The 142,790-nt window shown below is 45.0% G+C and overlaps 4 protein-coding genes across 7 annotated transcripts; 1 reads left to right on the forward strand and 3 right to left on the reverse strand.

Annotated features, from left to right (window-relative positions):
• Positions 1-13,326: 13,326 nt before the first annotated feature.
• LOC138400968 (sterol carrier protein 2-like) lies at positions 13,327-13,972 on the forward strand. Of its 2 annotated transcripts, none has more exons than XM_069496150.1 (2): positions 13,327-13,627; positions 13,705-13,972. In XM_069496150.1, exons 1-2 carry the CDS (start codon positions 13,357-13,359, stop codon positions 13,878-13,880), a joined length of 447 nt encoding a protein of 148 aa, XP_069352251.1. In that variant the 5' UTR covers positions 13,327-13,356; the 3' UTR covers positions 13,881-13,972. The 2 variants fall into 2 exon arrangements, with proteins under 2 accessions (XP_069352251.1, XP_069352250.1); XM_069496149.1 differs by having other exon boundaries at positions 13,333-13,497; positions 13,705-13,807.
• Positions 13,973-36,139: 22,167 nt separating this feature from the next.
• On the reverse strand, positions 36,140-58,760 carry FKBP1A (FKBP prolyl isomerase 1A). Its single transcript, XM_069496606.1, has 5 exons — positions 58,620-58,760; positions 58,490-58,537; positions 42,080-42,192; positions 39,140-39,304; positions 36,140-37,273 (listed from the first exon to the last, which is right to left on the reverse strand). The coding sequence occupies exons 1-4, from the start codon at positions 58,654-58,656 to the stop codon at positions 39,176-39,178; spliced, it is 327 nt and encodes a 108-aa protein (XP_069352707.1). The 5' UTR covers positions 58,657-58,760; the 3' UTR covers positions 36,140-37,273; positions 39,140-39,175.
• Positions 58,761-72,963: 14,203 nt separating this feature from the next.
• NSFL1C (NSFL1 cofactor) lies at positions 72,964-95,354 on the reverse strand. 3 transcript variants are annotated; one of them, XM_069495950.1, is made up of 10 exons: positions 95,230-95,354; positions 92,852-92,949; positions 86,694-86,768; positions 84,074-84,079; positions 83,318-83,483; positions 82,538-82,630; positions 81,275-81,384; positions 80,735-80,872; positions 75,063-75,227; positions 72,964-73,353 (listed from the first exon to the last, which is right to left on the reverse strand). In XM_069495950.1, exons 1-10 carry the CDS (start codon positions 95,332-95,334, stop codon positions 73,191-73,193), a joined length of 1,119 nt encoding a protein of 372 aa, XP_069352051.1. In that variant the 5' UTR covers positions 95,335-95,354; the 3' UTR covers positions 72,964-73,190. The 3 variants fall into 3 exon arrangements, with proteins under 3 accessions (XP_069352051.1, XP_069352050.1, XP_069352052.1); XM_069495949.1 differs by lacking the exon at positions 84,074-84,079; XM_069495951.1 differs by lacking the exons at positions 82,538-82,630; positions 84,074-84,079.
• Positions 95,355-98,733: 3,379 nt separating this feature from the next.
• On the reverse strand, positions 98,734-112,991 carry SIRPB2 (signal regulatory protein beta 2). Its single transcript, XM_069495764.1, has 6 exons — positions 112,895-112,991; positions 112,569-112,802; positions 102,136-102,501; positions 100,705-101,046; positions 100,092-100,157; positions 98,734-99,048 (listed from the first exon to the last, which is right to left on the reverse strand). The coding sequence occupies exons 1-6, from the start codon at positions 112,989-112,991 to the stop codon at positions 98,882-98,884; spliced, it is 1,272 nt and encodes a 423-aa protein (XP_069351865.1). The 3' UTR covers positions 98,734-98,881.
• Positions 112,992-142,790: the final 29,799 nt, after the last annotated feature.

Genomic DNA, 142,790 nt, shown 5'->3' on the forward strand with positions numbered 1-142,790 from the left:
GTCCACCCGGACTCATGCTTTCTCCAGGCGCCCGTGGCAGGCGCCGGCATCCACAAAAAGAGATCAGGTAAAGCAGCAGAGTAAGGGATGGGAAGGCTCAGTCAGGCTCCGCGCCCCCACTTTACCGATTGGCGGCTGCGCGGGTCAAATCGAGCTTTGAAGGCAACTTAGTGCCCCTCACTCCCACGCCCCTGGCCTCTAAGCGCCATTTGTGGCCTCCGAAGGAGGGGCGGGGTGCGGTTGTGTCGCCTCCTCCTGACTTTATGAGATTCTGCACTGAGGCAGCTGTGGGTGTTAAGGACAAAAGTCCACGCGCCGCGCTCCCAGCTGCTTGTTGCTCGTACTGAAAAAGAAGGCCCCTCGCTCCCTTTGGTTTCATTAGCACCTTCAAGCCCCTGAGTATTTCCTACCCATTGTGACGTCACCCTTTCTTCCATTCTCCCGGGTTTCTTTCCGGACCTTGATTCCCGATCGGGTGCAGAGCTGAAAATGCCCGTCCCCACTCCGCGCAGATTCACCCCGGGTCCCACCCCGCAGTGATTGAGTGATTGGGCCCCTGCTACCCAGGGAAGGGGACTTGGCTTGGCCGGGCAGATCAGTTCCCACAGCGAAATCAGACCCACTGGCCCTTTAAAGGGACTCAGGCAATTGAGTCTGTGGGTGCAGGAGAAAGGCCAGGTCAACCTAGGAATACTTCCTGGAGGAAGGAAGAAGACCCTTACTGGGCCATCAAGGACAGAGGTTCAAGGGGGTGGGAAATGAGTGTTATTCCAGGGATAGGGAGGCCCCCGGGCCTGAGAGTATGGCTCCCTTCTGGATCCTTATTACATCTTGCCGGTTATCCGGACTGGACTGTTTTCCCACTCTGTGTCGCACCTCCATAGCAGTTCCACCAAATCCACCCATGGGCTGAGCCAGAAATCTGGGAGTTATCCTCAGCTCCTGCCTTGCCCTCCTCTAGAAGCCATACCCAGCTCTTACCCTCAGGATAAACCTCAAACTTCAACTTGGCATTCAAATTTTCGTGGCCTGACTTCTGGTAATGTCTCCAATCTCACTTCCTCACTCTTCCACACTCACCATGCATTTCCTTCATTCCAAAATACTTGCTGGTCCTAAAATCCAACCCGCTAGTTAATGTCTCCATGCTTTTGCACATGCTGTTCCCTCTGACTTAAATGCCATTCACTCCTTCTCCCTCCTCCTTGTTCATCTGTTGAACTCTTCTTTGTCCTTCAATTCTAAGCCTTCCCCCAGATCCCCACACCCACACATACCCATGGAGATTGGCAAGCTGCCCTTCTCTAGACCACAGCATCTCATATATGTTTGCCTGTTCATCATTCATTCCACAAATGTTTAATAGTCACCTATGGTGAGCAAAGCATTTTGCATTTCCTGGGTTGGATTTCCCCTGTGCTGCATTTGTTTGCCGGTCTCCCTCCCTGGCCAGGGAATGTCACTCATTTGTGAATCCCCAGTGCTAAGCACAGTGCCTGGCACACAGCAGGCATCCAGTTACTGTTTCTGAGTGTGGTGGAAGAGCAGACACGGAAGAGAGTCTGAAAACCTAAATATAGAGTCTTTCTTCCCATTCCCACCTGTATTTACAATCAGTAAATAGAAAGTCCTTTGAAGAAAAACCCTGAGCCTAGAAAGAGAGAAAATACAGTCCTAATGAGTTAGACTGAAAAGCTGCCTGGTTCCTATAATCTGACAGTGGGAGAGTTTGCTCAGTTCTGTGCTGATGACTGCCCAAAAATAATTGGCTCCTCTGAAAGGAAAGGAATCCACTTAACCCTTCTCTCCCAGAGGAATTTTCCTACAGCACTTTCCAGATTTCCATCCCTGAACTTTTGTACTCTTTGATATAAGCAGTAACACTACCCACAACAAACCAGCAGCCAGGTCCTTGAAGATCAGCAAGGCTGAAAAGGGGTCTTTGGGCCCCAACTTTGAACTTAGAATGAGAACGCTCCTTTGGAACACTTTGCAAAGAGCTGAAGCTGTGGGACTCCCACTCGTTCCTGTGGACAACTCATCCATCTTTTACAAGACAGTGTGCGGGAGGGAAGCGTGGGTTAAGAGTGTCAGAGGAATAGCTCCTGGAAGGCCAAATTAGCCCAGGGATGTGGTGAGTTGGAAGGGAAGAGGCTGTTGCTAGGCCACCAGCACGTACCCCCTCCTCCTCTCAGAGCTCTCCTGCCTGCTGGAGAAAGGCGATGGACTTCCTTAAGAAATACAGAAGCTCCTAAACCCAGGCTCAGGGGAGGCAGGGCAGAAGCAAGAACTTTGGAGGGAGGCAGGACTGGGTTCAGACTGAAAACAGAGCATGGGCAAGTCCCTTTTGAATGTCTTTTCTCCATTTATGATATGGGTAACAATACTTACATCACAGTTAATGGGGGATTAAAAGATTTTTTTAAAAAAAGGTGTGTGTGTGGAAAGCATTTAGCATAGTATACGTAGCACATAATAGGCATTCAATACTAGCTGTTATTCATTCAACACGTATTTACTGAGCACCTGCTGGGTGCCAGCAGTGAACGAATGAAAAGTCAGTCCTCAAGGAATGTACCTGGGGTGGGCACAGGAGCTGGAGGAAATACAGGCTCAGTGGCTTTGTATGCTCTGTCAGACGGTGGGAAGCGCTGGGGAGAATAGCAGAGCAGCATGGAGGGCAGAGTGTAAGGAGGTCCTCTCACTGGCAGGTGGGATGGCATTTGAGTAGAGGCTCGACAGGGTAAGGAAAAGCTTTCCAGGCTGAGGGCACAGCCCTTGCAAAGGCCCTGAGGTGGGCGTGCCTGTTGTGTTTGGAGAATGTCTGACCAGTGAGACTGAAGTGGATTCTTCGGGGGGGAGTGATGGGGGGGAGTTTGGGGAAGTAGTGAGAGGGTCAGATCCCACAGGGCCTGTAGGCCATGGGGAGGACGTCGGCATTTACTCTAGTGAGATGGGAACCCCTGGAGAGTTCTGAGCAGCATTGTGCTGTGATCCACCTTTCCTTGTAACAGGCTCCCAAGCTGATGCCTGAAGAATAGACTAGGGGGCAGGGTGGGAGCAGGGAGCCCGGGTGAGATATGATGGTGTTGGTAGAATTGGGACTAGCTTGGCTGCCGTGTGTGAATCAGCCAGCATAGTGCCTGCCTACACAGCAGGCTCATTTTAGCCCCACTTTCTGAGCCCCTGCTGTGTGGAGGGCAGGTACTGGCACCATGTGTCCATTGTCTCTTTAAGTTCTCTGATCATGTGGGCTATTTCCAGTCCCCAGATGAAGAAACCAGTTCCTAGAGAGGTAAAGCCACTGGCCCAGTTCCCTAGCAGGTTTTTCCGTGCTGTAGCAGGGAGGTTGCTGATAGAAACATATTCAGGCCAGAGAAGGAAGTGACAGACAGAGGCCTTTGAGCTCTTTGCCTGTTCGCAACCTCTAGTTTCAGCTGGGCCAGCCCGTTCAAGGAGCAGAGTGTGGGTCCCACCTCCTGGAGCACAGTCACAGGCAGTTGGAAGGAATCTGGAGGCCCTCATGATGTCTGGGTGAAGAAAATCACTCAGTCCTCAATCAGACCTGGCAAGGGCTGGGGTCAGAAGAGGAAACTCCAGCTCATACTTCACTCCTAGAGTGAAGCACTTTGAAAGGAAATTGCCTTGGAAATCTCAGGGGGGCAGGGCAGGGAGGGAAGGAGACAGGGCAAGAGCAGGTGTCACTCATCCCAATCCCAGCCAGTACGGGGTCAGGGCCCAGCTCTTACCTGCAGGCCAGGTGCTGCTGCACGTCCTTCTCCAGTCACTGCTGAGGCAGTCTGCTTGCCTCCCTAGAAGGTGGCCCTTGTCCCAGCTGGGCTCCTGCTCTGGGAAGGGTGGTGCCTGCCCCTGTTCGGCTGACTCACCTTGGACTGGGATGGGCCCAGGTAAGGCCCTGTGGCTGGATAAACAAGGCAGGTCACCAGGCCCAGAGGTCTTTGACCTTAGTGTACATTTGGAGGTAGGGTTAGGGGGCACACAGCTGCTGAGATGGGCATGAACCAAGACTTCCTTGCCTTGCCTTGAGGAACCTGGCATTGGGATTAGACACCGAATCCCGCTGATGGTGGAAAGCAGTTGACTGGAGGGCGGTTTGATGGGTATCTGGGGTCTTAAAAAATGGTCAAACCTTGTGACCCCACATTTCCTCTTCTAGGTATTTGTTACAGTGAGGTCCCAGGGCCCATCACCATGTTGCTTCTAGGAAGGAAAATCTAGAAATCCCAAATGCCCATTATCTCTGGAAGATCACAAAGCTATTAAAGTCATTTCAGGAAGAAGCTATGAGGAAATGTACCAGTGAGATACTGAAAAATCAATATTGTGATTCTGATCTTGTTCATTTTTTGAAAAGTGACGTAGACATATACTAAGATGCTGAGTGTCTCCGGATGGTGGCATTGAGGGTGAAGTTTCCAGTTTGTGCTTTCGTGTGTGTTCCAAGGTGATGGTGGGTTTTGTTTTTAGTTAGTTTTTGCTCTGAATGCTTATGGTTTTTATAAGGGAGGAGCAAATTAAGTTTATGTTAAAAAGGAATTCAGATTGGTTGTCTCCTGGGAGGGGACTAAGCTGTGTTCTGGGGCAGGAGGGGATTTATTTTTATAACACCTTTTTTTGTGTGTCTTTTAAATTTTGAAAAATTTAAATGTATTACTTATACCCAGAAACAATTATGTAAAATTAAAGTTAAACAGAAAAAAAGGAGGACTTTAGTTTAGATCCTGGTTTGGTTGGACAGAGTGCTTATCACCCTTGGTTCCTGGGCAGGGACTGGGGACCCACGTGCTGGGCAGGCCCATGAGGAGTGACGCAGTGTCCCCACTCAGGGTGTGGTGAGTATCAGGGCTGCTTGCCAGGCCAGTCAGGCGTCACCGTCACTGTGACCAGCCGGGGCACCGGCCTTGGGCGTGAGATCCTGAGTTCAGCCCCAGGGAGGAGACGCTGCCTGCCTATGAAGAGCTTACGGCCCAGCGGCCCACACAGGAAACGGGGAACAGGAGGAATAACAAGAAAGACATCTGCCACTAATTGAGCACTTACTGCCCAAAGAGCACAGAGACACTGCCCCGGGCACTTTAGAGGCCTCATCTCTGTGACTCCTCATATCTTCCGTGTGAAGTAGGTGTGATTGACCCTGCCCCACAGGTGGGGAAACTGAGGCATATTCCTCTCAAGTTACACAGCTGGAAGGTGGCTCCAAGGCCTCCTTTTCTCCTCTGAGACATGCTGTTTCAGAAGGCCGAGGTGTGGGACGCAGCTGGGGGCTGAGCCATGTGGGCCTGAAGCTGAGAGAACCGGGGGTCATGGACCCACCTTCGGCCAAAGCAAAGTAGGAAATAGAGACCCTAATTGAACCAAATGACGCCCACTCCCACCCCCCATACACACACCCCTCAGCTCACTCAGTCATGGTCTGAAGGGGCCTTAGAGGAGATGGAGAAGGAAGCAGGTCCTTCTGGGCGGGGGTCTTGCCTGTCGTCACCTGTCAGCGTAGAACCCAGGTCCCCTAACTCCCACCTGCACACAGGGGCTCTCCATTTTCTGGTTTCATAGTTACCCCTATTCCTGGTGTTTTATTCCGGCCACAAATCTTTCATTGGGCATAGCCATGTTTAAACTCCAGCTCCTCACTGCTTCCAGGTCAGGACCAAACTCTCAGGGTTGACATTTGAGGCCTCCACGGTCCACTCCCTTTGTTCCCTCTTCAGCCTTGTTCTCCTAGACACCTCTCAGCCAGGCCAGAGTCCTCACCATTCCCTCTTATCCTGATTCTGTACCTTTGCCTGTGCGCCTGCCTCCCGGCCTGGCCAGATCCGCTGAGCTCCTCTCCCGGGAAGCCTCTCACCCATCTCCTTCCCTGTGGCGTCTCCCACCTCTGACTCTGGATCAGACTGTCCTGTTCCGTTCTTTAATGATAACCATCTCGTATTCATGTGTACCGTAGGCCACCCAATTAGACCCTCAGTTTCTTGAGGGCAGGGTCTAGTTATTAGATCTACAGTGGCTGATCTTTTCAAAATAAAGATTGCAACCTATGCTCTGACCAGGATATAGTTCTGCTTTGTTATTTATTTGTATGAACAGTCATAAAAGGTCTTAAAACTTTGGGTGGCCAGTATACAGCATACACTCGGAAACTCCTATCAGCACCCATGGCAGACCTGAGTCATCAGCCACTACACCCCTCCCTGCTGACGGAGTCCTCTCGTGATGCTGCAGGCAGCTCTGTCACCTGGAGTTGGCCTGTGAGGTAAAATCCCTGTGCCATCAGGAATGGGTGCTCCACGATGGCAGGGGCCTAGCAGTGCCTGGCACACAGTAGGCTCTCGGTAAATATCGATGGGATGAATAAACACCCTCCTGGAAAAGCCAGTCACATCTTTGAAAGACCCTTCTTTCAAAGATGGTTTGGGCTGGGGCGTCAGGTTTGAGTCCCGGATGTGTGATGTTGCACGGATTGCTAAGCCTTTCTGGGCTGCAGTTTTCCACGTCTGCCTGCTGGCATTCCATAATGTTAGTTCCCTACTTCCTCATGACTGCAAGCTACAGAAACACAAGTCATCTGGTTCCAGTGAAAATGGAGGCGCCCTTCCTGGAAGAAGGGAGAATGGTGGCTGCGCAGTGAGGAGCAGCTGTGCAGTCCTGCCCTCTGCCTGGGATCTGGGGGGTGCGGCTGCGTCCCTACCGCTGAGTGCCAGTAACAGGAAGAGCACCATTGCCGAGCTCCGCCTGCTCTCAGGGTGCTCTGCTGGACACTGGGCACAAGCTGATCTCATCTGTTCACAGCAGCCCCCAGATTCAGAGAGTGAAGCATCTTGGCCGAGGCCAAACAGCCCAAGAGTGCTGAAGCCAGGCCTTGAACAGAGCCACCTGGGTTCTAGGAGTCTCCACCGTGCACAGCTGAGCCTACAGGAAGCCCACAAAGAAGTCCTATGTAGACTTCAACCCAGGTTGTGAGAGTTTCATCGCATGGCCACACAGAGCTGCATGGGAGGCTGGGAAATAGTCTGTTGGCCGGGCACGTTGCCAGGTACTATCAAGGTTCGGTTAGTAAGGAAGAGGAGGAGCATGGATATTGGGTAAGCGACAAGCAGTCTTAGCCACCTGTGCCAAGGTGTGCTGAGGGCTCCCCAGGCCAAACTGTGATGCTGCCTGAGTCTGTGAGCAGCAGCCTGAGGACACTGCCAGCGAGAGAGGGGGTGCATGTGGAAGAGCCCTGAATGGGGGTGGAGGGTCTGCCTTTGACTCCGCAGGCCTCAGCCTTCCTATCTGTCACATGAGGGTCATGAGTGCCAGTAAGAATTCTGGCCCTAAGTGGATTCTGCCACAGGTTTGTGCCAAGAGCATGCTGTCTGGTCCCTGCCCTCTCTGGGCCTCAGTCTCCACATTTGGCCAGGGGAGAGTTTGGATGGGTTATCTTTGAAATTCCCCCCAGATGTGCCATCTAAGGGCCCACAAAAGGCCAACTCAGTGCCATCCCCAGTCCCTTCGGGGGCCCAGATACCAAAGATAACCATTTTAAGCATTTGGTCTCCAGACGTGGAACGTCCTTCATGCCGTGTCTGAGCTCCATCTTGGTTTTGCTGTTTGGAGATTTGTACTAGTCGGGGTGGGCTAAGTTAGGCTGCGGCAACAACCCCGACATCTTAGTGGCTCCTAACACAGAGCATTTCTCGTGCACAGCACAGATCCATTGAGGGCTGGCGGGGCTCTCTACGTCTCCTCACTCCAGGACCCAGGGTGACAGAGCAGCTGCCATCTCAAAGCTGTCAGAGGGAAAGAGGTCTCCATCTGGCAATTAAATGCTCCAGTCTGAAGTGACAAATGTCACTTCTCATACCTCATTGGTTAGGTGACCCCATCCAGCCGCAAGAGGGCAAGGAAGTGTCATCCCCCCACATGCTTGGAAGGCAGAGAGTGGGAAATACGGGAGATTGATGCTGATGACCTCAGGCCCCTGCTCCAGGGTGTCACCCGTGCAGGACTAGGGGAGCAGATGTGACCTGAAGGGTGACGGAGCCCCACTGGGATCTACGTGGGGAGTGAGGGGGCTGAGAGACGGAAAGACACCTGACATTCCGGAGCCTGAGACTGTGATGCCAGACGGTTCTAGCTGCCAGTCTGCCACAGTCTGAATATTTGCGTCCCCTCAAAATTCATACGTTGAAAGCTAATCTCAAATTTGATAGTAGTAAGAGGTAAGGATCTTCCGGTAGGTGATTAAGTTGTGAGGGTGGAGCCCTTGTGAACGAGAGTGTCAGAATCCCGGGTTTCAGCACCGGAGATGTCAGGGGCGGGGAGTCTGCCCTCAATTCCTGGTGTGCTGTTGGCCAAAGAATGACCGGGCACACCAAAGTGTCAAGTCCAGACCGTTATCCCAGTCCTCTGAATCCTTTCTTGGAAAAGTCACCAGCAAGGCCGATACGACGGAGTAACCTCAGGCAGGGAGCAGTTTCACAAGAGCAGCTCTTTATTGTCGAATAGAACGGGCCTGTCTCCGTGAGGGGAGAGAGACAAACCAACTCTCTCGCTGACCCACTCGCTGCTTCTGACTTCTCAGATCATTTCCTTTTATTAGCCCAGTCTGGAGGAGGGCTCCTGGGAGGTGTAGGATGTTATCAGATGATCAACAGGTATCCTCAAAATGCCATCTGCGTATATGAGCTCCCACTAAGAAAGCCCACATGTTGGAGGGGGTGAATTACAATGCAGATGCAAGCTGATGGCATATTAATTACCCTTAGGTTACTCTGGCTCACTTTCTAAATCTCACTATGCCTGGGCTGGGGAATCGCTAGATTGGGAAAGCATGTCCTCCTTCCCCAGGTGTAGCAGTTGCTCAGGATAGGCTTAAGGGTAACAGCAAAATGGTGTGCCCACTCTTATCCTTCTTCCCAGGTGGAGCAATTGCTCCCAACAGCATCAAAACAGGGAACCCTTGCCCTGAGAAGAGCAGGAGATTCTAATTATCTACCTAGCATGATTAGTGCCCTTGTAAAAGAGGCCCACGGGAGCTGGGTGTCCCTTCCTCCATGGGTGGAAGCAGTGAGGAGGCGCCATCTTTGAAGCAGAGAGCATCTTGAGCCTGGACTTTCCAGCCTCCAGAACTGTGAGCTGTAAATTTCTGTTTATAAATTACCCAGTGTAAGGTATTTTGTTACAGCAAAGACACAGTCCCGGCCTGGAGCCTCATTTACACTTCCATAAAGCTGGGACAGTATTTCCTAACCTGCAGAATTTTAAGGTGAAATGTGTGAGTAACAGTGGGGAAACGAGCCTTTATACTCCCAGCAGCCGTCTAGGGAAGGTGGTACTTTTCAGTGGAAGACCCTTTGCCCTCCTGAGCCCTTTGTTAAATTTGGGTGGGCACGTTTGAGAGCAGAAGCTTGAGGGAGGCGGTCAGGTTGGAGGGGGCTTAGTGTAAGACTGTGCTCACAAAGCACAATGTATTCTTAAGATATCTTTGTGGTGACTTTATTTGGGACAGTTTTGGAGGAAGGAGTTGATGGAGATAGGGGACCTGCTCCAATCCAAACAGGAGGTTTGGGCGTTTCCGTGGGAATCCACAAGATGGGGGAGCAAGAAGGAGAGCAGGTGAAGGAAGGCAAGGAGGGGCAGGGGCTGAAAGGTACAGCGACCTTCAGGGAAAGTCCCCTGGGAGGGTGGAGGCGAGCAGGGGAGGGGACTCTAAGAACAGACCTAGGCTGTGGCCTTGCTGTGATATAAGCCCCAGATCCTTGCTCCTCAGATCTTCAGAAAATTCCCGTTGACAAGATTTTCGCACACCTGTAATCCCAGCACTCTGGGAGGCCGAGGCAGGAGAATTGCTTGAGCTCGGGAGTTCTAGGCCAGCCTGAGCAAGAGTGAGACCCCGTCTCTACTAAAAATAGAAAAATTAGTTGGGCATGGTGGCGCATGCCTGTAGTCCCAGCTACGGGAGGCTGAGGTGGGAGGATCACTTGAGCTCAGGACTTTGAGGTAGCAGTGAGCTACCATGACAACACGACTCTACCTGGGGTGACAGAAGGAGACTCTATCTCCAAAAAAAAAAAAAAAAAAAAAAAAAAAAGCTAGGCCCTGGTCCTGCCCATCGCAGAGAGAAATGTAGCTAAGGCTTGGATTTAGTCTCCCCGAATACAGCCCTGACCTGCCGGCACAGTTCCTTGACTAAGCAGAGAAAGGAGGGAGAGGCCAGCAGAAAGACGAGACAAAAACTCTCTGAGATGAGGAGCTAGCTCGTTAATGTAGGTGAGCGTGCCACTTTGCAGATCAGACAAACTAAGCCCTGGAGGGGTCAGACGACTCCCGAGGAAACCCAGCCAGCCAGTGGCACAGTCAGGGTGAAGAGCCACATCTGCCTTCCTGTAGCCGTCAGAGGACGGAAACTGGGGCACAGAAAGGGGGAGGGCCTTGCCCAGGGTCACAGAGTAATTCAGTAGCAGAGCCGAGATACAATGCCTCCATATCCTGGTCTCTTCCGACTGCCAGGCTGGGAAGGTTGCCCAGCCCTTTTACCCACTTCTGGCCTTGTGTTGGGGGGGGGGAATCTGGGTGTCGGGTAGGGAGAGGCAGCATGATCTTCTGAGAAATCTACTCAGGCCCAGACACTGGGGCCTGAACCGGTCCCCCTGCATCCTGGCTGGAAGCAGCATTTCGAAAGCTGATCTTGAGCAAGATGGAAACTCTGAGGACAGTCTGTCTGTTCATGGTTGCTCCCATGTTCTTGACCCTCGGGTGGCCCTGTCGGGTGGGTTCCTCGGTTGAGTAGGACTCAGTCTCAGCTATCGGCACTCCTAACTAGGGGGACTGTCCTTGCAGTGGAGTGGGGGAGGTGCCAGAGCTCAGACGCTCTCCTGGCCTGGCTGGAGCCACTCCCGCCTCGGTCCCGAAACAGGGCAGACAGGAAGGCAGGAACAATGGGCAGCCGGCGGCAGGGGGTTCCTGAGCCTGGGGTGGGACAGCTAGGGCCTGGCTGCCACCAAGGCTGGGTGTACAAGGTCCCTGTGCCAGAGACTAACAATAAGATTAGCGACCAACATTTTTGAGCATTTAATGTATGCCAGAGGCACCTGTGTTAAACACTTTAGATCAATTATGTCATGGAATCCTCACCTGACCCTTATTTTTGGCTCCATTTTATAGATGAAGAAATTGAGGCACAGTATTTAAGTAAAATGTCCAAAGTTAAGTCAGAGGTGAAAGCAAGATTTGAACCCAGGCACACTGGCTCCAGATCCTGTGCTCTTAACTACTATAAATATTACATATGTATGCATATATAATTAAATATATATGCTATATATACACTTTCTCATAATTCTCCTTTTTCACTTAATTTATCATTGACAGCTTTCTATGTCATCAACATCATCCTTGTTTAACGTGCTAACGTGTCGGTAAGACCTTATCCCTGCGCCCCCGCCCCCACCCCAGTCTGTTTTTCCTACCACCTGTGGGCCTGGATTTCCACCTTGTCCTGGTAATGTAAAAAGCCTACGTGGTCAAAAATAGTGAATGATTGACTAAAGCAGCAGTCCCCAACCTTTTTGGCACCAGGGACTGGTTTCATGGAAGACAATTTTTCCAAGGACTGGGAAGGGGTGGGGGATGGCGAGCAACAGGGAGCAGCTGTAAATACGGGTGAAGCTTGTCTTGCCCGAGGCTCATGTCCTGCTGTGAGCCACCCATTCCCAGCAGGCCACAGCCCTGTACTGGTCCACAGGACTAAAGAATGTCACACACACCTATATAACAGAACGTTGCTCAGGAGTGGAAATGGCACTGCAAGAGTAGACTTAATAACCCAGGCAGGTACTGGCATGTACAATAGAAACCCACTTTTAAAAAGTGTGGGTATATGTATGTATACATATTTCTGTGTGTGCGTGGGGAATAAAGCCCAGAACAAACCGCAGGATATCTGGGTGAAGAATGCTAGTTATTTTATTGCTTTTATTCTTAGCCATTTAATAAGCTTTCCAAAATGAATGTGCATTAGCTGCACAATTTTAAAAAATAAGGCCGGGTGCGGTAGCTCACGCCTGTAATCCTAGCACTCTGGGAGGCCAAGGCGGGAGGATTGCTTGAGCTCAGGAGTTCAAGACCAGCCTGAGCAAGAGCAAGATCCCATCTCTACTTAAAAAATAGAAAGAAATTAGCTGAACAACTAAAAATGTATATAGAAAAATTAGCCAGGCATGGTGGCGCATGCCTGTAGTCCCAGCTACTCGAGAGACTGAGGCAGGAGGATCGCTTGAGCCCAGGAGTTTGAGGTTGCTATGAGCTAGGCTGATGCCACAGAACTCTAGCCTGGGCAACAGAGTGAGATTCTGTCTCAAAAAAAAATAATAATAATAATCATAAACATTAAAAAACCTTACTTTAAAAATATTAGAAGAAAATACAATAATTATTACAAGTTGTTTGGGAGGGGTAAGGTTTTGAATTCTTCTATACCTCTATTTTACTGTAAAGTTATAGTAATTTTATAATGGAAGAGTAAACTTTTAAAAGAGAAATAGGGGATTTGGTGACCAAGAGGATAGATTAGCACATGCTGAAATTTCTCCCTTTTTATTTCAAAAACATAAAAATGATAGCAAAAAAATTAAAAATATGCATAAATACACACACATACACTCATTCTCAAAATCTCTGTGAACCAGAAGCCAAAAATAAAGATGCCAGTGTAGTTAGCAGGGATTGAGCCACGAGGCCTATAGGAGCTGGGTCTAGAAGGAGGCTCTGGGCTGTGGCAGCCAGCCTCCAGGATGGTCTCAGTTGATTCTCCTCCTTGTACTCACGCCCTTCTGGTCCCCTCCCCTAATTACCCCCGCCCCGTATAAATCAGGGCTGATCTGTTACTAGCAGAGTATGAAGCGACAGTGTATGACTTCCAAACTAGGCCATTAAGGACATTGCAGCTTCCACTGTGGTCTCTTGGATCACTTGCTCTGTGGAAAACCAGCTGCCATGTTGTGAGGATACTCAAGAGGCTCTGTAGAGGGCTCACATGGGAAAGAATCGGGACAAGCAACCCTGCAAGTCAACCCTACGATCTTGATGGCTGATGACACAAAGACCACAAAGGAAAGGGTACGCACAGCTGGCAGCACTATGTATCGGGGCTTCAGATGTTTCCTCTCAGACGCTGTGGTTTTATTTCTAGAAATTTACTCAAAGGAATTTTTCATGAATGTGGGGAAATATTTAGCTAAAATGATGTCTCACACTGTTAATGTTAAAAACCCCAAATTGAAAACAGCCTAAATAAAAACAAAAACAAAAGAAACTAATAGTGGCCTTGGAGGAGCTGTGGTTGTAACGATCTACAAGATGGGTTTTCCCGAAGCTGCCAGTTCTTTTAGAACTCATCAAATTGAGGCTGCTCCAACCAGCTCTCCAGGTGATGGACTTAAGGCAAATCTTGTCTTTAAGGAGATTGAGAAGAAGGTTGAAGAGGAAGGGGAACAGTTTGTGAAGAAAATCGGTGGTATTTTTGCCTTCACGGTGAAGGATGGCCCTGGGGGTAAAGAAGCCACCTGGGTGGTAGACGTGAAGAACGGCAAAGGATCAGTGCTTCCTAACTCAGAGACAGAATCTCACTGTGTTGCCCAGGCTGGTCTTGAACTCCTGGCCTCAGCAATCCTCCCGTCTTGGCCTCCCAAAGTGCTAGGATTACAGATAAGAAGGCTGACTGCACAATCACAATGGCTGACTCTGACTTACTGGCTTTAATGACTGTTAAAATGAATCCTCAGTTGGCCTTCTTTCAAGGCAAATTGAAAATCACTGGAAATATGGGTCTGGCTATGAAGTTGCAAAATCTTCAGCTTCAGCCAGGCAAAGCTAAGCTGTGAAGAACTCCCTTTGACTACTTTTGAAAATAAAGATGAAATATATAGATATATAGCCATATATTTCATTGTCAGAATTTAGACTGAGACTACACATTTGCAAATTGTGTGAGATAGATTTTTTTTTTTTTTTTTTTGAGACAGAGTTTCACTTTGTTGCCCAGGCTAGAGTGAGTGCCATGGTGGCAGCCTAGCTCACAGCAACCTCAAACTCCTGGGCTTAAGCGATCCTACTGCCTCAGCCTCCCTAGTAGCTGGGACTACAGGCATGTGCCACCATGCCCGGCTAAATTTTTCTACATATATTTTAGTTGGCCAGATAATTTCTTTCTATTTTTAGTAGAGACAGGGTCTCGAACTCCTGACCTCGAGCTATCCACCCGCCTCGGCCTCCCAGAGTGCTAGAATTACAGGCGTGAGCCACCGCTCCCGGCCTATAGATTTGTTTTTAAATGGGTATGACCAATCCCGTTTTTCCTACGCTCTGGGCGAATAGAGCCTGGTGGTGCACTACTACTTTGCTGAATTGCATACAACTGTGGGTTACAAAGTGAATATGGTAATTATGGTTTGGGGTAAAATTGAGTTTCAGAGTAAAATTAGGAACAATAAAATCCAAAAAATTATGTAAACAAAAGCTCTTGTTTTGCATATAAAGTATATTTAAGGATTATTCTGCTGAAGATTCAGTTTAAGAGTTTTCCTTGGAGAGAATGAAGGAAGAAACAATACCAATAGTTGGTGAGTAATTAGTGTTGTGCGCTTAATGACCTTAATCAGTCTCTCATTAATAGTTCTTAAAATTCTGTACCGGGATTAAAAAGAAAAAAAAAAAAAAACTTTAAAAATTTTGCATTTCCTGCCATCAGAAACAGTATTTTCTTCCCAAATCAAAATAAAAGAAATATGATCACAGCTTGGGGGGAATGTGTAACTGAATGCAGGCCTATTTTTAAAATAAAAATATTTTAAAAATTTTAAAAATGGGTTTCCTTCTTGAAAAATCAGTGTACTAGAGTCATAAAACACTGTTGTTAAAATAACTGAACAAAGTTTGCTTAGAGATGCAGTTTTTAAATTATATTTAAATTTATAAAGCTCTCAATCTTTTGTTATAGTTTTCCTTTTTCATGTGAGTTTAATTATCTGCATTTATCTTTTTTCCTAGTTTTTCTAATACTAATGTTATTTCTTATATTCAGTAAGATATGGGATAAAATAATGCTTTTAGAAGAATGTTTAATAGAAAATTAAAATAGCTCTTCCTGGTTTAAAAAAAAAAAAAGAAACTAATAGCAACAACAAAAGGAAACGGAGGATTGGTTGAGGCACATGAATGCCACAGATCTAGGGTAGCTTGTTGGCAAAGACAGTAATTCCCCCCATCGTCCTGTGCCCCTTCGAAAAGTCACATTACTGCTCTGCTCATCAAGAGGTGGAGTCTCTCTCCCCATCCCTTCAATCCAGGCAGGCCTTATAAATTGCTTGGACCAAAAAGATGAGGTGGAAATGACATTGTATAATTTTTGAGCTTGGGCTTCAAGAGGTCTTGCAAATTTCACTCTCATTCTTGTAGAACAGAAATCTGCAAACTACAACCCATGGGCCACATTCAGACCACTGCCTGTTCTTGTACATAAGGCTTTATTGGAACATAGTCATGCTCATTTGTTTATTAGTGTCCGTGGCAACCTTAATGGCAGCGTTAAATAGTTATGACAGAGACTACATTTGGCTGGTAAAGGCTAAAATATGTACTACTTGGCTTTTTAAGAAAAAGCTTGTCTTAGAACATTGTATCACCATGTGCACCGCCTGGGTTAGCATGTAGGAGAATCCAGAGCACAAAGATGAATTGTTCCAGGCAATACCTGCAGCCACTCAGTCCAGGGAACTTTGTTACAGCAGCCCTAGAACACTAATACAATTGGGCAGTGTGATTCCTTCAGCTTTATTCTTTAGTTGTTTTTCCAAAATCTTTTTAGCTATTCTACTTCCTTTACCTTTTGATAGGAATTGTGTTAACCTATAGGTCAATTTGGGGAGAAAAGACATTTTTAGTATGGTCTTCCAGCCCATGACCATGGTATGTCACCTGCATTTACTTCTTTGATGTCGTTCATCAGTGTTTTGTAGGTTTCAGCATACAGATCCTGCACGTGTTTGTTAGGCTTATATTTCATTTCTTTGGGGCTATTGTAAATGATATTGTTATTAATTTTAGTCTCCAATTGTTTTTTGCTAATATACGGGCATGCAATTAATTTTTGTGTGTTGACCTTATGTCTTGCTACCCAGATAAATTTATTTATTAGTTCTGGGAATTTTTATATTTTGGGGATTTTCCATTATGTCATCTGTAAATAGGGATAGTTTTATCTCTTCCCTTCCAGTCTATATGCCCTTCATTTCCTTTTCTTGCCTTATGCTCTGGCTAGAACGTCCAGTATTATGTTGAATAGAAATGATGACAACAGACGTACTTGTCTTGTTCCTAATCTTGGAGAGAATTCAACATTCGTCATTATGATGTCAGCTGTGTGGTGTTTTTGGTTTTGTTTAGTTTTTTAAAATAAGGGCATAGCAACACCTTTATTTTGTCAAGTAACATTTAGAGGATAAATATATGTCCGTATTAAGATTTTAAAAATAATTCATAGACTTTATTTTTTTTACTATAGTTTTAGATTTACAGAATGAGCTGATAGAACACAGAGTTCCATATCTTTCTTCCCAATCCCCATAAAGCTTCCCCTATTATTAACATCTTGTATTATATGGTACTTTTATTATGATTAATGAACCAGTATTGATACATTATTATTAACTATAGTACGTAGTTTACATTAAGGTTCATTTTTTGTGTTGTACAGATCTGTGACAAATGCATAATGTCATGTATTCACCATTACACTACCATGCAGAAGCTTCACTGCCCTAAAATCCCCTGTACCCCACCTGTTTATCCCCCTGCCTTCACCCCAATCCCCTGTCAACCACTGACCTTTTTACTTTCTCTCTGGTTTTGATTTTTGTAGAATGTCATAGTTGAAACCACACAGTATATAGGCTTTTCAGATTGGTTTCTTTCACTTAATAATATGCATTTGAGTTTCCTCCATGTCTTTTCATGGCCTGATGGTGCATTTCTTCTTATTGCTGAATAATATTCTATTGAATGAATGTACCAGACTTTGTTTATCCATTCGCCTGTTTTGGTTGCTTCCAGTTTTTGGCAATTATGAATAAAGCTGCTATAAATATTCATGTGCAGGTTTTTGAGTGGACATAAGTTTTTAATTCTATTTGGTTAAATACCTAGGAGTGCGATTGCTAAATCATATGGTAAGCGTATTTTAGTTTTGTAAGAAACTGACAAAGTGTCTTCAAAAGTGGCTGTGCATTTTGCATTCTCATCAGCAACGGAAGGGCATTCCTGTTGTTCTGTAGCATTGTCAACATTTGGTATTGTCAGTTTGTGGATTTTAGCCACACTAAAAGGTATGCAGTGATATCTCATGTTAACTTGCAATCTCCTAATGACATATGGTGTGGAGTATCATTTCTATGCTTATCTGCCATCTGTATATTTTCTTTGGTGAGGTGTCTTTTCAGACTTTTTACCCATTTTTAAAATTGTTTTCTTTAGTTTTGAATGTTTGTATATTTTGGATGTGTTTTATCAGGTAATGTGTTTTGCAAACGTATTCTAATCTGTGGCTTGCCTTTTCATTCTCTTAATGTTCTTTCACAGAGCAGAAGTTTCTAATTTTAATAAAGCCCAACTTAAGAATTTTTTCTTTCTTGGGTTGTGCTTTTGGTGTTGAATTTAAAAACTCATCACCAAACCTAAGGTCAGCTAGATTTGCTCTTATGTTATCATCTATGTTTTATAGTTTTGTGTTTTACATTTAGGTCTAAGATACATTTTGAGTTAAGTTTTGTAAAGGTGGAAAGACTGTGTCTAGATTCACTTTTTTTGTTTATGGATATCCAATTGTTCTAGCACCAGTTGTTAGATTAAATCTTTCCTCCATTGAACTTGTCAAAGATTAGTTGACTGTATTTATGTGTTTGTATTTCTGGGCTCTCTATTCTGTTTCATTGACCAATTGTCTATTCTTTTAGTAATACCACACAGTCTTGATTACTGTAGCTTTTTAATAAGTCTTAAAGTTTAGGTAGTATCAATCTTATGACATTTTTCTTTTTCAGTATTGTGTTGGTCATTCTGGGTCCTTTGAATTTCCATATAAGCTTTAGAATTAGTTTGTCAATATCCACAAAATAACTTACTAGGGTTTTTACTGAGATTGTGTTGAATCTATGTATTGAGTAGGGGGAGAATTCTCATCTTAAAAATATTGAGTTTTCCTATCCATGTACATGGAATATCTCTCCATTTATATCTTCTTTGATTTTTATTAGAGTTTTATAGTTTTCCTCATATAGATACTGTACATATTTTGTTGGATTTATGCCTAAATATTATTTTTTGTGCTAATGTAAGTGGCATTATGTTTCTAATTTCAAATTCCAATTGTTCATTGTTGGCTTGTAAGAAAGCAAACAACTTTTATATATTAACTTTATATCTAAGTCCACTTTCAAATGACACTATACCACTGCCTGGGTAGTACAGTTACCTTATTTCAGATTATTAACAATTCTTCCCTCCCATCCCTTATAATATTGCTGCCATTCATTTCGCTTATCCATATGCTGTAATCACCTACTCACTGTTGATATTATTCTTCTGAGCAAAGAGTTATTTGTAAGATCAGGCAGGTAAAGAAAAAACAAAGATTTTCTTTTACCTTCATTTGTTCCTTCTCTGAGGCTCTTCCTTTCTACAGATCTGAGTTTCTAACCTAGATCATCTTCCTTCTCTGTGAAGAACTTCTAAGAACATTTCTTGCAAGGCAGGTATACAGGTCCCACGTTCCTTCAGTTTTTGTTTGTCTAAGAAAACTTTTACTTCTCCCTTACTTTTGAAAGATAATTTTTCTGGATACAAAATTTTAGTCTGGTTACATATTTCACTCCACTTTCTTGATTAAATAGTTTCTGATGAGAAGTTCAATGTAATTTTCATCCTTATTCTCTATAAGTAAGGTATTTTTCCTTTCTCTGGCTTCTTTCAGGATTTTGTTTTTGTCTTTGGTTTTCTGCAGTTTGAACATTATACGTTTAGAACATTATACGTTAGATTTTTTGGTATTTATCCTGTTTAGCATTTTCTGAGGTCCCTAGATTTGTGGTCTGGTGTCTATCTTTGATTTTGGAAAATTCTCAGCCATTACTACTTCAAATATTTCTTCGGCTCTTTTCTTTTGTTCTTCTTGTGTTCCCATTATGTGTATGTTACACCTTTTGCAATTGTCCCACAGTGCTTGGATATAATGTTCTTTTTTTTTTTTTTTTTTCATTCTTTTTTCTTGTTGTATTTCAGTCTGGGAAGTTTCTTTTGACATACCTTCAAGTTCACTGATTTTCACTGATTCTTTCCTCAACTGTGTCCTTTCTGCTGATGGGCCCATCAAAGGTATTCTTCATTTCTGTTACAATATGTTTGATTTTTTTATATTTCTTTTTGGGTCGTAGAATTTCTGTCTCTCTATTTAGATTGCCCATCTGTCCTTGCATGATGTCCACCTTTTCCATTAGAGCTCTTAGCATATTAGTCATAGTTATTTTAAATTCCCAGTCTGATAATTCCAAAATCTCTGCCTTATCTGAAACTGGTTCTGATGCTTGCTTTCTTTTCAGATTGTGTTTTTTTCCTTGCCTTTTAGCATGCCTAATAATTTTTGGTTGAAAACCAGATATGATGTATTGGGTAGTAGGAACTGAGGTAGGCCATTGGTGTAAGATTTTTTGTTTATGTGGTGAGAAGTTAGGCTGTGTTTACTGTTTGCTGAGGCTATAGGTGTTAGAGCCTTCTATTTCCTCTAGTATCATTGTTTTTCTCTGCTGGTACGGTTTGAATGTTTTTGTCCCCTCCAAGATTCATGTTGAAGCTTAGTCCTCAATGCAGCAGTGTTGGAAGGTGTAACCTTTGGGAGGAGATTGAGTCATGGGGGCTCCATCCTCATGAAAAAGATTAGGTGCCTTTATTAAAGGGCTTCACAGAGTGCGTTCCTCCCTATTTGCCCTTCTGCATTCTACCACGTGAGAACAGTGTTCCCCTCCTCTGGAGGATGCAGTGTTCAAAGAGCCATCTTAGAAGCAGAGATCAAACCCTCAACAGAAAACACACCTGCAAGCACCTTGATCTTGGACCTACCAGCCTTCAAAGCTGTGAGAAATAAATTTCTGTTCTTTACAGATTACCCTGTCTGTGGTATTCTATCAGCAAAACAGACTAAGATATCTCCCCTATTGTCTCTGGGTTTCTCTAGAGTCCTGTTAGAAGAGTCTGAGCCTTGCAGTTCTTTCACCTGTAGTCCAGTGTTGTTATTTAAGAGCCTGTTGACGTGGCAGTGGAGTGTAGGGGGAGAAGCAGCATTCTATAATCCCACGATTAGGTCTCAGTCTTTTAGTGGGCCTGTACCCCTGGGCTGTGAGCGTCACAGGTGCTTCTCAGCATCTCCCTCCTCCCTTAGATAGTTGAGTAGTTTCCTTTCCCCCAAGTTGGATAAGGCTCTGGTGAAGACTTTTCCCTTGCTACGTGTAGGCCTTCACTACTGAGAACGCACAGGGCTTATTTCAAAATGGTTACTTTCCCCTTCTCTTGCCAAAAATGAGATTTTTTTTCTTATTTTTTATTTTCACTGTAAGAACCTAATGGGCCTCCTAGGGGTAAAACTCCAGGAGTTTTTAACTCTCAAGCTAGTCCAAACTCAATGCTAGTGTGGAGCATTTTTAACTCTCATAGCTAGTCCAGCCTCCAGTGACCGACTGGAGTTACTATTACCTGTTCCTACCAGTTACTAACCCCACTGGCTTCTCCAGGTGAGTTGATCTGCACTCTCTGTATTCACCTGTCTCTCCAGTTTTTGGTGTGGCAGATTTTTCTGTGACTGTAATTCTCTGAAGAAAAGTCATTGAGTTTCAGTTTTTTCAGCTCTTTTCTTGTGGTGAGAGTACGAGTGATGCCTTGCTATTAATTGTTCTTTACACTATGTAAATTGTGTTTTTTTTAGGTGGTCTTTATCAAATTGAGAACATTCCCTTCTTAGTTTACTGAAAGTTGTTTTCATGAATGGGTGTTAAAATTCATCACATGATTTTTATGCATCATTGATATCACCATGTAATTTTCTTATTTAGACTATTAATATGGTTGATTATACTGATTAATTTTCAAATATTAAACCAGCCTTGTTTCCAAAGTATTGGGACTACAGGAAAAAAAATTAAAAAAAAAAAAAAATAAACCAGCCTTGTATTCCTGGAATGAGCCTCACTTGAGTGAGATATATACAGTTTAATTCCATCCTGATCAATCAGGAAACATATTTTGCATGATTTCAATTCTTTTAAATCTGTTACGGTTGTATGTCTCAGGATATGGTCTGTCTTGGTGAATGTTCCATGTGCACTTGAAAAGACGTGTATTTTGCTGCTGTTGGGTGGAATGAATCTTGTTGGTTCATGGTGTTGTTAATTTCTTCTATATATTTGATTATTTTCTGTTTAGTGGTTGTATCAATTAGTGAAAGAAGGATGTTGAAGTCCACACCTACAACTGTGGATTTATCTATCTCTTTCAATTCTGTCAGTTTTTGCTTCATGTATTTCACAACTCTGTTCAGTGTATCCCATTTTAGGGTGGTTATGTCCTCTTGGTTTGGGATTTGCTTGGCTTTTTAAATCTGAAGATTTATGTCTTTCATCAAATTTGGGAAGTTTTCATCTATTTCTTTAAGTATATTTTCAGTCCTGCACTCTTTCTCCTCTCCTTCTGGAACTCCAATAACATAAAAGTTAGATCTTTTGGTATTATCTGATAGTCCCTGAGGTTCTATTCATTTTTAAAAAATCTATTGTTTCTCTGTTAAGATTACATAACTTTTATTGGTCTATCTTCAAGTTCACTGCTTCTGTCCTCTGTCATTTCTTTTCTGCCATTGTGCTCATCCAGTGAGTTTGTTATCTCTGTTATTGTAGTTTTTAGTTCTAAAACTTTCATTTGGTTTTTCTTTTTATCTGGACTTTTTGGGTATTGTATTATGAGACTCTGGTTCACTTTTAAATCTTCTGTTCTAGCATGCATTCAACCTGTGTAAATTCAGAATGCACACTGTGGTCTGAGTTTGAATACCAATTTAGTTTCAAATTCAGTACTACCTTAGTCTGCCCTGCTTGTGCACTGCCCAGAGACCAATCCGAACCCCATGTGGTATTTCACATCATAGTTCAGCTCAAAGCTTTTGCTATGTTAACACACAGGTCACTTGGGGATGTGTCCCAGACTTCATGCACAAATGGAAAGAATCTCTTTCTGCAGCTTCCTCCTCTCTATAATCCTCCCCACATTCTAGCTATGGGACGGGGGGTGGGGGGGTGGGGTGGGGGGGTGGGCTGCCTCTTTGTTCTCTTTGCTTAGTGCAAGGCAAAGATACTGCCTCACAGTCTCCATAGCATCCCATGGGGAGGAGGAGGGAGTGGATATTACCTCTTACCATGTTAGTGCAGGGTGGGACTCACTAACAGAGCTCCATTTCAGTGCCCAAAATTCAGGGCGAGGGTGACAACACATTAACGCCACACCACAGTCTGCAGAGCCTGTTGGGGAGATGGAGGGCTGTGGCTTCCTTCATGGTGTTTGTCTGGAGCAGGGCAACTATTGTCAGAAGGGCTGTCCCTCATTGCTGTTGTCTTTTAAGTCCTTTGACTAGAGAAAGCATTTTCCTTGGGACTTTCTGCTTGTTGGCCGTTTCGGGTTGTGCCTTTCTCTAGTGCCCAGGATGAGATATATGAGGTAGGAAAGCCTCTAAGAATTCCCTGCCAGGCCACCCGCCGAGACCTAAGTTACCTAGCCAGCCCACCTTCTTTGCTCCACCTTTCAAAGTCTGCTGATATTTGCTTTATGTATTCCATCCAGAGTCTTTAGTTGTAATCAGTAAATTACAGATTAGACTTGTCTTTCTAGAGTTTTATATTAACAAAATTATGTAGAATGTTGCATTTGTGAAAGTCTGACTTCTTTTACTTAGTATAATATCTGTGATTCATCCATATTATTGGCATATCAGTAATTCATTCCTTTTGATTGCTTAGTATTCCATTATATTTTTGTCCATGCTTTCATTTGATTGTCACCATCCTGTGCTCTTGCCTGACAGACCCCAAGAGCCTAATGACCACAGCTGCTCCTGCCACCACCATTGCTACCATTTCTACTCTCAAAGCTACTGCTCTTTGATCCAAGTGGGGAAAATTCTGATGCAAATTAGTGCTTATTCCAAGGTATGGATAGGACAACATTCCAGGATGAAAGGTTTCTTCTGGATTTATCTGAAATGATCTGTCATATATTGATTAATGACAGGCTGAGACAAAAGTACATAAAAAATAGTCTTCTTGCCATGGAATTTTAGGAGTCTGTAACCTTGGGCAGCTTATATTGCTGTCTATGTCCCATGAGTTAACAGGACTATGGGAAAGTGGATACAAGATCATCCATATTCTTTGATGATCCATCTACTGCAAACTTATAGAATCTATTGGACATGGTCGTCTTCATTTTATGCAAGAATGACCACTGTATTGCAGTCCTGCATAGCTATTACCATGTCTCCATGCTGAGTACCTGGTGGCTTGTGATGAGTTGAGTGCCTCAACAAATGATCTTGTCCACCTCCTCAGGTTCTCTAAGGCTTGTCTTCTGTCCAATCTGTGCACTTGTATCCCTGGTGGTAGAAGTACAGTCATGCACCGCATACAACATTTAGGTCAACAATGGACCGTATATAAAACAGTGGTCCCATAAGATCATAATGAAACTGAAAAAATCCTATTGCCTAGTAATGTTGCATATGTACCTCACAGCACATTACCTTTTCTATGTTTAGATACACAGTACTTACTATTGCATTATAATTGCCTATTGTATTAAGTACAGTAACGTGCTGTACAGGTTGGTAGCCTAGGAGCCATGGCTATACTGTGTCGCCTAGGTGTGTAGTAGGCTATATCATCTAGGTTTTTGTGAGTGCACTCTATGATGCTTGCACAATGACGCATTTCTCTGAACATATCCCTGTCATTCAATGACACATGACTGTAGGTTACTCCTGGCAGGTGACTCACTTTGTGATGGCAACTGTCACAGCAACCGAGGGGTGATCTGACCTTGTATTATTCTCTCTTGGTTAATTATATTACAAATTGGATATGTGAATTTCACCAACTGCTCTCTTCACAAACTTCTACATTCAGACATACAAATGAAGTGCTAAGTGTTTTTAACACAGGGAAACAAAGCCAGTTTTGTTTCCTACCAATGCAAGGTTGGATACGTTCTTTTCAAAAAAGATGACTGAATATTTCCCATTTAGTCCTAAGAGAAATAGATGCCAGGTGTTTCTAGTTATATTGGTTTGGGTATTGCTATCTGTTCAGACACAAGCTTCCTTTAAAAGGTGCTTAGTTGTAATTTCTTATACTTCAACTAAAACAACAGATTGAATACAGAAGCAGATGTGAGAATTCACTGGAGTTCTATTAAGTCAGGCATTAAAGAAATTTTCAAAAATGTAAAATAATACCACTCTTCTAATATTTTTTGTGAGAAAATCTATTTGTGGAAAATATACCTATAAAGAAATAATATAAGAAAAACTTCCAAACTGAAGGACATGTTTCAGTGCAATGACCTTCTGAGTATCCAACACAGTAAAAATGAAAACCAGGAGAGGAAGAATAGATAAAAGGAGGGGGAAAAAAAAAAGACCCATGCAAGGCCATATTATGAAATTTCATCATACCATAGATAAGTAGAAGATCTTGAAAGATTTCAGAGAGGAATATAAGAGATTGCATAGAAAGGAACAGGAATCAAAATGGCCTCACCCTTCTCAACAACACTGGAAGCTACAAGACAATGCAGGAATGCCTTCATTCTTAGAGAAAATACTTATCAATCTAGAATAATATTATCAGCCAAACTATCATGAGGGTAGAAGAGAGGCTAACATAACATGTGATAGTGTTATAATAATGATCCCAATTAACCCCCTCCCTGTATCCATGCCACCATGCCACTTTGCACTGAGACTTAGCTGCCTCGCCCGGTGAGAAAGAGGGTCTATTTCCTCACCTCTTGAACCTGAGCTGGCCTTGTGACTTGTTTTGATCAAGAAGAGGTAACATTGAGTTCTGGCTTTAAGAACTTCGAGGAGAAGCCTCGAAGCTTCTCCTCTCATCTTCTTGGAACCCTGAGACCACCAAGCTCTGAGAAGCCTGGGCGTGTCCACTGGAGGACGGGGGGCCTCACGGCACGTTTAAAACTGGTACAGCAAGACACAGCAATAGGATGTGACATTCACAGAGTAGCTTAATGCTAGTCTCTATTTGACTATCTTTTTCTTTAGAATTGTTTAATATTTAGGGTATGAAATTTTTGTTATATTTTGAAATACTTTCTCTCCATTATGGCTCATCTTTGAAATATTCTTTTTTTATGATACAGAAGTTTTATTTTTTAGGTGGTGACATCTCATGATTATTTCCTTTATGTCTTTTAGGTTTTTTTTCTTGATTAGGAAGGACTTCTCCATTCAAAGATTTAATCTTATTTTTTTCCTAAAAGACAAAAAATACCTATTATAACTCTTTCCCTCACATTCCAACCTCAAAAGTGCACAGATAGAGTGTATCCTGAATCTGAACACTCAACTCACTCTCCTCACTTCTATAGTCTGGTCAATGCCTTCATCATTGCTTGCCCAAGTGATCCCAAAAGCTGGCTGCCTGATGTCCTATGTCCACCCTTGTCCCTGTTTCAGTTATCTGTTGCTGTGACATAAACCACTTCAAATCCAAGTTATTCAATCTCACAATTCTGTGGTTTTCCGGGGCTGAGTGGAGTGGTTCCTCTGTTTATGTTGTTAGAAATGACCTGTGGTGTCATTAAGAAAATAGTCAGACACTGTAAATTGTTTTGGCAAGGCAAAATTTTTATTTTTGATTAGAAGGGCGCCTAGTGGCAGTCAGAGTAGCCAGCTGGTGTGTTCTATAGGATTTTTTTTTTTTTTTAAATCTTTTTATCTCTAATGTAGATCTATGGCTGTGTCTCATTTTATTGGCTGGGATTTTAACTGTATGATTTTGTTTTTACCCGATTGGCTAAGGTGTGTTGTTAAGACATAAAGGAAGAGGAGGCAGGGGGCTCTTACTATAGTAAATGCTTAGAGTTGGTGGGCTAGTCAGGCATAGTAAGGCATGTGGAAGTGTGTTATTTTTTGATATTTTGGTAGAAAAGATTAAGTCAAGGTTATTTCCCCCTATAATTTTTCCTTTTTTATATTAGACTTTATTATTTTTTTTAATTTAGTGAGGAGGAGGTGATTTTGGTGTTTTTGGTTTTTTAATAGTAATTTGTTTTTATATGGGGGTGGAAGAGGTTGTTTAGCTAGGACTGTTTTTATTAATTTTTGGATTAGTTTTTTTTAGTATAAGGGATAATGTAATATTTTATCAATGTTAAGTTATTAAATATAATTAAGGGAGTTAGTACTGATGTTATTAATTTTTTAATTGTTTTATGAAGTTTGTGAAAGGGTCATTTATCTCTGAGTTTTTAGTTAGTTTCTTAGTCAAGGCAATAAGTTTTTGTAGAGTTTTGGTGATTGTGTCATCCGGAGCTGTGTTGCTGGGGATGTAAGTGTAATATTGGTCTCTATGACATATTTTTTATTTTTGTTGTTGATATTATATTTAAAGTCATTTTATTTTGTGAAGTTATTTTATTGGTAGGTCTTAGTTGTTTGGCTATATTTTTTGATGGCATCTCTGGTATAATTTATAAATTTTTGTTGATGATAGTATATGTAGTTGATTTAGTTTATTTTTTATTTATAGTGGACTATTAGAAGAATATAGACTTAAATTTAATAGTTATTTGATTTTTAGTTTTGAATTTATTTGGGTTTTTGGAGGGACTTTGATAGTATTAATAAAAATATAGAGTTTAAAAGATTTTTGGGGAGTATTTATTTTTTTGTCTGATGTCCCTTTTTGTAATTGGAAGTTGATGGAATGTCAGGGTAAAAGGGATGGTCAATTGTATTAAAGTGTAAGTGTTATTTTATTTTTTTGGTAGGACCTCAAATAGTCTGTCTTTATATTATTAGACATCTCCTTGGGGTATGGAGAGGGCAGACTGATTTTGCAGTTTTTTGAAGGTCAGGCTTTTATTGTATTTTGTTTTTTTAAGAGACGTCGTCCCTTCCTCCTGTTTAGAGAGACATGAGGTGAAGTTGATGTTAGAGGCTGGTGGTCTCAAGTTCCTTGGGGGCTGACCCGCAAGACCTCTCATGTTAACAATAGGGTTTTGTATGATTTATTTTTTTATGTCGTGGTCTCCTGGGAGAGTTTTTATATAGTGTATGTCTGTAGGATGTATAAACTATTTAACTGGAAAGGGAATTATTTGGGCCTTTGGTCTCCCTGTTGCACAGGTGTAATAATTGTTTTTATTTAGGGTGTAGACAGAATATTTGATTTATTTTAATTAGGCATTTTTATTTTGATACCTAGTTTTTGTTGTGATTGTCTTAAATTTTTGACTTTTATAATGGTTATTTTAGATGGGTTATTGGAGAAAGATATAGGTTAGGTTTTATAGAAGGAATAGGGGATGTGACGGTTGAAGCAGGAAGTATTACTTTTAAAGAAAATTGTCTAATTGGGTCTGCATTTAATATATTTGTTTCCATTTTAAAGGCTCTATTTAAGGTTGTGTCTTTAGGAGTGGGGACATTTATGAAAACAGTTACAGAGTTGTATTGATGTAGTTTGTAATTTGGTGGGGGAATGTTTTGAAAAGTAGATTTGAGGTTTTAAGGTTGATTTAAGACAGTCTTTTGGTGATATCTAATTTTGATATTGGGTTGCATATTAAATATTTATTTAGTGGTAGTATGGGCTATAAAGTTTGGGTCGTCTAGTGTATGGGCCAGTGATAATATTTTGGGTTTGATTATTTAGTCGGGGAAGATGAGGGTAGAGGTATTTGTCAGTTCCGGAAAGTTATCTGTGGTGTTTTACATTTTTGTACGGTATAATTTGACAGGCATCAAAGGTTATGGTTTGTGGTGTTTTAGGATTGGGATTATTGATTGCAAAAAGACCTGTTGATAGTTGCCAAAGGGAAATGAAGATAATGTTAATTAAATGTTTTGGAAGGTTATTTTTGGTGGGATTGGATTTAGGTAGGGTCTCCTATTTTTCCTTTGTGGGAATGATGTTTTTTTTATTTGTGTATGGTGTGTCTAACCCTTTTTAGCTGTGCGGACTGTTGTTTTTGTAGTTAAAAGTACTAAGAAGGGTCTTTTTTTAGGTTGGTTTGGGTGTGTTTTTTTAGTCTTTGACCAGTATGTAGTCTCTAGGTCGATGTGGATGGATTGGAAACTCAGCAGGTGGCGTTTGTGTCAGGAATCCCCTCTCCCTGAGAGAAAGTAGAGTGGAAGATAAATTAAGTATATAGTTTTTAAGAAATTGGTCTTTGGTTTTGAAGGTGGGAATGTTAGTAGTTGAATTTAGATAGGGTAATTTGTAAAGTATTTTATAGAGGGATAAGTTTATGTCTTTTTGAGGGGCTGTTTGGATCTTTAAAAGGGATATAGGCAAATATTTAGTCTAAGGTAATTTGGTTTTTAGGATTAATTTAGTAACGTGATTATTTAGAGTCTAGTTTATTTTTTTTAATCTTTTTTGAGGAAGGAGAGTGTTGGGTATGATATTTTTATTTCTAAAATTTGAGTTTTTTGATGATAGTAAAGTGATTTTTCTTATTTAAATTAATATTTTTGATTAGACTAAATTGGGGCATAATGTTTAATTAGGACTTTGACTATATTATTAGTTGTCTCAGTGGAATTGTTTTTATTTCGTGAGTGGGATGGTTTATAATTATAAGAAGGTATTTGAGACTGTCTATTTTGGGCATTTTTGTGTGGTCAATTTGAATATTTTGGAATGGCTGTAATTTAGGATTATTATTATTATTTATTTTTTTTTTTTTTTAGAGGGTGCCTGTCTTAGAGTTTGTTAGTTTTCTGGCATGTTATATATTTTTTTAGAGGTTTGTTTGGCTAACGTGTAGATATTTATGTAATTATAAATGTGGAGAATTGTATTATATATTGTTTGGGAATGGGGATCTTAATGACTATTTTGGTGGAGTTGGGTTAAAATTTTTTTTATTGATTTGGATGGTATTTTTTTTTAATTGGGTTATAGTCATTTTTTTAATTTTTTTGTCCCTATTTTTTTAGTTTTTTTTTGTTGTTTGGGTAAAAATGGGGGTTGTAATAGGGGCAGGGAGATGTGGTGTTAAATGGAACATTGGCGTTTTTGAAGACAGTAGTCTGTTTAGTTATTTAAGTTACTTTTTTGGTGTTTAAAGAAGGACTTTTTTGATGTCTTGGAACATGAATTATAGTTTTTTTGCTAATAGATTTTTTAAAATTTGGGTTATTTTTTATGTATTAATTTTTTTTATTAATTAGTCCTTGTTTTATTTAGACTTTTTTTAAAGGTATGAATTATTTTAAAGGCATATTTCAAGTGTGTAGATGGTCTCTTTTTTGTTAAGAATTTTAAGGTTTGGTTGAGAGTATATAGTTTTAAGTTTGGGCCAACCATTTGTTTGGGAGTTTTTTGATTTTATTGTGGTTAACTGAATTTTGTTTATTATGGAATATTTATTAATATTTATTATGTCTTTTTATTATCTGTGGAGATTTAATTATAAACAATTTGAGACTTGTTTGAAAGGGTTTTTTTCAAGGTCTTTCTGGCCTTTGGTTTGCTATTTTATTAAGTCTATATAACAGTATTTAGTTGGAATTTTTTTTTTTTTAAGTAGGAACTTGACGGGATTTAAGCACCCATCTGTGATGAGGTTTAAGTTGTCTTTTTTTAATAGGATAATTTTATATTTTAGGATTTTGAAATTAGTCATTTTTTTTTTACCTGTTGGTGAAGAAGGGTTTTAATTTGGTGGGGTGTATTGATAATTAAGTTTTTCCCAAAGGTAAGTTTGTTTTTTTTGTTAAGAGACTGGTGGCTGTTATTGATTGGATGTATTTTGGCCACTTTAGAGAGACAGGGTCTAAAAGTTTAAACAGAAATGTCACAGGTTGTTTGTTTTTTGTGTTTTTGAGTTTAAATTTTTAAGGCACTTTTTTTTGTTAAAGTTTATAAATAGATGGAAGGGTTTTTTAAGGGAGGGTAATGTTAGTATTGGGGCTGTGATGAGGGTCTGTTTGAGAGTATTTATTAGTTGGGGTTTTTTTTTTTTGGTCTTTAAAGGGGAGGGGGTTAGGTTCCTTATCTAAAAGTTTAAGATATCATTTTTTGGTTTTGAGAGTAGAGGAGTTTATTTATAATTTGTAGTATCCCATTAATTTAAAAAATTTTTTAGTTTTTTTCGTAGTTGGTAAAAGGCATATTGACTTTTTGAAATTTGGGGCTTAATTTTTGTTTGTTTTATTGATTAAATGTCTTAGATATTTTATTTTTTATGAATTGTAATTTAGTTTCTGAGACCTATAAGTCTTGTTGGCCTAGGAAATTAAGTAAATTTATAGTGGTTTTTGTCACCTCTTCCTGTCTGTCCCCTGAGACCAGTAAATTATTTATATATTGGAGGAATTTGATTGGAGGGGGAGTTATAAATTTTTTTAGCATTTGTTTAAGAATTTGTTTAAATAAGTTGGGTGATTTAGTAAAATTTTGGGGAAGGACAGTCTGTTGATATATATATATATTTTTTTAGTGTGTGGATTTTTTAATTTAAAAGTGTATAAGTTTTTGTTATTTTTAGTTAGAGGACAGGCTTAGAAGGCATTTTTTAGATTTATTATGTTAAATTATTTATGACCATAAGGGATTTTGTTGAGAAGAGTATATGGGTTGGGGATTGTAGGGTGTTGACACTGAATAATTTGATTGATCTTAAATTTTGAATTATATGATTTGGTTTTTTTATAGGTAATATGGTGGTGTTGAAGGGCAACATACTGGGTTTGAGACTACTTTTTAGTAAATTTTTTATAATAGGTTGTAGTTTTAGTCTTTTTTTTTTTTTTTAATACGAATTGGGTATTGTCTTCTTTTGATGATTTCCCCTGGAGTCTTGAGGTAAATTTGTATTGGGGAAATATTTAGTTATTTTTTTATTTATTTTTTTTTGGAGAATTTTTTTTTTTCTTTGTGGATAGTAGGTTTAAGGAAATTTGAATTGTTTTTGGTTAATAATTTTATTTTTAATTTTGACATTAAGTTTTGGCTCAGGAGATTTGTTTTTGTTTTAGGCATGGAATTATTTGTGTGTTTTGGTCTTTGCATATGATTTGTGTCTTTTTGAAAATTGGGATGTTAAATTCCTTTCTTTTATCCCTGATATAAATAGACATTTATTGGCCAGTTGGATAATGGCGGAATGGTATGTTAGAGAGGAGTGGGTGGCTGTTGAGTTAATAAGGGTTCCTCACTTTTATCCCTCACACAGACCTATGGCTGTGTCTCATCTCATTGGCCGGGATTTTGACTGCACAGTCTGTTCTTACCCAACTGGCTAAGGTGTGTTGTTAAGACACAAAGGAAGAGGAGGTCGGGGGCTTAGTGTAGGAAATGTTTAGAGTTGGCGGGGTAGTGAGGCACAGTAAGGGATGTGGAAGTGTTGCTTTCTGACACTTTGGCAGAAAAGACCAAGCCACGGTTATCTCCCACTACAGTGTGAGGTTGCTGGGGTTGTGGGCCTCTGTGGGTTCAGGTGGACAAAATGTCCATGGTGGCTCACTCACCTGGCTGGCAGTTGGTGCTGGCAATTGGCTGGGTCCTTGGCCGTGGCCTGTGTAGCTTGGCCCAGAGCGAGTGTTCCCAGAGGAAGGAAGTGGAAGCTGGCTGTCCTCTTAAGGCCTGGGCTTGGAAGTCCCTGAACATCCCTCCCACTGCCTTCTAACGGTTAGTCACAAGGTCAGCCTAGATTCCAGTGCTGTGGAGGAATACTAGCTACTTTTCAGTCAATCTTCCAGTTTCCAGAAACCTTTTCAAAAAATAAACAGACATTGTTTCCCTGCTGAAATCTACCAATGGCATCATCATGCTCACTAGGCCTATAATCTAACACCTTCTCTTACCTGGCCCCTGCCCAATTCTCTCCCTCACACCTCTGCTCTCCCATGCTGGTATCACCGTACCCAAACTCGCCACCCCTAGGACTTTGCACCTGACGTTCCATTAGCCTAGAACAATTTCCCTCCAGGCTTTCGCTTGGCCACTTCACTCTCTTCACATTTAGACTTTGGACACCTGACATTATTTGCTCATCCGTTTCCTTCTCCTTCGCAAGAATGGAAGGTCCTTGCAGGCAGCGCTTTTCTGTCCTATGATGTATTCACTCCTTGGTCACAGGAATGGCGTACAGTAAGTATACTCTGTGGTTAATTGAATGGACTGTCCTAAATCTTGGGTATTTACTGCTTTGAGAAACATACAAATGAATGTTAAAATAGGAAGAACCACAGTGGTCATTAGTAGGCAGATCGAACAGTACTCTAGGCCCACATACATCCCCCTGTCATGTTTCTACCTTCCTAGCAAGAGCCGACAGATGTTTGCTGCGTGCTGTGCTGTACGGGGCAGCTGCCAACACAAGCCCAGCCTCTGATGGGCATGTGATCCATCTGCCCAGCATGCCTGGAACTCAGGGAACTCAGATGAACTCATCACACACTCTAGGCAGAAGCCAGGGGAGTGCTGCCCTTGGCATTTTTATTTTAATCCATTTTTGGTGTCAGCTGTCCATTAATTCACTAGATTGAATTAGAGGTCGGAACGAGAGTCCCTACCCTGGCTTCTCGATGGTTCAGGAAGCTAGTGTAGCCCAAGGTTGTCAATACACGTGAACCCACATTTACCCAGAAAGCAGGTGATGTGTTAAAAGCAGAATTCTAATAGACACACATCCTACGTGTGTCAGAGACGAAACTAAGTCCAAGAAAAATAAAGGCTATTTATTAAGAAATTTGCAGCAAGGGAAGCCTTTCGCTGTCACCTTTGTTTCAGCAGGGGTTCAAAGGTGTCTGTATGTTTTATGGAGTAAAAAGAGGAAATACAGTGTCGCATTGGCAACTGTTCTATTACGGCAGGGTTTGCAGAAGCGAGTGAGAACTGGTTTTCAAATACGTTTGGCCATCCAAATGTACACAGCTGCGAGGGGCAAGAGAACAGTTCGGGAGCATTTCAAAAGAAGAAGGGGGCGGAGAGTTTTCTGTGGTCAGCCGTTTCCGGGAACAAGTGGTCAATGGGATGCTTTCTTGCAGTCTGTCCCCATGGTTCTTACGGGGTGGCGTGGCAGTGGTAGCAAGTGGTCATGTTTGGCTGCCATGGCAGGAGGTTTCTCGCATGGATCATGGATCAAATCTCGCATGGATCAAATTTCAAGTAATTAAAAATTTAGAGCTGGAGGGCATCTTAAAGTTCATGTGGTGACATGAACTCCCTACTCCCACTCCAAGTCCATTTAATGAGCAGAAAAACTCAGATACAGGGTAATTCAGTGTGTAACCTTAGCACAGGTCACAAGAAACTTAGAAACAAGTCTTCCTGAATCCTAGCTCTGTGAATATAACCATCATGTCCCTCAAAAATAAAAAAAAGTAAAATATAGTCAGTAGTGAAAATTATTAAAGTTAAAAATTAGTCAGTTCCAGCTGGGCCCTTTGGTCCCCCTGCTCCTTTATTATTAGAACCTGGTTATGTTTAGGGATCTGGGGCTCGGAGCTTTAGGGGAGTCTGAGCTCTTCTTTCTGTGTCACCCCATGGTGGAAGTCAGAAGGGCAGAGAGAGCAAGAGAGAGAGGGCAGGAGGGGGATGAACTCACCTTTTTGTAAGGAACCCACTCCCACAAGGACGGCATTAATTCGTTCACAAGGGCAGAGCCCCCAGGACCAACCACCTCCCATGAAGGCCATTCTCCCCGCAACACTGCTGCACCGGGGATCAAGGCCCCAACACATGAACTCTGGGGGACACGTTCAAGCCATAGCTGCAGGCTTCTGGAAACAGGGAGGCTTTTTTTAAAGACCATGGAAGCAATAGCCCATTTTCTGCCATGGGCCGTGGGTGGTGCTGTTGGTTGGTTTTGCTGTGGGAAAAGGCTTACACAGTTCCCGTCTAACAACTAGGCAACACTCGTCAAAAGTCATAAAACCTCCCAACCCTACAGTTCCCCTCTAGTACCTCATCCTATAGAATCTAGGTATTCAGAAAAGAAAAAAGCGTATTGGAAGATGTACCGGCTTTTAAATTTGTTTTAATAAAAGCAAAGAACCAGAAATAACCTAAGTATCCAACAATAGGGTGTTAGGAGACGCTGTCAGGGACACCCCTGCCACCCCCACTTACTGGGTGCTCCATCCAGCCCACCCTCTAGTTGTTTCCAACTTTCATTGCCTTTGAGCTACTTTACAATTATGTAAATTGAGGAAAACTCATAATGCAGATTTAACGTTTTTTATTTGTATGAGTCATAATTTTACTTTCTAAAAAAGGTTATCCTTTAACAAGGTAGTTAAACTAAATTTAGTATATTCATTTGATACAACTCTTAAAAGAGTTATAAAGACCATATAGGAACATGGACAAATACTGATAAAACATTAATTGGGAGGAAGAAAGCAGAAATGCAAAATATGTACTATGCTGTGATTAAGGCTAAAAAGTAAATGCTTAGGGTAAGAACTAGATGGCAAGGAGAAAAAAACTGAGGTTAAATTTGTTAAGGTCGTAGGATCCTGGATAGATTTATTTAAAAATTCTGAGTCATTAATCTGTTTTGTTGATGTATTAAGAATAAGAAAGATGGGCCTCTTGGGGCTAAAATCAAGATATGGACAGGGCTGTGCGCCTTTCAGGGGTCCCAAGGGAAAAACCGTTTCCTTGCCTTTTCCACCTTCGAGAGGTCACCAGCATTCCTTGGCTTGTAGTCCCTTCCTGTCTTCAAAGCCAGTAGCACAGCATCCTTCAATCTCTTTCCATCCTCACAGCTCCTGACTCTTGTGTGGATCCACCCAGGCAAACCAAGATAATCTCACCATCTCAAGAGTCCTTAATCAAATCTGCCAAGTCCCTTTTGCCACAGAAGGTGACACTTTCACAGGTCCCGGGGTTAGGATGTAGGCCTCTTTTGAGTGCCCCCCACTCCCAATCCAGAGGATTTCTCTGAACTTCAAGTTCAGTGAGAATAGCTTCCCTACGCACCTAAGTGAAGGCACACCACCAACTGCTGAGTGCCAAAGGACACACTGTAGGGTTCCATGTAAATTAACCTACAACAGGCAGCTCTATGGTAGGAAAATAACTGTTGACTCTAGGTGGGAGGGATCGACTAGGAAAGGGTATAATGAAATTTTCTAGCATGATGGTGATTTTCTGTATCTTGATAGGGGAACAAAAGTGCAAAGAAATACTGCACTCTAGTTCTAGTTAATATGCATTGGGGGAACTGTAGTGATGTCTGCCATTTGCTCTGAAATGTGACAAACGATGGATTGATGGAGGAGTGGACAGATACATGGTGAGTAGGTACAGTCACATGTTTATGACAGAATCTAGGTGGTGAGTGTGCAGGTGTTCACTGTAACAATTTTTTTACTTTGATGATTTTTATGCAAGAATTTTTGTGGAAATAATCTTCCCCTTGTAATTTTTCATCAGTTTGCTCGTAGCACATCTCCAGGTGGACTATGACTCACTCTTGAGAGTGGGTTGTATCTTCTTTGGAATTCAAGAAACCAGCACAGGGCTCTACCCAGAACACGCATTTAATGAACATCTGAGGACGGGGGAGGGGGTGCTCCCTGACTGTCCCAGCCTGACCTCGGGGCAGTCCCTCTGATGCAAACCTACAGCCTCTTATGCTCCTCGCTTCCCTGTCTCCCACCCCCCATCCCAGAGTGGCCAGCGAGGATGTTGATTGCGGCAGTTCTGCCAAGACACAACCTCGCACGCTACATCCCCACCGCCACCCCCCGCGCCAAGTAGCAGGGGAGACGCTTGGAATAACCACCCTGACACGGAGCTGAGAAAAGCCAGCATAAAGCACTTTTATTGCAATAATAAAACTTGAAACTCATATGTGGTGCTGGGGGGGAGGAAGGGGCAGCAACAATTTCTCTCACCAAATCACTACACAGGACAGCAAAGGGGTGAGAAGGAGCTGCGGGAGGAAAGTCAGGAAACTTCGAGATCAGCAGAGGGAGCCAAGCATCAAAAAACAGGAGATGCTGAAGCTGCGATGACCAGCATCATTTTCTTAAGAGAACATTCAAGGATTTGTCATGATGGCTGGGCTTTCATTGGGTGTTAAGTCTACAAACAGCACCTTCAATTTAAACTTTCAATTAAAGTTCTTAAATTTTAGGAAGTGGTGGAGCTTGGAAAGTTATGAGATTACAAAATTCCTGAAAGTCCATTAGAAAAACGACAGGATGGAAAAAAAAAAAAAAAAACTAAATCAGGCCACGAAGAAGGCTTCAGAGGTCCCTGCTGGCCCAGGGACAGATACCTGTAGTGTCCAACGTCGCAGTGAAAATGACCTGCTTTCAAAAGGCAGAGGGTTTAAGGGGACGGGTGAGGTGGGGCTGGGGGAGGCAAAGGCTCTCCCCCTCCCCACTTCAGTTTTGGGTAGGGCTTTTAATTTAACCCAAGGACATCTCTCAACTTGGAGAATAATTCAGCCCTCAACAGCGCCTCAAATCTGCTATGGCTTTGCAGCGCAGCAGCAAGAATGTTTAATATATAATAGATAAAAATTTCATCCAAAAAATAAAATAAAATAGATTCTTGCAAACCCCCCCCACAAAAAAAAAAGAAAAACACCAATTCCTATTCTAAAGTTAACCCATAACTTGTGCTGTTAATACTTGACCATATACTTAATTGGAAACCTAGGTCCAAAAGACTGAAACTGAATCTTCACCCCAAAATGAAAACAAAATAAAATGAGTAACTTGAGGTTTATGGCATATAGTTTAGGTAAACACACATACAAGGAGAAAGGGGAAGGGGCAATGGAGGTGTCGGAAGCAAAGCTGAGTGACAGAACACATTCAGTCGGGGTGGATGTTTATACAGAGTGTAGTGGAACACCAGGAAAAGCTCCGTATGGATTCGTGTGCACACGTCCGGAGGCGCCAGATCCCTCCATGGCCGATCTGTTGAGGACAAAATCTGTGAGTTCCAATAACTCTGTTCTTTGTATGCAGTGGGGGACAGCCACAATGCCACCTGCCATGCCAAGTCCCTTCCCAACAGCTGAGAGGTCTTACTGAGACCAAGCCAGTTCCAGCTGGAGAGAACCAGATGGGTTGGGCTGGGTGCCCAGGTAAGCAAGCTTCTTCCTGCTTAAATTGATCTGTTTTTTTTTCCCTGTTTGTTTTTAACCTAAAGTTAAGTTTACCTTGCTGAGGACAGCAGGAGGGCTGTCCACCCAGGCTGACAATACAGTTCCCTATTATTGCTGGGTCTCCAACTTGGCTACATATAGGAATCACCTGGCAGCTTTAAAAAAAAATCTTAATGCCCGGGTCCTGTTCCCCATGATTGTGATTATTAATTTAGGGTGTGGCCTGGGCATCAGGAGATTCTTAAAAACTTCCCTGGTGACTCTCATGTAGAGTCCAGACAGAGAGCTACAGCCCTAAATTAGTATTCAACTTGGAAAATGTCTCCAGTATTTGTTCATTCACTAAACTTACAACTTTCTGGGTTTGTTTTGCCCTTGCAGGAAGCTCTGAGATGCTCTTTGGCAGGGGGTGGGGAGGGCCAGGCAGGGTGACCTGTAGCCCTCCATCCCTCTCTCCCTTCCTTACCCTCCCTCTACCCCACCAGGTTTACAGAAAGCTTGCTCAAGGATCCCTCAAGTACATCTATGTTCAAATGACTCAGCTCTCAAAGGACAGGAAAGGGAGTGTGGACCACACGTGGACCTGGGGGCAGACAGAGGCTCTGCGAAGTGTCAGTAATTCCTCCCAGTAGGAACGACAAGCGAAGAAGCCAGAGTCATCAAACCTGAGCAGGCCTGCACTACCTAGGTATGTGTGGCTCAAGCCACTGAGGGAGAAGATAGCTAAAAATAAAAAAGCCCCTCCACTTAAAGAAGTCCATGACAGGACAAGGTTACAAGTAGCTCTGACGGCCAGCACACATGGCTGGCAGCCATTTGTTGCAGTTTCAAACACAAGTGTTCCCACCCACCCTGTGGCAGGAAGGGAGTGAGTGTAAAGGTCTGGGGCCAACTGGAAAGGAGATGACCGCATTCACGTGTTTAGTGATTCCAACACCCACATGAAAAGCTATGTGCCATTAGGATGCTGAGTTTGGTCTCCTAAGAAATGAGGGTAGAAGAGGGGAAATGGACTCTGGTCCTAGTTTGCCACTGCCTGGATGTGACCCGGAGTGAGGTCCTTCTCACTGGCCCTCAGTTTCCTCATGTGTTGCACAGTAAGGCTGACTCCGGGTCCCTAAGGTCCCTTCCGAGGACTGTGTGATCTAACAGCATCCCTTACACCTCCTAAGCACCCTTGGCGTCATCACTCTGCTTCCTCCAGCGAAGTGCCCTGGGCTTACTGCCCGAGGCAGGAGGACAAGGCGGTAACACCTCCCTCCTATCATCTAACAGGCACTGACCACAAACGGCATGGATGAGAGAGCGGCACAAGCGAGGATGTTTTTCTTACTAGCTTCTAGAAACACAGGGTAGAGCCAAGTCATTTTGCAAATTTGTCTTATTTCTAAAGAACTAAAATGTGGGCACTAAAAATTGGGCCTATGCTTCTGTAGTCCCAACTCAGTTTTAGTTTATGAGCTGGACATAAACACCTCATTTCAACAGCTCCCATCCCGGTGAGTGCGAGAGCGTGCACATGCCCCCCTTCCTTAGGGCGACCATCACTGACAGGCTACCCAGCACAGGAGGAATACAGGGGGAAAGGGGCCCTGCAGCACTTTCTGTTCTCTGCTACCCATCGAACGCCGGGGAACGGAGGTCGTTCCGGCTCTTCAGCATCAGGTTTCCTTACCCAAGAACAGGGAGCTGAGGGAGGAGGCCATTCTTGTCATTCAAGTTTCAGAAGCTCCACGTCAAAGATGAGAGTAGCATGTGGTGGGATGATGCCTGGGTGCCCAGTAGCGCCATACGCGTAGTCTGGAGATATAGTCAGTTTGGCTCTCTGACCCACACTCATCTGTTTAAAGAAAAAGGAAAAACGACTTAGCTGAACACCCCCCCAAAGTGTCTTTATAAGAAGCGGAGCCGTTTACCTGGGTATTCCTTGGCCAGGATGCTGCTAAGACATCCCAGCGACTTTGCAGCTGCCCGGGCAGGACCTAGAGGGGTGTAGGCAAGTCTCCATGATCCCTGCACCTCACTCCGAGGGGCCCAGTGTGGTTAAAAACCTCCCTTGACTCCCAATGGGTCAGGCCCTCAGCCTTTCTACCCAGGTCTTAATGACCGACGCTTGGCAAGTACTGCTCCGGCAGCGTCACCAATGAGTCCTCCAGTGGTCTGTCACTCAGAGGATCTGTTAAATGACACCTATGCTCTTCCTGACTGAAACTTTGCTATAACAGAAAATATACACGGAAAGTAACATTTGGGGTAGTCTATTTTTCTATACTTTCTATATTTATACTCTTATATAGGAAAACTTCAAGAATATGATTTTCTGGAGGTACAACAGCATGTGCAGTATGCTTCCACTTGTGAAAATATTTATATGTTTGTACCCACTGTATAAATAGAAGACATCTTTGGAAGGACACCAATAATACCCGCGTTTGGCTATGAGAACAGCGTGGATAGTGAGGATAAATTTTCCCTTTAAAAAATATACTTGTGTGTATTTTTTCAGTTTCTAATCAAATACACAAATAAGTGTAAATATCTATGTTCTGAACAGTGAGCACGTTCTCTGCTGTATTCCATTCTTTTACCTATCTCTATTTTTAATCTCCACGTGTGCATTCCTGGTTCTCTGACTACAGGGGAAGTGGCAGGAGGTGCTAAGTGTCCGACTCGGCTCAGAATCCTCGCTTTCCACAGCTGCTCTCAGCATCTGGGACATGCTGGACCACAGTGGTAAGGACAGGTAAAAGCGTAAGGCTTTATCTAATAAACAACAGTCATACCCTTTGACTCAGCAATTCTACTTTTAGAATATTCTGCCAAATGTCCATCACAAGGAGTGGTTTCATAGGCATATCTACAACATGGATTACTCATTAGAAAGAATATAGTGACTTTAAATGTACTCACATGAAAAGATGTCCAAGATAAATTGTTAGATGAAAAAAGAAGCTGTCAAAATAGTACTTGTGGCAGGATAAATATGTAAAACCAAAACAACACAATGAAAGGAAAAGGGGCACAAGACAACCCCCTTTCTTTCTGCTTAGCTCACTTGCTAAAAAATATCCTGTGGAGGAGAGTTTAGAAGATGTTCTACGTAGGTGTCAAACCTTACAAGTGATAGGACTGTGACGGACCCCAAAGCACTGGTTCAAGGAGGAGTTGGGCATCTCCCCAGTACTGTCAGGCCTTGCCAAGCCTGGGATGTGAAGAAGGGGATAATACTATCTCCATGGCAGCTACAGCACTTAGACCATACAATAAGGCTATTGTCCCAATGCTCGACCAGTCACTGGTATGGACAATGGCTGGCCCAGGAGATGCAGGATGGGCTACAGACCCAGAGCCGGCCAGACTGGGAAGACAGAGGCAAAAAGGTAGAGTTAGCAAGGCTTCCCAAGGGAAGTAAACCACAAAGATCCTCTTCCTCACACTGCAACCCTGCCCTGCAGGAACAGAAACCCAGATACCTGGGAGTGGGAAGGCTTAAAGTTTCTGAAAGTTAAGCCATTTATTTGGAAATAAATCAGTGATATTTTACAGAACTGGAGCAATGTGTATTCTGGAAAAGAGTGAGACAGATCAGTCTTTTCTTCTTGGTCAAATTTCCAGTTCTCCTTGGTGAGAGGGAAAGAGACCAATTACCTATCTTGCAGAGCCTAATTATACAGGCCCCCTGGGTCTCAGGCCACTGTAAACATCCCTTTACCTGGTTAGAGCCAAGAAAAAAATTCCTGGGCTTGATGGAAGAACAGAATCCAACTGAAATTTGGCAACCCTGGGTCCCCTATCATCTGGGAATTTTTGTAGAGTTGGCAGAACAAAGCTGTTTCCAAAAATGGGGAAGGAAGAGGTGAGGAAACAGACTCAAGACAAACAAAATGACTTTCTCCACCAGTAGGATCTCTCAGAAGTGGTCTGACACAACACGGTAAATAATAAGACAAGCATAAATGAAAACTACACTGAGATATCATTTTTCACTCATACTGTCCCAAAGCCAAAAGTTTAACAACACATTGGGCTGCTGGGCTGGAAGGAGGCAGCCCCTTCATGGCCTGCTGGTGGCAGCTCAAAGAGTACAATCCCTATAGACGGCAACTTGGCAAGATCTGTCAAATACAGTCCATATAGCCTCTGAGCCACTCACCCCACTTTGGAGAATGTCCCCCGGCACCATGAACGCACATGTAACAGCGTCCACGTAAGACAGTCACTGACTGCAGCACTGTTTGTAATAGCAAAATACTGGAAATGGCCACCAATCGGGCACTGGTCAGATAAATTACAGCACATTCTCCTAAAGGAATACTAAGCAGCGGCAAGAAAGCTTTCTCCTCTTTTAAGTACTAGTATGGGAAGTGTGAAGATAGATTAAAAGTACCCAACAATATGTGTGTGTGAAGTATGTTTCTGTATGTGCTTAAACTCTACGATACATTCACAATCATTCATAACCGGAGTTACTTGTGGGGCTACTGGGCAGATGGGGGTGGGAGGAGAGGAAGACTTTTCACTTACACCTTTTTTTGATCTTTGAGCCATAGGAATGTGCTACCTATAAAATAATTTAAAAGGCAGATATCAGGAAACAAAACAACTGAGAGCATACCTGGGCAACCCCTTCTTCCCAGCCTCGGATCACCTCCTGCTTGCCTAGCATAAACTTAAAGGGCTTGTTTCTGTCCCGGGAGGAATCAAATTTCTTTCCATCTTCAAGCATCCCTGTAAAAAAGGGCAGTTGAAACATGAGCAACAAGGAGTAATGACACGAGGCAAGTCAGAAGCCAGCAGCGGAGTACCCACCACAGACACCAGTGTTAACGGGGCAGGCAGGGTGTTGGAGGCCAGGAAGGAACCGCAGTGCCTACAGGGTTTCCTATCTCCTCACAGGGCCTCTAAGGAGTGGGGCAGTCCCTCCAGCCCAAGCTGGTGGATGTTCCTCCCTGACTCCAAGCAGTTAAGCGGACCACAGAAGGACCTCGCCTACCAGAGGTGGGCGGCAGTCTACCTTGTTCTGGAGATGTGGCGTATAAACTCCCTCCTGCCATGACTTCCCAGCACCCTGCGCACTTCCTCCCCAATAAGGATACCTATGGTCTCACAGGGCAACTGAAAGAGCAGTGCAAGAAGCAATATTCCTTCCCCAATTCCCTCATCACATTTTACATACAGTGTGTTGAGACACTTCTCTTCCACTGTTCAGAGGAAATCCCCCTCCTCCATTTGCCACCCCATGATCCCCTCTGTGGGTCACTGAACATGAGCCACGCACGTTGCTGCTCTGGGTGACTGGGTGTCACCCACAGGAAAGAACCCGCTTGGCACTGCGGGCTGTGGTAAGGGGAAGCTGTAGGGCAAGTTTGCACCAGCGTTCCGGTGCTGACTGTCTTGTACAACACAGAAACCGGACACAGACTTGGGCCCTTGCAGATCGGCTCTCAAGTTGTCATATCCTAATCTTTCTGGGAAAAGTAAAAACTGACCTGGGCTGAACTAGAGAAAAGACAGAACTTGTGCAGCATTCACCCCACTTATTTTATCCAGTGGTGCCCCAGCCCTCTGCAGCTCATTTTTGCACAGTTAACTCTTTCTAACAGAGATGGCTGAGGAGAACAGGAATGGTAAGGAGCAGGGCTGATGGCTGCCCCCAGAGAACTCATTCAGTACACCCAGCGACTGCTAGGGACCCTCGCTGTTGGCAGTGCTTCCACTCTGAGTCAGGGACCGGCACACAAACTCATCCAATCCTCTCCACAGCACTGTCCCTGTCTCATAGACGAAGAAATTGAGGCAAAGAGAAGTGAAATAACTTGCCGAAATAGTACGGCTAGACTATAAATCCAAATACCATGGCTCATTCTAATATATCAGTTTCCTAGAAGCCAGATAAGCCACAGTGACCCCTTCCAGTAAAAGGGGAACTCCAGAGATGGAGATCTCAGAGGGTAAGTGCCACGAGAAAAGAGAAACACACATCTGTGACAGACACCTGCAACTTCCTTTTCAAAAAACACCATCAGCATTGGTTTTTCTGGAAGCTGGTGCCAGTCAATTGTGATAGCTGACACCGAGTTCCTGAAAACTCTCAAACTAGGATCCCAGACTGGAAGGAGACAGCCAGTTGTTGACTTATAGTTGACTGAAAACTGATTTTATTGGAGACAAGGGTGGACACCCACCATGGTTCTAAGCATCACTCAGAAGACCCATCAAAACATACAATTCTGTTGTAAATATGCATGTGTATGTGTTTAGGAAAAAAGGGAAATACCAACAATATCCCAACCTAAAAGACGACGTCAACACTTGTAAGTAGGAAGGGGAAGCAGAGATGAATTGAAAGCGTTATCACAGCCACCAGACTATGTGGACTTAGCAAAATAGGAAATGGGGGTGGGGGATAGGGTGGGTGTTGCTCCCCTCCAGAGCAGGGGGGGAGACGGATGTCCTGGGGCAGAATGGGCACTGACACTGCCTGGAGCCAAGGACTAAGAGGGAGACAGGACGGTGGGGACCCACCCCTGCTCCAAGTCAGCTCAGAAGCAGGAACTGGCACCCCAGAACTGGTGAGTCAGGGTACACATTCAGCTTACTCCTTTACCAAAACACAAGCACCACCCCATAAAAGAAATGACAAGTGGCAGGGCTTGAACAGCTTTCTATAAATGAGTAACCGGGAGCCACAGGTCTCCAGGCTCCAGAGTACCGCACTGGACACACTGCCTGTGGCCCATTTCAAGGTCTACTTCGTACAATGAGCCCAACCCAACCGAACTCAGAGTTAAGAGTCAGAATAGGCAATAAACAGCAATGATCTCAGAATCCTTTCTGTGGCCAAGCAGGGAGCCTTTCCATTCACCCTTGTTGAGAATGCTCGTAGCAGAAATAAGGAAACCAACTCCAAAGCCCAGTAATCCACCCAAGGTCAGAGCCATTGAGTGGTAGGGCCTGGCTAGAAAAGGCTTTATTTTTACTTAGTGCAGTGGGGACTGGGAACCACGAAGGAGACTGAAACCAGAAATAGCCTCTTCCTGGTCTGCACTCTTTTGAGTAGACCTAAAGTTGGGGGCCCAGGGCTTCCCGAGCAGCCACGGTGAACAAGCACTCTAGGAAGGGCCAAGGATGGGAGGGTGGTCCCTGGCCTGAGCCGTGTCTGCGAAGGGTGGCTGGACAAAACCTACAGAGAAAAACATGCCCACAGGCCCACCCGGAACTAAGGCTGTGGCACCATCCAGAACCAGCACTCACCCTCCTTTCTAATTAAACATCAGCTTTCCAGGAGCAACAACAGGCTGGCCCAGCAGAAGAACTAGAATCAATCTAAGCCTTTCCCCTATGTCAGGGTTGGTGCAGGGTGGGCACATGGGTCAGTTTGGGCACTAAAACCTACATCTTTTCGGCACTACTTCACCTGCTGTGAAGTCTATTGGTGTCTGCCAGGAAAGTCCTGCCTCACTAGTAAAAAGAAAAAAGCACTCAGGAAGAAAGCGTCTGCCCTCCCTTCCTGCTGAATACTATCTTGTGAGGATGTGATGTCTGGAGCCATGGCAATCACCCTGTGCCTATGAGAAGGTCAGGAGTACCAGACGGCAGTCATTCCAGTGCTCTGAACCAGCCCCAAACCACCTCCCTCAAGACTTAAGTTCTGAGGTTAAAAGTGTGCTCTGAAGACAAAATCATGAAGACAGTAAGCAGATCGGTGGTTTCCAGGAGTTAGGGGCAGAGGGCAGGATGAATAGATGGAACACAGGGAAATTTTAGGACAGTGAAAATACTCTTTATGATACTGTAATGGTGGACACATGCCGTCATACATTTGTCCAAACCCACAGATGTACGGCACCAAGAGTGAACCCTAAGGTAAACTACGGACACTGGGTGATTGTGATGTGTCAGTGTAGGTTCATCACTTTCAACAAATACACCATTCTAGTGGGGGATATTGATAATGAGGGAGGCTACGCACGTGTGCGGACCAGGGGACATTATGAGAAATCTTGGTACCTTCCTCTCAATTTTGCTGAGAATCTAAAACTGCTCTAAAAATAATAACGTCTAAATTTTTCAAAAAGTCTACTTTGCCTTAAGTTGGGTTTTCAGTTACTTGCAGCTGAATACAACCTAACTGGCAAGAGGTAAACCTTTGTTTGGCATTTGGTTAGCACACCCCAGTGTGGTGCTGCCATGAAAGGAGCAACGGAGAAATGAAACTCAGCCACCGCCAAGACCACAGAGAGCTATCACTGATCTGTAACAACCAGACCAGTGTTTTATGTCCGGACCCAGTACACACATCTGCATTTTGTACATAAACAAAATTTTTATGTAATAGTTACTACATGGAATATACTTCTCATGCTTAAAAAGAATGCTGGCCGGGCATGGTGGTTCACACCTGTAATCCTGATGTTTTGGGAGGCTTGCTCAAGGCCAGGAGCTCTAGACCATCATGGGCTACACAGTGATATATCATCTCTACAAAAAACATTTTTTCAAAAATCATCTGAGTATAGTGGTATACACCTGTAGTCATAGCTACTTCAGAGACTAAGGCAGGAAGACAGTTTGAGCCCAGGGGTTTGAGGTTACAGTAAGCTATGATCGTGCCATTGTACTCTAGCCTGGGTGACAAAGCAAGACCTTGTCTCTAAAAAAAAAAAAAAAAGAAAAGAAAAAGAAATTGCTGATTGTAACCTACTCAGTTTATCTCATGATACCCTAATGGGTTATAATCCATAGTTTAAAACATACAGTATACCTGTAAAACAATTATCCTATTTCTTGGCAATCTGAACATGGCCCTGATCTGGGCAAAATCATATTTAGATTGCTATGAAAAACCACAGGGTAACTGAGACAGACTCCCTATACTTTCTTTTTATTCCAGATCAAAAACAATGCCAAGCAACCTCCAGATATTACATGCATCAATACTGCTTTGCCTGAGGTGAGATGCTTCAATTATCTGACTGGTACCAGGCCAGGAACACGAGGTAGAACACAGCATCTACCTGCTGCTGAGCCAGCCTGGAGATGCAGATGCTCTTCAGTGCAATGGTGGGTCTGTGAGGACGTCTGTCTAACCCCAGCTCTCTTAAGCCTATCTGGGACACTGAGGGGGCAAAGCCTCTGCCTATCAGCTCAAGAAACCATAAAAGCCAGGAAGCAGGATTTCTCAGCAAAGGAGCTTTTTAAGCAGGGTCTTTCCTTTGGGATCCTTATTTTCCTATGCTATTTTGGATGATCTCCTATCCCAAGAAAAGGGACAGGAGCCCTGCTCTCGAACTTCAGACCACAGTCACCCTCTGTCAATCTCATCTACTTCCTCAGAAGGAGAAACCTTCACAGGGAAGGGTAGGGTGGTGGTGGTAGGGTTCCTTAGGCCTGAGAGAATTTCCCATAATCTAAGTCCAAAAGCTAAACAATAATCCCCAGAGATGAGCAGGGTGGCACGTGACTAAGCAGGTATCACACAACTCGCACAAGCTGTAGGACAAGGAGATGCTAGAAGAAGGGCTTCCTGAGTAGGAAGGAACAGACCCCCTTATCTATGGCTGTAGTTGTCAGTTGGGGGAGATGACGGAAGAAGGGAAGCAGTGTCTGCTAAGCAGGAATGAGTGTGCTCATTTTCTGGAGTGGGAATTATGCTGGTTAATGTTGAATGCAGAACGTAAGAGAATCTGTGATGTCAAAACGGGTAGTGAAGACTTTCATTTTTGGCTAAGATGAAGACAGGGATCAGATTTGTTCCTGAAACAACCGCAACCAACCAACCAAACCTTACAACCCAGAAAACACCAAAAAACCCCCAGACAAAATAGCTAAAACAATGGTTTTTAAGACACTAGGCATCTGTAATGAAGGACAACAATCCCCAAGACATGGGAAACAAGATGAGCCCTACAATTGCTCCAGCTTACATCCTTGTGAGTTTCCAGGGAGAGGGAACTGGAATGGACCTCAAGGAAGGTAGAGTCCAGAGGACAGAGTACCAGGCAGGAGAGAGCTGTGTAGGGGGAGATTCCCCAGAGATTTGCAAAGGGTCCTCCTCGAGTATTTAGTAGAGTACTTATCAGTGCACGTGTTTGAGGAAACTATTCAAGGCCAGGAAAAGAATCATACAAAATGTTTAGAGTAACCGTGACCAGTGCTCACCCAGGGCTGGATTAGTGCCTGTTCCCACTAGTCAGACAGGAGAAGAAGCTCATGGTTCACAAGGTACTAGGGAGAATACTCAGGAAGATCTTGCCTCTGTAGCAGGAAATAATCAGTCCTAAATTGAGCATTGCTCCACACCTACCTAACGAATCACAAAAGCAAGACCCACAAGGATCATACCGTTTCCAAGTCACTTAAATGATTCTCAGCACAAAGCTCAAGAAGATTTATAGGCATATAGGAATTTATAAAAGATAAAATTCACAATGTCTGGCAACGAAAGATTACCAGGCATGGAAAGAGGAAGAAAAACATGACCCACAATGAGGAGACTTATCAATCATTGAAAACAACCCAGCATCGACACAAATATGTTAGAATTAGTAGAGACAGACAGTAGAACTCAAAACTTTCAGAGATGAAAACTACAATGTATAAGATGAAAAATACTATGGGCTGGAACAACTGGACAGCCACACATAAAAAAGTAAAAACTTGGATCCACACGTCACATCATTATCAAACATCAACTTAAAATGGATCCTAGACCTAACTGTAAATGCTAAACCTATCAAACTTCTAGAAGAAAACAGAGGAAAGAAATCTTTGTGACCCTGGGGTAAGCAAAGATTTCTTCAATATGAAGTCAAAAAATACTAACCATAAAAAAATAAATTGAACTTTGTCAAAATTAAAAATGTCTCTACTTTAAAAAGCACTGTTAAGAGAATGAAAAGACAAGCCAAACAGTGGGAGAAAATTTTATAAAGCATATATCTGATAAAGGACTTATATCCAGAACATATAATGAACTATTAAAACTCAATAAGAAAAAAAAAACCAATAAAAAAAGGGCAAAAGATTGGAACAGACATTTCACTGAAAAAGATATGGATGGCAAGTACACACAGGAAAAGATGCTCAACATTCTTAGTCATTGTAACAATGGAAATTAAAACCACTAGGAGATATGTCTATTACTACTAATTGGAATGAGTAAAACCAAAAAGACTGACTACATACCAACCCAAACATCCATCAACCCGGTAAATGGGTAAATAAGTATATCTGAGGCTGAGTGCGGTGGCTCACGCCTGTAACCACAGCACTTTGGGAGGCTGAGGTGGGAGGACTGATTAAGACCAGGAGTTTGAGACCAGCCTGGGCAACATTGTGAGACCCCGTCTCTACCTGCGCATGTAGTCCCAGCTACTCAGGAGGCTGAGGTGAGAGGACTGAGCCCAGGAGTTCGAGGCAGCAGTGCGCCATAATCCTAAGTGAAGAATCTCAGGAATGGAAAAACAATATCGCACGTTCTCACTTACGAGTGGGAACTTAACAATGGGTATACACAGACATACAGAGTGCAATAACAGACATCAGAGACTCCAAAAGGTGGGAGGGTAGGAGGGATGAAAAGTTACCTATTGGGTACAATGTACAGTATTTGGATGATAGATACACTAAACGCCTAGATTTCACCACTATGCAATATATCCATGTAACAAAACTGCACTTGTACCCCCTAAATCTATAAAAAATTTTTTAAAAATGTAGGCAGTGGCATTTACTGAAATCCTGCATATGTTTAGCTCCTACACTCACCCTGGCAATGAATGAAAAGTGCTTCCTCTGTTTGGAGAAGGAGCAGGTAAAGCAGGCAGCAAGTCAAGTCTCAGCAGTTGCTCCGATTTTAACTCTGGTGATCACTGTGCCAAGAGCTGGAACCCTTGAACAGCGAAACCACCTGCCAAGTTACTGCCGTAATTTCCTAGAGAAAGCATGCCCTGCTGACAGAAGGCAACTGAGGTCACAGTTCTGACAGTCTTTAAGCTCTGAAGGTCACTCAGAATTAGGCATCACCAACATTGCCTTCTATTTGCAGAACTGACCAATTTCATTTCTGACCATACACAAATCTGTACCTCGTGCCCAAGAAACTGCCTGGAATAGCTCTGTATTCTTGATTTCAAGTAGCAAGTCTTGGCTCTCCTGACTGAATGCAGCCCGAGCTCACAGTTCTGGCCTGAGTTCCGTGTCCTGGTGGCATTCAGCTCAACCCTTGGCACTCAAGGTGCTGGCGCTCATGAGCACTCTTGGATTTGCTTTACTTGTGTGATTTTTAAGAACCAGAAGAACAAGCATGAGGCTTTCACAGTTAGACCTTCTTCCCTATATGGAAACAACAGTCTGAGGGGTAATCTCAGAATGGTAGTCTTTACTTTCAGCACCTTTAAGTTACTAATCAGTGAGAAAAAGGTGACAATTTGGAGGTCTCCAGTTAAAAGCACAAGACCATGGACCGAAAGCTATGACTGCATGTAGAGGCTGTTGATGTCACTTTTGCCTGGGTCTCCTCCCAAACTGAAATCCTTGGAGGGGGAGCAGGAGGGTTTAAAAAAAAACAAGAGGGGTGTGAGAAAGAGTCTCAAGTCTGTCTCCCCCACCGCAGCCTGCCCTTTCCTGCTGCTTATCTGAGAGTGTTCTTGTTCAGAAGAAATCTGCAGAGGGAGACTCGGCCAGCAGCTGCTGGACAGACAGTACCGCCGGAGTGTGTTCCTGGTGCATCGCCTAAGCCAGAGCAGTGGTTAAGACCCAAGACCAGGGCTTAGAGATTCACAGAGACCACTAGGTTATTATTTCACTAATAACCCAACAGAAACGGAGTCACTTCCGGTGCACTCAGCTTTGTGGAAGGCAGAGTCCCCCATATACCTTCTCCTGGGTAAGGAAAGAGGACTAAAGAAGGCCTCTTAAAAGACTTACGGCTTGAGCACTTGGGAGTGAAAGCTCATGACTCACAATGTAGTTTGCAGTTGCACATGAATCTTTGCGGGTGGTTTTCATAGGCAGCATTTTAGAGGGACTAAAATATGGAAAGTTTTAAGACTGAAAAAAAAAAAAGCCTAAACAAATCAAACCATGACAAAATAAGAGAATATCCTAGGCCCTAGAACTTCAAAACAAAATGATGTTCTTGCCATTTTACAGTTGAGAGAGGGAGAAAGGATTTCTACTTTTTAACACACAGGTGAGTTTCTTAAGTACAAAAAGTACAATGGTTGAATGGATGAAGGGACTGGGAGCCAATGTTTTCCTGCAGATTTGCATTTCAAGGCACTTAGAACATTCCCAGATGAGTTTATGGCCCAGGTTTCCCTTCCCTCTTCTGCTTTTTAGATACAGAAGTTCTCTTAACCACCTTTTGCTTAACTGCCTTGCCAGAGACTCTTGTAAAACCCAGAGCCAGCAAACTCAGCATGCTGAAGAAAGCTCCCTCATGCCTGTCTCTAGCTCAGCCTCACTCCTTTGTTCCTATATGAATTTTATGCTTATCAAGAGAGGTGGTCAGCTGTGTTTGTCCCCAAACCCATTTATGGCAGCTGTCCTTACAGTATACAGATAATTAAATAGCATGTAAATTAATAAGATGAGTGTGAACACAGAGAGTGGTCTTAGGTGACCGCTTAGAAAGACTCAAAGGCAGTCACTGAAGTATTGCCAGGGAATAATTGTATGAAGGTAAGACACTGTACACTTGGAGAAAGAAATCTTAAAAATCTGGAAAGGTTTAGTATTTAAATGGTCTCACAACAGTCCTTGCTCCACTTTAAAAAAAGTCAAAATTAGTTTTTGTAAGAACTATGATGGGAAACTCCACCAGCAGAGCTGTACTCAAAGAAAAAGACACAGCCCTTTAGCAAATAATTTATGTCTGAGTTTGAAATGTTTAAGGAAGCTGTGTCACTTTTATGATTAACATATCAACTACCCACTTGTCCCAAACATGATGGGTGAAAAGAGATTCTACACTTAGGTAAGTAAAGCAATTAATCGAAAGCTTACATGTTTATCGCATTTCTGGGCCTCTATGGCTGCATCCCAGTGCAACCTTCCTGAATTGGGGCTCTGAGAACCCCTCTGAGCAGTGTAATCAGAAGTCTAGTGCCTACCAAGAGGGAACTAGCCCTCCCCTCATCATTTTCCCTATATCATAAACTCAGTGTAAGCGCATTTCCCACATGTAGTACGGAAATATTTCTAACCTTGGCTAAATCCCTTTAGATTCCACGACCGTGTCTTTTTCAAAGGCAGGGCCCATGATAGGAAGAACACACAGGATCCCAGCAACAGTGAAAGGAGCACAGACCAGAATGCACGCCCATGTGTCCATGTCCATCTTCCATTTTAATCACAGCATAAATAAGAGGACTACCACGCTATGTCACGTGAGAATGGGGAGGAGGAAATACCATTTAACAATGGTCACTCAAACAGTCACTGAATACCTACTCTATGCCAAGCACTGAAGGGGACACCCTGGAGACCACCACTAGTGTATGGTTTTAGCCTCCTGGAGCCTGCGGTCTGTTGGAGAAAGCGTAGAGGTAACCATACATGGTCTGACTGTGACGAGGGCTAAGTGATAAGGAAACCCCCCCATCTATTACTTGGTGCATCAGCCACCTGAGACCCCCACCCCTCACGGAAGACCTGCATCAACATAATACTAACCTATTACCTGACACATCAACTAACCTATTACCTGGCTCGTTAGCCACCTGAGACCCCACCCCTTGGACCACCCCAACTTAATAAAAGTGGGAAAAATCGGGTAGACGGGGCTCAGAATTTGGTGGCGAGACCCCTCTGAGCCTGCCGGTGAATAAACTTTGATTCTCTGACTCTCCGTGTGCCAGACTGTGTGCCACTCGGTTTGTCCTCGGGACCCCCCGCTGTAACACTTGCTGTAACACAAGAAGCAAATGGATGGGCACCTCGTTGGGGAATTAGAGGCGTGTGTGAAGAACCACTTTAGCCAAGGGTCGGGGGAAACCCACGGAGGGGATGTCATTTAAGCTGTGCTACAAGGACTAGGAAAGAGCCTGCCATGTGGTAGGGAAGGGGGGCAATATGGTGGTACCTAAGCAGAGGGGCACAGACCTTCATGTGAGGGAAGGCTTGGTGTATTCGAGGATGCAGGCCAGGTGGCCTGAGCTCCTGGGAGAAGCACAGTAAACGAAAGGAGAGAAGAGACAGCAGGATCTTGTAACTGGTAATTGCCGCACTCCCCTCCCCGCTCTCCTTCTCCCACTTTTTGCATTGCTAGAATTTACCTCGTCAAAATTGAAGGGAACCAGGGAAAGGAATGCAGGGACTTGGTTAAGCTCTTCAGTAACATAAGCACCTCGCGAAGGAAAAATAGAAATAAAAATAAATAAACCACTGTAAGCACCAAAGGGAGAACATGTCTGTTATTCATGATAATCCTGGCCTTTTCTATGGGAAACAGCAGGTGACAATATTTTTAGAGAAAATTCCAAGGCAGACAATTGGTTCCCAGTTCACAGATACAATAAACCCATTAATACTTCATAAAAATAAGTTTTAACAACTAAAAATGGTCAAGTTAAAAAGTCTATGGGTAAATTTTATGGTATGTGTATTATATTTGATAAAGCTGATTTTAAAAAGTCTAGGAGACCTGCTGACAGGAACCAGAGCTCTTTGGAGAGATGGCTGTGGCATACCAGGACCAGAGCAGTGAAACCACGACACAGATGAAGGAATAGTGGTAGCGTGTCAAAAAAGTACTGGAGCCAGCCTGAAGGGGCTCCTACTCGCCAAATTTAGTATAAAAAATAGTGAGTATCATTGATTTTAAGGCCCTAAAATTTGAGCCCATAGCATTCTAAAAACAAAGAGGGGGGAAAAGTCACTTGCCACCACTGAGGCTGGCAACACCCCATTGGTTAACACTGATTCCTCCTTTTAAAAATTGGTCATTAAAGGGAAAGAATTAGCTTTACCTTATCTTATAGAAGAATAGCAGCCAATAAATGTAGAAGGAATGAAAGAATTTTATAAATCACCACTTTGTCCATGCCAATGAAAAATGTCTTCAGGTGAGAATTATCAGTTGGTGTAAATACCACCACAGAAAGGCTGATGAGGAGCATCTAAGCACTCCACAGACCACTGCTGATTGCAAAGGGAAAAATGTACCTTTACAAAAAAGATCAAATTTGGCACCCTAACTAGTGATGTCCCCCATGTGTGCCAAGGATGAAACAGTCACACTAAAATGTTTAACCAGAACCTATTCAGACATTTAAAACTGCACGTCCAGTACGTCTAGTTTACAGGAAATCAAGGCAGGGGAACAAGTTAAACAATACCATGAGAAAACAATGAGACAGATGTGGAGCATTTGCAAGATAACTCGCCTGCTCTCTTCGAGAAAGCAGCGCTGATACCAAAAAAAGTGTGAGGACTCTTCCCAGTTGAAGACTACAGACATTAACATCTAACTGCAAAGAGTGACGCTCAGTGGAACTGTGGCTTTATAAAAAAGCAATACGAAACACGGTGGAGACAACTGGGGTAGTTTCATTAAGCATTTGCCTCACAGCAGGTTACTCCCATCTTACGGAGGGCACGGAAGCCGGGAAACACGGGACAATCTGCTCGAGCTCTCACAGCCTGTTACATGGCAGAGGCAAGATCTGAGGCGAAGGACCCACTTCCTCTTTGGGGATCACCGTCCACCGGGCACCACTTCTGCCCACGGTCTGGGCTGGCACACTACATACCCGGGATACAACCAGGGTCCTGTTTTTGCCCTTGCCCCCAGGAGCCCACTGTCCACTCAGTAGCCAGAAGGGCGGGGGTCCTGTTAAAAGCCAAGTCAGCTAATGGCTCCCACCTGACTCAGAGAAAAAGCCAATGTTCTGATAACCACCTACCGGGCTGTCTACCCATCCGCTCCTCTCCTGCCACATGCTGCCACGAAATCCACTCCAGCCACGTCGGTCTCCTTGTTGTTCCGCTAACACACAGAGCATGCTCCAGGTCCCAGGCTCGGGCACCAGCTCTTCCCTCTGCCTCGAATACTCTTCCTCTAGAGAGCCACACAGCTTCCGCTGCAACTTCCTGGGTGAATGCTAAACCGTCACTTCACCAGAGGCCTTTTCTAATCTGCCTCAGTCAAAGCAGCAAACTCCCCTTCCCATCACTCACCCTGCTTTCATCTCTCCACAGCGCCTCTTCCTGCCTGCGAGCCACACGCTCATGCTATTAGTCTCCTCACCATGAGCGAAGCCCACCAGATCGGGTCCCTGTTTACCTCATTGGCCATGTCCCCAGTGCCTGGCTTGCCGCTGTTGCTCAATAAACGTCTGCTGTAGGAAGTGAAAGGGTCCTGTTGCAGCCCTGCCCGAACAGTCACAGCCCGGAGACAGCCTGGAGACAGCACACGTCAGGGAAAGCCATCTGAGGTACCTCTGCTGAGGAGGAGCCTTTCTCCAGACAGCAAATCATACACAGTATGATTTGGGGCAGGTGGGATAAAGCAGAGCGGAGAGCGGGCACGGGGGCTAAGGAACAGCACGAGGCTTGAGGGGGGCTGCAGCAAAGTGGCCACACCTGCCATGGGAGCCTCAGCGGCCCTCCAAGACACCTCCTGAGGAGAGGAGACTGAGGGACTCCCTCCAAGACACCTCCTGAGGAGAGGAGACTGAGGGACTCCTGGTTTTTCTCAGTCAGAAGCCAGGAGGCTTCGGATGACTTAAACCCAATCCCAAGGACACAAGGTCCAGCTACTTTTTTAAGAAGATAAAAAGAATTCCTTCAATCCACTTGGGGTTGCTCTCACAAAGGGAGGCATGTGGCTTGCTGATGTGAGTAAAAGGGACATAAAGCTAGCTGTGTGCCAAGACAAGCTCAACAGTAAAGATGACGAAGCTACTGGAGGTGGGGGCGGGGGTGTGAGAATCCACTCCATCTCATGGCACTCATCTGGCGGGTCCTTTCCAGCTCCTCCCTCCCACCTCAATGCCTGTCACGCTAGGAGATGCTGAGCTGGTGCCAGTAAAGTTTTTCATTTTCCCTTCTGGTACCACAGGCCTTTTTTTTGAGGCCCTGCTCATGCTGTGCTCTGTCACAAGGTCATGGAAGGTACCAGAGGGAGCCTTGAGAGTGGCGTCAAGGCAACTACTGGCAGCCACTAGTGGCATTTACAAGATCCATGTGGTAAAGGTCAGTCTGTGCTGTGCACACCTCTGGCAGCTGAAAGGGGATTCTGGCCACCTTACTTCTGCCCCTTTCTTTGCACCTGCTCCCAAATCGGCAGTGGAGCACACCTGGCCAGAGCTGACTGGATCAACAGCGTTCACCTGACTCTAATCATCTCCTCCTCCTCAGGAACTATAATCAGAATCACACAGCCAAGCCATCTGAGCCAGACACTCAAAAGGAGACAGAGAAGCTGAGCATGGGGAGGGGGCTGGGGTGAGCATGCAGGGCACTTCCACCACCTACCTGCTGGGAGAAACAGAAACACACACACCTGTAACAGGAGACTGCTAGAGCAGCAAGGTAGAGAAAAACAGATGAGAACTAGGGGCAACAAGAGAACTTCTTTTCCCTTCTTGGGGCCGAGTGGGCTTCTACCTTTGAAGACCCTCAGATCTTTATAACCCTGCTTTCTGATCATGTTCCCTCAAGATGGATTCTGTTCCCAATGACTTAAAAGCCTTAACTGCTACCGATGAGATCTCACAGCGCCTACCCACTCCTCTCACGCCCCCACAGGTCTCAAACAGGTTCTTCCTGGAGGCTGGTGGCAAAGACCCACGGAACAAAGCCGCCAGCCCGCCAGAGAACAGTCTACTCTGTGAGCATGAGACAGGGCTGGCTTCTCACTAAGGCGTCTTTGTAAGGCTTATCAAAATGAAATAAAAAAGAAAGCTTTTGTCCTGCTGCATGCCAGGGTCCTGCTGCTGTGCTGGGAACATGTGGGTGGGTGCCACCCGCAAGGAAAACACAGACTTGAAGAGGCACTGGGAACCCTGATGGTGTTCTGGGTCCCACGACCATCTGCTCTCTTAGGAAAAAGCTCCAGACATACTGTGTGGGGACATTTCACCAAGAGGCACAGTGAAGTGTGGCTCTGCCTACATGCTGGTGTCCAGTCCTGTCGGCACACCAGAACACGGGCAAGCCAAGGATGAGGGGCAGACATGGGAGCGAGACAGATATAGCCAAGCACCCTGGGGTCCTAGTGCGGCTACTTTCAAACCAGGGTGCGGAGAGGACGCAGCAAAAGGCACCTCGTCACCTCTGAAGTCCCAGTCTCTGCCCCAGGTGGCCGTGGGAATTGAATAAACTGCCCACTCACCCTAGCACTATAAATAAAAGGCAATGGTTAATCTTCTCATCACACTGATCAAAAACGACCAAACTGATGCGCTTTCATTCACTAGACCTCCTGGGCTCAGGTGTTGACTGTGGCCTACCAGGGCAGCTATTGAAAACATCAAAAGCACTTTCCAGCTTCTTTCACAAACATGAGACTGTTCCCTACAAAGATTAGGTTCAGTATCTCCTATTTTGGCAGCCTTTACAAGGTTCTAGTCCTTAAATTCTTCCACCTCCTGCCCCCATTTCTGCCCACAGAGCAGGGCCAGAGAAATAAAAGGGCATGGGAGGGAGATGTTAGCTGCCTTTCCCCCCTCCCCACTGAAAGTCACTGTCCTCAACAGAGGGCTCCCCCCATGAACTGGAAAGAGAAGGGTAGAGCTTCTCCCTAAGCAGCTTGGTCAGAACTGCCCACAACCTACTACCCAGCAGGAGGAGGGCCAGGAGGAAGGGGAGGAGGGGCGGGGGGGGGGGGGGGAGAGGAAGAGAGAAGTGGGAGGGAGATGGGGAGGAGGAAAGGAGGAGGAAAGGGGGTGGGAGGGAGAAGAAGAAACAGAGGAAGGAGGAGGACGACCAGAGGAAAGGGTGTGAAGGGGGAGAAAGGGGAAGGAGTAGGGGGGGGAAATTATTCATATCAACAACCATGGCTACACCAATCACTCCCCTCCTCCTGGAGCTAAAAGCCCATGGGACCGAGCTGGCGGAGCCATGGGGGCTCCACCAACTCAGTGCCCCCATCCCACCATACAACCCAGGAGGACCTTGTAAGAGCAAGGAATAAAGGACCGTCCCAAGGCTTACAAGACTCTGATGTTTGAATTCTGGCTGCGGGGAGGGAGGTCTAAAATTTCCTTTGGCTTCCATTATCACTGTGTATCACCCTCAATGAACCTCCAGTTTCCACATCTCTAAAATGGGGATGAGAAAAATCTCTACTGCTAGAAGGGTTGGGGGACTAAATTACACGTGCAGCTTTCGGCCACTCTGGGCCATCATCACTGCCACTGAGGCTTGGATTTGTAAATGGCTAAAAAGAAAAAAAAAAAAAAAAGGAGAAGGACAGTGCAGCTCTACTTCCTCCAACGCCAGGTAGAGCCAAAGCAATGACTTAGGAAGTGGGAGGTTTCCACATTCGCGGGAGAGGGACGAATTCCGAGTTCCCCGGAGGAAGCGGCGGCAGCTCTGCAGACTCAGAATTACCTCGCCCTTCTTATCTCCACTGAAGGGAGGGCCGGAAGCGGGGGTAGGGTGTCAACCCCGGCACAGAAATGTACAAATCCTGCCTAATGGTCCCTGGCCAAGGGTCTACTCATTTCTGCGCGCGTGACCTTGGGCAAGTGACTTCGCCTCGCCAAGCCTCAGTTTCCTCCTCTGTGCAGTGGGCATAATGGCAGCATCTAAGGCACAGAATTGCTTTTGACGTGCTAGATAATGCCCAGCCCGCAGCCAACTTTCACTACCGCCGGCTCAGACAGCTCCGGGTTCGGCAGGCCCAAGGCTGCCCCCTCCGGGGCGCAGCCACCGCCCAGGCCTTAGCCTCGGGCCACGCGGGCCTCGCCGCCGCCACGCCCCAGGCCCCGGGCTCCCAGGCCGCGGCGCAGCCGCACGCGGGCCGGGGACCGCGGCCCGGCCCCCCACCCCGCAGGCCCGCCCGGGGACTCACCGGTGTAGTGCACCACGCAGGTCTGGCCGCGCTTCGGGAAGGTGCGCCCTGAGAAGACAGACAGACGGGCACAGTGAGCGGATGCGCGCGGCGGCGGAGGCACTGCGGGCCGGCCCGCGCCGCTACTCACCGTCTCCTGGGGAGATGGTCTCCACCTGCACTCCCATGGCGGCAGCGGACACTGGGCGGGCGGCGCGACCGGCGGCGTGGACCGACAGGGACTTCACGGCGGCTCCGCTGCTCTGCCTCGTCCCTCCGCGCGTCGCCTGCGCACGCGCGCGCCCCCGCACGCCCCGCCCTGCGTGCGCGCCCCACACGGCGCGCACGTCCCGGAAGCGCCTGCCGCCGGCAGGAGGACCGGAAGTCCGGAAGTCCAGGCTTCCGGATGCCGGTGCGTTTGCGAACCGTCCTGCTTCCTCTTCCCTGCCTTCCTCTGTGCTCTCAACCTGGCAAGCATCTCCTTAAAGAAATAGGAGTAACCATAGGGGGTCCGCCAGTTACTGACGCGGTGACTACGATCAGGTTCACACTTCTAAGCAGTGTTACTCATCCTGTGTAGAAAAATGTCTTGAGAAGTCAGCGCACACGTGGTGCCATGTTAATGTTCAGCGACATGGCTCAAAGTTGTGATCTCTGCTTTTCCTCATTGGAGGAGTCAGTATTTACACTGCCCCGCATGAAGCCTGTCCTCTCTTGTCTGAGTTTATTCATTCGCCGGTAGCTTGCTTACATGTATTCTTATTGAGCATGGGAAAGTTGGTGGTTGGAATTGGGTCATTCTTGTCATACTAAGCACTCAGGGCACATAGTACATATTCCCAGAACTAAATTTTCCACCAACTCAGCTGCTAAAACAGCCTGCTGTAACCCTAAGATCAGTTTTACCAAGTAGCTTCTGGAAGGACCCACCATGACCCTAAAACTAGCTTTACCTACCCCTGTCACTCACCAATCAGAGCTTGCCAGCCCTCCCAAAACTTTACTAGTGCCAATGAGTTTTCTTTCAAAATAATACTTAACATTTCTCTTTCTAATGAAACTCCTAACCTCTTTGTTTTTCAGACATACCAAAGACCACCTTGTCTGTGTGTATGCTCTGAATTGCAATTCTTGCTTCCCAAAATAAAACATTAAATTTAGAGATTCACCTCTATATTTTATTTTGGCTTCAACAAGTATCTATTATATGCCATGTACTGTGCTAGGCCCTAGGGATACAGCAGTGACGGAGACATTCAGTCCCTGACCTCACAGAACTTACAGTCTGGTGTGGGAGAGACAACCAAATAATTTTGTTACACTAAAAAAATAAATCATATAAATGTAAAGTTTCAAATCTATAAGTACTATGAGGGAGTGATACATGGTGTCATGCTATGAGGGACATATAATAGAGATGCCTGGCTTAGCCTGGAATGTGGTGAAATATTTCCCTGTGTTAGGTTTAGCCAAGTTCAGCAGGCAGTGACCAGCTAAATATGGGTTGGGATAGAGGGAGGCAGAAGGAATGGTACATGGAGGGGCACTGTGACCCAAGAGAATGTTGTGACACGGGCTAGGATGTAGGGAGGCAGATATGAATCCGGCTCTTGTCTCCCTGCCTGTGTTCCGGGACTGTTTTAAACATGACCCCAAAACACTCTTTGTTCCCTTCCATAGAACCTTGGTGAGCTTGTGACAAAATTTCTTTGGCAATTTTTATATTAGGTAGGATACAGGCTGTAATAGAAACAAAAATGACTGTGGCTGAAATTAGACAGAATTTGCTATCTCTCTCGTTTAACGGTCCAGAGGCAGATGGTTCAGTGCAGGTAGGACTTCACAGGCTGTCCAGGGACCCATGCTTCTTGTACTTGTGCCTCTCCATTCCATGGAGTTCTACCCTCATGAGCATGGTCCAAGATGGCTGTCCAAGATGTTTCCATGCCAGCCAGTAGGAAGGGGGAAAGAAGAAATGTGAGGGCACATCACCTTTCCTTTAAGGGCATGACTGAGAGGTTGCACACATCTCTTCCCCTCATACTTCACGTTGATGACAACTTAGTTATATGGTTACGTTTGGCTGCATAGGGGGCTGGGAGATACGGCCTTCATTCTGGGTGGACCTATGCCCAACTAAAAATCAGGGGTTCTATGTCCATAGTAGGGAAGAATGGGTATTGAAAGACAAAATTAAAAGGGGAGTTGTCAGGACACTGCCCCCCACCACCTAGAGAAAATCAGACTGCAGAAAGGATAAATGATGGAGAAAGAGAACAGCCAGGGGGCAAGAGACTTCTTGTATTCAGCTTTCCCTGAATCCCAGCAGGAAGGGGCTTGCCTCAGATTCATCCCATGATCTCTCTCATGGCTCTGGATCGGGTGTCTGTTCAAAACACAGACCTGCCTTTGAGACAGCAGCCATCCCAATCCACAGGTATAAGACTTTGTTTACCTCTTCCCGTGGGGATTCTCCGTGAACCTCATGTTTGCACTACCTCTTCTTCACTGCTTTGGTGAAAGGAGAGAAAGCATGTAGCTATGGTTTCAGCCGCCAGAGTTGACAAGCAGCACAGACCTGAGATGAATTGGACCCTAAGCCTGATGTGTAGATACCCAGGAGTGAGATTGCTAAATTTAATGGTAGTTATGTTTTTAGTTGTTTGAGAAATTTCGATACTGTTTTCCATAGGGGCTGTACTAATTTACATTCTCACCATCAGTGTATAAGAGTTTCCTTTTCTCCATATCCTCGCCAACATGTTATTTTTTGTATTTTTAAGAATAGCCATTTTGACTGGGTTCTATATTCTGTTTCATTGATCTGTGTTTACACTGATCTATTTTTATACCAGTGCCATGCTGTTTTGGTTACTATAGCCTTGTAGTGTAATTTGAAGTCAGATAATGTGATGCTTCCTTAGTCCTCTATTTTAAAGGTTTTGAGAACTCAGGTTAAAGGACAGTCTGTAATGGTGAAATTTCAGGCATTCACCAGTAGATGGAGTTGATACATTTGAGTCTTACTGAAGTCTTAGAAGGCTGGAGGAACCATAGACTTTGGCTCCCCTCTGCTTAAATGCTTGAATCTCCTTAAACAAGCTTCCAGGGGACTGCCCAGGTTCTGCTTGAATAACCTCACTGACAGGGAACCCACTACCTCCAGGAATAGAAACTTTCATCCCTGGAGAGCTCTGTGTATGGAGTGGAAGGGCCCCTGGGTATGGGACAAAGGACTGGACTGGCTCTTTTGCTTGTGGGTGGAAGTAAGTGCAGGAAGCTAACTCTGAAGTTCCCAAGTGTAATGGGCAGCAGGATGGGGAGGTGAGGTGCATTGCTGTATCAGGGCACGACTGGGGCTATGTTTAGTACAACACAAAACAGAAGGCTTGGGAGAAACTAGGTAGAACAGAGATGCCTAGTCAAAACTTGTAAATTTCTGTGGTGGACATTGGGTGATATTTGCCTTTTCTGGTAACAGTACTTTGTTTTTCATTTGGGGAAGCACTCCTCTTCCACTCTTTGGCCACAGTATTCAAGTGGAACCAATTTCACTCTCAGCTCCAGGAGTGGTCATGTGACAGAAGCCTGGCCAACTGGAGCTGTGCATCCCCATGGGTACAGTGATTGATTTAGGGATGGGCCTATGTCTTTGTCCATTAGGGCTGCTATCACAAGATACTATAAACATAAGCAACAGAAATCTATTTTCTCACAGTTCTGGAGGCCAGAAGTCTGAGATCAGGGTGCCAGCATGGGCAGATTCTGGTGAGGGCTCTCTTTTTGGCTTGCAGATAGCTGCCTTCTTGCTGTGTCCTCACATGGGAGAGAGGAAGAGGGAGAAGGAGAAGGAGAAAGAGAGAGAGTTTGAGAGAGAAAGAGAGAGAGAGGCTGACAGAGAGAGAGAGAGAGGGACGTTGAGAGAGAAAGCTCTCTGGTGTCTCTTCTCATAAGGGCACTAATCCCATCATAAGGGCCTCACCCTCATGACCTCATCTAAACCTAATTACCTCCCAAAGGCCCCATTTCCAAATACCATCCCACTGTGGGTTAGAGCTTCAACATATGAGTTTTGGGGAGACACACTGTCCAGTCCATAGTACAGAGTTAATCTCGGATTCTTGCGGGTGCAGTTTCCGATTAAAAGAGAGCCCTGATTATAGTAGATTCAGTAGTGTCTGAATCTAGGTGATCTTTAAGCTTTGCATTGGGTGAGCCAACAAATTCTCCTTTTTGCCACTTTGAATGGAACTTTCTACCACTTGCAACTAAAAGATTCTTGAGTAATATGATCCCCAAACTCACAGAGCACTTGCTCTCCCAAGGCTGCACTTGCTGGTGAAGCAGTTGCTCTGGGTGCGTGTGCAATGACGGAGGAGGTTCTTGCACTTCAGCACCAGCATCACCTGAGGACCTGGTAGGACCTGCATTGCTGGGTGTCACCCCCAGAGTTTCTCATTCTGTAGCTCTGAGGCACAACTGGAGAATTTGTATTTCTAAGTTCCCAAGTGATGCTGATGCTGTTGGTCTGGGAATCACATTTTGAGAACCACTGGTGCCATGGAAACCCCTGACTCCTGAAATGAGGACACCTGGAATCTTAGTAGTCCAAGCTTGATCAAGGGGGAGGGTGGAACTTGAGTGCAAAAGAACCATTCTGGAATGTCCCAGGAGTCTATAGGAAGTTTACTCCCCACTCTTACTCCCAAAGGGGAGGTATTATGGTCCTAGAACAGACTTTCTTAGATAACCTTAAAAATGTCTGTCTTGCCTCCCTGCAGGGCTTTTCTATTGCACTCAGAAAAAATCCCAGTGCCTTACAAGGTCCTGAATGATCTGGCTTTTCTGGGGAAAGGGAAGAGACCAGAATCCTTCATTTCTTTGACTCTCCTCTCATGTGCTACTTCTGTAGCTATGGGACTCACACATGCTAGAATTTCCCGTCCTGTCCTGATACCAAACTTTCTGTCTGTTGTCTTCAGTTTTCTAAATGTCTAGGACATTCCTATTTTATGGCATCTAAACTAAACTATATCTCTCAGATGGCTTTGGAGCCCAAGAATAGTTCTTAGACTCCCACGTATGGTACTCAGATATTTGGACTGGGAATTGTGACTACTAGATCATGGTGGCCACAAACAGTGACCCATGGATGGCTCTAGGAGGAGTTACAAAGCAGTGTGTACCAAGGGCCAAGACAGGTGTCTCAACCACCCCTGGGAATCGGGGAAGAAGCTCTTCACCATCTAGCAAGGCAATAGGTAGACTCAACTACAAGAAATATAGTGAAAGGTGTTTTGCATATAGTGCAAAATAATTATATAATCCTGATCCCAACATCACTGTTATTAACTCTCTTTTATAGGAGGGAAAGGTGAGGCTTAGTGACATCAGATAATTTGCCTGTGGCTACACATGGTAGCTTGAATAATGGCCTCCCAAAGATATCAGGTCCTAATCCCTGGAGCTTGTAAATGTTACCTTCATTGAAATCAGGGCCTTTCCAGATGTGATTAAGGATCTTGAGATGGGGAGATTGTCCTGCATTTTCAGAGTCATCCCTAAATGCAACCGTGTGTACATGTGACGGAAGCAGAGGAAGATTTGTCACCCCTCCCTGGCCTGACCAGAAAAGAAGGTGATGTGACCCTGGAGCTGAGAGATTTGAAGATGCTGACCTTGAAGATTAGAGTGATGTGGCCACAAGATGAGGAATGATAACAGCCACTAAAAGCTGGAAGAGCCAAGACAGATTCTCCCCTAGAGCCCCTGGAGGGTGTACGGCCCTGCTGACACCTTGGTTTTGCCCCAGTGGTACTGATTTCACACTCCTGGCCTCCAGAACTGTGAGAGAATAAATTTCTGTTGTTTCAAGCCCCCGTGTTTGTGGTAATTTTGTGCAACAGCCTCAGGAAACTAATAGACATAAATCCAGAAATATGCCCACGTCTGTCTGGCTCCAATGGCTCTGCTGTTTTCCTCTGCACCGTGGAGCCACAGCAGGAGAAAACAAGTGCTAATCCCCATGGTCTGCACTAACGGAGCTGGCATGGACATGAGAACCCACATAGGACCATTATTTGGCTTGAGAATGTGGTGTGCTTTTTTAAAATTATGATTATTGCCTTTGCTACATGTGGTAGCTTGAAAAATGCTCCTTGGTTCAGGGCTTCTGAATAACCAAGCCTGGGCCCAATGGGCCCACAGTGGCTGGATACTGAGGTGGGGTAGTGGGCAGAGACAACCCAGGATGAGGGCTGTGCCACAGATGACCCTCAGAGGGGACAGTCCTGTTGATGTGAAAGCAGTATTGTCCGACAGGCTAACAGATTCTAAGTAGTATCAGAGGCTGTTAGGTTAGCTTGCTGCTCTGCTGTAGATTTGGCCAGCGGGAACATATCAAGCCCAAATGGATTGAAACCATAGACGGCAAATGCAAGATCAGCAATGGTGTCAGCTCTCCACATCCCTTGACCACAGGATGTCACTGAAACAGGAGGGCCTGGATGACACGCAACAGGAGAGATGGAGCACTTGTCGCTGAAGAGCTAATTTTGCGCAGCAGCTAAGCAGTGTTGTAGCCCGCAGCTGTGCCCTAAGGAGAGGAGGGCAACGTGGAAGGCCCCACCTCATCAGGACCAGCCGGGCAGATGAGAAATGGCCCGTGACAGCCCCTGCAGATAGGGAGGTGGGCGAGAAATGGCCTCGTGGCGGCTCCTGCCGAGCCTGCCTGACTTCTCAGGATCACGGGTGTTCCACCAAGGCTTAGGGCAGCAGTGGTTAAGCCTTGCCATGTGGCCCAGGTAAAAAAGGGCATGGTTGTCAGGGCACCAGCGCAGAGCAGTTCCCCTACAAATGTGAACCCCTCACAGGGAGGAAGCAACACAAGGAACCCTGTGAGAGTTTCCAGGGTGAGGTCGGTGGTACAGTGGGAAGAGCTATGGGCAGGGTGACAGGAGCCCTGGGGTCTAGGTCTGGCCCTGCCAATGGGATTTGGGCCATGGGATTTGGGCAGGTCCCTTTCCCTCTCTGGGATTCTGTGAAGAGAAGGGCTTCTTCTAGATGACCTGCAAGGACCACCCAATGCTGTCATGATCTTTGACCCTAGAACAGGGCCTGACGCTTGTAGAGGTTCAACCTTGGGTTGCTGAATGTAATAGCAGGGAGTGGTGGGCAGGGAGTGGTGGGGGTGCTATGCACGGGGGAGGCCTCCCTGTTGGTTGTGTTGAGATGGGGCCAACAGAGGCATTGGCTGGATGTGCTCACTCCCCTTAAAAGCCCCCTGTGCCCAACAGGCTCTTGGGAAGTGCTTGGAGACATTTCCCAGCCACTCTAGACCACTGTCAATTGCTGAGGAGCCAAAGTCTATGCCAGGGTTAATATCCAAACTCACTGTGAAAGGCGCCGATTCCAGAAAGTCAACAGCACTCTTCGACAGTTGCTCAGAAGGAGCCATGTTGGCGACTCCGTGGCTCCCGCTAATCCAACAGCACCCATCTGTCCTTCACCACCTTTCCTCAGGTGAGCAGCAGGGAAGTCTGCAGGGTGTGTATGAAATGTGAGCCCAGAGCTCCCCTCCGTGCATAAAATTCCCTCATTCTGAGAGGCGAGGGATGGGGCCCTGGTGTGTACCTGGGGAGGACACAGACTTCTGCATCCCACCCGATGCCCATTATGAAAACTCACCACCCTCTTTACTAGTTAATATAACAAAATGCACAATCTCAACTGTACCGATCAATGAGTTTTGAAAAATGTGTACGTTGTTGTAACTAAGACCCCAAACAAGATCTAGAGTATTGCAAATGGAGGGTGGCAATGATGCCACCCCAAAATATGCCACTTTGTACTTTATGCAATAAAGATGATTTTGAACTAAAGCCACTGGAAAAACAGCAGGTACAACAAGGGCAGTCTAACCTCCTGTTTTCTTCCTGAAAGCAGGAGATAAAATGCCCATGTCAAAGATGTCCTTCCTATACCAGGAGGAAAGAAACATTCTTATCACCAGAGACAAGGAGACTTGAGGCAAAGAGAATTATGTATAATTCTTTCTTTAGTTTCTCTATATAGTTTATTTACTTTTCCACAATGGCCTTTCTTTGTTTTACTTAATTGACATAAGCATGTAGCTTCTGCCACTTCTCTTAATCTTTATTTCCTCTCCTATGTCATGTAAACTTAAATGTATATGCTTTTCCTCTGTTAGTCTGTTTTATGTGAATTTAATTCTCAGGCCCAGGCAAAGACTATAAGAGGGGAGAGGTAAAGTTTTGCCTCCCCTACACCGTCACCTTAGAATGTTTCCTATTGTCTCTTTTCAGCCAACCACCTCCTCAAGAGGCACTCTCTGTTCTGATTTCTATCCCTGTGGATTAGTTCTAGAACAGCACTGCCCAACAGAACTTGATGCAATGATGGGAACGTTCTAGATCTGCTCTATCCAGTACAGTATCCACTGGCCCCATGTACCTATTAAGTACTGGAAATGTGGCTAGTGCAACTGAAGAAATGAAATTTTTAGTCTATTTAATTTTAATTAATTTAAATTTAGATGTCACAAATGGCTAGTAGCTACCATATTGGACAGCTCTGTCAACCTTCTTTGTTTCAACCCAATGGTTTTAAGATTAGCTCACATTGTTGTGTGCCTTATTAGCTAGCTTTTTACTGCTGAGTAAGGTTTTTAAAATCTTTAGATTTATTTTTAATTGAGGTGAAATATACATAACTTAAAATGGACCATGGTACAGTTGAGTGGCATTAATTACCTTCACATTGCTGTACAACCATCACCACAATGCATCTCCAGGACTTTTTCATCTCCCCCAGCTGAAACTCTGTACCTGCCAAACAATGACTCCCCATCCCCTGCCCCCAGCCCCTGGCAATCATAATTCTCCTTACCTTCTATTGCTGAGGTTTTTACTCCAGAGTTAGTTTTTTAAAAGCTCAGTAGTATTCTTCTTTCTCTGTCCATCTCATTCTTCTTTGAGTTGGGTCTTTGAAGGTTAAATGTGTACCCGACACAATTCATGTGCATGCCTTGGTCTCTGCACGTTCCCCTGGACCAGAGCTGGCTTTAACAACAGAGCCATGCCTTCTATTTCTCTGAATCCCATGCTCCGGATGTCCTGCCATGAAGTTGGTACAGAAAAGCTGTTTGCTCATTATGAGTTCTTGGCATCTGATGGGGAAGTCAGGCCCCAGCATTTGCTGAATCTCGCGAGGTTTCAGAGTCCCCGGCATGCTCTCTGCATCATGTCAGCGGATCCTCCGACAGCCTGGGAGCTTCTTAACCCCAGCTCCTTAGTGCGGAACTGGGCCATGATTCACACTTCCCACTCTCACAGCCCCTCTGTTATTCTCAGGCCAATTCCTCCCAATGGCCAGGAACTAAAATGAGCCATGCCCAGAAATTATGACAAGGAAGGTAGCAGAAGGGGCATTATCCAACTTAGAGGACTCAATAACGAAATGGTCAAGAGATGATTAAGGTGAGCTAAACAACCATAAGAAATAGACTCATGATGTTAACACTGGAACATACCAGAAAGTTTATTGGTCTTTCATGGAACATTCTAGGGCAAATGCTCCAGCAGGGGTAGGTGGGGAACTCTGTTCCATGTAGCCATGCAGGGGCACAGGCTGACCTTGAGTCTGCCATCTTCACACATGGCTGTCCAGGTCACTGTATTGTTGTCACTCCAGCTCAGAGGGAGGGGGAGAGAGCAGGGAGGAGGGGTATGGGAGGCTTTCACCTCCACAGGACAGAATTTAGTCACATGGCCACAACCAACTGTATGGGAAGCTGGGAAGCGTGCAGGGCAAGGGGACAGAAATGGATTTTGGTGGTCAGTTATTGGCCTCTATTACACCAGATGTGTTTGGGAACCTCCTCACTAGTAACACTTTTGACAGGAACTTCAAAATTCTGCAAAGGATCTTCACCTTTAAACCTTGCTTCCTGAGTTGAGGGCAATGAGATACACACACACATACACATGCGCGCGTGCACGGTAAGCACACAGACGCTGTGAGCTCTCACTGTTCTTAGTTGACTCCCTGGTTATAACTCAACATTTACTAAGAAATCTCGTAAGTTGGCTCCCCATCTAGATTCACGCACTGGGAGAGATTGCCTTAACCAGGGAACGGGAGTGTGATTTGCTAGATAATTAGGTTTTGTGCTAGATGCTGCCATCTGTCCAAATTCCTCCTTTCTTCTTCCTAACAGAACCAGGTTTTGTGCGGAGCAGTAAAGCACTTGCGAAACGCCCACTTGCCACTGCCCTGCGCCCCCACCCTGTGCAGGCTCCTTTGCAGCTAGGGGCTGCCCTGTCAACGGCTCTGGCTGATGAGATGTAAGCAGAAGTCTCCTGGCTGGGGCTTCTGGGAAAGCCACTGCATTCCTGCTAAGAGAAGCATAGATCTGGCTGGCATTCTGCTCAATCTTTCACCTTTTGCCCTTCTTTCTACCCAGGGTACAGTCACCATGGAGTGCAGCAATCCTTCGCAACCCAGCTCACGGGTGCCCTCTTCTGAGAAGCCCTCTTTGTTTTCTCTGCCCCCCTGACCTGTCCCAGCCACTCTCCTGCCTCTGCCCCTGGGCCTGCCTTTCTCACAGCAGTAGAGCCTCATGGTCCAGGGCTGTGGCTTTGTATTCAGGCAGTCAGGGATTCAAAGGTGGTTCTGCCCTTTACTCTGTGTCCCCTACCCCACTAAGCCTCAGTGTCATCTTCCTTAAAATGGGGTAATCATGGTACCTTTGGGTTATTGTCAGACTAACTGAGGTGAGGCATACACAGGGCCTGGCACAAAGTTAGTGCTCAAATAATGGCAGCTTGTCATTATCAGTAGTAGCTAAAGGCCTCATCTGGGTCTCGAGGGTCTCGGGTGCTCAATATGGAGGGTAACTGGCCCTTAGTAAAACTCCTAGTCCAGCTGAGGCTGTGGTGGGAGGGGGGTGGGTAGGGGACATTCTGTTCACACCTGCTCCCCCGCCCCAGATGCACCTGTTTTCACTGCCTTAGCACCTGTGCAGGAAGAACTTGAAGCTACAGGTACCCTTTAGAAGGCTGCCACCCTGTGGCTGACTGAGAACTTGCTTTGGGAGGGAGGGACCGCAGTGACCAAGCGCGTATACATGTCTTCCATCCATTAGATAAGAAGGTCTTGTCTCCGTGTCACAGGTTCACTCAACTGTCTATTTGCTGAGGATCTACTGTGTCAGGCACTGTGCCAACTGCTCAGGATACAAGAACGAAGAACACAAACATCCCAGCCCTCGTGGAGTTTACAATCTCGCAGAGGGACCGAGGAAACAAGCACGTACATGGAGAGTATATATGATTCATCAGAGGGAGTAGGCAAGAAGGGGCTCTGCGGGTCTTAGAAGTTTCCAGGGCTAATGAGAAGCTCCTGGGGGCTGTAGAGGGAGGGAGTGATGGGCAAAAGGAGCCCTCTGCCTGGGTGGGCCTAGGGCAGAAGCCGGGAGACTGATGAGGAGGTTCCTGCCGTCATGGGTGTGAGAGATGATGGGGGCTGGCCAGGAAGACTGCAGGGGAGGGATGCCAAGGGGCACCTAGACGACTTGCTGATGGACTGGACATGGCAGGAGGGAGGAGGCCACTGAAACAGACAGGCACAGCCACACAGCACAGGAGCTGGCTCAGACTGGGACCCAAGTCAGATGCTACAACTCGAGGATGTATTTTCTACTCTCTTCCCCGTCCTGGCCTGAGAAGAGAGTGTGGCCTGGAAGAAGGGGGATAGGGGGCCCAGCCACAGACCTAAGACACAGGAGCCAGACCCTGTTTTTTTTTTTTTTTAAAGAAGGAAGATCTTTTATCTGGGCCTGGGAAGGAGTCTTGAGTCAGCAGTTCCCTCTGAAATGTGGGTGGTTGGGAGAGGAGGAGCAGCAGGGAACCCACATTTCTGTACCAGCTGCTTCCTTTCAATGAGCTCCAAGTCTCCTTTAAGTTGGCAGGGAAGGGCATGCTTTAGTCTGCTGGTGGGTATGAAAATGTGCTGCCCCTCAGGAAGGCACTTTGGCAACACCATCAAAAACTGCAAAGACGTGCCCAGCTCCTGCCCCACAAGCCTGCTTCCTCCCGTGGCCATCTGCTGAGGAAGCACCCAGATCCGCACAAGACTCTACCTACAGGGATGAACGTGGTTAACAAGACCAAACAAACAACTCATGTCCCACAGTACAGACTAGTTTGAGTCAGGGTCTCACTCTGTTGCCCAGGTTGGCATGCAGTGGCCTGATCCTAGCTCACTGCAGCCTCAAACTCCTGCCTCAGCCTCCTGAGTAGTTGAGACCACAGGGATGCATCACCATGCCTGTCTAATGTTTTTTATTTCTTGCAGAGATGGGGTCTTGCTGTGTTGCCCAGGCTGGTATCAAACTGGACTCCAGTGATTTTCCATCCTTGACTTTCCAAAGCCTTGGGATTACAGGCATGAGCCACCACACCCGGCCCAGTGGAGACTAGTTTAAGCTGCACTTGTTAGAAAGGACATCATGACAGTTAACTTGCCTTTTTTACTCAGATGAATTTTAGTTGGCTTTCCATCAAGATATATCCCATGCATTGACCCTGCCCATTTAATGCCAGGAGGTTCCCCTACTTGCCAACCAATTTTTGGGATGATGCAAAATGTCCCCATTGAGAACAACTGCCCTGAATCCAGAAGCCCAGAACCAGTGGCTATTTTTTTTTTTTTTCTTTTTTAACCTGTTAAAGCCTATGGAGTCAGATCAGTGTGATCCCTGGCTCTATGGCCACAATCACAGCTGGCCCAAGGTCAAAGGGGGATTGCGGTGGCTGCACCAATAGGACACAGTTACAGAACCTGCCTCACTCACTTCCCAGAGCTCTATGGGCTCTTTGCAAAGAGTTCCAGATGATGCAGGTTGTAAGTGGGTGTTTTTATGATTTCTTCTGGTGTGTACTAATTAGCATATACACAAACCCTGAGAATGGGGTGGGTTGGGGACGGCGTGTGTGGGCACTGTTGTTCAGAGCATGGGTTCTGGAAACCGGCAGGCAGCAGCTTACACTTCCCAGCTACGTGACCTGGGCTCTAGGTTTTGCACTGTAAAGTGGGGACATAGTCAACCATTGAAATACTTCCGAGGGCTGCTGTTAAATTTCCTTCAAAGCAACCCAATAGGAAATGCAAAACTCCGTCGCCCTCATTCTGGTTTTTAACAGTCAAGGTGACAGTAGTTTAGTTTTCCCAGACCCATCTAGAGTTTCCACAGTAACCTCCACCTGCTGGAGGAAGCACCGTGGCAGATGCCGTAGACTCGGCGGGCCACTGCTAGTTTGGGATGGAAAGCACCAAGCCAAGTCCCTTTCTCAGGATGGGACTGGGTTGAAACCACAAGCCCTTCTGCAGTGCTGGGCCTACGCGGTGTTGGTTCTTGGCTCGCTGCAGGGGCTGAAGCAGGAGACAGAAAGTGACTGATGCCTACTTGGAAAGAGGATCCAGGCATGTTTTGATTCCAAAGCAGGAGACTGAGTCAGTGTTGGTTCTAAGTCTGGTTCACTTAATAGGGAGCTGGTAAGGGTTCCATCCAAGAGCCCGTGGTCCTCCCCTCCCAAACTTGCATAGGAAGCAAACTTAGGGGGTGGAGGGTCTTTAGTAGGCTGGGCAGAGCACAACTAAGAAGCAGAACCCGCTAACCAAAGCCCTGTGCTGACATTACACCCACCCTCAAAATGCACTCAGCACCAGCCTCTTGCGAATATTAACGGTGAAAGGTGCGTGTAGCACAGGAAACCCAGCTCTTCTTCCACAGTGGACTGGCCACACTCCAGTGAACAGCTCAGAGGCATTCTGACTCTGTTTATCTTTTAGGCCAAGATACTCTAATTCTAAACTCATTTGGGTTGGCATGAGCAGCATCCTAGTGGAAAAAAACACCCCACCTACCTCCTGGGTACAGACTTCCGCACGTGAAGTGAACAAAGCTATGAGAGCAGCCGGGAACCCCAGCAGGAGAGCAGCCTGTACGGTGAGGGAGGAAAGGGCAGGGGCAGGCCAGCGTAACAGAACCTCAGCTGGCGGAGCCCTCGCGAGATTGGATTTCCCAGGAGTTGAGTGAAGGGAGCACAGGGAAGTATTTCTTTTCACCTGGACGGGTTGTGTGCATCTAGGTCCGACCTCACCCTTCAGGGAACTCTGGCTGCTGCCCGGTTTTATCCCGGCAAGTGACACATTCCTGTGGGAGCACAGGGGTGCAAAGCCTCCTTCTGCAGCCCCCCTCCTTCGGTATAAAGGGGGGAATCCTCCAGTAGTCTCGGGGCCGGCAGGTGGGACACACTAGTGGATGAGTGTTGTGTGCTGCAAGCGATTTTTATGGAGGATGGAAGGAAATTTCCTCCCACGGGCCAAGATAAGTGATTTTAAAGCAACCAAAGCCTGCTTCGGTGGGAGCGTTTCCGCACAACATGCTGGTGATATTCCTTCAATTTTTTTGGTTGTTTTTATTTTTTTTCATTAAAGTCCATTGATCGTCACAAAAACCCAGGAAATGCAACTAAGGAGAAAACAAATGTCCAACCGAGATCTAAGAACCCAGAGCTACGGAGGAGACGTGGCACTGGACTGCTGGGTGTGCACAAGGGGGCAGGAGGGGCGAACCCCACGGGGCATGGCCGCTGACCGTGGGAGACACAGGAGGGAGGCCAGGCAGCCAGCCAGGTGGTTATGTTAGCCGCTGCACGATGACAGCATTGAGCAGGTTAGCTTCCTTCAGGGTCTGGTTCTCGTCAGCCAGCTCTTTGTTCGGGAAGGTGGTTATGAGGACAAAGCTGGTGGCGGCCATGGCCGGCCGGGCATCCACGATGAAGAGTCGGATGTCGCTGATCCTGTGGGGGTAGGGAAGATGGGGAGTGGTCAGCACTGCCCTTCTCTGCTGTCCACAGCCCCTGTCCTGTGGAAGGCTCCACACCCTCCCCACAGAGCTGCCAAAGCTACCTGGAAGTATACGGGACCATGTCTCTCCCCTGCCGAAAGCCCTTCACTATGGCTCCTGTTTCACCTGGGGTAAATGCCAACACCTCACTGTGGTCCCAAGGACTCTTTCCTCTTGCCTTCTCCCACCTTTTAGCTCATCAGTCTATACTCCCTTCCCACATTTGGGTCCTTCTCTACAGAGGCTCTGCCTGCTCCCCTTCCCGTGATCCTGCTCATGCCTCGGCGCAAATGCCACCTCCTGAGGGCAGCCCTCCTCAGCTCCTGGCCTCTGTGCCCCGAACTTCCCCCCACAGTACTGATCAAGGTTGTGAGTAAACACTTCTGGGATGATCCGATTACTGTCGTCTCCTGTAGCCCATGAATTCTGCAAGGGCAGAAAATGTGTCTCTCGTATGTCACAGGAGGCACTCAGACTATTTGTCAGAAAGATTAGTGAAGGTTCACAACGCCTCAGTGCCAGGAATCCCTTCTGCAGACACTGCTTGTCTCCTGAAGCAGGTGATCGTGTGAAGATGAAATCACCTGGAAACAAAGCCCCCTTCCCCAGAGCACTTAAACAGAAGTTTCCTTCTGCCCCAAACCCCTAAAATCTACGAAAACCTACATCTAAGGGCCCGGACGTGCAAGGTGCAGTCTGAGACTTTAAGCAAACCAAGCCCTTTCACCCAGCTAAGCCCTCTGCATGGGCTGCCCACCCTGAGATTGGGCAGCAGTGTGCTGGGGTTGACAGCTCAGATCAGTGGGATGGGTCACGGCTTTCAATACCAAGCACCTGAGTGTAATGAAGGGTCCTAATGAAAAAGGGTTGAACAAGCCTCCAGATGCTCCAGGCTCACACCTAGGGCTTGTTTCATGCCTTTACCCCACAGGTGAACGCAGTTAGCACTCAAGGATCGTCAAACCATCCATTGGCCCCACATGTAGGTTCTGGCTTAGTTGGCCCAGATGAAATTTAGATACCTGTGTTCTAGAGAAAGACATTGCCAAATGTATTTACTGGCAACAGTCCTCCAGTGCCTCCCCCGCTACTCTCTTCATTCTGCCATGCCTCGTTTTCCCCATCTTTAAAATGAGGGAGGCAGCGTTTCCCTGATCCAGCCTAGATGATCTGAGACGGTAGAGCAGGCATTCCCAGAATTCTCGATGGCCAGACCTAGGAGAGACCTTGCTGGCCTGGTGATTCTCAGAGGCCACTTGGGAGGTGGAGGAAGCTGGTGAGTGGGATGCTGGCACTGCACCCCTCACCCCTCCATCAACCATGGCAGTTCTAATTTTCTCTCTTCTATACTTGGGCTTTAGCATGACACTTCCTTTGAATAGAGTGGCAAGGCTAAAGAGCCCCAAGGAATGCAATCCCCTGATTTTACAGACGAGGAACGAGGCCCACTGGAGGGAAGTGAGGGGCGCTGGCCACACTGGGGAAGAGTGTGGGCCAGAACCTAAGGCTTCAGACTTGCAGTCCGTCCCACCCCACCCCCTCCTTCGGGGAAAGCGTGGAGGGCCGGTGGGTGTTTAGGAGGAAGAACGGCTCCCTACTCCCCACACACCTGCAGGAGTCCGGGACACTCTAGCACGAGCTAGGGCAGAAAGCATGAGGTACCTGTGGCTGTGGTTAAATTTCTGCACCAGCCTCCCTCCGTCAGCAAGCCGTATTTGGATATTTGTGGTAGGCTCCGACTCGTTGATTAAGATGGAAGAGCTGGCTTTGGCTTCATTCTCTGCCTGTTGGGCTGGAGAGCTGGTACTCAACACCTGAGGGGCAGTGCTGAGGAGAGAGGACCACATTAGGACGTGAGCAGATGCAAGGCCCCTAAGCAGGAAGGGACACCCCTCTTGGATTTATACTGAGCATGGTGCTGCTGATACAGTGATCCAGACAGAATTGCTGCCCTCATGGAACTTCCAGGTCCAGCAGAATTTACCTGAAACCTTGCCTCGTAAGTTATTGCTAGCTCCCTCACTCCTGGGGTAACCTTGGGCAAGTTACTTAACCTTCTTCCCCCTCAGTGTCTTCACCTGAACCAGGGCTTCAGGGGAGAAAAGCGACAGGCTGGGCCAGGAGAGACAAAGTCATGAGGCTGGAGGACCCAAGAGACCAGGGTGAGTTTCAGCCTCGATGGAGTGGCAGAGGGGGGCACTCCAAGTCTGCAGCTGAGGCAGTCGGGGCACAGCCGAGCAGGCGACTGGTGGGAGGTAAGGGAAGCAATCCAGGTGCTTTCTCTGTGATGGAATTTTAAGGCCTGCATCCCCTAGTGCACCTCAAGTGTGTCTTGCACCCATGTGTCAACTCTGCGTGGGGGCGGGGGGCAGTGGGGCAACCAAGTGCCACACAACAAAGGGATCAATCATACAATGAACAGGACATGGTGTCTGCCCCAGTGCTTAGGGCTCAGATCTCTGAGACTCGGGTTTGAATTCACCCACTAGCTGTGCAGCCTTGGGCAAGTTACTCAAGTGCCCTTAGTTTCAACAAAGGTAGTAACAAGATTTTTAACAAGGGTTAAGGCCATAGCCCTTGCTCAGTTTTTGTGACGATTAAAGGGGATGATTACATGAAGCATTCAGGGTGGCTGACAAACGTAAAATGCATATAAACTCCCAGTTCTCCACAACTGTTTGGAGCCTCCTTCTCGCCTCTAAACCACCTGTCCACCTCACTGTCAGCTTTTCTCTGAGCAAATAACCTGGCCTCGACCTTTGCAGAGAATAGAGGCCATTAGATGAGATTTGCTCGCTTCCCCTCAAAGCCCCTAATTAAATCAGTTCCTATACCTTACGCTTCCCTTCACAGCTCAAAAAACGGCACTCATAGCAAATCCAACTGAAAGTGTGTTCCACAGGACCCTAGTCCCTTGAGCTATCTCCAGGAAGGTTTAGGAAATGCCACATATTATACCAGCATCAGAGGCCACTAGCGTATTAAAGGTCTTGAGAGAAAGTGCAGTTAAGGCTAACTTATTTAACCACCGGCCGGCCCTTTTTTAATGTTACACTTGTTAACTTCCTGCAGAAAGAGTATCCCTGGAACCCAGTTTGTGAAATATTGCCCTGGAGCATATAATTAACCAAGAGTGAAAAGTGAACTTACTCTTTTATGGGCATATGAAAAATATGGGCTTAGAGAATCACAAAGTAGAGCCCAGGGAAGAGTGCTGGCCACACTTACTAGCTACTAGAGGAGCTGATTCCGTGCTTCAGCCTCACAGCGTGTGCAACTCACACGTGGGCTGGGACACACAGATAAATGACACCATCACAGGCCTCAAGGGTTGCTTGGACATAGTGAAAAGTTAAATGTTATCCCTGTAAATGCCTAAGACCTACTATAGCTTGTTCTAAACTGGAGAGTTGACCTAATGCCTGTGAAACTAATGAACAGAACAAGGTAGTAGCCAATTACTATCATTCTTCAAAGTCCTGCTCCACTTATATTTGCCTGAATTCTGGTCCATAATCAATTCGAGATGCTACTGGCTACCCATGGGCTATAAGTGGAAGGTCACCTGAGGCACTCCCAGCCTGTGCTGCTCTCAAGGAGGATGGGGAGCAGAGGAGGTCTCCCTCAGTCTGGACCTCATGATTCTTCAAACAACAAGAGCAAGACACTCAAAGAGCGTCTAGAGCAGAGTTCCACACTGCTCTATTCACCGCGTGGGATAGCCACGCACATCCGTTCAAAGACGCTGGCCTCTGTCTGGTCTTGCTGAGAACTGTCAACACTTGGGCTACTGCTCTCAAGGCGTGGCTGGCCATTTGCAGCAGTGAGGGCATTTTACCCACAGGCAGGAAAGGCCAGAGCAGATGTCTATAATAAGAGGTGTTTCTTTGGTTTCTCCCTGCAAACATCGTAACAAGTTATGGGGAAACTAAGTCTCATGCAGATCCAGAACCCGAATCACCTGACTGTCCCTTGCCTTCATAGTGGGAACAAACTGGCATTTGGCACTTCCCTGCCACAATTAGAAATCCATCTCCTTCACAAAATGACCACTACACAAGGCAGCGGAGCAGCCAAAGCTCACCTCCAGCAGCAGTGACCCCCACCCCCAAGTGCACTCTGGTGTCTACAACTCAAAATCAAATAAATGCGGTCTTTCCCAAACTCAGTTTAGCTCCCAACCCAGACAAACTAACATAAAACCTAGAACCAAATAAACTTAATACAACTGAAAGAATTTTCTCAAAATCTTTGAACTGAGACAACCTATTTATTCACTTTAAAGTATTTCACCAGATAATCGAGAGAGAAAACCAAGACTAACTGATTTTTGAGGCAAATCTGAAAAAATTTTCTTAAATTTTTGGCACCTGATCATTATGGTGGATAACAGGACAATGGAAAACACAACAACATTTATGGAAAAAACTGAAGCAGCTGTCCACCTGATTTAGACTGAAAAGCCAAAATCCCATTTCACTTAGCTATATAAAGCTGTGGGGTTTTTTCCCAGCTCAGTTTTCATAAAAAGCCAGAACTAAAATAAAATGCAAGTGAAACTGGCAATGAACATTTATTTTGTTGACAAACATTATGCCTGATTATCAAGCTCTATCTCAGCTTGTGCTCATCTTGTACTTATCCCCATCCTGCTAAAATAGACTTCCTTAAAAATATTTTCAGTTTTTGAGATGTGGGGTCTGGAACACATAATATAGTTAGACTATCCAACAGTAGCAGCATTTCCTGTTAGTATCATGAAATCAAAACCAAACTGCATGGTGTTGAGTTCTGAGCCCTCCCTCATAACTAGTGGTGAGGGTAAAAATTTTACAACATCTTAAAAATATGAAGCCCTTTCGCGTCAACAATTTTACTTCTAAAGATTCAAATACAGAGATATTCACCACAATATTGTTCATAACACTGGCAGCTGCCTAGACATTTAACAGCAGGGACTGGTTAAATTACAGCACATCCATGGGCTAGAAAATTATGTAAGCATTAGAAACAAAAGTGCAGAAATACATTAGCTGATATGGAATGATAGCTATACTTCACTGATTAGGACAGAAGCAGGTGAGGAAACAGCCTGTTTACAAACATACACGTTATGTAAGTGAACAAGAGTAGAAAGAGATACTCCCCAGATACTAACTGGACACTTCTGGGTATTAGGTTTGGGATAGTTTTTAATTCTTTATCTGTACTATTTTTTTTTTTAAAGATGAACATGTTTTACTTTAATAATAAAAGAAAAGAAATTATCAGATGTTCCTTAAAGTTCACCACAACTGACAGGGAAGCTCACTCTGAGAACAGCCATCCTGGGCTAGCTCACAGCCTCCAATGTAGTAAATGAAATGATAGCAGGGCTGACAAAACTGTTCTGGTCCTGGTAAATCTTATGTCCTGAGCTCTGACCCTTGCTCCTGATGAGGCGTGATTGCTGACAGGGAGGTAGGGGATTCCAGGATAGAGCCAACCAGAAGCTCACAAGGCACAGCTGCTGGTAGACCAAGCTCTGACCCCTACAGATGGTGGTGAGGTGAGCAAGGGCAGTAGCTACCTTGAGAACTGCCAGATCTGGGTGAGAGAGGGTGTCTTGCTGTGCAGGAGTGTGGCAAGGAATGCCAGTCAGAAGACCTGGGTTCCAGTCCTGGCTCTACCACACACTGGTCATGTGCTCAAGGGCAAGCCACTAAAGTTCAGGAGCCTCAGCTTTTCCTCTGCAAAGTAAGGATTGTATTGGCAAGGAGGGTCACTATGTATGCTCTGAGTGTTTGTGTGCACAGTCCCTCTGAAGAATACTGACCAAGTGACTCCATGGTCATGGCCAAAGCTAATGGGCTCTGAAAGAAGGCAGCCTACCTACACGCTGGCCCTATGGGTCTGGTGGAAGAACTCTGCCTATCAGGGACAACAGTGACTATTAACCAATCAGATCCCATCAGAGGGTTTGAATGCAAGATTGAGAATGTCTATTGGCAAAGTGTACGGAAGTGAGAAGACAAGGCAGTGGCAGAGGACACAACGTGGAAAAGTCATAGGAAGTGACAGAATGTCAGGAAAGGCCAAAGAAATACAGATAAGAGCAGCTGAGCTGCCATAATGGTGGAGCACCAGCCTGCATAGCAGGCACAACATCCTTGAGCGTCCCTGGATCCTGAGTTACGCTACTGTGAGGCCTGGCTGGGTAGGAGAGTAAAAATTCCTTATTCCCCCTGGAATCCCCATTTCAGCCTTAAGCTATCAAGGACACACATCTTCCCTGAACACCCTAGATTACTGAGTCAAAGCAGCAATTATGTTACACTTTTTATTTACACGGACTGCTCACTATGGAGCAGAGTTCTATGTGTATCAGCTCATTTACTTCTCGCAACATTAATCCCAGGAGGTATGAACTCTTATTAGTCCAGATTTATTTTTTGACTTATTTTTAATTTTTTTTTTTAGAGACACGGTCTCACTCTTTCACCCAAGTTATAGTGCAGTGGCACAATCACAGCTGTGAACTCCTGGGCTCAAGTGATCCTCCTGCCTCGACCTCCCAAGTAGCTGGGACCATGGGTGCATGCCACCACACCCGGCTAATTTTTTTTACTCTTTGTAGAGACAGGATCTCACTATGGTGCCCAGGCTAGTTTAAGACTCTTGGACTCAAGTGATCCTCTTGCCTTGGCCTCCCAAAGTGCTGGGATTATAGGTGTGAGCCATCGCACCTGGCCATTAGTCCCAATTTATAGTTGAGGCAACTGAGGCTATGCAGTCCAAGGTCACATAGCTAGAAAGCAAAGAATCGAAGATATAAACTCAGGCCTATTAACTCCAAAGCCCATGTTCTCCACATTCTTCCCCCCATAAAAATAAAATTTGAAGTACTTTGGCCGGGCGTGGTGGCTCACGCCTGTAATCCTAGCACTCTGGGAGGCCGAGGTGGGCGGATCGTTTGAGCTCAGGAGTTCGAGACCAGCCTGAGCAAGAGCGAGACCCCATCTCTACTAAAAATAGAAAGAAATTATATGGACAGCTAAAAATATATATAGAAAAAATTAGCCGGGCATGGTGGTGCATGCCTGTAGTCCCAGCTACTCGGGAGGCTGAGACAGGAGGATCGCTTGAGCTCAGGAGTTTGAGGTTGCTGTGAGCTAGGCTGACGCCACGGCACTTACTCTAGCCTGGGCAACAGAGTGAGACTATGTCTCAAAAAAAAAAAACTTGAAGTACTTTGTAAACAGTAAAGACCTAACCAAAGTAAACTATACACAAAGTCTGCCAGGTCTGGCAGGTGTGACTGACATAGTCCGGCTCCCACCTGTGCCACTCCTTACCTGCCCAGTTTCTGACCCTCGCCAGTGAAGGCTTTGAAGGCTCCCTTGGGTTTCACAAAATCCTCATCCCGATGGTCCTCCATGTCCAAATTCACCTGCCCACCGTGAGCTAACCTCCGCAGCTCTGCTGGCACCTCCCTGCAGGAAAAAAGGTCATGCTGGGGTCCACAAGGAGAAGATGGACGTGACAGTGATGGGGCTGAGGGGAGATGAAACCTCTCAGCCCCAGTGGTGGAAATCGATGGGCCTCTGCAGGGACCCGGCTACTCTAGTGGCTACCCATCCGCTCCGCCTTCTCTCTTGCCTGCTCAGTCACAGCAGACACACATTTCTTATTTGGCCACTTGGCTCTGTCCCAGGCCCAAAGGGGAAAAATGGACACACAAAGTTTTTGGAGCAGATTCATGAATATATATCTTAACTGTGCTAAATCTGCTTCAAAAAATTTGCTTCTCAAATAATAAACATCCTGCCTTTTCCTTTCCCATCTGCTATCTCATTCACCGATTCGGGACCTGGAGGAGGGATTTTTCTGCTCACCCTCTACGGATAGACTCCAGAAACTGGGCATTGGATGGGTCTTGGTAGCTTCTGAGTTCGCCATTGTCCAGGCTGAATCCACTCTTCCAGAGCTTCAATACTACATGAACCTGTGATGACAGGAGGTAAGCAGTTAATACATTGTCTGGAACCTGGCAAGCACACCACCTTGAACCTGCAAATTATTGTGTTTTTATTATTTCACTGTGTTGGTATTACTAAAACACACACAGACACATAAATATACACATGCATTCAAAGGGAAATCAATCAACAAGCAAACTAAATAAGCATTAACCGAGAATAGGAAGGAGGTATGGCACAGGTTAAGAGCATGTGCTTTGTTTTAAGGAAACCTGGGTTTGTGTCTTGACTTTGCCACTACTAGCTTGGTAGCTCCGAGTAGGTGACTCAGTCAAAGATGTGGCTTCCTCATCTGTAGTGCTACTAGTGTGCTTGGTATGTAGCTAGTGTTCAACTAAACTAGCATGGCAAATCTACTCACAGATTATTTTGCAGTCATTAAAAATGATATCTACAATTTCTTTTAATAACAACTCCCCACACATATTTGTAGGTAAGGATTTAGAAGGCTAAAAACCAATGTATTAGCAGCTGCTGCCTTAAGTAGATAGGATTTTTATTTTCTCCTTTATTTTATTTTATTTTTTTCTTTCTTTTTTTTCCCTTATCTTCCCAGATCTTCCATGGAAGATTTTTATTTTCTCATTGCTTTTGTCTTGAAATAAAAACCAAAATGATTTAAAATATATATTATAGAAATTGATGGTCTCAAGGCTACCAGAAAATGTTTGTGATATAATATGAAATAAAGATTCAAAATTGTCTATATAGCATGATTACACTTATAAGGGAGATCCCATGCACAGGAAAAAAAGTACTGGATGATAATTAGGGAAACAAAAAAAAGCTGCATTTCAGGCTTTCAGTGGTGGTGTGAAGACCAAGCTTTGCAGCCATCCCCACACCACCAGAGAACACCTGGTGCACTGTCCCTCTACATGAGATCCATGGAATGTTTAGAAAACTTCATTTGTCCACCCCTTTCTCCCACCTGTTCTCACCAGAACCCCTCGCCCAGGCAGATGAGAGCTGCCTTTGATTTTCCCATAAGCACCATCTCTGTAGGCTTCCCTTTCAGAGGCTGCCAATTCATGCACAATATGTAACCATTCCCATCTAAACAATGGCAGAACAAACAGTCTGCAAGGTTCCCTTGTGGGATGGTAGACACACACTCACATCTTGGCTGGAATGCTGCCTCCTTTCTCCTGCCACGTAGGCAGATTCTTCCTCTGGTGCTGCCCCAAGGCGGTAGCCACCTCCTGCAAATGGCTATAAAGGACAAATTCATAAACATTTGGGGGGTTTAGTCAATGGTCGGGGGGTTATTCAGATACAATGAGTGTATCTTAGGTAAGCAGGAAGAAAGAGTTTGATAAAGTTCCTGATCAAGCTTGTAACAACTAGACACACTTTCTCTGGGTGTCAAACTCTGTGCTAGGTAGTATGCTAAATAAATTAAGTGGCCAGGATTGGCATGAAAGCTGGAAGGTGCAGGGGTGCGGGGGATGTGGAGTGGTATGCACCTTAAGGGAACAGCTACAACTAAGCTCCAGTTAACTTAACCACGGCCATGTAGGAATTTGGTACAGGATAATATCAAAGACTTTATGATTTTCCCAAAGAAAAGAAAAACTCAGATTTTACATAAAACAGGTAACTATTAATTCAATTAAAACAAAATAAAGCAAAACACCAAGTACATCAAATTGGATAGGCCAAATAAAACATGTTTGTAGGACCTGATCCAGGCCATAGGTCACAGGTTTAAAAACTTTTTCTCAAATCTTGGTTTCATGTTTAAAGGGTAAGAGAAACTATACTAGTGTCCCGTACAGGAGGCCAAGTAAGCAAATGGAAAAAAAAATAAAACAAAATCAGTCACTACTGGGGTGAAGGCCTCCTTCCCAGCTCTAGAACTTGAGTCCTACAGGCACAGACAACAACCCTTATGCTCACTCTCGGTTTACTGGTCTCTCCAGGGCTCTTGGTCACTCGCTCCACAGCTACAGCTCCATGCTCCTTGGCACCTTTAAAGAGATCATCCACCAGCTCGTTGGGACTTTTCTTCCTGGGAGGGCCAACAATCTGCTGTCCACTTCTCTCTGAGCCCCCAGCATAAAACCTGCATAGAAAATGTACCTCTAACACCAAACGCACTTCAAAAACATGAATAGAGCATGCAACAGGTTCTGGGCTAAATGCTCGGCACACTCAGGAGAAGGGTACAATGCCTGTCTTTAGAGAACTTACTGGCTAGTTGGGGACACATGTAAGGAGGCAGGCAGGTACAATGCAGTGTGAGCAGCAAGAGAAGTAAGGGGTTTCTGGGAACACTGAACTGGGAATGACGGCCAAAGCTTCCTAGAAGAGCGTCTTTAGGGCTGAGTCTTGAGGACGGGTTTACCAGGTGAACAATTTGGGGAAGGGCACTCCAGGCATGCACAACAGCGTGTCAACTCAGGAGAGAGTCCCGGCTGGGAATTATCCATCTGGTGGCCAGCATCTCTCCAGGAGACAGCGACTACAGTCGTGGTCAGAAGCAGCTATAACTAGTAACTCTGGATTAATGGTGGCAGTGGTGTGGTTAGTACAAGCAGATGGGTTCCAGTCCTGGCTCTGCCACTGTGTGATCCTGGGCAAGTCAATGCACTGCTCTGTAACTCACTTTCCTTGTTGTTGAAATGGAAGGGAAGGACCACATGCCCTACCTACCTGCTTCTTAAGTCAGGGTCGTGAGGTTCAAATCAGCAGATGTATGCAAAAGAACAAGCACAGAGTAATGCACACACGTAAGATGGTGATACAGCACCAAGAGCTCCCCCAAGCCTCACCTCACCCTGCCATTCATGTGAGATACACTGCAGGCCCTGAAGAGAGGGTACTGGAGGTCAGGGAAGCTCCAGTCTCAAACACAAGCCTCAAGGCACCACAGAGGGCTTTGCAGTGAGCCAGGCATAGCTTGAGATTAACTTAGTACTTTTTTTTACCTGGGTCTGAAAACCAACTGTCATGTGCCCTGGCCAACCATCTTCTCCTCATTCCCATTCACAGTTAGATATCAATAGCATGTCCTCGAGTGGGGAAAATTGAGAACCTACAGAAATTAGTCTCGGCCCTCTATTTCCTGACATTTACCAGGGAATGTGAGGCAAAGCCACAGGTCCTGGCAAGAACAAGAGTACCAGCGTCCTTTCAGGTCTGAAATGCCAAGGAGCCAAGGGAGTAAAAGGGATGTGAAATAAAAGAAGGTCACTGCCTGGAGGATGTGCCGGGTGGGAGAAGGAGGTGGTCACTTAGGAGCTAGGCATCCACAAACCTGATGGCACTGCTTTTCACTCAAGGACCGTAAAACCCGAAATTAACATATATTGCTGCATCTGAGTGTATCTAAAAGGCGGTTTCAGAGGGAGTGTGAAGGTCACAATACAGATGAAAACAGAGAACAGAACACATGTAATTTCTCAGCTCACTTCCCAAAGACTGACCATGATGAAGTAACTGCATTCCCATAATGGTTATTATACAGCGTTCCTCAGGAATGTTTGACAGACCAAGGCAGATCCCATGGAGAACCAAAACCCATGAAATGAGGCTGCAGCCAGCTCATTCTTGTTCATGCTAGGTAGATGAAGTTCTGCTCATTGGACTGTAAGGTCTTTATTAAGGGATCTCAAAGCCTTGGCTTAAGAACTAGGAGTTTGTGATCAAGAGCCTTAAAAATATTCATGCTCTTGACTTGGTATTTCTATTTCTAAAAACTATTCTAAGAAAATAATCTAAAATGTGGCCAAAGATTAATACACAAAGAAGTTCACAGTACTGATATTTACAGTAGTCAAAAACTGGAAACAACATAAATGCTGGCTATCCCATATGATGGATTATTATTATAGCCACTGACTGAAAATGCTCATAAAGAATTTTAACGACATGGAGAAGTGTTTGAGATGCAGCATTGATCCAACAAGAGCAAGAAACAAAATTATCTGAACTTCACAATGTAAAAATATAAAACAAAGCATATTTGTATACAGAACAAGTACTAAATGGAAATATGTCAAAATATTAACCACAGTTACCAAAGAGTAGATGAGTGTTATACTTTTTAATTACACTAGTCTGTATTTTCCACAATGGACATTTTTACTGTAATGTTTCTAAAGGTTAAAAACAAACAGTAGATGTGAGTGTGTATTGAGGGAATACACATGTATATTATTCTGTTTATTACATGATGTATTGTTTTTAAATTAAAAAGAAAAAGCTGGAAAGAAATACACCAGAAAAATTGATACCTAGTCATGTCCTGGTTGTGATATAACGAATGAGCTTTTTCCTTCTTTTTAAATTTTTTAACAGCAAATTGGCAGTTTATAAGCATATATATTTATGGGGAACAAAGCGATGTTATGAATACGATGTAGCGTAATTAAATCAAGCTACTTAGCCATCACCTCAAATACTCACATTTTTTGTGGAGAGAACATTTGAAATTTACTCTTCACAATTTTGAAATGTACATACTCTATTATTAACTATATCCATCATACTGTGCAATAGATCTCACACACACACACACAACCACATTCCTCCTATCTGAGATTTTGTACCCTTGACCATCCTCTCCCCATTACCTCCACCCCCTGCCTCTGTATCCACATTCTACTTCTACGAATTCCATTCTTTTAGATTCTACATGTAAGTGAGAACATGAGGTATTTTTTTCCCTATGCCTGGCTTATTTTACTTAGTATGACGTTCTCCAAGTCTATCCATGTTGTTGCAAATGACAAAATTTCCTTCTTTTCAAAGGCTAAATAGTACTCCATTGTGTGTATATACCACATTTTCTTTATCCATTCATCTGTTGATAAGACACTTAGGTTGACTTCATAACTTGGCTGTTGTGCACAGTGCAGCAATGAGCATGAAAGTGCAGACATTTCCTTGACAAACTGATTTCAAATCTTTTGGGTAAATGCCCAGAAGTGGGACTGTTAGATCCTTTTTTCCTTCTTAACAATGTGTTTCCTTCCTCCAGTATTCTTCAATAAATACAAATTATTTTAATAATCAGAAAAACAACAACAAACCCAGCATGTCACAAAAGAAAAAAAATACTAACAGGGGACTGGGATCATTTCTAAACTCCAGGGAGTAAGAGACTGTTCCTAGGATATAACCCACCTAGACCAGCCTGCAGTCGTAACAGCTAACAATGACTGAGCATGTTTACCAGGTCCTGTTCTAGGTGATTTACACTGCACATTACTGTGGACTTTCGTCTGGACTGTGGGCGCTCCCCCCACCCACCTCCCCATCAAATACTCACCTCTGGCCTTCCTCCTCCTCCTCGTCTTCATCTTGATCATGAATGAGGTCTCTGAAGGATGTCACCCTATTATCACTGGAGACACAGAAAGGAGCAAAATGATCTCAGGGAGAGTTAAAGAAAGGTAACCCCCACTATCAGCTACCAAGGAGTTGAGGACACTGAACTTTTTTTTTTTTGGTAAAGCAAGAGGAGGATATATGTGGAAAAATGCGACATGCAAAATAATGTCGCATTTATTTCTTCAAGGTTACACAGGGCTGAGAATAAATGAGAAAGTGCTATTGTGAGGTAAAATGAAATCCAATTTAAGCTGTCCTGGCAGAGGTTTGGGGGGATACAGGGTCTGTAGTACTTTAAAAACTTACTACTGGATAGCTATTTTCATCATTTAACTTTTAAATACCGAAGGAATGCCTGTGTGCCAGGCACTGAATTGGATACTAGGTCTATAAAGATAATCAGACACAGTTCTTACCCTTGAGTTACTTAATGGCTAGTGGCACAGATGGGCCAGGAAACCATCCACTAAATGCTGTGCAATAGGGACAGTGACAGAGGAAAGGACACGGGGCCATGTTAGCACCGAGCCTCTTGTTCTGGTGGGGAGAGTAGGGAGGAATGGAGGAACAGAGAGAAAAGCTTCCCAGAAAAATGGGATATTTGGACCAAGTGCCAAAGAACTGGTGGACAGTCAGGTGGCTAAACGGTACTGGGGTTAGTGGGGAAGGGTGATTGGTGCAGTATTAGAGGAAGGCAGCATACACAAACAGTTAACACATTAAAGGACAAATAGTCAACAAGTAGAAATGAAATGTATATGTGGGTGATAGCAACTGGGGAGAGAAAGCTCCTGTCTGCTTCTGCTGTAGGTTAGTCAATTAAAAGGATTTATTAATATCTAGGAAAAAAGCAGTGTTGTGTGGGGTGGACACACCTAAAATGAGTGTGACAAGGGTTAACTCCCTCCTCTGACATTATCTTCCACTGTCACTTTTTTCCTAGTTTAGATGTGTCCTCAAGGAACAAGCTTAGTTTTTCAAGGATCATAAGTCACAAGTTTTATAAAGATAAAAAAAAAATTCTACATTTCTTAGGAGAAAAAAGTAGCTTCTCTATAATATGGGGGGAAGAGGGTAACACAGGTTTAATGAAGCTAGCCAGAGAGGAGGGGTTGTTTACTGGGAAGAAAGCTCCAGCTCAGTCTTGAAGACTTATTTCAAGGAGACAATCAGGGAACAGAAGAGGCTTTGAGGTTCCGTCAACTACAAATGAGAGGACAAAGACCAATCGACATAGCAAATATACCCCTGTGTGAGTTAGCAGCTGACGGCAGCCTCCTTGGGCATTATCTGATGCTCAATATGACATGGTTCAAAATGAGCCCTGTAATGAGATCTGTACTAGTGCTCTGAGACACTTATTCCACTCACTCTCACCTTCCATAGATACATAGCCCAGTCTCTTCAAATAACTGGCCTGAGTGTCCGCGGGGGGGAAAAAAATCTTCTATCTCCCCACTGTTAATACTTTCAAATATACAAGGGTACACTTGCTTGAGCAAACTACTTCCGCTGGCTTTGGGTTTCTTTCTCCAAAAATTCTTATACCCAGATTCTGATAGTATCTGACACAGATTCTGGCATCGTGTACCTGATTCCAATCTCAACTCTGCCTCCCACCCCGGGGATCTTGGGCATGCTATTTAAATTCTCTGAGCCTTCAATTTTTCCCATGTAAATGGAAACAATCATAGCACCAACCTTAAGGGTTTTCTGCGTACAGATGGGTACTGAGGCATGTAAAGCCCTTTGTATGGTGTGGTACACTAAAGTGCTACTCTTGAATAGTGGTTCTCCAAGTGTGGTCATGGACCAGGAGCATCAGCATCACAGTGAACCTGTGAGAAATGCAAATTCTTAGGCCTCACCTTAATCCTCTTGAATCAGAAACTATGGAAGGGGTACCCAGCAATCTGGTTTTAAGGAGGTGTACACGTAATTCTGGTGCACATTCAAGTTTGAGAACCACTGCTCTGGAGTAATGTTTTGAGTCATATTATGGCATGGATGTTCTGGGGACATTACCAATATCAAAATACTTTGCCCTGTGGTCTCCACAATTGGCAAAATGTCTCAGAAAGTTCAATTGTTTGGTATTAAAACTCTTTATCTCCCAGGCTACCCTGGCACCCTGAAATGGCACAAAAGTCCTTTGTCAGATCACATTTTCTGCTTTTAATTTGGTCATCTTAGCTCTGTGACAGCAGGTCTCCGTGATGACAGAAATGCTATATCTGTACTGTCCAACAGGGAAGCCTTTGCCAGGTGTGACTACTGAGCATTCGAAATGTGGTTAGTGCAAATGAATAGCAATGTTTGTTTTATTTAATTCTAATTAATTTAAGGTGGTTAGTGGCTACCTTACTGGATAGCGTAGTTTTAGAGACTCAGACAATGATGGTCCTTTCTATAATAAGAAAGTACAACTTTTGGCTGGGTATGGTGGCTCATGCCTGTAATCCTAGCACCCTGGGAGGCCAAGGTGGAAGGACTGGTTGAACTCAGGAGTTCAAGACTCCATCTCTACTAAAAATAGAAAAATTAGCCAGACATCATGGTATATGCCTGTAGTCCCAACTACGTGGGAGAATGAGGCAAGAGGATCACTTGAGCCCAGGAGTTTGAGGTTGCAGTGAGCTATGATGACACCACCGCACTCTACCTGGATGACAGAGTGAGACTCTTTGTCAAAAAAAAAAAAGAAAAGACAAAAAAAGAAAAAGTGAACTTTTGTTAGGTGAAAGTGGGAACAAAAGTAAGAAACTAACTTTAACTTCCTGCTTGATCCTGTGTACAGGGGTGGGAGATGTTGGGCAGGGAGGTAGCACGAGGCAGAAGCAAATCTGGATTTACATAGACTTGGCCTTGAATCTGCCATAACAGCAGCTGTAAGTTACTCAACCTTTCTAAGACTCAGGATCTGACCTGTGAAATGGTGAGCATTCTACCTACTTCCGAAGCTGTTGAGAAGTACAGCAAAAGAATACCTGGCAGAGCTAGACAGATAGTGCTCTTGAAATATTAGCCATCCCACTTCCAGGAACTTACAGTTTACTTAGGGAAGAAAATTAAGTTAAATGCCAGGAAAAAAGTTCAGAGCAACACAGGAGAAATGTCACCCAGTAGTACATGGCAAAAGAAGTGAATGAATTACACTGGAGTTGTGACTGGAGAGGAGCAGGGATGGAAGTGAACATGAAAGGATGCACGGGATTTGGATAGACAGAAAGCAAGAGAGCAGACACATCCAATCAAGTAAGAGGCTTAAACAAAAGCAGGAGAATAAAAAATAAGGCAGAATTGGGACGCCAAAGAAATCAGTTTGGTTGGAACAAAGGATTTAAGAAATGAGGCAAAGAGAGTAAGATTAGGAAGGTAGGTTCAGGGCAAACTCTGGAGGACCTGGAATGTCCACAAGGAAAGGCAGTACATTCTTGTGGCTGAGAGCTAAGATGCTGAATGCAGAAACAGCCCTGCATTTAAATCCTGTTTTACTTGCTCTGTGATCTTGGAAAGATGCCAAGCTTTAGTGTTCTCATCTGTAAAATGAAGGTAACAGCAACAGAACTACCCCACAGGGTTGTTATGAGGACTAAAAAGATGTACATGTAAAGGCTTAACTCAGTGCCTGGCAGCTATTAAGTACTCAATAAATGGCAGCTGTTATTATTGAGGAGTTTTTGACTTTCTCCCATAGAAATGGTTAACATATTTATGTCCCACAGCCCTTTGAGAAGCTCATAAAAAGTATGGACTTTCTTGCTAGAAAGATACCTGCCAACATATACATAAACTTTTGCCTGTAATTTCAGGTAATTTATAGACCTCCTCACGTCCATTCCACAGGTTCTTCCTAAGGTTCAGGGGCTCCATATTAAGAACCCTTGTTGTGGAGTCAAAGGAGGAACTTACTGATTGCTGCTCTGAGGCAGCAGTGACCACATGAAAGGTATCTGAGATGATGGTGGGGGATGGGAGAGCCCAGCAGCAGGCTAAGTGTCCTGTGACAGCCAGGTCACAGAAGAACTCCTCTGAGGTGCTAGGGCAACTTTGGCTTCTCCTGAGAATGCAGTCAGCGTTTTCTTCCTGGACAAGGATGACGATGTAACAAACTATGCCTTTCCCACCCCTTGTTCTTTCTTTCTTTTTTTTTTTTTTTTTTGAGACATAGTCTTGCTCCGTTGCCCTGGCTAGAGTGCCGTGGCATCAGCCTAGCTCACAGCAACCTCAAACTCCGAGCTTAAGCAAGCCTCCTGCCTCAGCCTCCCGAGGAGCAGGGACTATAGGCGTATGCCACCATGCCCAGCTAATTTTTTCTATTTTTAGTTGCCCAGCTAATTTCTTTCTATTTTTTTAGTAGAGACAGGGTCTGGCTCTTGCTGAGGCTGGTCTCAAATTCTTGACCTTAAGCAATTCTCCCGCCTCGGCCTCCCACAGTGCTGGGATTACAGGCGTGAGCCACCACGCCCAGCCCCCACTCCTTTTTCTTGGCTTCACCTAAGCCCAGTACTCAGTCTGAGGCTTAACCAAAGCAACAAGGCAAGCCCTCTTGGCCTGAATGTGTGTCCAGTCTTTTACTCACTTCGGTCTTAATGTTAAACTCTATTTCCTTGATTCTTTTACTTTTATGCCTATTTTTAAAAATACACACTTGTAGAATAGGCAGTGTACACAGAATAGGAAATTGAGGATGGATGCTAAAAATGATAATAATGACAGCAGCTAACACATACTGTGTTCAAAATGCTTTGTAAATATTAACTCATTTACTCTCCCATGTGGTAGGCACTACTGTCCTTCCCATTAGACAGGTGAGGAAAAAGAGGGACTGAAATGTTAAGTTACCTGCCCAAGGTCATAAAGCTCTTAAGGGGCAGAACTGAAATTTGAATGTAGGCAGACAAGCTCCTGGGCCCATGTTAATAAACCGCTACCTGGAAAGGACTTAGAGACTGCTGGAGAAGAGGGGAGTAAACATGTGGCTGGCACTGGAGGCTATGTTTCAACTTCTCCCATTCTGTATTTCTGACACGGCAAAACCCCAACATTACCCTGAGATGGCTGTCAAAGACTCATACTCAGGAAATCAGCCATCTCTACTGGCAGCCGCAAGACCAGCCCCTATCCTAACAACCATGTCCCAGGCAGTGACATCCTGATGTGCCATTACTGACACCTCACAGCTTAGCACCTGCAAATAACTGAAAGATCATCCTACTACCTACCCCCATCTGGAGATGGGAGTTAGGGAAAGAAGTTAAAGCAGCAATGAGATGCGGGTTTAGTCTTCAAAGGGATGAAAAGTACCTTAAACCTCAGATGCCCTTGGAGAGAAACATAATCTATTACTTCATAGCAAAGAAACACTATACCCATACTCTGGGGTTGAATTCAAACCCGAATAAAATTTTCTGGCTAAAACATATACTAGAGAGAAGAAAACAGGCTAAAGCAGAGAGTGAAGTCACAGTTCAGACACCTTTGCAGGAAGTGCCCCTGCCTGTCTCCTGGAAGACCAGCATTGTCCCACTCTGCAGATCACACCAGTGATCTGCTGTGGTAACCAGGGAGGCCAATGGGATCACAAAGGTTGGTACTGTTTCACCCAATAAGATAAGGTCTCCCTAGTCAATTTGGGAAAGGATAGGTTATATAGATTTAATTTGTACAGGACTTCCTAATACGGCAATGGGCATCCTAAAATATCAAAAGGGCCTTTCTAAAGTCATCTGACTTACTCTTTTACACCTATAGCACCCCTGAAAGGAAGTCCTTTGACTTCTACTTACAAACTTCAGAGAGGGAGCAGTCATTCCTCACATTTCATAAATAAAAGAGCCTCAAAAATCTTAAAAGTAGGTTCTATAGTTTCCCGCAGGATTAAACTACAAACTACATTGAGGTAAGAGTCATACATATATCTACAGGAAATAACTAAAGCTTGCAGGGAATTGCTACCCATCACTCAGTCTAACTTTCTGACTCAACCCTCCCTGGTCCACACACACCCAGGCCCGAACCCTTTGTCAAGTCAGAAAATAGCTCCTCATCACTGCTGGAAACACTCATGTAGCAATAATTGAAATTGGCCCTTACCTGGGGGCTGTGCCTCTGGACACTGAACTGGGGGTTGCCTGCGAAATGGTCACAATGTCTTCGTCCCCTCCGTCCTCATAAAAGCTCGCTAGCGCGATCTGAAACAGAGAGGTAGTACCTTGGGACCCTTAAACAGGCCTTCACCTAACACATATCTCCTCTGAGCACAAAGGAATAAAGACATGGCTCACACTTACTTATATATCCAGGGGCCACAGAAAATCAGACCAACAGGTAAAAGCCCAACTGTTAGCTTTCATATTACCTGAAACAAATTCTACTCACTAAGGGAAACAGAAGAAAGCCTGGGTTGGAAGACACTCCTCATTCTCATTTTATGAAGAAATGTGATCTAGTATAAGCAGCACACATTTATTGAGCACTTATTTATATGCCAGGTTGTTCCGAGCATTGTACATGTGTTAATTCATTTAATCCTCACAGAACTTTATGCTATTAGTTCTATTATCATTTCACTTTATAGTTGATACAGAAACACTAAGTTAAAAAAAAAATTGTCCAAAGTTACACAGTTGGTAAGGAGTGGAACTAGGTTCGATCCCAGGCAGTCTGTTCAGGCCCTCACTCTTAAGCTCTTCCATTATAGCCAGGAGTCAGGAACTATGTCAGTCCAGGTTGCTACTATTCCTTTCTTTCTGAAGCCATGTCCTAATCTGTGAAGTGGGGACATCCATCCCACCAACCCTGCACACTGGATGAGATGATCCGCTAAGATTTATGAATACTCAGGTCTATGCCTACAGAAGGAATATGGGAGTCCTTTGGCCATCCGTCACTGCATATCTCTCACCAACTCAATGGATAGGCATTTACCGATCACTTTGCACAAAGAAATGAAAAAGAGCACTGAGGTCATAAAGATGAAATAGACCTGGCTCCTGTTCTCAAGGTCACGAGCCTCACAGGAGGCAGTGAGCTGTCCTGGGACATAACCAATTGGCTGGGAGGCAGTGTGCTGCCCCAGGACATGCACTGCACTGGCATTCAGGGAGCATACGTTCCAGTCCTGGCCATCATATGCATGAGTCTCAGTTTCCCCACCTATACTTGGGGAGAATGGGACAGATGACCTGTTGACCATTATAGTGTGATTTCAGGTCTTTCAAGCAGAAACTTTTCTGTTTATTTCTGCCCAGCACAGCGACATCACACTGTGTCTGCACAGGTGTGATGCTTTACAAATTCTCTTATGTCTGGGAAGCAATTTACCTTTGGCACCAGACCCAGTTCAAATCCCAATTGAGATACTTACTGGCTATGTGACCTTGGGCACATCCCTTGCCCTCTGAGCTTCCAATTCCTCATCCATAAAATGGGGCTAGTCTTTACCTCACGGTGTCATCAGGATGGTGGTAAGAGCTTGGGCTCTATTTGCTTAGAATTAGAGAGAACTGAGCTCTTAATCCTATCTCTTCTGCTCAGCAGTCAGTGACGCCTTGAGCAAGTTACTTAACCTCCCTAAATCTCGGCACCAAAATGCTAAGGTTAAATAACATAAAACATGTAAAGCAGTTAGAACAGCACCTGGCTTATGGTAGGTACTCAATAAATATTAGTCATCATCATCATCATCATCGACCTAAGACGTAGGCTGGCCAAGAACATTTATGCAATTCTTTCTACAGTTAATTACCGAGTGCTGATTATGTGCCAGGTATTGTTCTAGGGCAGGCAGTGGGGATTCATCAGTGTACAAAAATCCCTACGTCGTGAAGCGTATCTTAAGCCTTCTTAAGTAACCAGCAAATATTTCATGACTATTTAGCACATGACAGTGGACTCGCAAGCAATTTCATGAGACTCGCATTTTACAGATAAATTAACTAAGAGAGGTGAAGAGGCTCCAACCTTGCGCCACCACACCAGTGGTAGTTTTCCCCAGCAATCAGATAGGAGGGGGCGTGGGCCAACTCCCGGGCCCGGCTCCTCCCTCCACTGGCTGCCGGGCTTCGGAAATGGAAAGGATTGACCACCTGGTCCGGAGCGCTGCTTCACCCAAGAGCTGGTCGTTCGGACCAGCCCGGCCTCCAGAAGACTCTCGGCGCGGCAGCCACGCCCCCAGATACCCTCTCTTCACGCCGGCTGCGGCAGTGCCCAAAGTCTGGCTGACGCCGTGGGCAAGCGAGACAGAGGGAGAAACCGAGGCATGGCAGAGCAGGCTGGGGCTAGTCCGCGTTCCCCTACTCCCCATCCGAGCCGGAGACGCGTGACAAGCGGACCCAGGACCATGAGGCCTGGGTCGGGCAGCCGCCGGGCGGGGATGACTGTGCGCTTCGGCCGCCGCGGGCTTAGTGCCCTGGACGCCCGCGCTCCGCAGTCCCCGGCCCACCCGATGCAGCCCCGCCTCGCGGCACTACCTGCAGGTCCCAGCCGGCTGACTCAAGGAAGAAGCGGGCCCGGTCCTCCTCGGCGTCTGTCACCGCCACGAACTCCCTCAGCGCCTCCTGTCGCTCCGCCGCCATCTTCGCCCTGTGCGCTGCCAAAACCGCTCCGGCTGCCGCGTTCGGCCGGCGGATCAATCCGGCCCAGCCGGTGGGAACCCGCCCTCAGGCCCCGCCCCACGCGGTGCCTCACGCAAAGCCCTCCGTGCGGGAAACCCGGCCGCTCCGCGCCCCCTCTGGCGGCCGCAGCGCAGACCGCAGCCTAACCGCGCGGGTGGAAGCCGAGCCGAGGATGGGAGGAGGGGCGGGCCTTACACGTGGGATCAAAGATCCCTGAAGGAGTCAGAGTCGCAATTATTCACTGACTCATCCCCTCATTTCATTAAGTTATTCACTCGTTCATTCACTTACTTGTTCAAACATTTACTGAGAGCTATCAATGGCCCCTCTTGGTAAAGATACGAACAACACAAAGTCCAACCTTCTCTCAATTGACACAGTAGTTGTTTGCCTGGAAAATTTGGTGTATATTAAAACCATGCAAAAAAATTACTTTAAGTATATATGTCAAACGGGTTAGGGTCTAGGTTTGGGTTATCAGGAGCAAGTGGGCAGCTGTACTGGGTGTAGGCCCTGGCAGGTCGCGTGAAAGGAGAGGCTGTTCTTTGTGGTGTGAGACTCTCCCTTCCATTGCAAGGCCACGCATCACCAGCTCTGGTTCCCAGTCCCTGCCCCTTTCATTGCTGTGTCAACCTGAAATGCCCCCCAACTTTCCAGAAAGTTCAGGCGGCCGGAGACTCATTCTGGACTGTGCTCACACTTAGTTGTCAGCAAGGTCTTTCCACCCTGGAAACTGAAAATGATTTACCCCGGCTTAAAGATCTCGGGGTGATTGGCTCCCCAAGATTCATCTCCTTGGCCAATATTGGAATTTTTGAACCTCATTGTCACCCCCTCTTCACTTTTGTGCCACTGGGAAAGCCCTTTCTTAGGCTAAGGGATCCATGGCTCCTCCAGAGGCCTTGGGGGCATCCTTCCTCATAACACTACCCGGCAGCACTTGCTAAGCCCCGGACAGTCTAAAAAGAGCATTAAACACACCAACTCATTCATCCTCATGAAAACCCTATGAAATATTATCACTTCCATTTTACAGATGGGGAAATCTAGACTCCTAAATGAGTTTGAACCTAAATATCGCACAGCTCCTGAATCTGCGCTCCTAACCACTGCCCCACCCTGTCTCTCCTTGGCCTGCAGGACTGTGCTGGCCAATTCCTATGTCTGGTTTCTGGAGGCAACAAATGACCACAAACTTAGTGGTTTAAAACAACACAAATTTATTCTCTTATAGTTCTGGAGGGCAGAAGTCCAACATCAAGGTGTTGGCAGGGCCACGCTCCTTCTGGAGGCTCTCGGGGGAGAATCCATTCCTTGCTTCTTCCACTTTCCGGTGGCTGCCGGCATTCCTTAACTTGTGGTCACAGCACTCTAGTCTCTGCCTTTGTGGTCACATTGCTTCCTCCTCTTATTCTACATCAAATCTCCCCCTCTCTCTCTTACAGGGACACTTGTGATCTCTTTTAGGGCCCATCTGGATAATCCAGCAAAACCTCCCCATCTCAAAATTCTTAATTTAATCACACCTGCAAAGTCTTTTTTTTTCCATATAAGGTAACATCCACAGGTCCCAGAGATTAGGATGTGGATATCTTGGTGGTGGGGGGAACACTTCTCAGCCTACGTTACCTACCTTCTCTAATGTCTGATAATTCAGTGATTTATTCAATTCTCAGACTAAATTAACATATTTTTGGCTTAGTTCAAGCTGTTTTCCTGTTTGCTATAACGAAAAACATCAGACGAATCCACTTCCCACCATGGCAGGTGCTAATACATGTTTGCATGGAAAAAGAAAAGGGACTTCACATGTATTGAGTGTACACAGTACACACAGCACATAGTAGGCCCTCAGGAAATGTGGAATTGGATTGGTTCTTATACAAGGCAGAGAAATCTTCAATGTTTCTCAAGGTGAAGTGACTGATTAGTCACTAAGGGCACCCAGTGAGGAAGTGGGGGCTTAGGAGTTAGAAGTCCTGGGCATGCAAACGTTCCCCTACATCAGAGCTTTACAACGTCTGCACTGCTGACACTTTGGGTCACATAATTCTTTGCTGTAGGGAAATAACAATGTTTGGCAGCACCCCTGGCCTCTACCCACTAGATGGTGGTAGCATTCCCAAAATTGTGACAACCAAAAATGTCTCTAACATTGCCAAAAGTTCCATGGGGGCAAAATGACTCTCCTTGAGAACTGCTCCCCCACGTTAATGCTGCCCTGGTGGAGCTGGTGGTGGGAAGAGGCGCTGGGAATTAAACTCCATTGTTCTACACAGCAAGTAGGAGGCTGCCTTTATGCCACTGTGGCAAAGATTACTGGTTATCCCCTGATATCCACCCTCCAGTTCAGCAGGGCAATTGCTGCCGGAATAAAGACTACATTTCCCAGCCGTTTTTGCAGCTAGGCGTGACCACATTCCAGCCAATTAAAAGTAAGTGAGGTGGGCCATTCCTGACTGTGCCCTTAAAGAGGAGAATCATGCTCCCTTCCCTACCTTCTTCCCCAGTTTGGCTGCCTGGAATGTGGACCTGGTAACAACAACATCAACCAATTCTCTTTTTTTTTTTTTTTTTTTTGTTGAGACAGAGTCTCACTTTGTTGCCCAGGCTAGAGTGAGTGCCGTGGCGTCAGCTTAGCTCACAGCAACCTCAGACTCCTGGGCTTAAGCGATCCTACTGCCTCAGCCTCCCAAGTAGCTGGGACTACAGGCATGTGCCACTATGCCCGGCTAATTTTTTCTATATAGATTTTTAGTTGTCCATATAATGTCTTTCTATTTTTAGTAGAGACGGGGTCTCGCTCAAGGCTGGTCTCGAACTCCTGACCTTGAGCAATCCACCCGCCTCGGCCTCCCAGAGTGCTAGGATTACAGGCGTGAGCCACCGCGCCCGGCCACAACCAATTCTCAAAACCGGGGAGCCCGGGTATTGCCTGGCTTGCTTATGGCCGGATGTTACTAGAGAAATCATCTTTTTTCTGGTTTAAGCCACTGTTATTTAAGAGCTTTGTTACAGTTGCCAGACCTGTATTCTAACTCTTACACTCACCCAGCCAGCCACAGGGGGAAGGAAAGGAGGCAGGAAGGTGGGAGAGAAGAGTGTAGATGAAGGCGCACAGGTGGTCTGGCTAGTTGAGCTCAGAGATGCTCAGGGACACCTTCTGGGAGGAAGACTCGGAGTTGGATATTTGAAGGACATGAAAAATGTGGCGAGGTGGAGAAAAGGGGAGGTCGACCCAGACGGGGCTGCAGCGTGGCCAAGGGTGTAGTGGGGAGACCCGAGCCAGGGCCTGAAGGACCACGAGGGCTCAAACAGGCTGACAGCAGGGAGGAGACCCATCAGGGGAGCCCAGTGCAAAGAGGGGAATTTCACTAGGTGAACCGACCGACACCAGATGTAGGGATCTAGGAGTTTGTCATGAGGCCTAGGGGGCGTCCAGAGGCTGAGAAATGGTCAAGGAGCCCTAGCTCCTCTCTGAAAAGAGGATCCATGCTGGGGCTGACCCTCACCCTTGCCCCTTGCCCCATGCTAATACGTGAGGCTCTGCTCGGCCCAGGGTCTTGAAGTCTTCTTGCTTAGAGCTTCTCCAGCAGGCAGCCAGGGCCAGTAGGAGTGCAGCCAAGGTCACTGCCTTCAGCCCCAGGACCACAGGTGTGAGCACAGACAGGAGGCCTGGGGGACACAGGGGAGAACTCAGGAAGGACTCCCGGTGGGTGCCCCACGGCCCACACCTCAGTACCCATGGGCAAGGGTGGGCCCGGCTGCTGTATAACCTCTGTAGCCATATCCTTTCTATTTGGGGAGAGGATATCAAAGACCACCTCTCCCTTTGCCCTGGGCCCAAAGAAGCCTTGCCGCACGTCCTCTCTGTACCTGTGATCATCTCAACAGCATCCCTAACCTCTGATAATGACAGAAACCTGCTTTCATGTGTTGATTACTCAGCTTCTCTGTCTCAGACCCCGAGCCAAGCTATTCCTCGTTGCCTAATATAATCCTCAAACTAATCCTACAATGTAGGATAATGATCCAATTTCTACAGATAAGGACACAGACCCACAATGGGTTTGGCCCAGGTCCACACATGTCAAAGAAGTGATGGGCCCCAGGTTGTCTGGCTCCCACGCATGGCAGGGACAGGGCTGAGACTCAGGAAGGCTAATCTGACCCCCCTGATCACAAGCTCCCGCCAGTTATTGGGTGCCCCCAAATGTTACCAGGTGATGTGCCAGGCACAGTTCTGGACACTTGGCATGTATGACCTCATTGGATCCATACCCAGCCCCAAGAGGGCGTCTCTCTGATTCGTACCCCCACCCCCACCCCAGTTCATAGAATCAGACGCCAGAGATTGAAGGAGTGACGTGTCCTGCCCATGATCACATGGCTAGAAAGGCGCTCCGTCCAGGAGGCCTGGCTACAGAGCCATGTTCTTTGGCACTGTTGTGCATGGCCTCAGTGTGTCCCTACACTCTGAATCATGGGGAGCTCACTATCTCTCAAGTAACGCTACCCACTGATCAATAGACGGTGCTAGCTGTTAGGAAGTCTTTTCTTGACTGAGCTGTTCCTGGTTCTATAGTTGAGATGGAGTCCTGGGGACTTTCTTGGTGGCAGGTGTCTGGGACTGCTCCCTTCTCATGACCAAGCCATCCATGCCCCCCTCCCCTTGCCCGTGGGGGACTCATTAACTCCACTGAGGTAGGTGCACTCACCTGTTGGAGATATCCTGGCTACGTGTTCACCGGAGAATTCTGCCTCTTGGGAAGAGGTGGGTTTTGCTGCAAGAGAGAGGCTTTCTCACACTGCCTTTCGTCATTCTCTCCTGTCACTTCCTGAGCCCCCGTGCCAGGACCTGGGGAAACTGAGATGAGTCTGCCAGCTTCTACCTGGGTGGGGACTAGAAGTTAAACCCTGCCTCTGTGGTGGATGAACTTACACCTGCTGGAGCATCTCTGGGGTAGGGATAATGTCTGATTCATTGCAGTGTCTCCAGCACCTAGTACAGTGCAGGACACTCCACAAGCATGCAATAGATGTTTGTTGAATTATTAATGATCTATTAAAAGTTCTGTAGAACCCCAATTGGGGAGAAATTAACTCTGCCTCGGGGGAGGAGAAAGGTTCAAAGAGGAAGGGCCATTTGTCTTGGGCCTTAAAGGATGAGTAGGAGTTCTCAGAGAAAAGGAGAAAGCATTTCAGGTAGAGGGAACAGCTTATGTAAAGACATGGAGGCTGAGAAGACCTGGCTTATTTGAAACATGGTAAAAATTTCCTTGGGGACCACCTGCTCCACTCCCCTGACACCACCTATATCAGCTGTCTCACCTTTCACTCTCAGCGTGGTGCCCTGTCCAGAGAGGTATTGCCTATTGGGTTTCCTCTGAAACTTTACACAGTAATAGGTGCCAGCATCCTCAGTGGAGACGCCTCCCAGAAGAATGCTGAAGTCGTTGCTGGAGGCCAGCACCGCTGTCACGTTGGGCTGGGAGATGCCTTCAAAGTTGTAAATGGCCTCCCGGCTCAGACCAGCCCCCCGGAACCACCTGACGGGTCCAGGGGGACCATCTCCAAGCACTGTGCAGTTCAGGAAGGCAGTGTCTCCAGTGGTCACCAGCACCAAGTCCTGGGGCTGGATGATCCAGAGGTTTGGCTTGGGGTCCCCAGCTCCTGAAGCCAAAGGGAATGTCTTTGTTGGATTCTTTCTCTTCCTCCATCATCCCCCCATTCCCTCCCTCATATCGTCCCTCCCTTTCCCCTTTCTCAATTGCTTCACTCCACCACTCCTTCCTGCTTTCTTTCATCACTCACTAGTTGATTCATTCAGTATAGGAGTACTGAGTACCTACCATGTACTGATGCTCGGACTGGGGAAAATGAATCCCACGAAACAGGAAAATACCCTGCCCTGAAACTGCCCTCAGGCTGTTGGTGCAGCTGGAAAGAAAATTGCCCGGAGGCTGGAAACACAGAGGACTGTAGGATTCCAGGGGAGGCACAGCACAGCTTGGAAGGCGCCAGAAAGCCTTCCCAAAATTCCGGCATCAAATTAAAATGAACCCCCCACATGGCAGACACTCTCCGTGTCCCCAGGTTATGGGGTGGTTCATAAGTATCTGTTCTCCTATTTAGTCACCTGAATGACCCTTGTTGCCCATTTTATAAGTTAAGCACTTGAGGTGTATAGAGCCGCAGTGACTGATTTAAGAACACACCGCTATTGAATGACAGGCCCAGGATTTGGGACTCCGGGTCACTGTTGGTGGACTTATAGATACCACGACTGATTACTTGGGGAGCGAGGTAGATCACGCTATCAGCACTAGGCCTTGACTCCACTCCAGTGACGTGGTACATCCACACCCTCCCCGTGGCCTCATGGTGGAAGAGCAAACTTCCTTGTCCCTTGCCGTGGAGCTGAGCCATGTGATTTGCTTTAGCCAATGGGTTGTTAGCAGACATGATGTGCGCAGAGGCTTGAGATGTGCTTGGGGAGTTGGGACTGGCCCTCTGGGCTTCTGCCATCTCCATGAGAAAACACGCCCCATGTAGCTGCTACCTCTCGGGCCTGGGCCCTGGCATGAGGCATGAGGAGTGGACCCACCCCAGCCACATGTAAATGTGCACGTGAGGTATACATACACAGTGTTGTGTGCCACTGAGGTTTTGTGTGATACAGCATGGCTGTGGATGAAGGTGACTGCCGCCACAGCGAGACATACCAGAGCGAGTATGTGCCCTGCAGGGACTAATACTCACGCTTCACAAGCACAGAGGTGCCCGCATCCGCCTTCGTTTCCGAGTGTTCACTCAAACCATCAAACCTCACACAGTGGTAGGTTCCAGCATGCTCCTTGGTGACATTGTGGATATAGATGGAGTAATCGCAATTCAGTGGCTCTGATGTCCGTTGGATCATGGGCACCACCCCAGGGAAGAAGCCACGTTCGAAGTTATAAATTTCTTGCTGGCCCCGAGAGCTGACCTTGACCCAGTTAATCATATCATCAATGCAGGAGCCGACCACCGTACACCTCAATAGGAGCGTCTCACCTTCTGCCACCAGCATGGGGCCCTCAGGCTGTAGCACATGCCTCTCGTTCCCATTGTTCTGCTCAGAGGCTCCTACAACAGAGGAAAAGAGGCCTTGTACTGGGCAGGAGGAGGGTTTTGCTGGAGAGGGAAGGGAAAGAGGGGCTGAGGTGGCTGGCTGCAGAGAGAGAATGGAGCTATCTAATGGGAAACCTACCAATAATAAATAACATGTAAGTGCTCACCACGTGCCGGGCACCGTGTGCATCCCCTCACATTTATTCCTCACGATGCTCCTATAGGTAAACAGAATTATCCCCATTTTATGACAGAGGAAACTGGGAACCCAGAAATGTTAGGTAACTCTCCCAGGATCATCTGTTAGGGGCTGAACTGTGTCCCCCAAAAGCATATGTTGAAGCCCTAGCCCCCAGGGCTGCAGAATGTGACTATATTTGGAGACACGGTCTTTAAAGAAGTAATTAAGTTAAAATGAGTTTGTTAGTGGAGGCCCTGATCCAATCTGACTTGTGTCCCTATAAGAAGAGGAGATTCGGACATAGACGTGCACATGGGGAAGACCAGTGAAGACACAGGGAGAAGGCGCCATCTGCAAGCTAGGGAGAGAGGCCTCAGGAGAAACCAACCCTGCTGATAACTCGATCTAGGATTTCTAGCCTCTAGAATAGTGAGAAAATACATTTATGTTGTTTAAGCCACACAGTCTGTGGTGGTGGCCTGAGCACCCTGTAGGAATGTGACAGAACCTTGTTTCAAACTCTTGCAGCCTGTTTCTGGAACTCCCGCTTTTTACCCTCAAATGCCACCCTTCGGAGACATGGGTTTGTGTTCAGTGTGTATACCCTCCCTGCCTCCTGTGAATTCTTTAACAAACTGCAGTTGTTGTTACGGTATCGTGAAGTGGGCTTATTTCAATGACAGGTTGAACTGTTGAGTTTGGCCTCCAAGTGGGCATTGAGAAAAAGGGCTGAGGCCTCCCATGGAAGTTCTCTGACACATGGGTGATGAACATCATCACTTTTACTCTTCCCAAGAACTCCATAAGGTAGATGCTATTACTATCTCCATTTTTGAGATGAGAAAGAAACCGAACGCTCAGAGAGGTAAAGAAACGGGGTGAACCACGCATTCAGTAGGTGTCATGGCCAGGACTTGAACTCAGGTGAGGTGACTTAAGATTCTGCTCAAATCAAGATCATCAGCTTCGTGCCTGTGTTTCCCTATTGTCTGTGTTCCCATCGGCCCTTGTGAATAGCTCGGTCTGACTCCAAGATACAAGTTTGCAGTACATCGTGGTGTTTCTCAGTTGTGAGTAAGGCAGGGACAGTAAGGAGGTGAAGCAAACCTTCCCTTCTAAGAGGATCTAGCCGGGATTTGTGGAATTATAAATTCTTTTTCTGCCTGTCTTCGGCTGGGCATGTGCTATGAACCACCGAGAACTGCCCGCAGTTGTCACCAAGTGACACTCCATGTTCAATCCTAGCGATTCCTTTTGTCCTTGATGTCATTCGTTCCAAGAAGTTCAGCAACATCTACCCCCAGACATTATTTGAGTTGTAGATCTATTATTACTGATCCTTTCTGTTGGTTTTTCCACCGAAAGTGTCATCTTTTCACACACATGGACTGGACAGTGCCCATCGCTCAGCACAGGGTTGGGAATAGTGCCTGTCCCCACCTGCCAAACTGTTAAACCTCACGGTTGTCAGGGCACTGGGGAGAGTGCACAGGAGAGAGTACTCCACACAAGGAGGGTTGTGGTCTACCTAACAAATCTTAAAAGCAAGGCCCCACATCGATAAAAATATAACATTTTATTGTGAGGCTTATAACACACATACATAAAAGTTATAACAAAAATAGAATAAAGACGGGGGGGGGAGAATATTAGTATACCACCTGTAAGTTTGTTTGTTTCTTTCCTTTCTTCCCTTCTTCCTTCCTTTCCTTCCTCTCCCTTCCTTCTTTCCATCATCTGAGTATTTATCATTTCTAGGTGTTGGCTACATTTCAAGTCTTCTCTTCTAGCTATTTCAAAAAATATACTACCTTGTTGTGAACTGTAGTCACCTTACTCTGCTGTCAAACATTAGAACTTATTCCTTCTATCTAACTGTGTGTTTGTACCCATTAACCAACCTGTCTTCCTCCCCTACCCCATATACCCTTCCCAGTATGGTGTCTATCATTCCACTCTACCTCTATGTGATCAACTGTTTTAGCTTCCACATATAATTGAGAACATGCAATATTTGCCTTTCTGTGCCTGGTTATTTCACTTAACACAATGATCTTCGGTTTCATCCATGTTGCTGCAAATGACACGATTTCATTCTCTTTATGGCCAAGTAGTATTCCACGGTGTATATACACCACATTTTCTTTATCTATTCATCTGTTGATGGACACTTAGGTTGATTCCATATCTTTGCTATTATGAATAGTGCTGTAATAAACATGAGGGTATGAGTATCCCTTTGATATACTGATTTTTTTCCTTTGGATAAATACCCTGTAGTGGGATTGCTGGATCATATGGTAGTTCTGTTTTTAGTTTTTGGAGAAATCACCACACTGTTTTTCATAATGGCTGTGCTAATTTACATTCCCACCAACAGTGTATAAGAGTTCCCTTTTCACCACATCCTTGCCAATATCCGCTATTTTTTTGTCTTTTTGATAATAGCCATTCTAACTGGGATAAGATGATATCTCATTGTGGGGTTTTGATTTGCATTTTCCTGATGATTAGTGTTGTTGAGCATCTTTTCATATACATGTTGGCTATTTGTATGTTTTCTTTTGAGAAATGTCTATTCATGTTATTTGCCCCTTTTTAAATGGAATTGTTATTATTTTCATTATTTACTGTTGAGTTGAGTTCCTTCTATATTCTGGATATTAGTTTCTTGTTGGATGAATAGTTTGTGAATATTTTATCCCATTTACAGGTTGTCTCTTCACTCTGTTGATTGTTTCTTTAGCTGGGAAGAAGCCTTTTTAGTTTAATATAGTCCCATTTGTCTATTTTTAATTTTGTTGTCTGCACTTTTGTGGTCTTAGCTATAAAATCTTTGCCTAGACCAATGTCCTGAAGAGGTCCCTGTGTTTTCTTCTAGTAGTTTTATAGATTCAGGTCTTACATTTAAGTCTTTAATCCATCTTGAGATGATTTTTATATATGGTGAGAAATAGGGGTCTAGTTTAATTCTTCTGCATATGGGTATTCAGTTTTTTCCAGCACCATTTATTGAATTAGAATTATTAGATCCTATTGCTGGATTGATCCCTGTATTACTATATAATCACTCTATTTGCCTTTTGTTGTACTGTTTTTGACTTAAAGTCTGTTTTATCTGTATAAGTATAGCTACTCCTGCTTGCTTTTGGTTTCTGCTTGCATGGAATATCTTTTTCCATCCCTTTACTTTCAGTCCATGTGCCTTTACGGATTGAGTGCATTTCTTGTAGTTGGATCATGGTTTTTTTTTTTTTTTAATCCATTCAGCCAATCTGTATCAAGTGGAGAATTTAATCATTTGCATTCAAGGTTATTATTGATATGTGAGGTTTTGTAGCAATTTTGAAATAGCAATAGCAATTTTGAAACAAACTGGTATTGTTTCCTGGTTGTTGTGTATATTCTTTGCTCCTTTCTTTCTTTCCTTGTCATTGTGGTTTGGTGACTTTCTGTAATGGTACCATGTAAGTCCTTTCTCTTCCTCATTTTCATGTTTCCTTTATAAATGAACTGTATATTTTCATGTTTTGTGATGGCAAATGCTGTCCTTTTGCTTCCAGGTTTAGGACTCCCTTGAGCATTTCTTGTAGGGCTGGTCTAGTGATGATGAATTTTCTCAGCTTTTGCTTGTCTGGTAAACAGTTTTATTTTTCCTTCATTTATGAAGAATAATTTTGTTGGGTATAGTATCCTTCATGGGCAAATTTTTCCCCTAGTTCTTTGACTATATCGCCACATTCTCTCCTGGCCTATAAGGTTTCTGCTAGGAAATTTGCTGTTAGTTTGACGGGAGTTCCTTTATAGGTGACTAGACAGTTTTTTCTTGCTGTCTTTAGAATTCTCTCTTTGTCTTTGACTTTAAACAGTTTGACTATAATGTGTCATGGAGGAGACCTTTTTGAATGTCTGTTGGGGGGATTGCTGAGCCTCCTGTATCTAGATGTCTAAATCTCTTCTTAGAGCCAGGAAGTTTTCTATTTTTTTGTTAGGTTTACTAACCATTTCATTCTCTGTCTCCTGGGACACTGGTAATTAGATTATTTGGTTACTTTATGGTGCCCCATATGTCACAAAGGCTTTGCTCATTCTTTTAAATTCTTTTTTCTTTATTCTTGTCTGACTGGGTTATTTCAAAAGACCTATCTTCAAGTTCTGACTTACTTTCTTCTGCTTGATCTAATCTATTGCTGAAGCTTTCAAATGTATTTTGCATTTCATTCAGTGAATCCTTCAGTTCCAGAATTTGTTTGGTTCTTTTTTACGATATCTATCTCCTTGGTAAATTCTCATTGATATCCTGATGTGTTTCTCTGGTTTTTTGTATTGTTTTTCAGAATTCTCTTATATTTCACCAAACTTCTTTAAAATCAGCATTTTGAATTCGTTTTTCCAGGATTTCATGAATTTCTTTTTGACTTGGATCTCCTTCTGGAAGATTATTGTGTTCCTATGGAGGTATCATATTCCTTTTTCATGTTTCCTGAATTCTAACATTGATATATTTCCCATGTAGTGTAACAGTCACTTTTTCCAATTTTTAAAAAATTTGCTTTTGTAGGTGAAGACTTTTTCCTGAAGATGTTTCTATGGTGTTGGAAGGGTAGGGCACTTTGGCTTTAATTCTGATGCATGCAGTAGTGTAGTGATTGTATGATTTCTTTGGCTGTAAACAGCATCAGTGTTGTCTGCAATTTCCTTGGTGGATCAGGGTGCAGTTGTTAGTAGAGGCTGTGGTGAAATTTTTCTGGGGACTGGGTTACTAGGTAGGCCAGTTTTGGAATCCCAGTTGTGGCTGCAGGCTAAATATGCCTGTCCGTGAGTCCCAAGGTGGCGTACGTTGGCACTGGAGTTAGCTGGTCCATGCAGGTTGATGGCTTGCTCAGGTTCCAGGAATGCCCGTGGTGGGCCAGGTGGCTGGGCAGGTTCTCCAGCCCCTGGATGTGGGCATGGCATGGGTGATGGCAGTAGCAGTGGGGGGACAACGTTCTGGGATACAAGTGGTCCATGCTGGTGTTGGCAGTGGCTGTGACAGGTTGGATGGGCTGGTCCCAAGACCTGCAGGTGATGTGTGTGCGTGGGTGCCAGCTGTGGTGGTAGTGGCAGGGTTGAGTGGGCCCTACTTCCGATCCTGAGAGGATTTCTCAGGTGTCACTGTTAGAGGACTGGGTTGGATGACAGGTCCCTTGGCGATATGCTCCGGTACTTGAGGAGAGGTGGAACCAGGCTGGGTGGTATCCTCAAACCCTGTGGGGTATGCCAAGACTGGCTGTGGTAGGCAGGGACAAGGTGATCCCCGGGCCACTAGCCGAACAGGCAGGTTGGAGTGGCAGCAGCTTTGCTGCAGCCCTGCTCCTGGGGAGCGTGGGGTTGCTTTTCCTGGGAGCAGCTGGAGGCAGGCAGCCGGGGGTACAGGCTTCACTTGCACATCAGCCCACAGACATCTACAGGGGTGGAGGTTTCAGGCAGTGGAATTTGTCTTTGGGGCATGTGAACATGTGTGGCTACCCTCTGGTGGGGAAGGCAGGGTTGCTGCCCCTGGCTCCTGCTGAGGCTGGGCAAAGCTGGCAGAGCAGGGCACAGTCCGGTGTGGGCTGGGCTGTCACAATAGGACAGTGCTATAGCTGCTTAGGGTTTGGCAGTTTGTGGGACCCATTGTGAGCTCTCTCTGTAGAGCAATGCCTTCATGCAGTTTCCAGAGAGCTCGCTATGTTAGTCTCAGAACCCACAAAAGTGGAGGGGCTCTCTCGTGGCTAGGGTTGTAGGAGTCTGTGGTGGAAATGTGGACCACTGGAGTTTCTCACTTAACCCTTTTTCCACATTAGGGAGCTTCTCCAGACTCCCAGTCAAGTCCTGCCAAACAGCTGGTTTTTGTACTATATGTAAAATGGTACGATATCACTTAAAGGCAGACTGTGATAAATTAAAGATGTATAGTACAAACTCTAAAGCAATCACTAAAGTGCAAAATAAAGACTTATAGCTAGTAAGATAATAATGGAAGTAAAATAGTATTAAAAATATTTAATCCCCAAAAGAAGACAGAGCAAGAGGGAAAAGGGACCAAAGAACAAGTAGGACAAATAAGAGGGTAATAGATTTAAACCTACTCATATCAGGAATCATTTTAAATGGAAATGGTCTAAATATCTAAGTAAAAGTTAGATTGTCAGGTTGGATGAAAAAGTAAGGCCCAACTATGTGTTGCCTACCAAAAATGCACTTCGAATATAAAGGCACAAATAAGTTAAAAATGATGTGAAAAAATATACTATTCTAACACTAATCAAAAGAAAGCTGGAGTGGATATATTAATATCAGAAAAAGTAGATTTCAGAGCAAAGAATGTCGCCAGGGATAAAGACTGTCATTTCACAATATAAAGGAGTAAATTAATCAAGACGATATAAAAATTTCAAACATTTATGCATCTAATAACAGAGTTTCAAAATTTATGAAGCAAAAACCAATAGATGGAAAGAGTAAGGGCATTAAAAAACAAAAACAAAAACAAATATCAACAGAATTACAGGGACAAATAGGCAAATCCACGGTTAGAGTATGAGATTTCAATATTCTTCTTTAATGGCTGATAGAACAAGTAGTCAGAAAATCAGAAAGAATATAAAAAGAGTTAAAAGACACTATCAACCAACTCGACCTAATTGACATTTATTCGATACTACACACCCAAATAAAAAGTCTCCATGAGTATAAAAGAATTCAAGTCATGAAAAGCATATCCTCTGCCCACAATGAAATAAATTAGAATCAATAATAGAAAGATGTCTAGAAAAACTTCATATATTTGGAAACTAAATACTTCTAAATAACACTAGTCAAAGAAATAAAAGAGAAATTAATAGCCAAAAAAGTCTCTAAAAAGAACAAAGCTGGAGGCATCATATTACCTGACTTCAAAATATATTACAAGGCTATACTAACCAAAATGCTATAGTATTGGTATAAAAATAGACACATAGGCCAATGGAAGAGTAAAGAAAACACAGAAATAAATCCGGGCATTTACAGCCAACTGATTTTTTTTTTTTTTTTTTTTTTTGAGACAGAGTCTCACTCTGTTGCCCGGGCTAGAGTGAGTGCCGTGGCGTTAGCCTAGCTCACAGCAACCTCAAACTCCTGAGCTCAAGCGATCCTCCTGTCTCAGCCTCCCGAGTAGCTGGGACTACAGGCATGCGCCACCATGCCCGGCTAATTTTTTCTATATATATTTTTAGCTGTCCAAATAATTTCTTTCTATTTTTAGTAGAGATGGGGTCTCGCTCTTGCTCAGGCTGGTCTCGAACTCCTGAGCTCAAACGATCCGCCCACCTCGGCCTCCCAGAGTGCTAGGATTACAGGCGTGAGCCACCGCGCCCGGCCCAGCCAACTGATTTTTGACAAAGGTGCCAAGAACATACACTGGGGAAAGGAGACGCTCTTCAGTAAATGTACCTGATAAAAGGTTCTGATATCTAATAAAAGGTTATATACCCAGAATATATAAAGAACTCTCAAAACTCAATAATAAGAAACAGAATTAAAAAATGGGAATTGAATAGACACTTCACCAAAAAGGATGCACAACATGAAAGATATTCAGCATCATTACACACCAGGGAAATTCAAATTAAAACCACAATGAGATATTACTACCCACCTATTAGAATGATGAAAATTAAAAAGGTTGGTCATAGCACGTGTTGGTGAGGATGTGGAGGAACTGGCATCCTCATACTTTGCTGACGAAAATGTAAAATGGTACAACTGCTTTGGAAAACAGTTTGGCAATGTCTTAAAATGTTAAACATACAAGTACCATGTGATCCAGTCAGTTTATTCTTAGGTATTCTCCCCAAAAGAAATGAAAGCATGTGTCCACACAAGGACTTGTACACAAATGATCATAGACACTTATTTTATAATAGCTCCAAACTGCAAGCAAGCCAAATATCTGTCACCAGGTGAATGGAAAAGTGTTTATCCATGCAATGGATAGACACAAAAGAAATGAACCATTGGTATGTGCAAGAACACAAATGAATCTCAAAATAGCTATGCTGAGTAAAAGAAGCCAGACCAAAAGGAGTACAACTGTACGATCCTTGTTATACAAAATTCTAGAAAATGCAAACTAATCCTAGTGATGGAAAACAGATCCAGGGTTTCCTGGAGACAAGAAGCGGAAAGGATGAATCACAAGCAACTTTTGTGGGTGTTAGATATATGTTCGTTACCCTGATTTTGGTGATGATTTCACAAATGTGAAATATCCAACACCCACAAAACTTACCAATCTGTGTACTTTCTATAGGTACAGTTTATTGTATGTCAGTTGCACCTCCGTGAAGCTGTTTAAAAATGATAAAAAGTTTGCAGTGACGAAGCCTATGTGTGTGGGGACAGGGGAGCACTTCATGCAGACCAGGCAGGGGGAAGAGGGAGGACTCGGAAAGTCTTATCCCAGCTGGGGGTGGGTCTGGGGCAGGGAAACACCAGGGAAGAAGCCAGAGCCGGGAATCAGGCCAGGAGCCCCACAGCCCTGCAGCCCCTCTCCCTTCCTCAGTCTCCTTCTACATTGTGACACGGGCTTCAGGAGGTGTCCTGGGAGCTGGACCAGCCCCCTCCCCACAGCTCTGGGATTCCTTTCTCATCAATTTCCCACCTGCGTCCTCTGCCTTTTATTGTCCCTCTTGAGGGGTTCCCTTTGGAAGCCTGGCAGAAAATCAATATTTTTCAAAAAATATTTTTGATTCGGGGTAGTTTAGATTTCTGATTTCCTAGCCTAGTGCCTAAAACACAGCGGAACTCAAAAGTATTTGTGGGACGAGTAACTAGGAATTATGATTCACATTTTACAATTGAGGAAACCAGCTTGGAAAAGTGACGTCTTGAGTGACATAGCCAGTGAGCCCTCACTCGCTGACCACCCAGGTCTGACCACACACCTGGGTCCCACCAGTGCTTCTCCTGGGGTTGACCTCGCTGGAGGACCCACGGTGGGGTGAACAGAATCCAGGTCTCAGCAGGGCCTGGGGCAGAGGCCCAGATGGGACGAGCCCACTGAGAGCCAAGAATCCCACCTGGTGGGTCGGAGGGTTCTAGACTCAGAGGCTGAGCTACTCCAGGAGCCTCAGGACTCAGGAGCTAAAGTGGCTTGACCTGGAGTTAGGGGAGACATAGGTATGATAGTAATAGCCAACAGCTGTCAAATCTTTACGTTATGCCAGGTACTTGTAAGTGTTATCTTACTGCATCCTCCTAACAAAGTAAAGAGGTAGATCCTATGATTAGCCCCATTTTACAGATGGGAAAAACTGAGGCTCAGAGAGAAGTAACTTAAATCAGTCAGTGGTGAGGTTTAAGCCAAGCTGTGTCCCAAGCTGGGCCAGAGCTGGCTCCTGGGTGTGCGATCTGTATAGTCGCACAGGGCCCCATGCTTGGCGTAATGCTCTACCGTGTTGCTTAATACTTTTTGAACAAGGGTACTTGCATTTTCACTTTGCCCTGGGCCTCACGAATTATGTGGCTGGTCCAGGGCTGAGCCTCACCACTTTCCTATTTAATACTCACAGTACCCCTAGGGAGAAAGGTCCCACGAGTGCCCCTGTTCAGTAGAAGAGGACACTGGGGCTAACAGAGCCACAGTGTCTGACATGGGTACTCAAGCACCCACCTGGAATCCTGGGGCTGTGGGCTGAGAGCCTGACACTTAGTCACTTCACTACGCTGCTTTTCAGGACACTGGGTCTGCTGTTTGCTCTCTCCTGGAGTTGGGAAAGTTCTCGGTGTCCCCTCCGAGCTCCACTGTGATGGGGTCAAGCTTCTCCAGGTATGCCAGGGTCTTGGTGCCTCTCTTGGGGACCAGCCAGGGGTGGCCCCGTTCTCAGATCCCACTCACCTGAGAGGACAAGGAACAGCGCCAGCAGCAGGGAGCAGGGAGGCGAGTGGGCCAGGCGGGTAGGGGTGGGCATCATCGGGGCACACGGCGCCTCCTGTGGTCCCCAAGAAGGGCCACCGTTCTGCTGTCTGGTGGCTCCTGGAGTCTGAGGTGGGGCCAGTGCCCAGGCCTGTCTTTGCTTCCCTTTGCCACGGCTACTTGAGGAAGTGTTTTCTTCGCAGCCACACAGGCCTGCTGGTGCAAGAGGGAGGAGCCCGGTCAGAGGGTTTCCGGCTTTCGTGCCAGGGCTGGGGTTCCTGTAGTCACTGTGTCAAAACCTTACTGACCCCTGGCCACAGGCCCTGACCTGGGCACTCCGGGAGGGACGTGAGCACCACGGTCGTAGGGCGCCCCCTGGGGGCAGCTGGGCTTTGGATCAAGCATTGCGTCTTCCTCTCCCCGGCTATGTGAGATTTCAAAGTCATTGCCATCTCAGAGCCTCTGTTTCCTTATTTGCAAAATGGGAGCAGCGGCAATCTCCTCTGCTGAAAGGCGTTGCGAAGATTATAGGAGATAATGTGCGTGAAGGCACAGAACGATGTAATTGCTGAGCATATTAGCCATCACTATTCATGGGATGTAGGAAATAGAGGAGGCGACATTGCTTAAGAAGGAGGATTTATTATAAAGCAAGCCCCCCGGGGGCCTCCTTCTGGTACTGCGGGGACACCATGGACCTAATCCCTAAATGTGTAATCATGGGCAACTCTCTCAGGCTCGATTTCCTGGGTTCCAAATGCAGTACTCAGGTTGTGGCATCTTCATTTCCTGTGACTGATGTAGACTTCCTCAGGAGCCCCTTCGTGCCGGCTGTCAGGAGGGCAAGCTTAAACTTGGCAGTTGAAGCAATCCCAGGCTTTTCCAGCTTCCGACAGCCTCTTTGGCTGCACTGCCTGGGTTCAAATCTTGCTCTACCCAGATCTGGCTGTGTGATGTTATGACAATCATTTGAGCACTTTGTGCCTCAGTTTCCTGATCTGTAAAGCAGGAGTGGAAATATGGCTGTGTGTACAGGATGGAGTTAGCACGGTACCGGCTGCCACCATTCTCCCGTAGGTTAACTCAGTGTTTTCCAGGAAAAAAACAACAGCTCAGTCGTTCGGTGTTTCACTTCCTCCCTCCCACTCCAGATGGTCCTGGGGACAGAGGAGGCTGAAGTTTCTTCCTGGGACAGGGTAGTGGGACTTGGGTCTAAGCGTATCGCTTGGGTCCCTGAGGTCTTGTGTCTACCAGGAGGAGGTTGGTCTGGCCTGGTCCCTGAGGACTTTGCACTAGGTCTGCTGAGGGGTGGCTGGTCCTGTCTGGAACTTTGGGAACCTTGCGTACCACTGCTAAAGCCCATTGCTCCCTCTACTTGTTCTCCTGTCGAGAAGACCCATATATTGGAGCCTCTTTGAACTGGCCACAGGCCTAGACAATTCTAAGAGACCCCTCAGCATCTCCATGTCCTTCTCACACAGGAACTTCTGAGTTACCTGCTCACATATGCAGATTCCTTCCTCAGCTATTCATATTCTTAAGTTTCACATAAAAATAATTTTACTTATTTTAATAGGCAAGGCATTGTATCCATCAGCTATTGCTGTGTAACAAACTACCCTGAAATTTAGCGGCTTAAAACAATAACCATTTATTTAATTCATGACTCTGTGGGCTGAGAATTTAGTCTGGGCTCATCTGGGTGGTTCATCGGTGCTGATCTTGGCTGGGATGGCTCATGAGTTAAGGTCAGCTGAAGGTTGGCTACGTGGCTTCGTTACTGGGATTGGCTGATTATTGACTGGGACACCTCAACTCTCCTCCCTGTGGTCACTTATCCTCCAAGAAGCTAACCTAGACTTGCTCACATGAAAGTGGCAGTTTTGAGAGAGAGCAAAAGTTGCAAGGCACGAGGTCACTTCTGCTGTATTCTTTTGGCCAGAGCAAGTTACGAGACAAGACCAAAGTCAAGGATGGAAAATAGACTTTGCCTCCTGTTAGGAGGAACTGTAAAGCCTTATTGCAAAAGGTGAGGATACAAAGAGGGGTTATAGAACTGGAGACATTTTTGTAATTTATCCACCATGGGCATCTACAGAGTGCAAAATATACAGCACTTACTGTCACCTTTATAGGACTCTCAGACATTACCTTCCTTAGGGTTAACCACAGTCACCAGTTTCTGAAGACAGTCAATTTCTGCTCTATTTCTGATCAAGTGCTCAGAAGCCAGGGTGCACATGGCCCTTTGTGATGTCATGGCCTGGGAACACCCTGGGAAGCCAGCCCTGGTCCCTTATGCTCTAGGAATCTCTAAACACACCTGGGGTTTCTATACTCCATTCCACCCCACCCCAGCATTTTGACCCCAGGACTGTGGGGGTGCCAGGACTTTAGCATCTCAATTCCTGTCCTTCTCCCCTTCTTTTTCTTGCTGCCTCCACCAAGTCAAAAGGTAAGGATTTCCCCTTCTTTCCTTCTGGTAGGGACTTTCCTTACCTCAGCCCTCTTCCTAACAGATGGCCTTCTTGGTTCTAGCTAGAATCTCTGCTTCCTCTTCAAAGCAACGAGTCTCACATTCCACCTTTAAAATAGGAAAGAGCTGCCAGGGAAGGAATTGCACTACTGCAGGAGGAAAAGTGCACAAGGAAGTACTTAAAAATGTTCTATCTGTCAATGTCATCTGTAAAATGCGTGACAGGCGGTAATGTGCGAGGCACTGGCTCACAGTAATTGCTCAGTCACTAGGAGCAATGATATTGCTCCTGGTCTGTGTGCTTGGATGTCATGTGACCTGCGGTACCTGTTACTAGCTTGAGTTAGATTGTCTTCAAAAGGTGCACTAGAGGTATATATAGAACACAAGTCTACACGTAAATTGGCTTTCTTTCTTCCACTACAAAAATGGAACTTTGTTAAAACAACAGCTTTTTCATTGTTTATCCTAAAACGGAAAACACAATAAGTATAGGGGAAGCATTCCACCTCATCAGCAATCAAGTGAATACTAATTAAAAAAGGAACAACGCTGGTACCTTTGCAGTCAGCATTTCTCTCCACTTCTTTCTCTGCTCTTCCTTTATCAGAGGGGCTAGAAGCCTGGGAACTACATTTTACAGAACTCCTTGCCAGCACTATTCTGGATTAGGTCCTATCAATGAGAGGTGCTTGCATTAGATTTGGAAGGTGAAAGAGAAGGAGAGGCATGCTTGCTTCTCTAGCAACAGAGAGGGGCAGATAAGTGAGCATCAGCAGATTTAAGTTATGCACATGTGAGATTTTACCCTCCCTTCCATAAATCACCTCTAAATCACAGGCAGCTGTGATCACTGGTCGCTCAGATTTCTGATTATCCAAGAGCTAGCAATGAATTTGGGAGATAAAGTAGTGAGGTCTGCAAGCACCAGACCCTACAAATCCCATGAGAACAAAGCAGAAGTGCATCGCTTTTTATGACTTATCCTTGGAAGTCACCTAGTCTCATTTCTGCCATTCTTTTTATTTAGGTGGATGCATTTGGTGTCTCATTAATATTGAAGCCTTCAGGGCCCTTGAACTTGACTTTCTGCTACTGGCAACTTGTCCTGCCTTATGGCTTAGTTTACCTTTCCTGCTCCCTTTTCCTATTTTATGTCAAATTCCATTATGTGCTTTTTGGTGTTATTTAATATTTTTATTGAGGTATGACCTATATACAGAAAAGTGCACAGATATTAAATGTGTGGCTCAGGGAATATTTAGACTTGTTATGTCTGTAGACACCTGTTTAATCACCACTCCAAGATAAAGAAAGTTGCTTTTTTCTCCTTCCCATTCAATCTCTGGCCCCAGAGGCAACCACCACTCTTGTTTCTATTACTATTGATTGGCTTTGCTTGTTTTTGAATTTCATGTAAGTAGAGTCATACAATGACTTATGTCTGGCTTCTTTCATTCATCATTAAGTTGTTTTTTGGATATGAATTCTTTTCTTTATTGTGGTAAAAACACATAACAAAAATTTACCATCTTAACAAATTTGAAGTGCATAGTGATGTGAAGTATATTTACATGCTTGTACAACAGAGCTCTAGAACTTTTTCATCTTGCAATACTGAAACTCTATACTCACTAAATACTAGTTAACCCCTGTCCTTACCCCTGCTTTGGCAACCACCTTTCTTCTTTCTGTTTCTATGATTTTGACTACTTAGATACTTTCTATGAATGGAATTGTACCGTATTTGTCCTTTTGTGGCTAGCTTATTTCACTTGGCGTAAATGTCCTTGAGGTTCTGTCACATTGTAGTATGTGACAGAATTTCCTTCTTTTTAAAGGCTGAATAATGTTCCAATGTGTCTATATACCACATTTTCTTTATCCATTCATCTGTTAATGGACTTCTGGGTTGCTTCCATCTTTTGGCTATTGCAAATAATGGTTCCATAAACATGGGCGTGAGATATATCTTAGAGCTCCTGCTCTGCATATGTTTGGTTATACACCTAAGGGCAAGATTTCTGGACCATATGGTCATTCTATTTTTAATTTTTTGAGGAACAGCCATACTGTTTTCCACAGCAGCTACACCATTTTACATTCCCACCAACAGTGCACGAGGGTTCCAGTCTCTCTGCATCCTTCTCAGCACTTGGTACTTTCTGTTCTTTTGATAGTGGCCACCCTGATGGATATGAGGTAATATCTAATAGCCATTTTGATTTGCATTTCTCTTATAATTAGTGATATTGATCATCTTGTTATATGCTTTTGTCCATCTGTATGTTGTCTTTGAAGAATTTTCTATTTAAGACCTTAGCCCACTTTAAAATTGTTTTTTTTGTTATCATTGAGTTATACAAGTTCTTTATATATTTTTGATAACCCCTTATCAGATATATAATTTACAAATATTTTCTCCCATTCTGTAGGTTGACTTTTCGCCCTATTGATTGTTTCTTTTGATGGATAGAAGTTTTAGTTTGATGTATCCCAGTTGTCTATTTTTGATTTCATTGCCTGTACTTTTGTTGTCATGTACAATAATTCATTGCCAAATCCAATATCCTGAAATTTTCCCGTATGTTTTCATCTAAGAGTTTGACAGTTTTAGGTCTTTAATCCATTTTGAGCTAATTTTTGCATATGATGTAAGGTAAGGGTCTAACTTCATTCTTTTGCCTGTGAATATCTAGTTTTCCCAACACCAGTCGTTGAAGTGACTGTCCTTTGCGCACTGTGCAGCCCTTGGTGTCCTTGTCAAAAATCATTTGACTATATACGGAAGGATTTATTTCTGGGCTTTCTATCATATTCCATTGGCCTATATATCGACCTTTATGCCAGTACCACACCGTACTGTTGCTTTGTTGTATGTTTTGAAACCATATGACAAAATGTGAGGCCTCCAACTTTGCTCTTCTTTTTTAAGATTTCATTATTTTGGGTCCCTTGAGATTTCATATGAATTTTAGAATTTTTTTCTATTTCTGAAAAATTGCCATTAAGATTTTGATAGGGGTTGCATTGAAACTGTGGATTGCTTTGTGTAGTATTGACATCTTAACAATATTTTCTAATCCACAAGAATGAAATATCTTTTACTCCTTGTTATAGATCTATTCAGATTTTTATTTCTTCATAATTCAGTCTTGATATGTTGTACATTTTAAGAAATTCATCCATTTCTTATAGGTTATCCAATTTTTTGGTGTATAATCATTTAAATAGTCTCATATAATTGTTTTTATTTCTGTGACGTTCACTGTGTAATGTGCTCTCTTTTATTTCTAATTTTAATAATTTTTGTCTATTCTCTTTTTTCTTAGTCTAGCAAAAGGTTTGTTGATTTTGTTGATGTTTTCAAAAAGACAGTTCTTGGTTTCATTGATTTTTTTCCACTATTTTTCTATTCTCTATTTCATTTATGTCTGCTATAATCTTTATTATTTTCTTCCTTATGCTAGTTTTGGGTTTAGTAGGTTCTTCTTTTTTAGTTCCTTGAGGTTAAATTAGGTTAATTAGTTTGTTGAGTTGAGATATTCTTCTTTAATACAAGCATTTACAACTGGAAACTTACCTCTTAGTATTGCTTTTGATGCATGCCATAAGTTTTGGTATGTGTGTTTTCATTTTTATTTGTCTCAAGATGTTTTCCCATTTCCCTTCAGATTTCTTCTTTGAACCATTGGTTGTTTGAGAGTGAATTGCTTGATTTCCACATATTTGTGAATTTTCCTGTTTTCCTTCTGCTATTAATTTCTAATTTTATTCCATCGTCATAGGTGAAGATAATTGGTATGATTTCAGTCTTCTTGAATTTGTTAAGATTTGTTCTGTGGACTAACATGTAGTCTAACTTGAAGAATGACCACGTATACTTGAGAATATGTATTCTACTGTTGTTAGGTGAAGCTCTCTATATGTTTGTTAGGTCCAATTGGTCTATAGTGTTGTTCAAGTCCTGTTTCTTTGTTGATCTTCTATTATATCTACTTGTTCTGTTTGTAACAGAAAGTGGGGTATTGATGGCTCCTACTGTTATCATGTTCCTGTCTAATTTCTCCCATCAGTTTTGTCAATGTTTGCCTCATATTTGAAAGTTCTAATGTTAATGCATATATAATTGTTGTGTCTTCTTGGTGAACTGACCCTTTTATCACTATATAATACCCTTCTTTGTCTCTTGTGACAGCTTTTTGTCTTAAAGTCTATTTTGTCTGATGTAAGTATGGCCATCCCTGCTCTCTTTAGATTCCTGTTTGTGCGGAATAACTTTTTCCATCCTTTCATTTTTAGCCTATGTGTGTCCTTAAAGTGAGTATCTTGTAGACAGTATATAGTTGGATCTTGTTTGTTTATCCATTTGGTTAATGTATTTCTTTTAAATGAGGTGTTTATTTATCTTCAAAGTAATCACTGTGCTGAAGGACTTACTATTGTCATCCTCTTAATTTTTTTACATCTTGTAGTTTTTTATCATTTTCTTCCTTTTGTGTTTCATTGATTTTATTTTTGTGGTGACATGTTTTGATTCCCTTTTCATTTCCATTTGTGTATCCAAATGGTACCTGACCTACAATGGTTCAATTTATGATTTTTAGACTTCATAATGAGTTTGTATGAACATAACCTCATCATAAGTCAAAAAGCTCTTTATGACTTACAATGGGATTATGGTTTCTATTTAATATGTATCACTTGTGCATTATTGTAAATTTGAAAAATATAAGTTGAACCATTATAAGTCAGGGACCATCAGCTATATTGCTAACATTAAGTGTATTTTTTACATTCAAAGGGTTTATTGGGATGTAACCCCATTGTAAGATGAGGAGCATCTATATTCTATAAATATTTTATTTGTGGTTACCATTGCAACTATACAAAGAATATTAAGATTATAATAGTCTACTTTAAACTGATAACTTCAATTGCTTATAAAAACTCTCTGCACCCCCCCAACTTTATGTTATTGATGACACAAATTGCCTCTTTTTATATTGTGTATACATTAACAGAGTTTTCATTACTTATGTTTTTTAAAAATTCTATACAAAACTCAAAAGTGATTTACACATCTACAATACTACAGAATTTTGTCTCTATATTTACCTTTATCTGTGAGTTTTATATATATATATATATATATATATATATATTTTTTTTTTTTTTTTCCCTGAGGCAGAGTCCCGCTCCATCACCCTGTCTAGTGTGCTGTGGCGTCAGCCTAGCTCACAGCAACCTCAAACTCCTGGGCTCAAGCGATCCTCCTGCCTCAGCCTCCCAAGTAGCTGGGACTACAGGCATGTGCCACCATACCTGGCTTATTTTTTCTATATATATTTTTAGTTGTCCAGCTAATCTCTTTCTATTTTTTAGTAGAGACGGGGTCTTGCTCTTGCTCAGGCTGGTTTCGAACTCCTGAGCTCAAACGATCCACCAGCCTTGGCCTCCCAGAGTGCTAGGATTACAGGCAGGAGCCACCGCGCCTGGCCAGAGTTTTGTATTTTTATATGGTTTTGTGTTGCTGTTGATCATCTTTTCACTTCAACTTGAAGGACTCCCTTCAGTATTTCTTGTAGGGAAGGTCTATTGATGATGATTTCCCTCAGCTTTGTTTATCTTGGTAAGTCTAATTAATTTCTCCTTGATTTTTGAAGGACAGTTTGGTCCTCTGTACTATTCTTTTTTGGAAGTTTTTTTCTCTCATCACATCCCACTCTTTTCTAGGTTACAAGGTTTCTGCTGAGAAAACAGCCGATGATCTAACAGAAGCTTCTGCGTATGTGACAAGTTGTTTTTCTCTTGCTGTTTTCAAGATCCTCTCTTTGTCACTTTTGACAGTTTAATTATGATGTGTCTTGGTGTAGACGTTTTCACATTTATCCTAGTTGAATTCTTTGAGCTTCTTGAATTTGTATGTCTATTTCTCTCCTCAGATTTGGGAAGTTTTCAGCCATTACTGTAAAAATAGGTTCTCTAACCCTATTTCTTTTTCATCTCTTTCTCAGATTCCTGTAATGCATATGTTGTTCCACTTAATGGTGTTCCATAAGTTCTTTCTGCTCTTTTCACTTTTCTTAATTCTTTTTTCTTTTTCTTCTCTGCCTCAGTAATTTCAAAAGTCCTGACTGTGAATTTGCTGATTCTTTCTCTCTCCGGTCACATCTGCTGTTGAGTCCCTCTAGTGAATTTTTCAATTCAGTTATTGTATTCTTCAGTTCCAGAATTTCTGTTTGGTTCTTTTTCATAGCACTATCTCTTTTTTGATATTCTCATTTTGTTCATGCACCATTTCTCTGATTTCATTTAGTTGTCTGTGTTCTCTTTTAATTCATTGAATATCCTATGACTGCTATTTTGAATTCTTCGGTAATTCACATTTATATTTATTTAAGGTTGGTTTCTGCAGATGTAATTTGCTTCTTTGAATAGGTCATGTTTTCCTGTTTCTTTATATGTCTTGTTATCTTCTGTTAGGACTTTGGCATTTGAAAACTCAGCTACCTCTCACAGTCTTTGTGGCATTGTTTTGTACAGGGAGGACGTTCTCCAGTGCGCCTGGCTAGGGAGTCTGAGGATCTCTCAAGCCCTTTCCCGAGATGCTTTCTCTTCGGGCTTGTGTGCGTAACCTAAGTGAGGAGGTGGCTGTTTTCTATTCAGGAGCTCCCCCTAGTGTCCGTTTGTGATGCCGCGGGCTCCCTGGTACTGTAATACGCCATGGTACTGCCACCTAGTGTCTGTCTGTGGTACTGCAGACTCCGGTGCTAGACCAAGCCACGCCCATCATTTTTGTTTTCAATAGCCCCAAACCTGGCCCTTGTTCCTGTCAGCATTCAGGTTCTGACAAGACAGAAACCAGCACCCCAGAAAGTCAGAACACTGGACGGATGTTCCAGTTCTTTCCCTTCCCAGGGAGAAGTCCGGAGTTGAGGACTTCCGCCCAATCATTTTGCTCTGTGCTGGGCTGAGGGGCTCTGGTGCATGCCAGGAATTTTCCTTCAGAGCTTATATTTGGCTGGCTTTGAACTCACCCCAGGTGCAGAAACCTCTTGACTGTTTTCAGGCAATTGGTCCATGCATTGTTGTTAAATCTGTGTCTCCTTGGGGAAAGAAGGGTCTGGGGTTTCCTATGCCACCATTTGCTAGCATCACTCCTTCTCATCAGAAAGTTTTTGACATTCATCTTTGTTGTTGAGTGTCATATTTAGTTCATTATGTTGTTAAAAAAAATTGTCATATCATTGTGGTCTTTATTTGTGTTTCCATAAGTTCTAGTGAAGGTGAGCATTGTTTCCTGGCTAGAACTGTTTCCTTTTCTGGGAACTGAGCGTTCAAATTTTTGCTAATTTTTCTATTGGATTATCATACTTTTTCCTTCATTGTTGTATTTTTTATAGTTTTTTTTTTTTTTTTTTTTTTTTTTTTTGACAGAGTCTTGCTCTGTTGCCCTGGCTAGAGTGCTGTGGCGTCAGCCTAGCTCACAGCAACCTCAAACTCCTGGGCTTAAGCAATCCTTCTGTCTCAGACTCCCAAGTAGCTGGGACTACAGGCGTGTACCACCATGCCCGGCTAATTTTTTCTATATATATTTTTAGCTGTCCAAATCATTTCTTTCTATTTTTAGTAGAGACGAGGTCTTGCTCTTGCTCAGGCTGGTCTCGAACTCCTGACCTCGAGCGATCCACCTGCCTTGGCCTCCCAGAGTGCTAGGATTACAGGTGTGAGCCACCGTACCTGGCCTATAGGTCTTTTTTAAAAAAACCATTTTTTTCATTTCGAAATACTTACAGATACACAGGAAGCTGCAAAAATAGTACAGAGAGGTCCCACATAAGCTTTATCCAGGTTTGCCCAATGGTTACACTTTATAAAACAGTTACTAATAAAACAGTTTACTCTCAGAGCCATTCTTCATACTGTCATTAAATTAGTATCTCTCTTTTACTTTATTACTCAATTAACACAAATGAACAGTTCCCGGTGTACAACACAGTGACACAGACTTCCCTTGTCCAGGACTTGGAAATTGGAGCTAGATCCCTCTGTCTTGCTCCTTGGATCTCTTTCCCACACCATGTGCTATGTAGCCTGGTTCCCATTGGAGCTAGACTTCTCTCAATTACCCTGATTTTGTCCCCCAGGTCAAGGTTGGGCTCAGTCTTTAGTCTCCCATCAGCAAGGAAGCAAGTTCTCTTCTGTCTGATTTTCTACGTGATGCTATTGATTCGGGCAGTGCCGCTTCCTGGGCATTGACTTAGTAGTGTCCCATCGTGCTGGGCAGCAGTCCTCCCTGAAGCACCCTGAACACCCGGATTCCAGCTATTTCTTTTTGTTCATTATAGAGCTGGGTTGGACAGATCACATACTTTTAGGCCTCCTTTTCTCACAGTCCTGTATACAGTGTTTTTGTTCTTACTGACATCATTTTGACAGCAGAATATCTAGGATGGACCTAAACTCTGTGTGTGTGTGTGTGTGTGTGTGTGTGTGAGAGAGAGAGAGAGAGAGAGATACGTATTATGGTTGAGGCAGCTGTGGTGGGGCAGAAAGAACTCTGCTTCTGGGTCAGGTGGATCTGGGTTCAGATCCTGCCCTTGGTCCTATAGGGTGGCAAGAATGTGGGCAAGTCATGAATATCCCCAGCTTTAGTTTCTCTTCCCTCTGCCCCAATCTTGGGGAAGCCAGAGGCAGCAGTGAGGGGAAGGGAGAACGGAAGAGCAAGGTAGGAAATGGCCAAGAAGCCCACCTTCACCCAGCCCCACATGGGAAAATACCGACTGAGAGATTGCAATATTCATTACCTGAATGATAGATACTATTGTTACCTCTTAGGAGGGATGATTTGGTAGATTTGAAGGGGTGATGGTGAGGAAGAATGAAGTAGCTTTCTGCTTGAACCCTTGAGTCCAGCATGTCCAATAAACTGGTTACAGGAACAGGAACACAAAGGGAGACTGTCCAGGAGGGTTGGGTGAACTCGACCTGGAGAGAAATTGGGAAAGGTCATGTTCCTTTGTGTAGCTCCCCCTCTCTCCCTCTTGTCTTGGTCTGCAATATGAGTCGCCTCCGGGTTAAGACCCCCAGAACCCCTGTTCGGCCCCTCATCCTACTCACAGAAGGGTCTCACAAGTAGGATCAGCTGTAGAGGTGGCCAGGGGCCATTGATGTCAGTGGGCCGGATATGGCCAGCCTTGGTGCCTGGGGCCCCAGCCTCTGATACGCAGAAAATCTATGCTAGGAAGGGAGGGACAGGGAAGTGCTTGGGGCCAGAGAGGAGAAAAGAAGATTTCAGCCATATCCCTCATATCCCTATACCGAGGGGGTGGAGGAAAGGGCTGCTCCTCTCCTACCTTCCCTCCCTGGAACCTGGTGACAATGCCCCACATCAGAGAATGTGTCATTCAGGATCCAGGGAAATGACATTGATGAGCCCAGAACGATCTCACAAATCCCTCCTTGCTGTTTGGTATTCAAATGCCACCTTCCAAAAGAATGATTTTCTTAAATATCGTGATAACTTCTGGCCACAGATAATGGGATCCCCTGTTAGAGCTGGCAGGACCAAGGAATTTTCTCTGCAGCCCTAGGTAAGGACTCTCCTTTCCTCCACTTCTGCCTCCTGCTCTCCGTTCATCCTTCTCTTCATTTCTTCTCTTGCCCCAACATGAGAGATTGTAGGGTGTAGTCATTCATTCATTCAACCAATATTGAGCACCCACTATGTGCCAGAGGCTGTTTTTGGTGTTTAGGGTACATTTATAAAACAGAGAAAATGCACTGCCTTTGTTAACCAAAGTCTATGTTCTAGTGGGGGAGTCAGGCAATACACAATAGATAATAAAGTAAATAAGCAAATTACATAGTATCTTAGAAAATAATTCCTATGGAAAAAACAGAGCAGGGAGAGGGGGATAGGGTAAGCAGGTGGTGAGGGGCCGCGGGGGCCATGGGAAGGACTTTGACTTTTACTCTCAGTGAGACGAGCAGCTGTAGCAAGGTTTTGAGCAGAGGAGGAACATGGCCCTCTGCTGGTCACAGGGAGACTGGTGAGGGGGTAATTGCAGCACTCAAGAAAGAGAGGTTGGAGGGTGAATCCTAGCAGTGGGGATGCTGAGAAGTGGTCAGGTTCTGGATATATTTTAAAATAGAGTTAACATATAATAACTTCCTGATAGAAAGGATACGGATTGAGAGAAGAGGAGTCAAGGATGCCTCCTTGGTTTTTGGCTCCAACAGCTGGAGGTTTTTTTTGGTTCCAACAGCTGGAGGAATGGAGTTCCCATCAACTAGAATGGGGAAGGCTGTGGGTGGAGTGGATTTTGGGGGGATGAGCAGAAGGTCAGTTTTTCAATGTTAAGTTTGAAACATTATTGGGCATCCAAGAGGAGCTATTGAGTTGGCAGGTGGATACGGAATTCAAGGGGAAGGTCCCAGCTGGAGAAATAAATTTGTGAGTCCTTGGGCTATCTTTCAGTGATATACAAGGTCTCTGACTGGAAAAGAGCACGAGAGGACAGTATGTGGGGGTCGGGAGCAAGAAAGCTGGAACCAGACTGTCTGGGTTCAAATCCCAGCCAGGTGCTTAGCAGCTGTGCAATCTCGGGCAAGTTAGTAAAACTTCGTGTCTCAGTTTTCTCATTTGCAAAATTAAGATAATTATAGATTATACCTCATCTATTTGTTGTGAAGACAAAAGAGTTCATAATATGGAAAGCATTCCAAACAGACTGGCACGTAGTAAGCTCTGAGTACATGTTAGCTGTCTATTCATTTGGCAACAGATAGGAATGGCCCGATGATAGCTAAATATAACTTAATTAAAAATATTTTGAACCATTCTCAATCTTATGGAAAATTTGCAAGTGTGGGATGAAAAGAATTTTTCAGAAACATCAGTGACATGTTGCCTTCTCAACCCATGTTATGGTCTGAATGATGGTTTCTTTTTGCGGCTGCTTTTTTGCTCCTGAGCTTGGTATCGAAGGAATGAATGATTACTCGAAACACAGTGTTTCAAGAGAAGGGGAGAGTTTTGTAAGTGGTTGTAAGTAAGGAGAGAGTAGAGAGAAGCTTGTCGGAGGGGTAATGGAAGGAAAGAGAACCTACATAACTTGCAAGGGCTGATTGCCAAAGTAAAGAATTATGTAAAGTTGCTTTGAAGCAGTTTTTAAGGAATAGGGAGATATATAGTGTGTGGATCTAATCCAAGCAATTGTTGTGTATGACAGCGTCCCTTAATAATTAAAGAGGCAGAGAGATCTGGAAGGAGAGAAAAGGTTTTGGAGGGAGTGTGAGGTAGAAATAACCATTCCAAAGGAGTGATATGAGGTGTTAATTTGCCTATAATAGCAGTTGGAGATAGGGGCTTTTGAAGATAAATAAAAGAACAGGTTTGTCTAGGTAGATGCCTGATGACGGTGATTAAGGTGATTAAGGGCTTCGTTGATAGGTGGAATTCCTGTAAGGCCAGAGATGCTAGTGCATGAGGTGAAGATGGATCCGGATCACCCTTTAATGTATTATTAAGAGGACGTATTTGTTGGTTAGTAATTCCTAAAGTGGGACATATCCAATTCACATGTCCCCAAAGTTGTAATGAATATAGTGTCAGGGTAGAAGGCAAGGAGATTGCTCTTTGAGTCGCAGTGAATGCAAAAAAGTAAATAAGCAAGATAGCGCCAGGGTTGGGTAAACTGTATTTTGTCTGGGGCAATTTGCAGCCCATGGATGGCAGTATATGTTTGTACGAGGGCAAACAATGGTAATAATTCTGCTTGAGTAGCAGCTGCTAATAATACGTCATCCATATAGTGATGGATGGTGGTGGATGGGAACTTGCACAGAGAAGGGAGTAGGGCTTCATGAACATAATATCGACAAATAGTGTGACTATTTAACATTCTTTGCAGAAGGACTTTCCAGTGATACCTGTCAACCGGAGGGGCATTATGAGTGGGAACAGAACATGCAAATCTTTCCCGGTCTTGTTTCGCTAGAGGAATTGTGAAAAAACAATCTTTTAAATCAATTACAATCAAAGGTCAATCTCTTGGAATTAAGAACAGCTGGGGAAGACTGGGTTGTAGAGGTCTCATCGGGACTCTAATAGCATTAAGAGCTCTTAGGTCCTGTAGCAAATGCCACTTATTGTTCTTTTTAGGTATGAAGAATACAAGAGTGTTCCATGGGCTCAGAGAAGGTTCTATGTGTCCCGCTTTAAGTTGGTCCTGGATAAGACATTTTAAATGTTTTAATTTATCCTGCTTAATGGGCCACTGCTCTATCCAGATGGGCGAATTAGTGGCCCACTGTAAAGGTGTGGGTTGTATTGGATGCACCTGTGGGTTGTATTGGCTGCACCTGAGCAGTGGCCCCTAATGAAAAGACTGGGTAGTTAGAAGATTCCATCGTTCTAGCAAATCTCATCCCCATAAAGATTGTCCCTCTCGTAGGCAATGTTGAAAAGTGGGTGGTTTACCAGGGGAGGAATAGAGACTCCCTCTGAGAGGGGGAGGAGGAGGAGGAGGAAGAGGTAGCTGTTCCTCCTGTCGAACTGCAGACGGCGATGGTGGCGAGAATGGCTCAGGATTCAGAAATTTTATGGCAGGGGACGCCGGCTCCACAGTGGAGGAGGAGAAGTGGGTACCAACGGATTAGAATCCGCAGGAATATGCAAGGGAGTCAGCGCTGCTCGCACCAGACTCCATGTAGTTAACATGGCAAGGAGCACAGGAACCCCCTGCCCAAAATTCTTCTTAAAAAACTTCCCTGCTCGCTCCCAGAGTTCTAAATCTAACACACCCTCATCTGGGCCCAGGGGCAATGCTGTCTTACTGCTGTCTTACAACTGCCCGAGAGCTGTTGTAAAGCTTTTGGTTCTACACAACACTGGGCAGCTTTTAAGAGCTGTTGCAAAGTGCGCAGATAAATTTGCTGGTCTTTTGTCAGGTGCTGCCCCATGTTAGAAATTCCCTTCTGAAACTACACGCATTAGTCCCTTTCCCAAAGCAGCGGTGGCGGGGATGGGGGGGGGTTGGGGGGGGTGGGAAATGTCCCTTACCGAGATGATTCCACTTGTAGTCCTGTGGGCAAAAATGGTCACTGGATGCTCGAATTCCTGAATCACGTCGGAGTCATCGTTTGTTGCGGCTACTTCCCCCCCACCCCTGAGCTCGGTCGCAAAGGAATGAATGATTGCTCGAAACACAATAGTGTTTAGAGAGAAGGGGAGAGACCAAAATCTAAAGGAGAAAATGGCCTCCTCAGCTAAGTTCCTCCCCGTATTTATTTCCAAGGACACGTGCAAAGGGTCAGGGCCATTTTTTTAAATTTCTTTAACAATTTCCATACAGGTCAGCTGCAAACAGCTGAAAACAGGTCAGCACTTAGCAAACAAGCAGCTTGGGGCAGGTGTTTTCGCCTAACCATTCATTCACCTTGCTCACCTTCTTTCCATCCATCCATCCATCCATCCTTTCTTTCCATACAGGTCTTTTCTTCTAGGCTCAAACCCTACAGTATGTCCCCAAATTCACGTGTTAGCATCTAATATCCAATGTGATATTATTAAGAGGTAGAGCCTTTGAGAAGTGATTAAGTCCTGAGGACTCCACCCTCATGAATGGGATTAATATTCTTATAAAAGAGGCTTGAGAGAGCCCCTGAACTATCTTTGGCCACGTGAGGATACAGTGTTTACCCCTTCGGCCATGTGAGGACGCACTTTGGAAGCAGAGGGCAGCCCTCACCAAACAGTGACACTGCTGATGCCTTGATCTTGGACTTCCCAACTCCAAAACTGTGAGAAATAAATTGTTGTTTATAAATGACCCAGTCCAAGGTATTTTGTTATTGCTGCCCAGATGGATCAAGACACCCCTGAATATTTTAGTGTGTATTTCCTACAGATAAGGACATTTTCCTACATGACCACAATATCATCAAAATCAGGAAATTAACATATGTACATTACTACCATGTTATCTTCGGACTTCCTACAAATTATGTCAATTGTTCCAATAATATCTTTTATAGAGAAAGGATACAGTTGCACTTAGTTGCCATACCTCTTTAGTTTCTTTTAATATGGAAAAATTCCTCTTTACTTTATGACTCTGACACTTTTGAAATGTTCAAGCCAGAACTTTTGTAGAGTGTCTCTCATTGTGGATTTTTCTGACACTTCCTCACGGTTAGAGTCAGGTTTGGCATCCTTGGCAGGCATACCCAGAAGCAATGCTGTGTTCTCATTGCATTCAATCAGGAGGCACACGATTTTGATTTGTTCCATCACTGGTATTGTTCACTTTGAGTACTTGATGATATCTGCCAGACATTTCCACTGTATTCTTTTTTTCCTTTGTAATTAATAAATATGTCACTTGAAATTTTTTCTAACTCCAATTAAATCCAGTTTGAGCTTTTGCACCTCCCAGGATTGGAGAGAAAGTGAATAGTGGATATTTCCCATGGATGCGCACCCCACTCTTGGGCTGTATGAGGGCTGCTGGCTTCCAGGATGAACGGGATGAATTCTAGTTCTCCACCTTTATGGGTCACTGGGTCCATTGCTCTTTTCCCAGGCCTAACAGGCTCATTTGAAGGTGGCCAGCTCTGCTGGCTGCTCCAGCGTCTCTAAATCAAGCTCTTTCTTGGGGACACTTGATAAGGCTCCCAAGGCTCTGGTTCTTAAAGCCTAAACCTTCTCTGGCATGCACCTGGCACCCTGCAGGTCTGGAAGTGTCCGGGGCTTTGCATCCTAGCAGGGTGCAGCTTTCCACAGCCCACTGAATTCACCACCCACTGTGGAAGATACCCTTGTTTGGACCTCTCCACAGCCATGTACCCCTCCTTCTTTGCTGACAGAACCCCCATTCCACCCAAGAAATGTTTCAGGAAAACCTCAGCCCTTCCCCAGCCCCAGGAGATGGACCTTCATTGGTCCAAGCCATTTATGGCAGCCCAATTCCCTGACCGGTGATTGGTTGAATAATTGGTTGAGGCTGGGACCTATGTTGAGATTCTGGCCAATCAAATGTGCAGGGAAGTTGGCTGGAGGCTTCTAGAGAAAAAAATTCCACCAGCTGACTGCTTCTGTGCACAGGCAGTGGACACGGTAAAACAAACAAACAAACAAACAAACAGCCCTTCTACATGGGTGAGTCCAATACTGCTTTCATTAAGGCATCATAGAAACTGCCCTAGAAATAGAAGTTACCTTTATAAAAGCATCATAGAAACTACAGGCAGGAGATTCAGAGCTTTAGGTTCTGAGAACCAGGTAATAAATCCCACTGTCTGAACTTGCCCTCTATGTGACTTTTTTGCTTCTTCCCACCAAGTCTAAGATCAATTCCATCAGGGAATCTGGGAAACAATGAGGGTTTCAAATGGTTTTCATGGAACTCATTATTTCCTCTCCATATTTTACTAATTGAGGAAGGAGTGTTGGAAATTTATGGGAATAAGGCACTTAGGGAATTTGTGCGTTTTGTGTGGTTAATGCAAACATCTCTTTTGTAGCTTTGCTGACATAGAATTCACCCACACAAAGGGTACAATTCAATGGTTTTGAGTATGTTTGCGGAGTTGGGATTCACTGGGTCTCAGGGCGTACAGGCTTCTGACACACTGTTGTAACGTGTGCCTGCTGGCGTCGCTGCAGAGCTCTGCAGTCCAGTCTTCGCCGACACCTTCCCCTCCCCGTTGTGTGTTTTACTGTGACCAAATTAGGCAGCAGATAAACATAATGCATCTGCCTCAAGGGAGGCTGTCACCACAGAAACAGAGACAAACACACCTTCGAGTTTCGAAAGCTGAGGTCCAGATGAAAATGATGCAGAAATCTGGAAAAGTATGGGCTTCTGCAGAGGCAGCCTCTTCCTCACCACTCCCCCATCTTCTCAGTTACCTGCTGGGACTAGACCACATAGCTTGATTGGTAGGAGGGTGGAGATGGAGGAGATGGAGGGAGCTGACAGTGGTGGGCCCCTGGGAAGGGTCCTACAACCTGCTTCTCCAAACCCCAGGTCAAATTTGGAGGGATTAGAGAGTCAGGAGGACTTGTGCCTTCCTTCCTGGTGACACAGTTCATGGAGTTCCTGCTCTCAGCTTGGCCAGGCTGCAGAGGAACAGAATGGGCTGTATGCCCTGCCAGGGTGGAGAGGACCTGAGACCACCTTGCAGAGTTTCCTGGGGTGCCAGAGCAGCCAAAGCTTCCAGTGTGCTTATGAGGACTGTGGTGAGAGAAGCCCTGGAATCAGAAAGAAGTTAATGCCAGGGGCATCCACGTGGATCTACTGCCAAGGGCTGCACAGGGTGATGGACATCTTAGCCGATGCCTGCATGGGCTGATGTCACCAAGGCACCTTAGACACCACTGGGGATGGGAAGGATGGGGGGACGCTGACTTGATGGAGGAGATTCTGAATTGGCCAAGATTAAGTCCATGGAAAGGGTACTTAAAATAGAAATTATGCTAGATTATGGAAACATTTAAAAATGTAATACTTTTTGCATCCATGGAATGGTGGCCTGAGAGTTGCATTGTTTTATTTTGATCATATCACCTAATCTCTCCAGGTCATAACTTCCATATTTGTGAACTGCGGTTGGGAAGAAGAGATTGAACCTGTAGGTACCAAAAGCTTTTCCAGTGCAGATTGACTATGATGCTAAAGGTGTAGCGTCTCTCGGATCTCTCACTTCCCAACTGTGAACGCTTTCCATCCCAGTCACTCTCTTTGCAGGGCCTTCCCCCAGTCTCTGGGGGGGCTGCTGAGAGTAACCAGGATACTCGAAGGTGACAGGGAACAAGGGAAACATCCCCAGCCCTTGCAGATATCAGATCCTTTTGTGCCATTAATTCAGACCATATCTAATTATTTTAAAAGTGGCTTATTGAAGAAACATGCCAACAGTCCTCAGTAGATATGAAAATGAAAAGGGAAAATACATCTACAATCATGCCATCCCGACAAATGAAAGCATGTTACCTTCCTGCCTTCCCTTCCAATCCATGCCTATGTCAGCACCCGTTTTGCACCAGAGCCTGAAGAATGCATCATATTGAAGGGCTTCTGGGAGGCCAGAAGGATAGAAAAGGAAAATCTGGATATTTTAGCTCTGCTGATTGGCTGCCCTGGCAACAGACCCAATGCCTCCAGAAATATCTCTCCAGCTCTGACCCCTCTCCTGAACTCCAGACGCATCTGTCCATGTGCCTACTCAACATCTCCACTGGGATGACGAACAAACATTATATTTAACATGTTCAAAACAGAACTGTTATTTCCCACCACCAAATCTATGCCTCCACCTGTCTTCCTCATCTCATCCATTGCTCAACCCTGTCACGAAACCATCCCCAAACCCTCCCTCTCTATTGCCTTTCACATTCATTCCCCAAGTAAGACTTACCATTTCCATTTTTAGTCTCACCTCCTGTTGACCAATTTCTCTCCATCTCTGCTGACACCGCCTAGCTCAGGTCAGCCCATTGCCTCCTGGTTTGCTGCAGTAACCTCACATCTGAATTTTCTGATTACTTGCCTTCCTTTAATCTTACTCCACCGGAGTCACAGTGATTTCCAAGAATGTAAATCAGATCTTGTCATTTACCCTGTGGATGACTCTTCCCCGTGGCCAGCATCCCTGTGTACTCTGGCTCCCGCTCACCTCTGCAGGATTGTCCCATGGCCGGTCACTCACTTCATCTTCCTTGAACATTCCAAGTTCCTTTGTACCTTATGGCTTGGCATAAGAGGTTCCCTCTTACAAGAAGGGATTTCCCAGGTTCTTGCAACTTTCAGATACCAACTCAGATGTTCCTTTTTCAGAAAGGCTTTCTCTACCATTCTCTCTAGCTAGCAGCCACTTAATTCCTGATTCCTGTGGAGATCTCTGTCACTGCAATCCCTATTAATTTGTGTACCCTTTTATTTTCTTCAGAGCACTCGTCACATTTTTAATTCTTTCTTCCTTTCCCCCTTCCTCCCTCTCCTCTTTCTGCCTTTTCTCTCTGTCCCCATCAAACTGTAAACTCCGCAGATGCAGGGACTACCCTTACCAGTGTTCACCAATGTTTGCTCAGTGTCTACACGGTGCTTGAAGTACTGTGTGCCCCCAGTCACATTTGTGGAATAAGTGAGGGCATAGCCTTCTTTGCAATGAGCAAATAATTGTCTGGAAACTTTGGGCTGGGCTTGCCTAGGACACGGGATATTTCCTTAAAGGGAGAAGGGATCTTTATGTCCAAGCTGGGACTCTTCCAGCTGCCTCATTTTCCCTCTGATTTCAAGATATGAGACACCTGGGACATCATCTATGGCCTTCTTTAGGTATGATTTGGGGAATGAGGAACTATCTAAAGTTTTTGACTAAGTTATTCTAAACAGACTGTTGTAATGTAATGGATGGATTGGAGGCTCCAGAAGACCACCTGTGAGGAGGGTGTTGGTGTGATCCAGGGAAGCCCCGAGGAGAGTCTGGGCAACCATGCAGATGAGTAATAGGACTTGGAGATTTAGGGCACTAGGGCACAGAACGTAAGGAGGCAAAGTCCTACATGTGCTGATGCTGCCTTTGCTCAGCCCTGAGAACCAGTGTCTTAAGTTTCACTTCCTAGGCACTTGGCCTCACCCTAGTCCTGGCCCTGCTCCAAGGGGGAGATGAAGCATGATTCTGGCTTCATGATGCTCTCATCATGGAAGGAGGCTAAGATACCCTCAAGGCTCCCGACATTGGAGCCTGGGCATGGGGATGTGGAAGGTGAAGCTGCTCTGTTGTGCGTAGAAAATGTTGAAGAGAAGATTCATGTCTGAGGGGCAATATCTCTGTTTCTGTGAGTATAGAGGTTCAAGGCCATGATAAAACTAATACAGTAGGATGCCCACCTGCCCTGGGCATACTTACCTTTACAGAAAGCCTTTCTCCAAAACCTTCCCTGGGCTGCACCATCTCCCCAGGTCTTCACCAGGGCCATTTTGGTGTCCACGATGAACCCTAGATCTTCTCCAGGACCACTTTTCGAACCTGAGGAAGTGCACACGTTCCTCCCTTCTCTTCCCTACCCAGAGGCATAGAGTGGGCTTTACCGCAGAGCAGTGGGCCTGAGGGACTGGATCAAGAACTCCAGGCAGGGTGGCTCTTTGGAAAGCACCAAGAAGAGTTAGGTTTGAATCTGAGAGCTTCTTGGTGCTACTGCTTATTATCTGAGTAACACTGGGATCTCTCACAGGCCTCACCTGCACATGGGGCATGGTGCCCACCTTGTAGGCTTGGTGTGAGGATGAGACAGGGTACCACTGCACATGAAGTACCAGACTCACCGTGGGACCTAGTAACTATGTTTTCCTTCCTTATATGGAACCACAGAATGTCACAACAGGAAGGGAATCTAGGGGGTCTCCAGGTGATGCCTTTTCATTTATTTTTTCCCTTTGAGTCTTAAGTACACAGGATTGTACCTATCATAGTTCTTGCTTCATGACACTCTCATCATTGATCCATGCATGACCCTCTTTATTAATGTTTACCTACCCTTTCATCTGTCTGTCCATTCGTCATCTGTCCATCCGTCTATCCATGTGTCCATCTCTCCATCCACCATCCATCCATCCTCCCTTCCTCCCTCTCTCCCTTCTAATCATCTACCCATCTACCTACCTACATACCTATATCCATATCACATTGTTATTCTGTCTGTCTGTTGTTTTTTTATAGTAATATAAACATTCATGAAGCCACCATCCAGCATGGAAGTTAGAAACTTGACAATAACTTCCATCTATGTGTATGTACCCAAATTTCTCATCCTTCTGCCTACATCCAAGGTCACTGCTGTTTTGAATCTCATGTTCATTGTTCCTTTTTAAAAATATGGGCTTTATCCTATTTCCATGTATTCCTAAATACTATTTGATGTTAGCTGTTTTTTTAGCTTTATCAAAAGGATACCATGCTGTATGAAATTTTGGGGCGTTCACTTCCCCCACCAATATTTTATTGCTAAGATTTATCCACATCACTGTGTATGGCTGTAGTTCATTCATTTTGATGGCCATGTAACATCCTGTTCTGTGACTGTACTAAAAATGTGTTGCCCTTTATCCTGTAGATGTGCATCTGGATCATTTTCAGGTCTTGCTAGTTTTAAACAATGCCATCACATACATATTTGTACATGTCTCCTTGTGCACAAGTGCAGGAGTTTCTTTCGGGTGTAACCCAAGATTGGAAATGCCAGGTTGTAGGGTGTGTGAGTATTTAACACAACAATTTTCCCCTCCAAATAGCTGTGTCCATTTAGGTGCTCACCAGCAATGCAAGAAAGACAAAATTGCTTCTTTATTTTTGCTATCTGAACAGGGACAACATGGCATCTCAGTGTAACTTTGGCTGTGGCTTTTCCTGATTCCTAATGAGGTTGGGTGTCTCTTCATGTGTTTATTGGACATAAGTGTTTCATTTAACCCCCTTTTAATGGTAGGGCTGTGAGGGTTTCATGGTAGGGCTTGGGTGCCCACAATGGACTTTCCTTGAGGAGCCAGGAAGAAGCCATCAGAATTGTAGCACGTGTTTCCCTCTGGGTCGGGGGCCTGTTCTGCCTCTGCTGGGTTTCTTGGTCAGGGTCATGGACTTTGAGGTCAGACTGTCCATAGAAACTTCATTCCTGACTGGAGCATGAGAGCCCACCTCCCACTACTGACCTTCCCGGTCCAGGCTCTCTCTTCCTTTGGGGGCTGTAGGAGACAGGGAGGGACAGCCAGTTCTGGACAGGCCTCAGAAGGCTGAGGATGCAGGAGAAGCTGGGGTAGCAGCTGCAGGCGTCACAGTAGGTTCCCCTCCTAGGCCACTCCTCTTGAATAAGACAGGAGGGGACTGAGCATCTTGTGTCACTGAGGAGGGCTGCCTTTGCAAGGCCAGTGACCTGCAGAGGAAGCAGGAGACTGAGGCAAAGCCCTTGTTCTTCTCACACCTCTCCTTGGAGACTACCTCAAGGGTGTTGTCTTCACACCAATCCCTCTTCCTCTTCCTCCCTAGATGGCCCCCGATCCTAACCAGCAAAACCTGCATCTTTGAACATCCTCAGGCTGGAAGTGTGAGAGACAGAGAAAGATTGAAAGAAATGGGGTGCAGCTATAGTGGACCCTCTGGATTCAATACCCCCTCAAGGTAAAGGAGAAATGGGAGGGCCCCCAGGCTTTCTTCTCACAGTGCCCCTGTCAGCTGGAGACCCACCCCTGGGAACCAGCCTCCACCCAGGGTCCCCCCTTACCTGGAAGGGCGGTGCATCCTGAAGACACAGATGGCAGAAAGTGCAGCCAGAAGAAACAACTTCCAGGCAAGGAGGAGGAGGGAGCTGGACACTGTGGCACCTGGTGACAGAAAGACATCAGGATGAGCCTAATTCCTGCTTCCGTCACTCCACCCCCAGGGAGGCTCAGTCCCACCCCGACTCAGGTACCAAGACTACACCTTGGCCTTGGGGAGAGTCACCTCACTTCTGTGAGCCTCAGTTTTCTTATCTTTAAAGTGGGGATTATAATACATACTTCAGAATGTTTTTCTATCAAATGAGAGCACACAAGCGAAGTACTTCATAGGTGCTCAGCAATTGCTAAATCTGAATGCCTTTTGGGTCTGCGGCCATACCACCCTGAATGAGCCCAATCTCGTCTGAACGGCTTTTGGGAGGATGTGTGGGAATTGGAGAAAGATGTTTCATGTTAACTTAATTACTCCCAGAAGTATCTGGTAAAAAGGGTGGGTGGTCAGGGTCCAGCCATGTGATGAAAGCAGCGTTTACTGCCATTTGGTACTGAAGGCATAATGCTCTGAAGAGGTTGCTATAATTGCTTTCGTGTATTATAGATGAAGAATCTGAGTTTCAGAAAGGTGAAGTGGCTTTTGCAAGGTCACCCACGGCAAGCACAGCCAGGCCAGCATTTGAACCTGGCCTGAGCCTCTAACTGCTTGGTTATTCCGCTCCTACTCACCCAAACTCGCTTGCTCTTCTCCGAACTTGCTCAGCTGTCTGCTGGCCTGGACCAGAGCCCGGTCATTCTGCCACACTTGGCAGGCGAACAGCCTTTCATCCTCCCACTCTGAAGTGTTGACCAAGATATGACTGTCTTGGTTGAATGTGCCATCTGTGTTCTCGGTGGGGACAAGGGCCTCAAACGTCTCGAAGCCCCCGTTCTTCTTCAGCCAGGTGATTTGTATGTCTTTGGGGTAAAACCTTTGGACATGGCAGGTGAGGATGGCTGCCTGGAGTACTGGGACGTGGTGTGCTGAGATATTCACTGTGGGCAGAACTGAAACAATAGCCCTTCATTTGTTACTTTCTTCCTTCATGCAAAGCATGCTCGAAGAGCATCCACACTTTCTAGGCTGTGTGCCGGGTTCTTGGGATACAGCAGTGGACAAGACAGGCACAGTCCCTGCCTCATGGAGCTCCCACTCTGGTGGGGAGGACAGGGAGGAAACAAGGCAGCCACATGACCCCCAGACGGGTTCCTAGAGCCCACAACAGGGGCACCCGTCCTGGTCTGGAGGAGGGCAGGTTAGGGAAGAGTTTCCACAGGAAGTGTAAATATGAAAGATGAACAGGAGTTAACTGTATATGGCAGACAAAAAAAAAAAAATGGCAACAGCACACCCCACATACTCTTCCAGAACCTTGTCACTCCCCGTCAGAGAGGGAGTCTATTTCTGCTCCCCTGGAATCTGTGTGGGACTTTGTCACTGCCTTGGTGAACAGAATGTAGCAGAGATGACACTTTGTGACTTCCAAGGCTCGGTCACAAAAGTTGATGTAGCCTCCAACTAGTTATGTCTTTCTTGGGGCACAGCCTAGGAACGCAGCCACCAAGTTATGGGGAAGCCCACACTAGCTCACATGGAAAGACAGTGAGGAGAGGCCATGTTATGAAGAACCGAGGCCCCAAGCCAACAGCCAGTACCCATGGCCAGGCCCGTTGGTGAAGGAGTCTCCAGGGGATTCCAGCCTCTGCACCGTGTAGGTGAGGTCGTCATGGAGCAGAGACAAGCCACCCCCACTCAGCCCCATCAGAATTCCTGACCCACAGAATTTGTGAGCATAATAATTTTGGGTATTTGGAATAAGTTTGAAATATTGGAATAAGATTGGGGATAATTTGTTGCATGGCTCTGGTAACTGAAACATTAGGTAAAAGGTGTTGGGGGAGGGAAAGAGGAAGAGGAAGGGGGTGCTGGGAGAGGGTGGGGGTGGGGAAGGGCATCTCGGCAGAGGGATGGGCCTGGGCAGAGGCCCTGAAGTTCCAAGGACTTTAAAAGAAGACCAAAGTGAATGAAAGAGAGTGCCGGTGAGTGAAGCTAAATTCATAGCCAGTCTGAAGACCAGCTACACTTATTGGTGCCCTGGGGCACTTAAAGACCTTCTTTTTTTTTTTAATTTATTATTTATTTTGTTTATTTATTTTTTTCAGAGATAGAGTCTTGCTCTGTTGCCCTGGCTAGAGTGCTGTGGCATTAGCCTAGCTCACAGCAACCTCAAACTCCTGGGCTCAAGCAATCCTTCTGCCTCAGCCTCCCACATAGCTGGGACTACAGGCAGGTGCCACCATGCCTGGCTAATTTTTTCTATATATTTTTAGTTGTCCAGATAATTTCTTTCTATTTTTAATAGAGACGGGGTCTCGCTGTTGCTCAGGCTGGTCTCCAACTCCTGAGCTCAAGCCATCCTCCTGCCTTGGCCTCCCAGAGTGCTAGGATTACAGGCGTGAGCCACTGCGCCCAGCCACTTAAAGACCTTCTAAGGAATACAGACATTGATAATTTTCATACAATTAATTCCGAGGTCCTGAACCTTCATATGACTCTTTTCTTAAATTGATCTGCTAGAGAATGAGCCCAATTCCTGCTTCCATCACTCCACCCCCAGGTAGGCTCAGTCCCACCCCAACTCAGGTACCAAGACTACACCTTGGCCTTGGGGAGAGTCACCTCACTTCTGTGAGCCTCAGTTTTCTTATCTTTAAAATGGAGATTATAATACATACTTCAGAATGCTTTTCTATCAAATGAGAGCACACAAGCAAAGTACTTCATAGGTGCTCAGCAATTGCTAAATCTGAATGCCTTTTGGGTCTAGGGGCCATACCACCCTGAATGAGCCCAATCTTGTCTGAACGGCTTTTGGGAGGATGTGTGGGAACTGGAGAAAGATGTTTCATATTAACTTAATTACTCCCAGAAGTATCTGGTAAAATGGGTGGGTGGTCAGGGTCCAGCCATGTGACCTAGAAACCTGTGTGATCTGGTCCCCACCTCTCTTGCTCCAGCCCCTGCCTTTTCCACCCAGCCATCTTCTCACTGGTCAGCCACACTGGCCTCCTCTCTGCTCTCCGGACGTGACTTTCTCCCCTCAGCCCTCTGATACCAAGGCTCCAATCCCAGGGCCTTTGCACACTCTGTTTCCTCTGCTTGGAACACTCTACTCTTTTCCTGGCTGGCTCCTTTTCATGCCTTGACTCAAACATCACTTCTTCAAAATGGCGCTTCCTGAGTAAACTAGATTTCTCTTGTTTTCATCTATCTCAGTCTGTTCTTCCCCCTCATAGCAAATGTTACAAGTCACAGACATAGAGTTGCTTTTGTCTTGGTTGATGGGGTTCCCAGGACGGTGAACTCAGCGAGGCAGAACCGGTCGGTTCTGTTTACCACAGAATCCCCAGCACCTGTAACATGCAACCACATGGCAGATGCCCCATGAACGCCCCCTGAAGGAATGAATGAATGAATGACCTTCCTCCTCTCACAGACACTAGAGGCAAGGGAGCTCTGAAAGAGAAGGACCCAGTCATGGCCTTATGTAGGAAGCAGATGGTCGTATAAAACAGGGAACCTCATACTCACCCCACTGGGGGTTTTGTGGGGGGAGAATGGGAAGATGCAGGTGAAGTGTTCCCATTGGGAGCCTGTGTTGGTGGCCAGGTTTGCTGTGTGTGTGTGTGTGTGTGTGTGTGTGTGTTTTGTGTGTGCGCACACACGCAGCGGGGCTTACCTCGGAGGAATTGGGAGATGTTCACCTGCTCTCTGAGGGGTCTCAGCAGTTCACTGTGAGCCACTTGGCAAGTGACCTGGGAGTGGATTGAGGACACAGCCAACATCACCAGGGCAGTGCTGACGACAGTGTAGGAGGAAGCATCTCTAGGCGGGAAGACGAGGGTCTGAAAGGCTGGAAGCTCCACACCATTTTCAAACCATTTCACATTTATGTTTCTGGGAAAGAAGCCAGTTGATGTGCAGGTGAGGTTCAGTAGCTGGCCCGGGCTGGCCCTGTTGGAGGCGCCAGAAACCTCTGGGGGAGAGGGCTTAACTTCAATCAGGGCAAGGGCGGAGAGAGGAAGGACCGAGAAGAGAAATGAAGTGAGTTACACTCTGGCACAACACTCACCCTCATGGCTCACCCTGCTTGACTTCCCACCTGTCTCTTGTCTCTGGTTTTCTCCCTTCGTAAATTTTATCATTACTCTTCTTGTTATAACAGCCAATCAAATGGCCTCACTGACTTGACTTCTCAACCCTTTCAACACACACTTGGAAACCAGACCACAATGACTTTGCTAAAACGTAGATGTGACCATGTCATTCCCCTGTTCTCCTTCCTCGAACCCTCCCTCTGTCCCTTCTTCCCAAGGTACATTGTTTTAAAAGTCACATAAGGCATATCATGAAAAACAGTGGTTTCCTCTCCTTGGAAAAATTACAGACCAACCGCTATTAACTACTTTTGCTGAGTCTTTGGGCATTTCTCTCTATGTGTTTCTAAACAACATGTTTATGCTGTTATTTCTCAGTTTTTCAGTTTTATGTATTACGGATATCCCTACCACTACAGAAGATGGTGGTTTAGCTCTCTTCTGTCTCCCTCCACCAGCTGTCCACATTTCCCCTCCTTGCATCCTCCTATTATAGACACATTGTAATGTTTTGTTCTATCAGTGTTCAGTATTTATATTATTATGACTAAATGGGCATTATTCACAATTGGGCTTTCATACAGATATCTGCACCCCAATGTTATTGCAGCACCATTCACAATAGCCAAGATATGGAAGCAACATAAATGTCTGTACGTACATAAACACACAATGGGATATTATTGGGTCTTAAAACAGGAGATCCTGGCATTTGTTGCAACATAGATGAACCTAGTAGACATTATGTTAAGTGAAAGAAGTCACCCACTGGTTTATTTTAAAGTGAATATCAGACATAATATTATTTCATGCATAACTACTTCAGTATGTATATCTAAGAGTTAAGAATTCATTTTTAAACAATCGAAATACCATTATTGTACTTAAAATTCAATAATAATTCCTTAATAATCATTTACTATTTGTCAGCATTCAAATTTTCTTTCTTGTCTCATAAATATGTTGCAGCTGGTTTGTTTGAATCAGGATCCAAATAAGATCAATGTATCACATTGTTGTGTCTCTTAAACCTCTTTTAATCTAAAGGAATTCCCCTTCCCTCCTTTTTCCTTTGCCATTTATTTGTTAAATAAACCAGGTCATTGACCCTGGTGAATTTCCCAAATCCTGTAGCATTTCCATAGCTTCCCAACTAGATTAAGCTGCAGTCACCCACGTGGTAGTGGGCGTGGCAACTCCCCCCTTATTCACTGTCTGACTTCACCAGTAGGGGTTACCTGCCCTCAAATCCTTGTCTCAGGGCCGGCTTCTCAGTGAACTCAAGCTCAAACTTTGTGCTTTAAAGTCCCTTAAAATAATTAATCTTTGTCTAGAGAAGCCATCAATATGTAGTTAGATTAATTATTAATAGTTTCATTTTGGATTTAGTAATTTAGATTGATTTTGGATTTTGTTTATTAATTATTTAAAACATCCATATGTTTGCAAAGTCAAAACTTAAGTTGAGGCACATTCAGAGAAGTCGAGCTTTCATCCCTGTCCCTTCAGCCCTGTTCTCTCCCTCCCTTAAGGTAAATTTTTAAAACTTTGAAAAATTTTAGTTTTTATTGTAGTGTTCTCCTTCACACACTGTTCTACATATTGCTTTTCCTATTTGATGCTATCCCTTGGGTCCCTGTGAGGGGAAGGGTTGAGGTCTTCCTCGTGCCCTTTGCAAGCTGCATAGTACCCAATCGCGTGACTGTGCCATAATTGAGCAGCTCATCTTTTGCTCTTACAAATAGTGTTGTATAAAGAGCCAAAGCATAAGTCATCTTGCACTTATGTTAGCAGATCTTTGGGATAAATTTCTAGAAGTGGAACTGTTGGATCACAGGGTAATATGTAGTTATGTAATACGTGTATATAATTTTGCTACATATTGCCAAATTCATCTCCTTATGAGTTACGTAATTTTGCATTTCTGTCAGTAAAATATGATGTACCTGTATCCACATACTGTCCCCAACAGAATGTGTTGTCAAACTCTCATTCTTACTTTTTCTTTGTTCAACCCTTATTTTGGTAAAACATAAAGGTGTGAAAGGCAGTTTTTGGTGATCTTGCATACTCTATAGATTAGCTGGGTATAAAATTTTAGGTTGAAAATAATTTTCCCAAAGAATTTTGAAGCCACTATTCCTTGTCTTCTAGGGTCCAATGTTGCTCTTAGACATCTCATGCTGATCTCATTCACAACGTTTCATGTACAACTTGCTTTTTATTTTTAACTCTCCAGAACTATACAACATT

This window comes from Eulemur rufifrons, chromosome 20 (genome assembly GCF_041146395.1).
Source record: "Eulemur rufifrons isolate Redbay chromosome 20, OSU_ERuf_1, whole genome shotgun sequence".
Classification (NCBI taxonomy): domain Eukaryota; kingdom Metazoa; phylum Chordata; class Mammalia; order Primates; family Lemuridae; genus Eulemur; species Eulemur rufifrons.

What these genes read in the sequence shown, in the direction of transcription:
- SIRPB2 (XM_069495764.1), bottom strand. Translation starts at nt 112,991, where the DNA reads ATGCTTGATCCAAAGCCCAGCTGCCCCCAGGGGGCGCCCTACGACCGT. An exon ending in GCTGTTCCTTGTCCTCTCAG is followed by an intron (nt 102,502 to 112,568) that starts GTGAGTGGGATC and finishes CCTCTGTTGTAG; the next exon opens with GAGCCTCTGAGCAGAACAAT. An exon ending in CACCACGCTGAGAGTGAAAG is followed by an intron (nt 100,158 to 100,704) that starts GTGAGACAGCTG and finishes TCTCTCTTGCAG; the next exon opens with CAAAACCCACCTCTTCCCAA.
- LOC138400968 (XM_069496150.1), top strand. Translation starts at nt 13,357, where the DNA reads ATGGGTTTTCCCGAAGCTGCCAGTTCTTTTAGAACTCATCAAATTGAG. An exon ending in CTCAGAGACAGAATCTCACT is followed by an intron (nt 13,628 to 13,704) that starts GTGTTGCCCAGG and finishes CTAGGATTACAG; the next exon opens with ATAAGAAGGCTGACTGCACA.
- FKBP1A (XM_069496606.1), bottom strand. Translation starts at nt 58,656, where the DNA reads ATGGGAGTGCAGGTGGAGACCATCTCCCCAGGAGACG. An exon ending in GACCATCTCCCCAGGAGACG is followed by an intron (nt 58,538 to 58,619) that starts GTGAGTAGCGGC and finishes CTGTCTTCTCAG; the next exon opens with GGCGCACCTTCCCGAAGCGC. An exon ending in CTGCGTGGTGCACTACACCG is followed by an intron (nt 42,193 to 58,489) that starts GTGAGTCCCCGG and finishes CCTTTTTTACAG; the next exon opens with GGATGCTTGAAGATGGAAAG.
- NSFL1C (XM_069495950.1), bottom strand. Translation starts at nt 95,334, where the DNA reads ATGGCGGCGGAGCGACAGGAGGCGCTGAGGGAGTTCGTGGCGGTGACA. An exon ending in CAGCCGGCTGGGACCTGCAG is followed by an intron (nt 92,950 to 95,229) that starts GTAGTGCCGCGA and finishes TCTCTGTTTCAG; the next exon opens with ATCGCGCTAGCGAGCTTTTA. An exon ending in TCCAGAGGCACAGCCCCCAG is followed by an intron (nt 86,769 to 92,851) that starts GTAAGGGCCAAT and finishes CTGTGTCTCCAG; the next exon opens with TGATAATAGGGTGACATCCT.